Here is a 122513-nt window from a genome sequence, read left to right on the forward strand (position 1 = left end):
CAGTTAAGAATGCCTCTCTTTAGGTGTCAAAATACGACTGAACTACTCACATTGCATCGAGATGCCGTCTCCATGTTCTTGCACCAGAATGCAGGTCCCCAGCTGCACTGCTCTGTTCCCAGCAGCCTGCGCACAGCTTCAGGACAGGCTCCCATTTTCTGTTACGTACAAACACACAAACAGCTCAGATAATAGACTTGGCTACATGCAAGATAAATATACAAAACAACTTATGACCTGAGTGAGTACTCGTGTTTCTTTGGCACAACCAAGAAACTTCTCAACGATAAAGCGTTCTTATTACGGTTATTTAGTTCTGAGTGAATGTAGTTTACCATGCACACAAAGTCTGGGTCGAGCATCTGGAGAAGCAGTTGGATCAGCATTGGTTCATAATCTTGAATCATCTGGTCACACTGTTGACAAAGACACGCGAGGGTTTACAAGGAGGAAAGGTAAACGGGTACACACGGTAAGGAGATCAAACTACTACGACTAATCACCTCGGTCTGGAACGATTTGGGCAGGAAGCTGCATACTTTCTTCACAGCCTCCTCGATCTGTGCCTCTGTTGCATTCTTCTCCAGAATGCCATCGATGTAACTAACGGCCATCTTGCATACGTCGCAGTAGCCACCAGTCTTAAAGACAGCCTGGTCGAGTGCAGCTGGAGACAATTGGAACAGAAATCACCGTTAATATCCGTACGTGGAAGTACATCTTTGGCCCTCCGATGTAAATAAAAACACATTCCAATAAGACGGTTGATTTTACAGATCACACAGACACAGCCTCATATGAGGCCAGCTTAACTTTGACATGCTATACAACACCAGCAAAACACCGGTCTGGTTACAGTTCAAATGGAGCACATTATGTTGCCAGATTCTAGCATGAAACTGCCTCATAAAAGGTTTATATTCTTTATAGAGAAGGAAAAAAAAAAAAAAAAAAATTCAACAAACGCATCCTGAGCTTTCTGCGCAGTTTGAACCAACCATCTACTGAAAACTTACGGACAAATGCGCGGCTAGCGTCGTTGCAGAGTGCCAACACTGTGCAGATGGCCTTTGGCTCAGCCTGCTGCACCAGAAGCTCAATGATGGCCTGGCCGTAGGTCTCAATCAGGTCCTTACACTGGGCACTCAGAGAGGAGGGCAGGTATGTGCACACCTTCTCCACAGCGTGAACCACCTCCTCCTGAGACAGAGACAAATGGATCAGCTCGACGCTGGAGCAGAGGTCTAACAGTATGTTTACAGCACTTTTAATGCCATATCTAGTAGCGCAAATCCCCACCTCGGTTTTCTGATCCTGCAATTGAGTCTCCAACTCCTTCATCACAAACTCGCAGATGGCACACTTTGGGGACTCACGGACTCGCACCATGGGCTGGAACACAGAGAAGGCACCGGCTCACGTGCATGTACAATACTGGTCCATCTTCTAGCATTATGGAGTCCGTGTCAGCAGTCGGGCGCCCACCATGACTTACCTTAGCAGACTCGTCAGTGGCCGACTCGATCTTGGTGGCAGGGAAAAGCTTGGCGGCACGTACAGGCTTGGCGGCAGGCATAATCTTGGCCGCCTGCAGCAGCAGCATGGGAATGGACTTCTTCACAGCAGTACAGAAGCCGGCGTGGTCACAGATGTCCTTGGGTTCCTGAGATCACAAAGAGATCGTTACTTATGAATACATGGAGAACGGTCTGGATAAAGTGCCATACTGCCCGCCATGCGTCTGTATTCTGCATACCATTCCACAACATTGCCCCCCCCCCCCCCCATGCAATAACCACAAGTATTTATTTTACACAAAATAAATCTAACTCTGCTTACTTTAGCCAGCACCAAACCAAACCACACACACCCATACTGGCAAAATGGGGCTAGCTACTTCAAAGTTAGTAAAGACCAGTGAATCACTCTGCTTGGAAGTCATGACTTAGTTTTCACATACAACAGCACTGTATGCTCATTTGATGCAAGTGTCCAGACATTAGCCACACAAGCACAGTGGTCAGGTTAAATGAAGTGGTCTCCCGTCTAATGGGAGTCATCATTTACATGCATCGCTACAGGGCCAGGTGAGTAGCACTGGGAGTGGACAGCACAAGCTAAAGGGTTAAGAGGCCACAGGCGGAACAAGGAAAGACCTACCTGTTCCTGGGGAGCAGCACACAAAACCCAGAGCAAGAGAAAAACAGAGCAGGAGAACATTAATGGAGGAGGAGAAAAGGAGGAACACAGGGCAAAAAATAAAAGCAAAACAATAAAAGAGACAGAAAGAGATTTAAAGATGTGGATCAATTGAGGTCAGCAGGTCAGGTGGTGCTGCAAGACTGAATATGGACTTAGTACCAGCAAAACGACAAATTATCAGACTCGCTAGCTTTAATGATTAAGCTTATAGAATATATATATTGACCAGTCATGTTAAACTGTGGATTAAATATACAAACACAAAAAGGTTTTCCTGTCTTTTGAAATCCGCTAGGTGCATTAGGAGGACACTCACCATGGACATGAGCTGCTGAATAACGAGGACACCATACTGGCCGACATACTCCTTGCACTGCAATGAGGGGGGAAAAAACAGTTATGGGATTTTAAAGAAAAGCACGCATTTAAATCAAACTTCCTTCACTCATAACGGGGTCTCACCAGGGCAGCCATGCCTGGTCCAAGCAGGTCACACTGGTTCTCAATATTCTCAATGAGAGAGTTGACAAATGAGGTGTTGGCCTTGGCTTCAGCTTGAGCATCAGTCAGGAACTTGACGCAGTCCTGGCACACGGCGTCACTTTCCTACAGGGAAGGCAAGATTCAGGGCCAAATTAAGACGATACTCATCAACAGGTGGCGATAGTTGAGGGCAGGTAAACTGTGTACCTGCTTTGGACTCTCTGATTTGGGGGCCTTTTGCTTTTGGCCCTCCTGAGGATAGAGGAGCCCGGGCACATTGAGGAGGAAGGGGGACACTTGCATGGCGAGGTCCAACTGAGGGATTTCATTGGACACGAGCTGCTCCTGGGCGTGAGCCTTAGCCAGGGCTGCCTGCTGGGACTGACACAGCCCCATGGCGCCACACACCACGCTGGGATCCTCCTGAAAACACACACACACACACAACTTTAAGTTACTTCAACAACTGGAATATTTTTATGGTCACGTCGTCGTCAAGCGATTTATTTCAAAAGTCTTGTATGCATGTTAGCAGAAGTAAATGATTTAACCTAAACTATGGATGACACAGTCATACGAGTTGTGTCATCACAAATGGAATGTTTTGTTGATTGATCAATACTCTATGAGAGAGCTAGATAGATAAAAAACCTGTACGGTACAAAAACTTAGCGATATACCAAAATGAAGCATTTAATGTGATCTGTAAAGAACCATCTCTTTGTGTCAACTCTCACCTGCTGCGACTGTGGGAATCAAAGAAAGCAACACCAAATGCTCCCAGTCATGAGGTCGAGTATTACACAAGGACTACTCTGTTCCCATTTAGACTTTGACTCGCTTCCCCATCAATAGCCCTTATTCAGCTCACTGCGCTTTGCTAACAGCCACTTCTCTTTTCCGTTTCGACACCGAGGGGCAGATGGACCATTTACTTAGAGTCCTAAAAGAGGCCGAACGATGAACTGATCGCCAATAAGCTTTAACAAGTTCTATCTAAAGCACCCAATACAGTCATGAATGCAAGCCTTCTAAAACGCACTTTGTGATGTGCCTGAACAGTCATTTTGGTTAATTGTTACAACCCTGGACCTTCACCCGCAGGTTTCCCTGAAAACAGGCCAAGACTTGGACAAACGGGTCGACTGTGCTCACCAGTTCTCCTTTAATGATTCCCAGGATGATGGGGTAGTAGTCGTCCACCACCTCCTTGCACTCGGCAGAGAAACCTTTATCAGGGATGAGCTGGCAGGCCTTCTCCAGGTACCCAAGAACCTCAGACTGCAATGACATCAATTCCCACATCAGTCTTCCAAAGGAGCGCGAGTCTTGGTAAATTTGCTGACGACTCATTTTCTTATCAAATGTGTTCTCAACACACACACACACGTGATTTGGTTTTTATCTTACCTCAGTGCCATTGTCCTTCAGTATCTGCTCGACCACCATCAACACCTCTTTACACAAGTCACATGGCACGGTTTTCTGAAACCAGACGATTGGGTTTGTAAAGTGTAAATAACATCACAACACAAATCAGGAATGTGGGGAGGTTTAGGACTAGCATGTGCCTTCTGTTGGTGAAACATTTCAATATCATTTTGGAGTAAACAAAAGAATATGAACGGCATCGTCACTCACCATCTGAGGCTTGTTCCAGACATTCTGCTGGCAGTGAGTCACGGCTCCGCACAGAGACGCCGTCTTTACATTCTGACACCAGTAGGGGGGGCCACGAGCACACTGCTCAGTGCCCAGCAGGGGGGTCGCTGCAACTGCAAAATAGACAAAAGGGTCAAATTTCATACCGTTCATACTGCTGAAAGGAGGTGAACGAGGCACAAGCCGAAATGGTCTTCTATGCTGCAGACTTCAAATTCAGATTCTTTCTTTAGAAACCACTGCCTGCATTGGTTTGAGGTTATTACATTGATCTTCCTGGGGATGCCAGTGGGACCCACATCGGGTAATTCAAGGCTGACATACTTCCTCATAACATATAAAAAAAAAAAAAATAGGAACTTATGAAGAATTCACTTTCAACTTTGTAACAGCAGGTTTGATTTTAAGAACAAACCCTGTAGAAAGGGAAGAGAAAAATGTCAACCAAACCCTGGTCAGGTGAGTTTTACGATACAGACGAGAACAAGCAGCGGTTTATTTAAAAGGGGAACTTGTATTATAGTTCCCTTTAAGCTCCGAGGACTTCATCAGGCTCAAAGCTACCACGTCTGACGAGCATGAACTACTGCATTGAAACCAACTCGGCATCACTCGGGTCACATAGATCAGTGGGTTTGCTCTGTGAAGATTGAAGTAGTTCCAACACCGAGGATTGTGGGTAAATACTCTTGAAACTGTTTTATAACTGAAAAACACAGTAAAGCCTATTAGCTATAACCGTTAAGCTGCATTAGCATATACTTCTCAATCTGACACTATTTCCCACCAACAGCCAGCCAGTAGGAAAGCAACAGACCAAGAAGAAATGCCACAAGAGGACTCAATTATTTACATAAACACATGTGCTGAACGGGGCATTACTGCGTCAATGCAAACAATAAAGGAGGTTAATCTTCTCAGTTCTCCATTTTACTGAAGTGGAAAAAGTGATATGGGAAAGAACCCAATAGTTTGCAGCATCATTTCCTGATTTCACTACCACTCTTAAACCCAGCTTGAAAAACAGAGCTAGACACCGATAATCTCCTCATAAAACAGAAATTGGAATTATAACTAGTTAAAATACTGTTCAAATGCAAAAGTTGCAGAGTCCAGGGAAATAGCCGTTGGTGATAACGACCATGATTTGGCAACGAAGGTCAACAAACCTTCATATAAACCAGTTACACCACTAGGAGACAGGCAGGGCCCTCCCACCCTCCACTAGAGTCACATGAGCAGTCAGACTGCATAACAAACTGTTCCCAAGCAGACAGACTACAAGGAGGACATCTCTACACAGCAGTAAACATCTAACAAGGCAATAGACAGCGAGATAAGTGCGTCTTGTATAATTCATGTAATGATACTCCGCAGAAAAACAAGTTATTCGTTGGAGAAAAGGCACTAGTACAAACGTTCAGGCCCATCCTGAACTGGTCACTTCCTGTGACCATGATTCTGAAACAGAAAACTCATCAAAATGACGGTGAATCAACATCACATGTCCCATTGAAGCACAGAGGGCTTAAAGTAAAATTCAGGTTGCTTTGTTCAACAACAGCTGGTGGCCTGAGAGAGTTTCAGTGTAGCAGAGATATCAGTTAAAGGAAGTCAACATCATACTGGTTGAACAACATCAGTGAACCCTAATCTTACTACAGTCACATGAGAGAATGAGTAAGTGCAAAGACGACATTAAATTGAAAACTATTCTTTAACCAGAAGTCAGATAAGAACAAAATACACAAAGCACAGACTTGAAGAAATCAATACTGCAAGAAACCACAGCTTGTGTTTTGATAAGAAGAGAGAGAGGTCATTCATGAATCATTTCAGATCCATACTTCAAATACAGCAGGGCCAAGTCATCATTTAATCCCATTAAAAGCCATAAAGCCATGTCATGTATGGCTTCATGTTATGCATGGCTTCATGGCAGCAATAACTTCGGCAACTGTCGGAACATAAAGTACAAATAGCTACGCTCTCGGTGCCAGAAGTGCACGTGAAGAGAAATCCTGGTAACCGTTCCCACTGACTTACAAAGAAAATCGTGAGAAACAAAAATAACTTCAACACTGAATTTACCTTTTACTGAAACGCTGAAATGAAAGTGGCTGGTTTAGAGGATCCTATCGGAACTTCCTCATGAAACCAAACAAAGGGTCAACAAATACATTAAAAAAAAAAATAAAAAAATTAAAAAAAAAAAGTACATTCGTTGTCTGGTCAAAGCAGGCAAGTTGGGGCGTATCAGCCCTAAAAAATATAAAATAAAAAAAAGATATGTTTTATTGATAAAATAGTAACACGCGCACATACACGAGTTAGTAGGCTAACGTTAGCTGCTGTAGCTAGATTTATGGGGATGTTCCTATGTACGTTCATAAACAAAAAATACGTGTGTAAGACTAGTCAAAGTATAGACTAACGTGGAATAAGTGTAACCCAACTAGCGATATCTGGCTAACGTTAGCGAGCGGGCCAACAATTACGCCTTAAAACCTCAAAGGAAACCGCCGATATTCACAGAACAGACCTCGTTTATAGATTTAATGTTGCATATTCATTTTAATGAGGACAAACTACCGACGTCTGCATTTAAAATAGCATATCTTCAGTACAAAGCAGCGCTTTCTGTTGAAGTTATCGTTGACCGATTTGTTCGTGTTTACAAAAAGCTGCTTGAAAGGCTTCCGCGTTCTCGTGTTGTAACGCACTTCGCGTGAGCTACGTAGTTACACAACCAAACACGCCGCATAGTGCGTTGACCGCTGTCTGGACAGTATCACCGACTTTGTACGAAACAACATTTCCCTGCGCGTTGACATTACCTGAGGACACGAAAAGTAGAGTTAGGAGCAGCATGACTCCGCTGTTTTCTGGCTCGTCTGTGTTGTGGAGGAAGTGCTCCGGTGAGCTGTGAATACTGCAATGCAGACGGTGAGGCCCGTGGATCTGCTTTTATGACGTCTCGCCGTCAGCTGACTACTCAGCGAGACATGTGACTCTGACTCGGCCTTTGCCTGATGTGATCATACACGTTTCTAAAGATCAAAATCGTATTTAAAGACATTTTAATTCGAATTCATTTTAATTAATTTATTTCAGACTCAGGGTCCATATAAGACAAATACATGAATTTACATACAAGAACAATAAAAGTACAAAGGCCTAGCAATGCCTTACAAAGGGACAGCTGCACCAATGTCTCCACAGCTGTGTGTCACTAAACCTCATGTTGGATAAAACCAAGACATTTTCGGAGTAATTAAGCCGACAAATACATTTATACATACGATTTCTTAAAACAGTTTTAAAAGTATTGACTCCTGCAGCCAGGTGCGTAAAACAAGTGAGATGTTTAATAGAAACCCAGGGGTTATTATCAGATAGCTTGTCTACACTAAACATTAGGGGGTTTTACTGGCAGTTTTTCCAGTGGTGGCTGTATAGTTGATAAAAAAATGTTTTCCTGCGGTATCTAAATAGAAAGGTATTTATAAGACAACACAAGTCAATGCTAATTCCTACCTACTGAATTAAAATCGTTAATATAAATCGTCCCCACTCCATATATGCATGGTGTTTGATGACTGTAGTTGGGTTAGACACGGCCAAGCAAAGATGGATTTACACAATTGCCATTCCAGCTAAACACGCCCCAGAATGTCCCGGGAAAACACTGGTAACTTTGGTCTCTTAAAATAAATGGGGGTTTTGTTTCATTTGATCCAATGAGGAGAACATACCCAGGCTTGGAATCTCAGTGGCAGTTGTTTATTACTTACAGTGTGTTCTCTGAGGGCAAGGATCCAAGTCCGAAATGCTACTCAACCACAAGAATTCAGAACTGCACTGTCCAGGCAAATGAAAAAAAAAGAACTGAAACTGCTATCACATTATTTAACACCATGTAGCACACATACCCAACATGTTTTAGCAAAAAGTCAAGAAAACTTGCAAATGAGAAAGAAAAGTAGTTTATTATGACATAACATCAAAATGTAGGTCAACACCAATGGAAAAGATCAAATAGGGAAGCATCACACTGTACACGGTCTGGATACGAGATGTGGAAACCTGTAAAACAAAGGGAACAGATATTATATCGGGTTAAGTTACAGCACAGTCACCACAGCATGAGCTCAATAAACAGAAGGTAAAGGAAATTAACTGCATGAACACAATTAAATGAAGTCATTGTAAGATTGCTCTGACACATGTTGATACAAATCCATTACAGTTGATTCATAAAGAATTGTGACAAAGATATGTGCAGCATGACATTTTACAGTTGAATTCAAATTTATATTTGACAAACTATGTAAAGGCGACAACATTTAGAAAATTCACATATTTTTGGCATTTCTGTACTGCAACTTCTTGTTATTTAGTCTATACTGATCTACTTTATCTGGGGATTTCTTCTTTATTCACTATTGTTAACTACAAGGAAACCAAATGCATTACGTCTTACACTGTGGTGCATGTTCTATTTACATAAGCATTTGACTTATTCCCGAAGGTATCCTTGAGCAGAGACAAGCATGTGTCCTTCATGTCCTAAGTCTAAGCTTACTTTCACATACAAGAAGACAGAACACATATGAGGCAGGGTACAGTGTCGTCAAATCAATAATAGCAATACACGTATCTGATAGTTGCCTATGTGGTCATTTTGGACATCACTCTTATTGCTTATAGCATTTTTAACCGACAGCTTGATGTCAATACTTTTTTACAGATTTTTAGATTAATTCCACTAACCTATTAGTTGATCAAAACAGTATGGCTATCCATATATATCCATCTATTTTAGGGACGGACCTGCTGCCTTATATTGCCTTATAGCTGCCGAGAAAATAAATATGTGCATGCATGGTTTTGGGCCCATTCTATCCATCGTCTGTGTCCCCCCCCATCACCGGTCAGTCATGTAGTGTGAAAACAACAAAGACTTCCAGACTCCCGATTATAAGACAGTTGTGTAGTGTGAAAAGTACAACGATCAGACAACTTAAAAAGTCATGTAGCGTGAACAATGGGATCTGCATTTGCATTTATCACGGCCCCTGTAACATTCAATGCCACAGCACTCCTTTGAGTGCACTCTGAGCCACTGTCTGCTGTGAATTTTTGCATGGAAACGACACCATTTTGAGAATCGATACCATATCACAAATAAATATTGCGATACTCAAGCGTATCGATATTTTCTTAAACCCCACGTGCAAACAGCAAAACATTGGATGGCACAGCTTCATAAATGCAATGACTTGTTTGATCTTCTTGGTTTCATAATATAGATTGAAAACTGCAGCTTTTTACTTTAGGACTCACATTGAGCCCCGTCATAACCTGTGATAGGCATGCATCATTGGGTTTGACATTTTCCAGAAGAAATTATTTTATCATTGATTAATAAATAATGGAAACATGATTTAATTGCAGCACTACATCCATGCATGGCACAGTTATGACACAATAATCCCAACCTTTTGGCAACTTGTGCAAACTAGTGTGAGTGAATTCCTGCACCAGCTGTGGGTTTACTTTTTAAACAGACACATGGTTAGCACCGCTGCACTTGGCCCCACATCAACCACTCCTTACATTCGATCACTGCTGGGGACCACAGCAGTTACTGTTGGGAACCTGGTCGTCCTTCTTCAGCACAGTGGGCCTCACCACGTCCACATCGCGGTGCAGATGATCCAGTAAGCCCGTGAGGATGCTGGGGGCCGCGTAGAAATCGACCAGAAAGTATCCCCCTCGGTTGTGCCTCTCATTGTGTTTGGTTATCGTGTAGGGCAACAGTCTTTCCCCCAGGTTCTCCAGGTCCCTCACCACCGCGCCCCGCTCCATCAAAGTCTCCACTGTCCGCCGGAGAGCAGCCGACGTCCCCGGCCGCTGCATCGCCTTCAGGATCAGGGCCAGTTCGTAGCGAGGCATGGCTTCGGCGAAGGAATCCTCGATTGGCACGTTTAATTCAGCTGGCTGTGGGTCTGTGTCATTGCCAGCTTACCCAGCTAAAGGCGACCATGTTATGACACGAGGGACGGGGAAGGTCTTTGGTGATGACGTATAAAGTCTGCGTCTATGTTGATACAACATAGACGCAGAACAAAATGACTAATCAAATCTGGAAAATAAGAGAGTATACATGTGGTGCTACTAATAAACTCCCACTAAACGAATATATTTTTATTTAAAAATTAATAAAAATCCTGGGAGGAAATTGAGATTCCTAATGACCGAACTATCTTTTAAAAACAGAGCTGTAACTTTTATAAATGCACAACATGAACCGGAGATGACCTTTATGAATGTTGTCCAAACCATGGAAAAAGGCTTCAAACTCTTATTTAAAAACCAAAGTCGTTTACGCTTTTGAAGCACATGGCAACGTCATCAATAGGCGCTTACGCACATGCTCACAGGTTCCGCTCACTTTCTTTCCTTCCAGGAGCGTGTTGAAGATGGCGGAGCAAAACGCGAAGCCGAGTGATCTTTACAAATGCGTATATTCATTTCTGATGGAGAACAAGTTCACAAAGGCGGCTCAGCAGTTTATGAAACAGACTAAAGTGGTAAGCGGCCCGGCGTGTGTGGTTGCAGTCAGTGTGTCGTGTTGTCTTGTCTATAGCATTTACGTGAAGTTGCTGCACGAGGAGTAAAACTATAAGGATGGGCTATGTAACGTACAGTGACCGTGCAGCCACTGGTTACATTAACACGTGTAGGGGCACGTGCACAAGTTGTTTCATCAACCCCTTACTAACGCGGATATTAACGTTCGCATCTGTTCAATTGTAAATGCGAATCATACAGTGGGGTGGGGGGTTGCATTGTGGGAAATTGCAACTGATTGTTACATTCTGTAAACCTTGAAACTGCTGGACTTGTTGGGCTAAGTTGGTGCTTCACGTGTTTCTCTACAGACTCAACAAGATCAAAATGACGAGAGCCTCGTCAACATCTACGACTTCTGGGTGAAGTGAGTTGCTTGTTGTATTTTTCGTCTCTCAGCCAATGCTAAAGCTTATTAAGTTTCTACTAATTTCAATATACTTTGAAAATATTGCCTACCCGCTTTGTAGGCATTCCCCCCCCCCCCCCCCCCCCCTATCAAATGCTGACCAGATCTGTTGTCTACTCTCAGAATCCCTCCAGAGCACAAATCTACCTTAAAGCATACTGAACACTGTTCTGTATTTTAAAGTCAACATGTGCAAAAAATAAGCACATATCTCCCTAGTAGGTTAGTGCTTAAACTGGTGACATTATGAGGTGAAACTTAATTGATCTGAAAACCCTTGAATTTGTGATAGACTGTTACAATTGTTGAGTAGAAAATATCGTTGTGTATATTATTTAAAAATATATCCTCGTCTTTATTTGCTCCCTTAGCAGCAGCTCCAGGATCTGTCTCTAGTTGACATTGATACACTCGGTTGCTCTTCTCTTCTGTTGTTGAGGAGAAACCGGGCAAAAACACAATGTGAGCTTTAATGTAACAATGTGTCTTCCTAGGTCGCCCGAAGCCAAGAAACGAAAGGCGCCTCCTAACAAGGGTGAAGCTGCAAGCGGTCCGTCAGCCAAGAAAGCAAAAGCCAGTGCAGAGAGCTCCAGCAGCGAGGAGTCGAGCAGCGAGGATGAAGCTGTTGCCAAACCAACCAAGGCAGCCCCCGCAGGTAATGTCAATCTGTTTGACATTGAGAACTGATAAATCTGGTCGAATTGTGTCAGTAATGTGCCATTCTGAAATCGTGTACCGCATTATCAGATTACCTTTCTGTTTGTTTTATCAGCCAAGGCCGTGCCTGCTAAAGCAGCAGCAGCAGCAGCAGCAGCGCCTGTTAAAGCAGCAGCTAGTAAAGCTGCATCCAGCAGCAGTGAAGACTCCAGTGACTCTGAAGAGAAGGCTCCTGCAAAGACACCTGCAAAAGTAGGAGGAAACCTCCAAATTAAAGAGTCATCCCTGACCTAGTCATTGGCACAAGGCTATGCTTGTGCATTTATGCTAAAGAACTTTCTTTCTGCACAAAGGCTCCCGTGAAGTCGCCTGCTGCAGTAAGGAAGAAAGACAGCAGCTCTAGCAGTGAAGAATCCGATTCTGAGGATGAGCAGCCCGCCAAACCCTCTACACCAAGTGAGTTTAGAGCCAGACGTCATTAATATTGTGTAATCAACCGCCTTGAAATGTGTTTCATCTAATTTACCTCTGATTATTAGAACCCAAGGCTGGTGCCGTCACAACACCCAAACCAGCTGTTCCTGCTAAAGTTGCAGCTCAGAAAAAGCCGGCGAGCAGCGAAGATAGTTCCTCCGATTCTGAAGATGAAGAACCAGCCAAGGTATGCAAAAAAGAGTCTGGCCATATCTAAATGTCATTGGATGGATTTTAATAGTTAAATGTTAAACAGAGCAACCTCATTAAACCGTGATTGTACGAAGTAAATAAATATATATATTTATATGAATGAATGACACTATACTTACTCCACTCCTGTTAGGCTCCAGCCAAACCTGCCCCAGTAAAGGCTGCTGCTGCTGCTGCTGCTGCTAAATCGAGCAGTGAAGACTCTTCATCTGAAGACGAGGCTCCGCCCAGCAAAAAAACCAAAGCAGGTATGTTTTAATGCTTTTTTTATACCCATATATCCTCGATGGCTCCCACACACAATGTGTTTGAGCCAAAAAGGACAAGTTAAAATTGTTGAGAGAAAGTATACTGTTAGATTGTTGCCGCGGAATATCCTTTATTTTTGTTGTTGTAGTTTAACACACACACACACACACACACACACACACACACACACACACACACACACACACACGTTGCCCTTCTATTCATCCGTCTGCTTTTTGAACATTAGAGTAGGTTTGATTGCACTTGCAATGAGAGCACAGCTTTCATTCGTTTTTAACATGTTACGGACATGCTCGAGTTAAACAGCGCTACATGGAACCATATTTAAAGATTTTTCATACAGGATATAGAGTTGGAGTCTGTCTTGTTATTTTTCCCCCTGCCGGGAAGTAGTCTTAGTGTTTCCTTTTCAAAAAGTTGAAACTTTTAAACTTGCCAGCACCTTTTTTAGAGTTCATAATTATGATGCTGACACACCATAGTCCCTCCTCCCCAACACGGCTCATTCCTCCCCGTGCCCGTTGCCTCCTTCACATCCATGGCCAAGACCGTTTGTCCGATATGAAGACCAGACGATGCCAAAAGCCAATCCTAAGTGCCTAAAATACTGTACAGAGGCCCTGAGCTCCATGTTTCCTTTGTCTTGATAGGAGCATACAGTGCAGTCCCACCTCCTGCTTCAGTCCAGAAGGCGGCACCAGCAGCTGCCAAGGCCAAGGCCAGCGACTCCTCAGACAGCAGTGACGAGGAAGAAGAGAAAAAAGTAGCCGGTAAGAGGGGCCCTCCTATTCAACTTGAAGTATCCGTGGTTTTTAATGGCATGTCTAACAGCATTGTAATCTTTAGCAAAACCTGCACCGGCAAAAACCCCGGCTGCCAAACCTGTGGTGCCCAAACCCGCTGCAAAGAAGCAGGAGTCCAGCTCTGAGAGCTCAGGTAATAATCAGTACCATCAAATCAGCTGTACATGTTTGTTATCCGATGGCAAACATGACAAATATCCTTCCTCATGCCCGTGTCTTTCCAGATTCAAGCTCTGATGAAGAGGTGGCAAAGAAGCCTCCAGCCAAAGTCACCCCAGCTAAAGCTGTCCCAGCGAAACCTGCCGCAGCCAAGGCTGCACCTGCTGAAGAGGAAGACTCCTCAAGTTCAGAGGACGAAGAGGAGGTGAAGAAGCCTGCGGCGAAGGTGACTCCTGCTAAAGCTGCTCCAGCTAAACCCGTTGCAGCGAAAGTCACACCGGCTAAAGAATCCTCCTCAGAGGAGGATTCCAGTTCGGAGGAGGAGGAGACGGCAAAAAAGCCTGCAGCTAAACCTGCGGCTAAGCCTGCCCCGGCCAAGACTACCCCAGCTAAAAAAGCCGCGTCCTCGAGCTCAGGTAACAGACACCAGATTTTGAGCATGTGAGCTCGGCGTTCTTGTAATACCTTGAATTTGCTTCCATTTATGTAAAACTCTTCGCTTTGTTTAACAATTGTGTGGAGGGATCAAAGCTAGTATTCATCATGAAAGTTCATCCTGACAACTGTCTGTTATGAAATGATTTCCATTCTTACTGCTGCTCTGTTAGACACTCAGTTGCCAGTTTAGTAGCTTCAACTATCTAAAACTAATTACAACAGTCCAGCAATAAATTCTACCGTCATGAAGGATAAAATGTTTTGTTGTAACTGTTTGACTGAACTTGGTGGTAGGATTTGTTGCAGGGCTGTTTTACACAGTATTCGATTTAGCTGGGTGTACCCAATAAACTGGCAGCTTATTGTACATTGCAGTCTATTTACAAAATAAAAAAAAATATATTATGTCTCTTCAGATGACAGTTCTGAAGATGAGGCTCCTGTGAAAGCCAAGCCTGCAGCTAAGCCAATATCTAAACCATCTACACCGGCATCAAAGCCTGCTACTCCTGCAGTAAAACCTGCAGCAGAGAGCAGCTCTGACTCCTCTTCCGAAGATGAAGAAGCAGTCAAGGCTAAGCCTGCAGCTAAACCTGCAGCTAAACCAGCTACGCCTGCATCAAAGCCTGCTACTCCTGTAGCAAAGCCTGCAGCAGAGAGCAGCTCTGACTCTGATTCCTCTTCTGAAGATGAAGCAGCAGTCAAAGCTAAGCCTGCAGCTAAACCTGCAGCTAAACCAGCTACGCCTGCATCAAAGCCTGCTACTCCTGTAGCAAAGCCTGCAGCAGAGAGCAGCTCTGACTCTGATTCCTCTTCTGAAGATGAAGCAGCAGTCAAAGCTAAGCCTGCAGCTAAACCAGCTACACCAGCATCAAAGCCTGCTACTCCTGCGGCAAAACCTGCAGCAGAGAGCAGCTCTGACTCCTCTTCCGAAGACGAAGAAGCAGTCAAGGCTAAGCCTGCAGCTAAACCAGCTACGCCTGCATCAAAGCCTGCTACTCCTGTAGCAAAGCCTGCAGCAGAGAGCAGCTCTGACTCCTCTTCTGAAGACGAAGAACCAGCAGTCAAGGTTAAACCTGCAGCTAAACCAGCTACACCGGCATCAAAGGCTGCTGCTGCAAAGCCTGCTACTCCTGCAGCAAAGCCTGCTGCTGCAGAAAGCAGCTCAGACTCTGACTCCTCTTCTGAAGATGAAGCAGCAGTCAAAGCTAAGCCTGCAGCTAAACCTGCAGCTAAACCAGCTACGCCTGCATCAAAGCCTGCTGCAGCAGAGAGCAGCTCAGACTCCTCTTCTGAAGATGAAGAAGCAGTCAAGGCTAAGCCTGCAGCTAAACCAGCTACGCCTGCAGCTAAACCAGCTACTCCTGTGGCAAAGCCTGCTGCTGCAGAAAGCAGCTCAGACTCTGACTCCTCTTCTGAAGATGAAGCAGCAGTCAAAGCTAAGCCTGCAGCTAAACCTGCATCAAAGCCTGCTACTCCTGCGACAAAGCCTGCTGCAGCAGAGAGCAGCTCTGACTCTGACTCTTCTGAAGATGAAGCAGCAGTCAAAGCTAAGCCTGCAGCTAAACCTGCAGCTAAACCAGCTACTCCTGCATCAAAGCCTGCTACTCCTGCGGCAAAGCCTGCTGCTGCAGAAAGCAGCTCGGACTCTGACTCTTCTGAAGATGAAGCAGCAGTCAAAGCTAAGCCTGCAGCTAAACCAGCTACTCCTGCATCAAAGCCTGCTACTCCTGTAGCAAAGCCTGCTGCAGCAGAGAGCAGCTCAGACTCCTCTTCTGAAGATGAAGAAGCAGTCAAGGCTAAGCCTGCAGCTAAACCTGCAGCTAAACCAGCTACGCCTGCATCAAAGCCTGCTACTCCTGCAGCAAAGCCTGCTGCAGCAGAGAGCAGCTCAGACTCCTCTTCTGAAGATGAAGCAGCAGTCAAAGCTAAGCCTGCAGCTAAACCAGCTACGCCTGTGGCAAAGCCTGCTGCTGCAGCAGAAAGCAGCTCCGACTCCTCTGAGGACGAGGAAGAACCAGTGAAAGCCAAGCCAGCAGCAGCAGCTAAATCTGCTACCCCAGTCACAAAGCCTGCTGCAAAGCCTGTGGCAGCAGCAGAGGGCAGCTCTGACTCTGACAGCTCAGACTCTGAGAATGAGGCAGCCAAACCTGCAGTCAAGAAACCAGCTCCAGCAGCAGTAGTGGCCCCTGCTGGCACGCCCAAGGCCACAAAGGCAGCTGCAACTCCAACCAAGAAGGCTGAGGATAGCAGCTCGGACAGCTCTGACTCAGAGACTGAGACCAAGTCCACCCCTGCTAAGCCTGCGGTCACCAATGGAAAGACGTCAACACCCAAGGCAACAACACCCAAGACCGCAGAAAAGCCAGCAGAGTCGTCATCCAGTGACGGCAGCTCCGACGAGGAAGAAGCGGCCAGCAAAAGTACCGTAAAACCCGCTACACCTGCCGCCGCACCCAAGACGACCCCAGCTTCTAAACCTCAGGAGAGCAGCTCCTCGGACAGTTCATCAGAGGAGGAAGCCCCAAAAAAACGAGCAGCCACAGCACCCAACACCCCTGCAGCAAAATGTGAGTCCCAAACAAATACAGAACATGATGTGGCCACTTAACAGGGAAATCAAAAGGTTACCGGCACACTGGGTCCCTCAAATAGCCATTACAAGAAATGTTTTCCTGGTCTTTTAAATGTTGCACAATTTCATGCCGCTTAGCTTTATATATTCACGATTGTTCTCCACTCAATGAGCAACACACGTAACCTTTTTCCTTTGACGTATGCAGGTACCAATGGAAAGAGGAAAAGGGATGAAGAATTATCAGAAGGTGAAGAGGACGAGACGGAAGTCAAGACACCGGACAACAAGAAAATAACAACCACCCCACAAACGTTTCCTAAAGCCAATAAGAAGGTAAAGCCTGCTATGCTGGAACTTTAGTCTTAGCCTGAGTTTCCTGAAGGGGAGGAGCCATAATTTGACAGAATCGACTTGTCTTTCAGACCTCCAACTTGCCATTCCGTAGAATAAGAGAAGAAGAAGTAACGGTGGATCCCCGTCTGCAGGACAACTCTTTTGATGCAAAGGTGAGCGCAGTAACCGCTGTGAGCATTCTTACAACCGCACTACACACCAGGATCGCTGATGTGATCCGATAATTGACTCTCAAACGTGACGTTCATTTGTCTCTGCCATTCCAGTACGGAGCCAACGGGGACTGGGGACAGAAAGCCAACAATGCCCTCAGGTTCACAAAAGGCAAGTCATTCCGCCATGAAAAGACAAAGAAGAAGAGGGGGAGCTACTGCGGCGGAGCCATCTCCACCTCAGTCAACTCCATTAAGTTTGACAGTGACTAAGTGACTCAGTCTGGACCTGAACTCTACTGTACCTGTGATCAGGACTATCCGTTGTCTGCTTCCTCCCCCCCGTAAACAGTCGCGTTATCACTATCCAGCAGCACGCTGTCAGGAAGGTGACCCGTAGAGCTGAGCTGGCACTTCCGTTTACTTAGCGGCCCTCTGGTCATTGTGGAGGGCATTGGTTTTGTCTCTGATGTGAAGCACGAGAGCGATGTCCCCATCTGTTTCAGACTGTACTGGTAAAGATTGACGTCCATGTGACATGACATTACTACTTATAGCCACTAGGTGGCTGCAGGCCACCTGTTAATGGAAAACATGCCAATGTGTGTTGGGCCCCCTTTAGTTTTTTTGCCTCTTTTGACTTTAACCTGTACTTTATTCTCAAATGCTGAATGTCTTCTTGTTTCTTTGTAACGTTTCTTTCTCCTTTATCTACGTATGAAAGACAGCCATCCATCCCACCAGGTTCTTTATAATACGGTAACAAAAGGCTGGTATTGAATTTTAATGGGTAACATAGATTCTTCAGGTTTGTTTGGTTTGTCAATTTTTTATTTGGCTACATGTGAGTGGAGAGGGCTCTGTGCTCCGGGGTTTTTTTTTCTCTTTACATTACACCAACATTTGAGGAGTAGAACTGAGTTTTATACTGTGTATTTATTACGTTTTATTCCATTTCAATGTTAAGGACCTCAGGTGGTCTTTTCCTCAAGCCATTTTGCTTTGAAACTTGTTTCTTCTGTTAAGATACCCCTTTCAAGCCCTCCCTAATCTGTTCATCGGTGGTATCAAATTTATTCTTCACCAACATAATCGAGAGCCATGTGTGTTTGAATTTCCTGTATGTACTTTTGTTATATTTTATTAATTCTTGTAGCTGTGATTAAAACGGGAAAAGATTAAATGTTGGTGTGGTTGGACAACTTTTTTGCTGTTTTACAAACATCGAAATGGAGAAGACCTCAATGTTTTTAGTATGCATCTCCAAATGTCATAGTTACATGCATACAATCATAAAGTCTGTTATGAAATGATAGTCCAGGAAAGATATCAAATCCATGTCTGTAGTAGCCAGTTCTTTCTCTGGAGGGGAGGCTCCTTACACTGTCATCACAGCCACTAGATGGCAGTCATGTAGCTCTTTGCACTGCGCTGTCACTTCTCATTACTTGCCATGGGACAGTTTTGAGAGTGGCTGCTAATATGGGTCATGCTCCACAGAGGCTGGACCTTACACTTCCCATTAACCAAGCCCAAGGAGAGATAACCCTGATGACATCACCAGGGCAGTGCCCCTTTGACCTACCAGTTTAACCCAAACAAAGGCCATTATCCCCGACATGCTCTCAGGTCTGAATTGTCCGTTCAGTTTATCTGCCCATAGTGTTCAGTGTGGAGAAATGCAAGATGTCTGTTATTGTTTTACCAAGCAATTAGAGCATCGGACATAAGATAGCTCCTCCTGTCACAGCTTTGTAATCCAGATCTGATGAATTGATGACCTTGTATTCCTTTCAATACTGTCCCTTTTAAGTAACTCAATTAGGTCTTTTATACAGTTACTTGTATTTTATGAAATATGAAAAGCTCTCCGCCCTCATGTAGGCTACTTTGCTTCCAACATTCACTGGAAAAATATAAAGAATTCCTCCAATGTTCAGGCTTATCTCGAGATTTTTAGCAAAATTATCTTCATGTAAAAATCAACAGTATAATAATCTGATTTAAGAGATAAAACTTCACTAACCAACTTCTTTCCACAGCTTCGATTCTGTCAATCACTTTTAATTAAGCCCTGGTGTGACTGTACCCAATCTGGTTCCCATCTTTCCCTACAAAATGTTCTGTACAACCAAATATATCATTACAAATTATAAATACTCTTAACCACACTTGGCGGTATAAATAGAGCAACGTTGGCGGATTGTATCAGAAAACAAATAGCTCGGTAGAAGTATTTTACAACAAGGAACAACTACTTCCTTTTAAAACCCTATGCAGAAGTGATCCTTTGGCTGTATACGCTTTAGACTAAGCTGACTGGATGAACTCTGTTCTCACATTTGTGCAATAATAATAGATCATTTATTATTTTTGCATTAACTTCTAATACATGACATTAATGGCGCGTACACACTCGCTGCATTCAGTGAGAAGAAACAGCTTCCTAAGCACACTTGGCAAACAGCATGTGCATTGTCCATACGGTTTATGAATCCGCACTCTGAGGAAGCGGTGTGTACATCTCTGTGCCTACACACGAAGAGCTGTTGACTTTGGAGGGAGGTCTGCAGTCACTCCAAATACAGCCCCCCCCCTCCCCCCCTTCCACAGTCTGACAGCCACTGGGCGTTGCTTCAGTGCTCACCAAGCAGGGGGATCTGAGGAGCCGTTACTGGGCAATTTCTCAGTCCAGATGGAACTGATGTTGAGAGACTATGATGCAGTTGGGCGATTTTTGCTGGCAGCGTGTTGGAATCCACGAGCACGCTTCAAGCTGCTGGACCTTTAGGATTTTAAAGCAGAAGTTTCGTTTTGCTGCTATTAGTGCTGAAATAAAAGAGTTGATTAATCAACAGAGAAAACTAATTTAATTTAATTAATTAATTACATTTTTTTTTACAGTTAAAGTCATTTATCAAGCACTATTACTGGTTTTAGATGATAAATAGATTTTTTTAAAGCATTTTTCACAATTTCCAAACACTAGACAGACTAAAGTGGTTCATAAAACAAACAAAAAAAGTATATGTAGATTAATCTCCCATGAACATCACTGTTATCAGCTGCACTAGTTATGGCGAGGGAAGTGCTGGTGGGCAAGGCTGTACAGCAGATAGAATAATTGAGTATTGAGTCGCTGGCGGTGCCCAAAGAAAACCATGTATCTCTCATTTGTTTTAATTTTTCAGAAAAAAATCATTTTACGATCTATTTGATTGCATCACCAGACTTAAGCTCTGCCAAGAACACGGGTGAGGAATACTGCTGAGAGGCCCTTCAACCTAATCTGCAGCCCAGCAATCACTGCAGAGTACCACTTCCGTCTCTCGGTCGCAGTGTGCAAGAGAGCAAGCCAGCTCGTTTCAGGCCAATGCAGCACAGTGTGTACCAAAGGGGCTGCAGGACAATCTTTAATGGGCAGCAGAGGCTGAGGACTGCCCATCCTGTCCATTTCAATTAGATAAAACTGCTGACCGCTCTTGCACACACACACACACACACATTAGCATCTTCCCCAGGCACACACTCAAAGGCACGTCATACAATCAGCTGAGCAGTTTTGCGCCGAAATGTTCCACCCAATTTCATTTTCACATAACAAATGGCTTCCTCGGTGCGCCATAGATTAGTCCCACTAATCCCCCACTGTCGTGAAAACGAGCACATGGCAGAACAATCCAACTTACGAGTCGAGCAGAACACAGTCGCTCATGAATAAAGCGTAATCGGTTTTACGTTATTTAAAAACTTCTTTAATAGAGCATTTCTTTTGACATCCGTCTTATATAAAGTGTTTCAGTGGGCAACAATTAGAAGAATACACACTTTGAACAGTACATTGTAAAGCAAGACGCGCATCATTGATCTTTTATGGGACACAATGAAGACGCAGTTGGAGCTAGCAGACTGGATGAAGAGGCGCTAACAAGATTACAGACGCCTGCTCTCTGTCCCACCAAAGAAATAACTAAATAAAGGGTCTGTTGTCCGTATAGAACAGACTTACTGCAGCATGTATACAGCCAAAGGTCAAATAACATGGATTCCTCTTCCGGCCTTTTGCGGTAAAACGTGTTAAACGCAGATATAAAAGAATAGAATACGGCAGAAATAATAATAATCATTTTATTATATACAAATACCCACAATGCCTTGGAGAGGCATGCTAGAGAAGCCTTTCATGGACAGAATGCACTGCGTCAGCATGCTTCAGTCACTATATTGATAGCTTGAACTAAAGCCACATGCGTTAATGGTTGAAGATGCCCCTCACAGCTGCGGGTCCGAATGAGTCCATTGCATTATTGGTCTGCCTGAACGGTTGAGACCTGTTGCAGGTAAAAGGTGTTCGATGCTGCTGCTGCCGTTGCTGCTTTATTCACACGCAGTCTCTACTGTGTCTTTGGTACGGCGAAGTCCCAGGCCGTGTCCTGGGCACACTTACACATGGCCCGCACCAGCCGAGTGAAGCCCATGTCCTTGGGTTTCTCCAGCCCACGCATGAGCCGCTGCTTCATAATTGCTATGAACTCCCGATTGCTAAGCTCTCCATTACCTGAGGAAGACAGACAGGAGGAGGAGGAGGAGGAGGAGGAAGGGGGAGAGAAATGGTGATGGACAGGGGAGAGAGGATGAAATAAAGAGCGAGGGGAGGGAGACGGCGTCCATTTATTGATGATTTCCACCTGTCAGTTGAGGATTATTTGCTTCCCATGAATGTAGTCAGCCAGGTACTTACCATCGCAGTCGAACAGAGCGAACACCACGTCACACACGTGGTCTGACAGCTCCACTTTGGCCACGGTGCGGGCCACCTGCTTCATGGTGACTGAGAGACGGAGGGAGGAAACCACAGAGAGAGAGAGAGAGAGAGAGAGTCACCATCTTGTGAAGGAGAATAATAGAGGTGCGTGTCACACAAGCCAGCTCATAAATGACTCATGTGGAGGACATTGTGTGCCAGGCAAACTGCTTGGGATCGATAGCAGGCAGGACTCCCATTCACCGGTAGACTTCATCTGATAGAGAGAAAGGGGCTGAGAGAGGAGGAGGAGGAGGAGGGGGCAGCATCAGGACATCTAGCTGAAAATGAGACTGGCTGAGGGGAATGGAAAAGAAAAAAAAAGCCTCTGGGATCATTTCAGAAAAACAAATAGATCATAAAATGATGAAAACCTACATAGCCTCAGACTTCAAAAGGGCAGACAAGGTTTAAGAGAAATAGAGGAGTATGAGGAAGAGGAGAGGTTGGGGATGAAAAGAATATCTGCCAAAATCTCCCTGCAAATGGCAAGACAAAAAAAAACAGCTGAATCACTCCACAGAGAATCTCATTAGTGGCCTTCTTTCTACCTTTAATAATGAGCAGTTCCAGATAACACCCACATATGAGAAACTGTTCTAAAAGGGTGTGAAATCACCAAAGAGTGAGATGAAAGAGATAAAAGAGAAACAAAAGCTGTAGAAGAGAAGAGAGCAATAGAAGAGCTCCTTAAAGAATACTTCACCCACAAAATGACCATTTCATGACAATTACTCACCTCGTGTTGCCTTGAATTCTTGAAGAAAACATACCGTACGATTTAAAACTCATCCACATAAACAGTCCCACGCCTGCGACTAGATAACTGGGACTTGGATTATACTGCACGAGTTGTGTTCCACCGTTTCACCGTGGAGGCATGCGAGAAAAGCAACGTTTCCTTTGAGGATTCAAGGCAACAAGAGGTGAGTAATTGATGTAGAAATGATCACGTTGTGGGCGAAGTATTCCTTTAAGGCTCGACGAGTATGGAGACGGTTTAACTGCACAGACAACGGGAGCACGGAGATAATATGCAGACGCATGCCTGGGAGCTCTCAACAAACCTACAGAAGCCTGATGTTTTCAATAACACACACACACACACACACACACACACACACACACACACACACACACACACACACACACACACACACACACACACACACACACACACACACACACACACACACACACACACACACACACACACACACACACACACACACACACACACACACACACACACAGCTTATTGCTGCTGCTGGAACCACACGCTGGAGACGAGCACCTCGGGGTAGACCCTGCACTCTCTTACAGCAGAAGCTGTTTCATCAGTGAATCATCCATTAGTGGATGTGCTGACAGAAAACATATGGAGGCCCATTGAAGGACTGAATCACTGTAATAAACTAAGAAAACATCGAGTCATCAAACGACTTGCCATACTGTCAAAGCTACAGGCCCGTGCTGCGCTCGCATTTAATCCACTTTCATTGTTGGGATCTGACAGACGAATGAATTCAGTAGAAGTTAATGTTGTGGAAGATAAAGGAAATGAGACTAATTTAATGAGCAATTTGACGCTGAGCAATTGGTGTTTTTGAACAATCATTGCGGACACATTCTTCAGGAGTAAGAATGCCGAGTCACCCACAGTCAACATCCTGATCCTTCTTCACAAACCCCATATGTGCTACTATTAATGTTCAGCATCTTTCTACAACACAATGCATTGACAATCAGTTATTACCTCTTTATATTGTAATCATATTTTATGTATTCCCACACCGGTTCAAATGTCCTTCACACACACACACACACACACACACACACACACACACACACACACACACACACACACACACACACACACACACACACACACACACACACACACACACACACTCTTTGTTGAGCTGGATGAAGTTACTGCAGATGCAAACTAAACATCCAACAGCAGCTGATTCACATTAAGAGCATTCAACCGGCCAAACCAGAGGTAGCGTCTTTATGTGAAGGAGCCAGAGGAAACGCATTGAGCGGCTTATATGAGCGGTTATCAAAAATGTTTTGTTTCTGACAGCAGATCAGTTTTTAAATGTTGCAAGGGAGTCATGGAAGCCGAAGCAACCACTGTGAGCTAAATAACATTTCTTCTGACAATCAACACTTGAAATGACTAAGTAGTAAGAAATGTAAACCACACTTGTTTCCTTAAGAATTCATGAAACGTTTCTTCTTTTGAGGAAGCAATGAGGAAGATCTTGGGTAGATGAAGAGTTGCAGGTGACCCGCTTGCAGCCCTCCAGCTGCTCAACGAGGTAACCCACATTTCAGTGTCCTGCTGTTGTATTGAAAACTATTATGTGTGCAGCATGAAATCATATTGCGGTTGCTCATTAGGTGAGGCAGATTATTGACTGATCCTTTACTTAAACAATGTACGTTTGTTTAGCTGCACTCTAATGAGATGCACCAGTCGCTCCTCCGTTAGTTGCTCAGTGAGAGCTAGCTGGAGCACCGTGTAACCACAGGTGTTGCCAAAACAAATGAGCACTGAAATCTTTAGAAGTACAATGTGAGCTTACGGTAGTTTAGAAGTGTTGGTTGAGCTTTTGTTACGCTTACAGATGACATACACCATCCTGGAGCAACCATGTAATGACGGGTCCGCCCAGTCCCAAACCTACTCTCCCTCCTCCCCCAGTGATGATGACGCTGGCATGTGTCAGTGGGCATCGGTAGCCTGCAAAGAGAACCGTGTGCACGTTCGTGGTTCTTGGATTCAATGCATGCGCTCTCTTGCCGGCCTGGAGGAAGGTAGATAAAGGGATGGATGGACAAACCGATGACAAATGGCTGAGCAGGGATTGGGAGCAAAGCCAGGCAAAAGAAGATGTGGGAAGCCAATCTGGAGTGTTAACAGCTCGGAGAGACAGAGGGTGAAAGTGACAACAGTTGAGGCTGAAGGGGAGTAATTATGGAGAAAAGAGAGAACGGGCGCATGTGGGTGTACCTTTGTCTATGGAGGCTCCAGCCATGTGGTAGAAACTCAGGGCTGTGTCCACGTCGTTCACGTTCTTCAGGAAGGTAAAGAAGTTCTCCACCTCCTCAAAATTGATGCCCTGCACGAGATGAAATATACAACAATGAGTCTGGGGGAGAAAACTCGGAAACAAATCATTCCTGCCGTCTTACCTGAGGCATTAAGAGCTCCCAGATCATTACAAAAACATCGGCATTACACGAGCTGGGACTGCACAGTAACATCTCGGGAGCGGCTCAGCAGTGTGACACAAACGACAAGAGGAAGTGGGCCGAGGCAGTGGACACACGTGGATGAACAGTGTGTGTGTGTGTGTGTGTGTGGCGTGGAAGGACAGGGGAACAGACGGTCTGAAGACACACGTGCACATAGAAACACAGACGCACTGTCACACAGCTGCCACGCTGCTGATGAGCTCGTTTGCAAAAGAAAAGTGAGCAGCTGGTCTCAGGCTGTAAATAACAATTTTCTCATTTACATTACAGGTAATGCCAATGCTGAGAGACACACCGGCATGGAAAAAGAGGGGAATGCTTACTGCAGTTTAATTCCTTAGAGAGACACAACTCCGGCAGCACCAGCCTCATCTCTTTCTCATGCCTTGGAGACACGGCAGCTTCCCTGCTTTCTTTTCTCTGCTAAACACTGCATTTAACCGTCAAATGTGCCTTATCATGGCTCATGTGATGCTTACTATCTTTGGGTAAAAGAAATAACAGGGATGGATCTTTGCTGCAACACTTCTGGGAATACGATATGCATGGGCGTATCTTCAGTCAATTGACTGATGGGGCTCATTACGCTGAGGCATGAAACCAAAGTTGATGCGAAGCACCGAATGGGAGAGGGATAGGTGTATATATACCGAGCCCTCTGCATCTTGAATATTTTTACATTTCTCTTCTGTGTGGTCTGTCCCAGCGGAGTCATTTGACTTGCTTAGAGCAAGGCGGTGGTGTTTTGTGAAAGTACGTGTAGGGGAAGGAAAGTGAAAACTCTTGTTTGCAAGAAACCGTGCATCCGAACGAAACTAAATAAGCATACGGAGTAGAATAAGTAGACTGACTCCTTAAGTTGTTTACTGATAGAAGAGCACCCAAGGAGGACAAAGCCTGAAGGCTTTATTAGGAAGCTCTAACAGAGATGGAGTAATTGTGCCCTGCTGCTGAGCACTGGCTTCTCGGTGTTTGGTCACCACAAACGGAGATAGCGGAAGGTAGAAGAGTAAGTGTCAGTCAAGTGGATAAGGGCAGGCTCCGAGTGCGCTGTCCTCTCCGGGTGATGTATCACCTTACATCCAGTCTGTCTCACACACACACACACACACTCGCAATGTCCCGGCACAATCTCTTCTTCCCTCAGGCACCCACCGTCTGTCACGCATCCTCACACGTAGGCCGCTTTATCGAAACAGTCCACGCCACCAAATGTAGCACCACGTATAACCACTAAAGTACCAATCACTTCTCTCAGGCGTTCCACAATAAGAGCACACAGGTTCATCTACCTGTGCATCTTTGAACATCTTCTTCAAGCCCTTCTGCATCTGCTTGAGTTTACGAGACTGGACGCCGCTGTAGGCCAGCAGCATACCCCCAAACTGTCTCTCGCTGATTCTGCCGTTCACAGGATCGTTCCGCTCGAACTGTAGCGTGAGAGAGACACAGATGAAGACTGAGTGCTGTGCAGAGGGACAAACAAATTAATAGGAAAGAGGAGGGCATGGTGAGATGGAAAACAATAAATACTGGTGTCAGGCCTCCGGTTGAATCATGCTTGGAGCCGGCATTGGCGACACTAAATCTGCATGTGCACGCTTTTATTTATTTTTTTACAATGTCCCACTGGGGTATGGCTTAACAGCTGTGGGCCGTCGCTGTGTCAGGTCAATCCAGTGGATTTATGTCTGAGTCTATGCGGCTCCCTCACTTCTTTCTCTCTCGAGCACGCCGACCTCTCAAAATGTTAATTTGTCAGACTTGTGAGAGGCAGCTCATGACTGAGCTGAAATAAGCCTGCAGAAAAGATTTCAGGGGTGGCCTGACCCGCAGAGGATCTACCTGTTGTGAGGGGAAGTCAAATTAAATGAGGTGATGAGCAGGAAATGTAGCGGTTTTGTATTTTTTTTTTAGCTTTGTCTGCTGAAAACGACACTAGTAGAGCGGTGAGAGTGAACCAACACAGTAAAGATGAAGGCAGGACACGCTGAACGACAGCAGCTCTGGTTATTCTGACATTTCGGGTTGTTATGCATCGACATACGGGCTTGATAGAGACAGCGACTTTGAATTCCTGCGTTTTTAAAAAATGTATACATGATGCTCTGAAACCGTTTTGTAATTCCAGCTTCATTGGAAATTCAAAAACAAGGGGATTCATAAAAGTTATAAAGACAAGAATAAGAGAAAGTAAGTGAGTGACATAAGAAAACAGCTACAGCTGGTGAACAATGGCCTCGGGTGAGCTGCAGGGTCAGCAAATAAAGAAAGAGAGGAGTGAATTGGATTGTATTATTCATGCTGGTGTCATTTTCATCTGTGGTGTTATGATTTCCCTCATTTAGAACTGACAGATAGCGCTTTCTTTCTGGCAGATGCTCCGACTCCAGTCCTATTCTTGGAGCTTCAGATGACGGCACCCATTACGGTTCAGTGATCAGTTAGGCACTCCCCACGCTAATTAAATAGATTAGATAAACCATATGCTCAGCAACACTGATCGGTTGCTGTAACTGTAGAGGCACGAGGAGGGGTCTGGTGTCACGAAGAGGAGACAGAGGATGGCTTCTGTAACCAAACGTCACAGCTTTGAGAGAGTGACAATGGCATAGTGCTGACAGACAATCCACACAGTGCTTCTGTCATCCTCTGCCCTGCTTCTCATGCGTTTTATATACAACGTCATAACAGGAACAGTAATATTTACTGCTGTCCGCTGTTTATTAGCATAGGGTTGTCCCTGAATAGGTGCAGCAGAGACTAAGATGTAAGATTACAAGATATTTATTATAATTGTAAGCAATAGTAGAGTGAACCAGTTGATGAAAGCATCATGCTCTATTCCTCCACTCGTTCATTACCTCTAGTTTGAGCACGTCATGCTGCAGTTTCCTCTGAAACTCCAGAAAGCTGCCGATGGTGAGTTTTCCCTTCAGGTCTTCTCCAAAGAAGTAGGTGGTGAGAGCCGAGCTGCAGCCGGCCGTCTTCAGGGTGTTTCCTGTGGTAGAGCGGTCGCGATGCCGCATGCCCATGCTGGTCTGGGAACGAATGATGCTCTGGACCTAAGGATTGATATATTTACTTATATTAATCCATTAATATTCTCATAGAAAAATGATGTTATTCGACAACTGCCATCAATAAAAAGCCTGTGAGGTTTGTAAAAGATTAGCTTGATTTAAAAACCACTTGGTTGCGTCATATTAAAAAGCATCTTTCATTCATTCTCTGACATAATGAGGTTTAACTTAAAAAAACCTCGATACAAACAATACTGTACAATATGCATATCATGAACTCTCCATCACATCCAGTGGTAGAGATCATGATATATCACAGAGTGCGCAGCACAGCACTTATCTTTTCCCTCTGAGGAAATGTCACAGTGTGGCACATCAACCTTCCTTTAGTGCCTGTCAGCGTGAGTTACTGGCTACTGTAATGCAATCAGTCGCTACTGTGGATACAGCACAGTCCTAACTGGTGGGCTGGCTGTTTTAACCGAATGTCTCCTTTCAATATGCTGAGTGTGTGTGCGTGTTTTGTGTGTGTGGCTACGCACCTGTTCAAACTCCTCAAGATCCACCTCTCCGTCGCCGTTCAGGTCAAACATCTTGAAAGCAATCTCAAAGTTCCTTTGGGGAGCTGGACACAAAAAAACACAATTCTGAAATCAATACAACACGATATGAAAATGGCACGCCACAGCGGACCGAGCTTTCATCATTACCCCCCCAGTGGTGCAACATGGGGCACTTTAGAGGGGCCATCAGACTGCACAATGACTGCTTCGCAGTGTTAATCTGGAATACTAAATTTGCATTAATGACATTTCAATTTGCTGCACTGGGTTTCAATCTGCAAATGGCATTTGCTGTACTTCTGCTGCTAAACACCCGCGTCACTTTAACGACCACACGGCCAGAGACAGTGAAATTAGTTTTCAGTACAGCAGCATAAGAAGGCTGAGTTCACAGTGTTAGCACCCACAGTCTGATACTGACAGAACAAACAAAAAAAGGGAATGGTTAAACAAACAGCGCTTCCATTTAGAGTTGTAAATAGAGACTCTTTTAGCTCCGTTCTCTTTCTCTCTCTTCCGACCCAACCAGTCGAGGCAGATGGCCGCCCACCCAGAGCCCAGTTCAGCCCAAGGTTTCTACCGTTACAGGGAGGAATGTTGCTCTCTGTAAGATATACACCTGCTCTATATTACAACTGTTACATAATGCACATATTACATGTATGTAAGCATTTCACTTCAGTGAAAATCATGTAACCATTTCAGCTATTATTTTGAAGCTTTCTTTGGTACATTTTCCCATCATAACAACACTGTTCATCTGATTTAACACAGAGTCAACGCATTAATATTTACACTCATTCCATCATACAACATCTATTTGGTAAATCATTTGTATTGCTTCACTTTTAACTACTGTATAGAACTATAAACAATTCCAGCCTTGGCAAACCAACGCCTTCAAGGGATACATTAAAGATGAATCGAGTCATATCTTACGAATGATTCCGTATAAAAGCAGTAAATGTGTACGACTATGAGGCCTGAACCAATGGGCGTCTGTTAGGCGGAATCCTCAGTTGCACTATTTTTGCTGCCGTGTTAAATGGATTGAAACCGCCCATAGGGCCCTTAAACACGACTTGTCCTTGAAAACTTCCCCAGAGATTTCCTCCATATGAACGGATTATGTTAAATGGTCAAGCTAAGCCGGGGATATGACTTTACCAGGCATTGGAGTCAGAGCCTTATTTTCATTATTATGAACTGTGACACATTTAGAAAAGGAGTTTTGTTCACGTGAAAGTTACTCTCTGTATTCACCACCAATGCAGCTCAAGCTAACGGATTCCGTGAAACATCACCGGGGCGGCTAGCTTGGTAGAAACACATTATTTACCTTGACAGAACTGGAGATCATGCTGAACAGACAGACAGCTCCATAACCCGGCTAATAATATCATATTGGAAAATATCGCTGTGTTTCAATTTCTGTCTTAGACTGGTGCAATAACAAACAAAAAAAGAAAAGCCCAGAGCAGAGAAGGAAATGAAAAGATCTTCTTTGGGTTTGATTTGTGATCAGTGTGTAGGACTTGACGGATGTGGGATTGAATGGGATGGGTCATATAAGCACCATTAGGTCTCTGTGCAGTCAACAATGTACTTACTGGACAGCACAGTGGTGAGGAAGATGTAGTCAGAGAAGGAGATAAGGCCACATTCTCCCAGTGTGTAAAATATGCTGTCCTCATCTGCAAACTTCTCCCTCTCCTGGGCGATCTTCTGCTCATTTAGGTCACAACGAAAGGAAAAGGTAGATTAAAAACATAGGATTTTTTTATTCTGCACAAGCCTGTTACAGTTGTCCCAGGTGTGGATTTGTGTGTGTGTGTGCAAGCAAGTGTGTGTGTGTGTGTGAGAGTCAATCAGAGACTGTTCAAAACACAGGATTGTACACACTACTACTATACTTCCACACACACAAACAATATTCCTGGTACACAAGGAGGGTGATGGATAGACGGGTTTTCACAATAACAGTCATGCAAATGCTGCATACACATGAAGCCGTACAGGCAAGTGAGGGTTATAGTGACAAGCAATTAGTTTTGTGGTCAGTTCCAAACCCTTTATCCACCAGAGGCTGTGCTCACAGTGTGACACTGACACAAAGAGAGGAAAAACATCACGAGAGACTGTGACACAAACACACACTATTGATTAACCATATAGATGACACAACCCCAATGTATTAATCATTAAAAACAAAGTGAGTTTAGCTCTCTCTCACACACACACACACACACACACACACACACACACACACACACACACACACACGTTTTTCTGTCAGCATGTGTATATCACAGCATTGCATGAAAGAGTGACTTAACCACATGCACACTACACACTCGGTGATAAGACACTTGAAAAGACAGCGTCCACCAAACAGAGTGGACTGACTGACAGAGCATGCCTAGGGAGGGAGGGGGGAGGGGGGAGGGAGGGGGCTGGGCCACGCTGAGCCCATGTGGAGTTACCTCCATCTGTAAGCGGTCCAATTCAGGGGAGGAGGAAGGAGGAGAAACAACTGTTAGAGAGCAGCGTGGCCTCTGCTGTCTTTAGCAGGGCCTTGAACGACAAAGACACGCATGTGCATTTATAGTGCGCACACACACAAACAAACACACACACACAGACACACACACACACACACAGAGAGAAAGCATCTTGCTGGAAATGAGATAATTGGGGGATACCACTCATATTGAATTTGATGTCTCGCTGTCTGCAGCTGTGAGACTGTGATGCAGTCTGTTATAACAGTCACTTACACTCATTATCTGCATTGTCAATGGAGCTGTATGCTGAGTGGAAATTGCAAATGAAAGCTAGTCCCATGTTCTCTCTTAAATTAATTGGGAAAAACATACACTGAATACTAAAATTTGATGGCACCCCCCTTAGCAGCATAACATCAAATTCTTTCAAATTCGTTCCCCATGAGCCGACTCCCTCCTCGTGATAAACAGAAATCGCTGCTAAAGACATCTAGTATGAGCTTTTATACATCAAATATAATATATCACTGTCCCCAATTGGTGTCTTGACACTTACAAGTCGGTGACGTAAATATAGAAATGTGTGGTTTCTATTCTATCATTTATTACTGATGCTATCTACTGTACATGTTACAGTATAAAGGGAGAAGGGAGTGGGAGAGAGAGAGAGAGAGAGAGAGAGGGGGAGGTGAGAGAGAGAAAAGTTATTTTTGGAGCAGGGCTACTGGTTGAGAGGCAGAGACAGACACAGAGAGATAACAAAAGGCAAACATTTTCATTCTTTGTGCCATAAACATTCAGGTGAGTGTAAGAGAATGCTAGAGAGGGAGAGGTATGTAACACGTAATTAACCAGTAAAGAGGGAAAGTGAGAGTAATAGAGGTTGGTATTGGCTACTCGACACACAGACAGCCTTCTGGGCCTGAGGTGAGCCAGAGTCGGAGCACCAGTCCAAAAAACAGAAAAGTGTGTATTTTAACGGCACAGACAGCTACACAACTACACACATGAACACACTGGGCCTCGTTATAATGATCAGAACGGAGGCACAGAGCCCATTAGGCATAATAACTCGTTTTTTTTCAGCGTCCAGAGTCAAGGACGAGGACACCCCCGCAGAAGAGCCAAAATGACGTTCAGCGAAAAAGCATCCGAATATAATTGGCCAAAGAGAGGAGCCAAATAACACATTCAGCCGATAAAAGAGGAGATCTCAGAGTGCGTATGGAAATACTAACCAATAAACACACAAACATGGAGCTCTTAGTCTTCTCTGGCGCAGCCGGTGTTCCTGTCAGAAGAGAACACGAGTCTCTCTTTTTAGGATCCCACTCTGCAGCCACAGACGTCACTGCTGAGCGCACAGTATAGCTTTCACTCTCTTGCTCTCGCTCACATACACAATGTGCTATCATACTGTAAATCTCTCCAACAATTTTATGATGTAACACTGCACTCTCTCCAGCAGACAGAGAGCGATGGCAGTGTGTATATCAAGCTGCACTGTGGCTTTAAAAAACCATGTCCTAACCTCTTCATCCTCCATCTTTCCTTCACCTCCAATTCCCACTGAAGTCGTTATAAAAATGCATTTATAATTCAGATAACTGGTAAAACACGTTTTACCTACAAGAGATCCCCCTTAGGTTACTTGATTCCTCAGACTCTGCGTCTTATCAGTTGAGTCTTTCATCAGTTTTGATTCATCTACCCAGAGGACATAATGCTGTTCAAATATGCGGCTGCAATCACTAAAAGGATCTCAACTTCATTGGAGTCTGTATTTAACACCCATCTTAGATTTTCCCCAAAGCACTGATATTCAAATGACTGTAAATCTAATTGCTGCAGCACTCAAGTTAATTAACAGCCAATGCCTCGTCTGCCGGCGCGCGTGTCTGTTGATCAGCGTCAACTTGGCAGCTGTCTCCGTATGCGAGCGTGATTTCTTTTTAAATCTCTGCCTTGAGCACGCCTCATGTGTTCATACATGTCTGCATGTGTCAGCTACGTTATTGCCAAGTTTCCCGGGCTGTGTGCAGATGATGGACCGAACAACCCAACTAGCCTGTGAGCTGAGGCAGAAACACAGTTCTGACAGAGCTGCTGGCTGGGCGGTCAAATGAACTGCTCTCACATACACACGGGTTACGGCTTTGGCCGGAGCTATTCTCTCCAGCGCACCAGGCGCCAGAGCAGCCCCGGCCAAAATTATACTAACCCAAACTTAAAGAGTACAACAAATGAGGCCCATACAAGTGGAGCACAGCCAGAGGCGTGCATGCAAAGGGGCTTCATGTCTTTCTGCTCATTTCACATGAGTGCCTATAGAGACACTTTCTAAGCACACCATTAAGAAGTGATGCACTTGAAAACTTGGACTGCATTAAAAAGCTCTTCCAGGATTCAAATGTTTCATTGTTAAATCCAAAACTGAAGAGTTATATGCTTCTACATTTTTATATAGCCTTAGTTTCTAGCGACTATATATTACGAATATAAACAACTTTTCATGATGAAATCAACCACATGACCCTGAAGGGTTCAGTTACATCACAGCTGTGCTGACGAGGAGGCACGCACCTCTGACATCCAGTGAAGTGACTGTGATTGGCATCATTCAACACAATATACTGCAGACTTCTATCTGGGTACTTACTAAATTTATATCACATGCCACCCCATCCACTTTCTGCTCGCTTCACTCTTGTTATTTATGCTGCTCCGCCAGCACTTTGTGTGGCCGTGCGCTTGGCTTAGGAGCTGATGGCAGCCTTAGACTTGGCCACTGTGCCGGCTGCAGTGCTTCACTATTGATTACATCTGTGACCCCGTCCAACACCGCAGATGCAGACACCCCGATAACAGCAGAGAGTAGATGACAGAAGATGAAAGATGGAGAACTGGATATGGACACAGTTTGTGTTACCGTATTAATGATCACACAACAGACGCAATGACGTTTCTCAGATAGTGTCAGGAGACTCCCGTTGTCCGCGTGGTCTCCACTGAGCACCGCAACAGCAATAGATGGAGAGAACTAATGTGCCACACATCTATAGTGTAGTGATTTTATATTGGGTGGGTATAAAACCTCAAAACGTTATTGGTACTAACCCAAAACTACTAAAAACTACCATCTATCAGATTTTTTTGTTTTAAATTGTTCCTTGTATTGTTCCTTGTACAAGAGATGAATTTACGGGCGCAGGCTGAGTCCTGCCAGAGAAGATGAAAAAGCTGCAAAAAGTGAGGAGATCTGCCCCGACTGTCTCCGTCTATGTGTTCATGTGTGTGCTGACGTCTGCTGGGGTTCATACCCGTCACAGAGCGACCTCTCATCTTTTGTACAGGTGAGCCTCGCTAGAACTTGGTGCACTGGAGCGCTACACCAGAGAGAGAGAGAGAGAGAGACATTTGCATTAAAAATGGATCGGTACCTTTGTGTGATGGGGTAGCTCCGGGGTTACTGTCACTTTGACAGGTTCAATGAAACAAGTGTTTCAGGGGAAAAGGGAAATCGGAGTGACCTGCTCGAGGGGAATAGTCAAGCCGAGCCTGCGCCTGACATTTGTGAGCGGTGGCTGTAAGCTCTCCCCGTGTGTGAGTGCACTTGCTCTGTGCTACACCACCTACAACTAGGGCACCGTCTCCATTCAACTCCCAAAGAAACCCCCCCAGACACACACACACACTACATTATTCTAGATCACGTCCTACTCTGCCTTGAACAACAAAACACCCATAACCAAAATTCATCCTTGACCATCAGAGTGGGCCAGAGTTAATATTTTCTCCTTGTTCGTGATGATGTACCTCGGGAGCAAAACACCGCAGTCTGTAGGTGGGCGGGCGGCTGTGTGGGTGGAGAGAACACTGATGAATTAGCTTTCCACCTCTAGTCCCAGGGGACAATGCAGAGCAGGTGTACTGTTAATAACTCGTAATTATTCTGGGAACACCATCAGAATAATGTACCCTGATGTGGAGCGCTCAATAAACAGATTTCAGTCACTGAGGAGTGGCAGCTGTCTCACGGGGGAACCGCATTAGCTGACCATGTGTACAGACAACCCAACCTCTATTACTGTAGATTAGGAGAGCAGGAAGAGAGAGAGACAGACTAGACAGACTATGTGTGTGTGTGTGTGTGTGTGTTAGCCTTTATAAAGACGAACATTGACAGAGAGGGCAAAGGAAGCATGTGAGAATAGAAGACAGTGTGAAAAGATGCAGAAATAGAGCGGCGACGGTCCAAACAGCGGCACCTGGGAGCTTCCTGTGAAATCAGAAAGAGTGAACATGACAACAGTTGGTGTGACAAGAGGCTCGTTTCTGTGGGAGCAGCCCCCCCCCTCTCCGCACTCCCTCTGAGTGACAGGTGTCCGCTCTCGGTCGCAGCTGGTCACACGGCAGACGCCGTGGCTTTAGAGGCCACAGCATGTAGGAACACTTTGGATACATTTCAGATCGCCTGCCTTCAGTGACTCTAAACCATGCTCTACAGAAAATCATGCAGCACTGACATCCGGAGGATGGATTTGAGAGGGCCATCAAGCACATCAATACAGCCTCCACGTTCAGCTAACACGAGCCATTTCCTGGGTTTCCCCAATAACAACCCCGTGAGGCCACCATGCGCAGAGACGGGGCGCCACCACCAGCTACTTTCTCTGTGAGGCACAGGCAATAGAGCAGTGCATGCTGGGAAAACGGCTAGAGTGCCAAAGCGTGTGAAAAGCTAGAGCCGATATTTCTCAGAAGGGATGAAGGAGAAAAGGTGTGTTCATAAAGCAAGACAGAGGGAGTGCAGGGGAACAGCACTGCTATGATTGGGCTTTGACCAATACGGGTTCCTAATGAATGACTCATTTTAGCTGCTCTTCGCATCTCAGCTTTGCAAGACTTGATGTTCCTCTTTGAACTTGACTATAAAATGTATATGAACTTTAGTTTGGGGCACTGGCTAGGGTGTAAATTATGCAGCAGCGCTGCAGTGTTTAATAATCCCTGGAGAGGCAATGTATAAAGTCTTCACTTTCAATAATTCAGCAGGGAAGGCATGGCACGCAGCTGCCTCAAACACGCTGTACAAAGGGCACAATCTAACAACAATACAGGGTTTGGAGTTTGCATACAAGTGCACACACAATGGGGTGTGCCTAGTTCTGTTCCTGACACTCCCCGTCACTACAAGGAGCTCAGGTTGTAACCTGCCCGTTGCTGCGCTTGGCTTATCTTCGCGGCATCCTGACTGACTGACGCATTCAGACCTGCTCTAAGGCCAAATCATTTAGCAGATAAAGGTCATAGGTCACGGCTCATTTATTTAATATAAATGTGTAGATCAGAAGCATTTGAATCACAAAAAGGTTTCTCCAGCGCACTTTGGTGAAACATTTTGAAGCATTTCTGGAAATTAGTAGCAAGTAAATGCTCAAATTAACTAGCTCATACACATTTATGTGAGGGATATAAGCGGTTTAAGTGTCCGGGTATATGAAATTAAAAGATAAGGCAGAGTGGTGTTTCCTCATCCTAATCTGTTATTTTCCATATAAGGACATCGGAGTGTATTATTGCGTTTATACCATGGCCCACAGGCAATAAGACGAGCTGTACTCATTCATCAACCGTTTTTAAATGTTGTTTTAAAAACGGTGGACACTGAAACAGACCCAACTCCTGGTTATCAACAGAAGTAATGTGAGGTTATCTGCGGTTTAATGGTATTTTTGCACTGTGGTTCAAACTGTCGACCAGCCAATCAGAAACAATTCTTTCCACTGCCATGATATAAATCAGCCTTATCATATGAGGCAATACAGCGGTGGTGCTAAATTCTACTTCCGTCCTTCCTCCATCGAGCTGTGTTCAACACCTACAGAGTGAAGCACGTATACCCTGTGAGAGAAAAGCTAGATGTAAATTCAACACTTTATTACCAGTCTACTGATTTCTTGTCAGAAATGATTCACGGAAAAACGCACAGCTTGGCTGCCGTCCTGTACACGGTGGTCACAAAGTTAACCGAGGCTGTGACTCCGGTTTCACACTTGCATGAAGCTGAGATGTGGGAAATACAGAAAGACTACTACTGCTGACCAGCCAATTGAGCTGTTCCCCTGGACTAACAACACTGAAAAGCTATGCCCTCCGTATTACTACAGAGGCGTGATAGAGTGAATAATACAAAGATAGAAAACTGTTCAGAGACAGAAGAAGAGGGAGTAGGTAGAGAGTACAAAGTGCAGTTTTTCATTCAGGTGCACACATGCTGCTCGGCACACATCCCCATACCTGCCAGAAGTCCTGCAGAGAGGGAGGGGCGGAACGGGAAGGAGATGAGGAGAGAGGGAGGGGGACAGAAGAGCAGAGGAGGGATGGGGGGGTTTGTGGGTGGAGAATGGGGAATCAGTAGATGGAATGATTGGGGGGAGGGGGGGGGACAGCGAAAAAGTAGGGGATTTTGGGAGAAGGGGAGTTTGAGGATGATGGTTATTCACGAGGAAGGGAAGAGAGAAAAAATGGAGGGATTACTCGTTATGTGAATGAGAGAGGATGGCTGATAAGAGCACGAGAGAACAATCAAACAGTTCACAACGTCAGGTCACATCAACGTAAGTTTGCGGCAGCAGAAAGCCCGCATGATTAGGGGTAGCAGAAGACAACGCAGAGAGGGAGGAAGGTCATAAAACAACCGGTTGAGACAAACGATGACATTTCACGACTTCTCTAATAACTGTGCTTTCATGGACAGGAACATAAAAAAAAAAATAAAACAAACATGGTGGGTCAATATGAACAACAGGTGTTGAACAACTCTATAGCGCATGTTATGTTTACATACGGACTGAACCTGAACAAATAAGTGTCAGCGGGGGAGAAGTGAGAGGTTTAGAACACGTACACTGTTAAAACACTCTTCCACTCAGCTGCAGCCAAACTGTATGTATGTGACACATCGCTCAGTTGGCTCGGCTATTTTTAAATAAAACTATGGGGAGTTAGACACAGAGGTCTTTTAAAAGAGCTCTCGTGTTACAATACTGCACACCTCTCTGCTATTGACCTATAGCCTCCATTGCTGTTTACCACCCAACCCCCAGATGAAATGTTCCCCTTGTACTTCTCCACACCCTCCTTCAGCTCCATGATTTACACGCTACATGTATTGCGCCACATACTTGCCGTGGCCATTTCATCTAGATTTAATTATATGCAGGTTTAAGTTTCATGGCAGGAAACCGTAATAGTTTATTCCTCCGCCAACTAGCTAGGGGGGGCCCTTTAAGCCAATGAGGAGGAGGCACGCGGCTCTGGGCAAAACGGGGTTGGGCAGAGCCGGGGAGGGAGTAGAGCTCTTGGGTCGCTCTTGCCTTGGCAGGAGAAATCTCAGGGGACAATACAAGCTAAATAGAGTATCAGAGAAAAGCACGTGTCCAGAGATTTGCCAGGCAAAGAGAGGAGGCCCGGAGATAGGGGCGGCATTTACATAAGCAGAAAGGGGCCATTTTGATTTCAGGACGCCACTGAGTTTCACTTTTACTTTTGAATAATGAATAGCTCAAGCTCTTAGGTTAATCTGCTTTTAAAATATGGGTGAGTCAAAGTTAAGTTTTGGGGACTTTCTCTAAACACGAGGCGCAGTAGAATCCCTACCGAGTTTCAGAAGGAAGCAAAAGGAGGAAGTTGTGACAAAGAGTTCTGTCTTTAGCCTTTACTGACTCGGTGCGGTTCATCCGACCACAATATGAAGATGAGGCACAGACTTTATACTCCTCATCATACCAGCCTGGGGGGCTGATGGATTTTCTAATGAGGTTTATAAACTACAAGCATCACACTACAGATAAGCTAATGCTAAAAATGAATGAGGATGGTTGGCTACTGGGTGTGAGGGATGCACCTCGGGATCAGTGAGAGGGCAGTAATGGTCACAAATCAATATCAAGGAAAGCAGTCATGAAAGTAATGATGTCTGAGGATTTATATTGATGGCCTCCATTCTCCTGACTGAACAGAGAGACGCTAGCATTTAGAGAACAGGGAATAGATCTTTTTAAAGCCCGTGGCCATAGGTGTGTGTGTGGGGCATTATGCACTGGACAGACCCACTTTGTACCTCTTAATGATTAAGTGTGGAGCTGATTCGTTCTCTGAGCCAGGCTTAACCAACTGAAGGCAGATAAGATCCAGGTGTGGGCTGAAAACAATATACTTCATCGTTACCCTTCCCTCTAATTCCCTTTCTGAACTTTAAAGAGCTCAAGCAACATTTGGAAGGCAAGATATTCTGCTAATCTGCTTCAGTCACAATTAACGTGACTGTAATATAGCACGAGGCGACGGTTGAGAAGGAGACAGCGAAGCAGGAGCGAAACAAAGACATGAAAAAAGACAAACGTAGTATGAAGGGTATGGTCTGTGAAAAACAACATCCTTTAACTTCAATTTAGAGGGAAGGGGGACCACATTTTAAAAACATGTTTTGTGTCATTCACATTTTTCCTGCTGTAAAACTTGTACCTGCAATGGACGCATCTCAGCTTGTGCACAAAGATAAACAGAAATGCATCCAACAAACAACAAAGTGGACCCAGAAATGCCGGCTCTTCATAGCTGTGCTTCTCATGGTATCATTTGAATATTCTTTATGACTTTTGCTGACAGAATTTGCTCCACTATCTCTTTGCACATGTCATCTTTTACGATGATGTCATCTCCCTGGCCCTCATGAGCAGTAGTTTATTTCTATGACATTGAGTAAACGCCACAACACACACACACTTTTCTTCAATGTCATTTCAGCCTAAAGCATGAATGAATGTGGCAGTTGTTTGACTTATATTGCATTTCATAGATTTATTCTACAGATATTATTCAGTTCAGCAAACGCCACATTCAAATTAAACTAAAGCAGATGCTGCAGAATATTTCAGGTATACACAGAAAGTCATGCCCACTTATACAGCAGTTAACATGGATTATTTTAACTTAACTTCAGTAAGTTTCCTCACTACGGCACTGAATTAAAGCCACACTTTGGAAAAACTCACTTATAATTCCTTCTCTGTTTATGCATATTTAAAAGTTAAGCCATGAGCCCCTCAGTGTATTCTGGGGATTATGAGGCCTAATTATTGAGAGCAGACGTCGCTGGAAGTTAGGATCAACATTTAAGAGTTAATTTTCTGACAAAACTCTGAAAAGATAACTTAATAAAAAAGAAAAAAGGATATATTGACTTTAACTTTATTATTGAATGTTGAGCTTTTCCATGGAACTACATTTTACTACAAAAGTCTGAATGTAAACTGTGGAAGAGTAATTAATAACTGGAATATTGTTTCTGCAAAGTTCAGTGCAGTTTCAGAGCTTTAAGGTGCAAAACTAATTTCTAATTACCTCCGTTGTATTGGGTTGGTGGCAGAGGAAAATATCTCAAAACTTCAGCACATAAAAATAAGTTATCTTAACGCCGGATGCCACCATGGGTAGTTGGGGTTTTTCTGTATTTTGCATGAATGGATTTCCTAAGCAATTAATGCCATTGGCCATTGTGGGAAATAAACGCCTCTGGCAGACAGGGAAAAGAAACAAGCTGTAATAATATGTTATTAGCACAGCTAGGAAATGCAATACTCATTGAGTTTACAGTATACTTATGAAATCCAAAACGTTACTTTAAACTGAATTGATGAACTAGGGCTGCAATGTTTCTGAGAGGTAATTCCCTGCTGCTGATGATTGACCCCGTCCCCACTTCTTACCTTTCCATCATATCGCTTCACATGGAACTGATCCAGGCCTAGATCTAATAAAACAAAGAGGGAATACAAACAGACGTTCAGATTAGACAAATAGACGACACGATGTGAGGCAGAGCAGTTACACAGCCGGAGCATCAGGATTCATGCCTCGCATGAAGCAGAGCAAATGTATTTACATGCTGTCATTACCGAACATTTGGTAACCACTGACATGTGCTCGAGATTAATAACAGTCATTAACAACCCATTTCCATTTTGCTAATTCTCTCAAACAAACAATCATCAGCATTCAGCTTCCGACTCTTCTGATCATCAGTCAGAACAAAGTTCTCTTCCAGCACACCGAGAACAACAGTGTATATATATGTATGTATTCATGTATACGTTTATATACATGAATGCTTTAAATGAGCATCTCAAGGTGTCTGGGTTCATTGCTAAACACACACATGGATCAGTTCATAAATAACTCTTATTTCTTTCTATGCAAAAGGCACCAATTCATTCTGTGGCTGAATAGAAGTCCTCTCCCTGCAAGAATGATTTTCTCTTAATCAAATATACCTTAAACATTAGTTGAGCGTGAAAAAGGAAAACCTACCTCCAAATTAATGTGATTCAAATTGTAAAAGTTGAGGTGGTAAATGTCTAAGCTCCTGTGTGAGGCTGTTAAATGAAGCATGCAGTATTAAAACATTACATCAAATCTTCAAGGAGTCACACGGGCCGATGGACTAGTAGCACAGTGACCTGCTGAAACAAGTCTCTTCAAATCAGATTTACTGCGAGGGCAACGGTGGGAGTATAATCTCATTCAACTGAACTTCGCCTCATCAGCATTACAGAAAACCTCATCACCTGAAGACCCCTGAAAATAGCCTATCACCTTCCCCATGCCGAGCCAATACTCCTTTAACTTCAGGTCAGTGAACACGATCGATACATTTATCAAATGAGGGGCAGGATCACGAAGCTTAGGGACACACTTCCAGACCAAGTGACAAGGGCCGTTAAATGCACTTAAAAAGGCCGCCTTGTTTTGCTCAAATTCAATAGGACACAACTGGTCTTCCCAGCATTCCTCACTATTCCACGATCTATTCTGCTAAGGGCAGAGGGAACAACCAAGTCATAAAATTCAAATTGCTAGTTGTTAAGGACCCTTTATGTGTAACTTGCCCTTATACATATGCTATATATTTACAGGCCCTGTCCACACAGACGGTTCTATCTTATGAGTAGTTTTTGTTTTTAAATCAGGTTCATGGTTTATTCATCATCTAAGGGCCGGGAAATCCACAGAACATTAAAAACAACAAAAGCAGACTAATCAGCATCTGAGACTTAATCATTACTTTCTTTTTAATTGAGCAGGGAGTCTGTTGGTTGGTTAGCTTCACTTGAAGTGGCTGCCTTTGAAGTAAAACTACAGCTTCTAATGGATTTTTCATCGGCTTTGCTGAACCTTCTCTTACCCAACAGGGCTCGGCTCATCATTACTTAATTTCCAGCTTGGAAGCGGGACAAATAAAGGAAGAGCTGGGGAATCATAACGTGAGGAGGCAAGTTACTCGGTCTAAGAATGGAATGCAAATGCGGTCCGAGCTAGGCCGAGTCTGGAGCATTGGTTAACATGTGAAGTGTTGAGGTAAGCAGGAATGGCAGCACGGACCTGACAGGCTCCACTAAGTCCTTATTAAGCGTTAACTGCTGGCTTGCCTCCGTTACTGTGGATGAATGTGCAGGATTTAATTAACAGGCTCTACATTCAACCACAGGTCTGAGATGAGAGGCTAATATACTCCCATGTCATGTACATCTAAATCAATTTCAGGATTTAATAACCAGATATGGACAGTTAAAGACAAGTGCTGAAACATATCTATGAAAAATTAACCTCCCCGCCTTGCCAACCCTCCCCTGGCTTTAAATCACATATCTCTCTCTGGCTCCGTGTGTGACGCCTGAGATCTGCTCTGGTCTGAACCTGTTAATTGAAACATCACCTGCTGTGTTGCGAGTCCCTCAACTCAGTGTGATCGGACAGCCCTGTCACTCCCCCCCCTCCTTCATATTTGTGAACACAGTCAGCGGGGTAGTTATAGCATTAACTTGTCATTAGTCTGGAACTGCCAGGCGTGTGCTAACTGTCCCTGTAGCTGGATGGAGCAGGGGGGGGGGGGTAAGTAAGGTTGCCAGGGTACGGTTGGGGTCAAGAACCTGGATGAGAGGCAGAACCAGACTGAACATTTACTTACTTTACAGAACCAGACTGAAGGAATAAATAGAAATGGTGTGAAAATCCTTGAAAATAACTGCAAAGCAGTTACTGCTGAAGACGAAGCAAAGGTTCTGAAAGAAGGAGAGGAGACTCACTCTCAGGCTGCTTCTCATTCGGCGTGATGGAGCGTATGAAGTCCTGGGGCGTCATGTAAACCTCAGCGTCTCCATGCTCGCCGATGACCTTCAGCGTCGCGAAGTAGCGAAAGATCTTGTCTGGGGTGGAGTAGGCTCGAATCCGGTTCTCATACTCCATCACCTGCCAACCAGACAGGAACAATTAATGACACCGCATTTCACACATTAGGCACGAGCACCCAAGCCTCTACCAAATCAAAGGGCCAACAGTATTCCAATCCTGTGGGGAGCAAGCTAAATGGTCTGAAGTAAAGCTAACAGCGTGTGGAGAGGGTGAAGGAGAGAGAGCAGAATAAAGAAGCAGGTGGCGGCAGGAAAACAAGATGACAGTCCTGATGGGGAAGTGTATTAACCTCCTGACTCAACGATCACACAATCAAAACAGGAAATAGTTCTATCAGCATCAGTCAGACTGACTGCAGATCCAGCACAGCCACACAAAGCGGTGCCCAGCGGTGAGGCCAACAGCATGGCATCACCGACACACCAAAGTCCAACATTTCGGAAAATACAAAAAACAAATGTATTCAGCTCTGCTACGAGCTGCGTCATTGTTTGCCTCGACGCTGCCATTTGCTTTTCAGCAGAAAGTTTCAAAACAGATGCAGCATAATTGTGAGACTGTATGTTGGGGAGCCGAGCTCAACCATGTAAATCCACACAGACTGTTATTTCACGTGACATTGAATGATTGTGTACACAAACTCCCTGTGGAAGAAGTCAAATACATTTGACAGCTTCAGTTTGATAACAGGAAGAGTGAGAGAGATGCACAGATTTTGATCAAACTAAATTCTCTGTAGCGGTGATTGCGTGCTTTTGTGTTGGTTCCCGCTCTTTAGCAGACCTTATTGGTCTATAGAGAAATCACAGAGAGCATGTTTTAAAGACACGAGGAAGCACTTCCCACCACGCATACTGTACAACTCCAGCAACATTCGACCATCAACATTGGAAGCACTGATGCACGTGCTCGGACATTTACACACAGAATTGACTTTATCAGACCTAGACTCTTTGTTTGACAGAGTGAGTGAGCTGGCACAAACAACCTATCTTCACCAACACACTAGTGAGTCCTGCGATGCTGTGATTCACTCAAACGGTTTGCTCCCTAGAAGCCTGTATGCTTTCGGCAGACTGAGAACATTTCTACATACATCCTTATATAAGTCGGATGTACTATTGCATCACATTTCCTTTTGAAAAGATTGCACTGAACGTTCAAAGGTCTTCCTCTTTCCTTCTCACTACTCCTCCAACGACAGAGCTGCAGACTGGGATTATTCGGCGTCGTATCAGAGAGTCTTTATTCTGACATTTGTCATCTGGTGCCTAATTAACAGCAATAAAATGGTACGGGTGGTGCATTCCTCTGGTTTACGACAGCAGCACTGCATGCTGATTACCTTTGCATGTCTCCGTAAAATATTCTGCCAAAATTATATACTGGCGTTTGCATATTGGACATTGATTGGGGAGGGCTTTCAAAGCACCATTCTAGAGGTGAATTAAATACTGGACTAACTGATTGTTTATTGTTTATTGATTACCTTGCGGTCACGGAATCCGGAGCGCGGCTTCTTTTTTTTCCCCTCGCCGCCTTCACTTCCTTCTTCGTCTCCACTGCTGGCCTCCACCGATTTCTCCGGCTCTGTCTCAGAGGTGGCATCCCTCACAAAATCAGCCCCCTCCCCGGCTGGTTGCTCAGAGTGTCGGACAGAGGACGCGGCCTCCGCATATGCTCTAGTTTAAAAAAAACAAACAAACATGTGAGAGACATTTCTATGTCATTTACAAAGAAGGTTAAGTATTGCAATTCCTCTGTTGTGTTTTGCTCTGGTACTAAGTAGAATCCAGGAAGTGTGTAGTGACTATGTTTCACAGCTAAGTATGTAATATATCTATACTTAACAGTTAAAACAGAGAGCGGGAACGATGAGTAAGCTTTCTGCGCTGTGTTTTGCTTGCAGAGGGGTCTACCGAGGCAAACTCCCACTTGACCATTTTTCTGACTAAATTGAATATTGGAATAATAATAATAATAATAATAATAATGAATAGCTGAGTCTGTCAGGGGTAGGCTGAATAATTCAGTTTAACGAGACACAAGGAGAATGAAGCCCGGGGTGAAGGCCTGGAACAGTCTCTTCCCATCAGACACGAACGCCCTGAGGCGCCATCCATCACTCTGCCTCCTGCAGCACAGGCATTCTGTCCCCGTAGAGCTCTCGCGTCAACACCCTTTCCACTGTTTTGCCTTAACTAAACACCAGCCTCCTTTGTAATGGATATCCATAAAAATAAAAACAAGAATGCAGGTAAGCAGCTTTATGGGCTGGTTTCCCTCACAGTTGTGTAATGCGGGGGAATCCAATTTGGCATGTGCTCAAAAGTCAAACTGCCGTCAAATACTGCAAACAAATGCCAGTTATACGACATTGTTGCAAGCAACACCGCCATGATCATTTTCTCAATACGCAGGTGTATTACTGAGCCTAGACTTACCTTTGCCAGAGCAGCCCAGCAGTAGCAGACACGCCGGTTACCCCAGCCAGGGCTGCCAGCATCAGCCTCCTCCGCTCAGAGCCTCGCACTGCCCCGCTGTGGTAGCGCCGGGACAACTGCACTAGCCCCAGAGAAACGGCGGACAACGCCCGCAAGCGGAACATTCTGCAGAGAAAAGAACAGAAAAAAAGTGATAATAATAGATGGAAAAGATCTGCATCCGTTATTGCAAACATTAACAAATAGGTGGATGAAGCTGTTTCAAACCACACAACTGAATATCACATAGAAGCGCTGACACCGCCTTTCCGTCCTTCTGCAGTCATAAGGCACTGAAGTCTTCGGTAAGGATTTGGAGAATTTGACTTAAAAACTAATTAACACTCATCTCAAGAGGCGAAGCTTAGAACAATAACAGGGCACTCATGGGATCCGTGTTCACACAGCGCAGCAGGCTCAACTGTACCTTCAAAAGTCAATGCATTAATGTCCTGGAATCCTCACACGCAGCTAAGCTCCAGAACTCCATTTTCAACTTGGACCGTTGCTTCATTCAGCTATGTGATGGAAAGATGATTAGCAATTAAGCAGAGGGGCCACTGGTGTGTATCTGTAGCTCCCCTGTGTGTACCAAGGATGGGACAGATGACTTCATTCCACTGAGGCTTGCAGCTGCTACGTGTCGATATCCTATCAACTACTGAGACATCGATTGTCAAACGGACTCAGTGGAAAGACCGAAGAAGGCATGGCATATGCTAATGCCCATTATTATTGGGACCGAGGGGAACAGCAATCCATGAGGCTGGAGACAGACGCTTAACGACTGGTGCCAAACATATTATTGACATCAGTGAGACGAAAAACCTATTCAGTGAAACAGAACCACTTTGATGAAAGTCAATGGCACAGAAAAATCTGTAAAGCACAGGTTCTGAACATGCATATTTGTTGGGGCTACACTTTCAATTTTGGATGATCTCGAGCTCTGGCTCCCGTGTGGTTTGAATGCACTCATTGTAAAGTCTCTTTGGACAAAAGCCTCCACCAAATGAGCGTGTCATAATGTAATGAAGTGCCAAAAACCATGAACAATTAGCCATATCCGTCAATAACAAAGTGAAATGATGAATTGAGACAATTATTTCTGAATCATTTCTCAAATGTCGACTTGGGAGAATTCATTGATGCCCATATTAGATCTGGTCCAAATCCATTTAGAGGTTTTATGTTCAACTGGAACAGTTTTTCATCTCCGCCACGGATGTGGACACACACACATATGTCAGACAAGCCTAAATACACAAGAGGAAAAGGGACAAAACAACAGAGTTATTTTTCATGGTCTGTTTGACTCCAAGCTGCCAGCTGAGGACCGACCATTTAGGCTCGTACAATTCATGTCTTCCTGGGTCTTTGAAATATGTCAACTGAGCTCAAAGTTAAAGTTACCTATGATCTGTGAAATCCCCAGCTGGGGGCTTGGCGCTTGTAAAGAAAAAAAATAGATTTTTACAGCTGAGACACACCAATGCTCTGTTTGTTTCTCATTGGCCTGGCAGAACTTTTTGAAGAAGGGGACTCTGGGAATGTGAGCTGTTCTACAGCTACAACTCCTGTATCTCACAGAGCACTGAAGGGGACTGTGGTAATACAATATGGCAACGACATACTACCTTTGGTGGAGAAATCTCTTTTGAAGACCGTACATTCAAAAACTTACACAACTTGCAAATACAGGAACAGTACATTATTGCACATTATGCATTTTGTAACAGCTGGACAGAAAAAATATAAATTACAGGTCACTGATGGACATCATTTAGTAATTTTTGGTATGTTTGGTAAAAGCTTTCTGAAGCTGTGTTTACACACATTCACCTCTGCTGTTGGATATACTAACGTTACAACCAAACTCAACCAAGCGCTAGCTGAGCTAGTGGCCTTAAGAACAGCATCCAAATATCATCAAGTCACTGGCATCCGCCATTTCTTGCCTTTGTTCTACATCCATAAAGCAAGGTACAACGTTAGAAGTATAAGAGTTTGCCATATTTATAACATAATCCAACAGTTTATATAATGACTTGTAGTTGTCAGGGTCTCTTGGGAGATCGATTGCTTTAGTCATTCTTATCAAGATAAATTATTGTCCAAAAGTGATCACTGAACACTTTAAATATTACCTCCAACATCAAACCCCTGGCAAAGTATTTATTATTGTATTCTATTTCACCGGGCAAGTTATTAAAAACAAATTCTTATTTATAATGGATGCCTGGCTATAGTTTACATTCAATGTTGCCTAGCTGTTACAATAAAGCCGGTCTCACAGCTCAATCCAGAATCACATTCAGCCCTTTCAATCTAGTACGCTGGGACCTGGCAAACCAACCAATATCGCTGTTGGTCATCAACATTGTCTACCTCCTGACATTTATGTGTCGAGAGGTCCACAAGAGAAACATAAGTGTTAATGTTGTGTGAACACTTCTCTCTACTTGGACGATTGCATGCTATAAAAACAAAAAGGGACAGAGAAATGATGCGGGCAGTGTCACCTCAACAGCCCGCGGCTCTAAAGAGGATGTCCTATGCCCTCATTTGAAACTAGTGATCCATTCCTTCTCCAAGACGCTACACTTTGCAGTTCCCCTGTTGCTTGGGGATGTTTTCTGCCTCAGAGTGGTAAATAAATAGAGAAAGAGGGGATTACTGTCAGGAGTACAAGGCGCACAGAGAAAGAGAAGCAGGTCTACCTTCTACCCTTCTAATGTGGACACTTTTAAATTGCTTAGATTAGAAGTTGACAAAAGTACCTTTTAAAAATGTGAGCAGCCCTCATTTCCCCACTGTTTTGAAATTATTACCGGAAATGTACCAAGTAGCTACACTTGACATACAGAAAACAGGTAATAACACTCATTTTGACAGGAGGGTGTTTCACAAGATAGGTTCGCCACTTCTCACTGCCCAACTGTGATATCAAGTGTGAAGACTGTGTGCACCGCAGGTGAATTGGTCAGAGAGGTTACAAACCATTTAGCAAAGGTGTCACAAATTGACAATCCAAGATGATTATTGTGTAATGGCCTGAACAGACCTGGCAACTCAGTTCGGTCAATTGCTCCTGTTGACACCAACATTTACCACAGCACACAGCTGTCAACGGCTAACCGCTAAATAGATAGATATATCATTAACGTGGCAAATACATAAGGGTCAAAAACATGATGTCTATGGCGTCAACATGTCAGAGCGGAAACCCGAAGCCCCAAAAGTTGTTCCCATGATTGACAAGGAGACCCCAATGTTTTGTTTTTAGCCGTAAGTTCACCACGTAGCCTTCAGCTTGCAGTAATATAACGTTGGCGTTTAACTGTCTGCTAACCAGCAATAACGTTAGCTACATGCTTTCAACGCCAGTCCTAATTGTGTATCACAAGTTAATGATAATGTGTCAGTGCTTAGCTATCGAGTCCAGCTAGTCTAGATAGTTGTTCCGTAGGGCAGCTAACGCTAGCTAGCACGCTAACAGTTACCATTAGCATAATGTCCACTGTTAGCTCAGGGAGACGCTATTTCCTCCGTTACACACAACTTGGCGTAGAAGCGGCACGGTTACTCACGTTAGTGATAACGCAAAACGCCAGTCAGTCCCAAATGATAAAATGTCTTTTGCGTTTCGTCTTCCCCTTCTTGTGTCCGCAGAGATGGAGCGCAGCGTAAACAGCAGTTCCGTGTTAACCAACAACCGTGCAGATAGAGGGGTGGGGCAACACACACACCCCGCCCCATGCAGCTGAGACGGGCTCCGTCCCACCACTGCTTGGGGTGCATGCGATTACTGTGTGACTAGCCCAAAATCAAATGTCTATAACGCATTTTATGAATTAGTTACAATTACATGCTCCTATTCAGCACAGTCTCTCACCACAGCTGAATACTTAATATGTCTCACATTTTGGTCATCAGCAAAAGGCAAACCAGCTACCGATATGAATAAAATTGTTCTCTAAAAGCACATTGAGCTATATAAATCCAATCTGTTATTATTGACTAATTGGCATGCCATTGTACTGTATGGTATTTTCTTTGATATTACATTTTTTTAAATAAATGAAATAGGAGAACTATAATGAAACTATTATAGAATATTTAGCATTTGTTTTGAATGAATAAACGCAGCTTTGGCAGTTCTATTTCTGATTAAAAAAGAATATTTATTTCAATAACATAACTAAATTGAACTGGGAGAAAGGGGGTCTTTGCTGTCAGTCATGCATGCCTTGAAAGAGCTCCAGTGTAAAAATGCATCAAAATGAAATGACTTGCCTCTTAGCTGTGTGCCACTAATTATTCCCTTGAATACATATTTGCTGGTCTGAATGCATAATGTGAAAGGAAAAGCTGGGGAGCTGCTGAGTTGACTTGGGTTGTGTCACAGACGACTGCAAGTTGCAGTGACTTGTCACATCCAATGTAAGTACAGGTCAAATTTCAGCTTAATGTAACCATATTAATGTTGATGAGGTTATGAATAAAGTAAAGATATAATACAATGCTTTTCAGCAGTGACTGCACATTTCTTGAGTTTTAAAAGCAGGAGGAGGCACATTGGAAACCGCCAGGCACCTTCTTTGCTCCGGGTGTCTGGGACTCCTCATTTAGCATGCTGTTTATAACACCAGAATTCTGTTAACGTCATCCCACTTTGGTAGATTAACTTCTCTAAAACTATAGAATGTTTATACACATGAAATAAAAAATTAGAATATGATTTTTTTTTTGCATTTAGGCGTAACATGTGCTGATGAATGGGATTAGAATCTAAGGATTCCGTCTATATATTGCTCAATCGATACACCTGTCACAATAACAAATGGGCCTGTGGTCAAAAAGGTCAGGATGCATCTGCAGTTTTCTGTTTGCTATTCTTATAGCTGCTTCATATGTTACTGTTTTCAGTAAAGTGTCAGTGAAGTTTAGTTTAGGCAATCATTGATCTTGATAGAACAGCACAAATATATAAAATACATAAATCACAACTAATATCTCTGCTTACCTTGTTACAAATGATTGTCTTTACTAATCTCTTTGTCTTTTTCTACCATCTTCTATTAAAGACATTTTAATATCTCTCTCTCTCTCTCTCTCTCTCTCTCTCGCTCTCTCTCTCCTTTTTTCATAAGGGAGGCTACTTAACTGTGCCTGGATCCCTCCAGTGCAGGGTTCGTTAATGCAAGCAATTTATCAAAAGGGCCACACAATATGTTACTATTGAAATTTCATATTGAATTTGAATAGCTTAACATCAGTAAATAACCTCAGCACGGTCTAGGTGTCCATAATGGCAGTGCATATCTAGTTCAAAGCCATTAATCTCCTTCATAATCGCTATGTCAGTCTTTTATTTTTCTCATATGCGCAACACAATGCAGATCAGTTCTTTAAATTGTCCTGAAGACAGAGCGGTTTGGATATTGGAACTAATCAGCACCTCAAAGGCCATCACTCTGGCCCACACACGTACTCTGATAATCAGTCTGAACAAGTTGGAAAATAATAGCTGCTAAAGTATTCATGACCAGTGTTTTGAAATCTGTCACCAAGGCCAGGGTGTCGTTTCATGGTGTAGGGTTCAGTGTCCTGGCCTATTAGAAGTTATGCATCAACTAACTGAGTCGTGTAAACCATAAATGAGATCACCGCTTTCTCATACTAATGTTTCCACTCGGTGCTTCCCATTTGTCTGACTTTATTTGGGGTTGAAGGTTATGCATATAAGGTAACTGCTTACCCTGCAGTCTTCATTGTTGCATTGCAATGGTAATCCTAACAATAGCATTACATGCCGATTACATCCATCCTGCTATTGTGCTAAAGGTGGCACAGGTGATAAGACAGGCATGCGGAAGAGCCTCTTCTACTCAACTGTTTTAGTACATAATGACAGTGTTGCTACAGCGACTTGTGTTTAGTCGAAGAGGGTGTCTCACTCTTGAGTGCTACATTAACAACACACTTGTTAATCCATATGGGAGTGTTAGCTTCTGTGTTTCTGTGCACCCAATATCTTTCCGCAGCTGAGCTGCTTTGTAGAATGAAAACTACGGTGAAACTTGATCCACAAGCTGTACCACTGTAAAATGGTGAAAGATGGCTCGAGTTAAGACTTGCAGACAAAAGCAGGCTCAAGTTTCAGTCGTCGTATTGCTGTGTGGTGTCTGTGAGCCGTCATATGCGTAAGAGTAAGCAAGAAAAAAGAAAGGCAGCATAGACTGCCTGATTAGGCCTGTGTTTACAAGACGTAGTATATGATTGATGGTGTGATGAAATAGTTACACACCCACGCATGCTTGCTTTGGGCATTGCCTTGTTCATAGACCCATGGGAGGGGCTATTTTATGCTGCTAGGAGACATTTCAGGCATGCATGCACAGACATGCATGCACACACACACACACGCATGTGTACACAGGCATGCATGCACACCTCTTTTTGTGCTCAATTCATTGATTTCTGAGATGTGGGTGCAGTTCTGTTTTTACAGTCTGTAGACAACTGTGTAAAAGGATTAGTGTCAGCAAAGATTACATTTGGAATGACATGAATGTAGATTCATGTAAATTTGCCATGCTCATATTGTATGATTGCATAATTCAGAACATTAATGCATTTGAACTGGAATTCATGAGAAACAATTTGAATTTAAAATCAGTGTCTGTCCAAAATGAACTGGACTATAATTGTGAATTCTTCTTGTTTTTTTTAATAGTAGTTGAATTTTGGCGCCACCAGCGTTTAATCTTATTGTTGTGTATCTGCACTGTTACTGTCTATCTTTATGCTGGAAAATTGCTGATTTCATTTTTATATTTTATAGAACAATAGTTGTAAAGTTCATGCTGTTTATTGCAAGGGTTTTATAATTGTTTAAAAGTTTCTCTATTGACTAAATAATTTAAGACATTTAGTTAATGATGTCAGAGTCAGGTAGCGTTAAGGAGACTGAGGAACTTCAAGATTTGCAGAGTGAGCTCCTCTCACAGATGTGTCTGAGAGACCCTCTCTGAAAGATAATCTTCACAAAATTGATGACCAACCTGAAGGTCCTCGACGCTCTGAACGTGCACGGAACCCTACAGAGAAAATGCTTGCATTGCAAGGTGAAGAAGCCAAGAGAAGGGAAAAAAGGCTGCTTTTAATGTATGAGAAATGGAAGCTTAATGTACGGCAAGAGATCACGCTCAACGCTGACTGCATTAACAACGAAAGGAACAAGGACACAAGGAATGAGCCTGTAACCACAGTCCCTCTTTCACATGCTGCAACACCCTCTCATATAGACATTTCCTCTTTTGCTCAGGTCTTGCAAGACAGCATAGCCTTAAATAGGCTCCCTCTTCCAGAGCCATCCATCTTCAGTGGTGATGCAATGCAATTCATTGAATGGAAAGCAGCATTTACCTCACTCATCGACCAAAGGGCGATTGCTCCAGCTGAAAAACTCTACTATCTGAAGAAATACGTTGGTGGTCCCGCACGTCAGGTGCTAGATGGCACTTTCTTCCGAAACGATGATGAGGCCAATCAGGATGCCTGGAACAAGCTAAATCGTCACTTTGGCCAGCCATTCACCATTCAGAGAGCATTCAGAGAGAAGCTCACCAATTGGCCAAGGATTAAAGCTAAGGATGCTCAAGGACTCAGAAGCTTCTCAGATTTTCTGAGTGCCTGTCAAGATGCCATGCCTCATGTCAAGGGTCTCGACATATTAAATGACTGTGAGGAAAACCAGAAGCTCAACCGTAAACTACCAGACTGGGCAGCTTCAAGCTGGAACCGACAAGTCACACATAGCCTAAACGGGAAACAAGAATTTCCAAGTTTCAAGGACTTTGCCATCTTTGTGTCAACTGAAGCTGAGATTGCCTGCAATCCAATAACATCTTTCCATGCTCTTCATACATCAGACTCTAACACTGAAAAGAAAAATCTCCTAGACACAAAGAGAGACAGGGCCAGTGTTCTCACCACTCACACAGCTACAGACAACGCAAACCAAAGGTCGGATCAGAGACAGGTTAAACCCTGTATTCTCTGTCAAGACACCAGCTACATACATCATGTCCCAAGTTCATGGAAATGTTGTTGGTAGATCGACGGAACTATGTAAGGGAGAATAAACTTTGCTATGGGTGCCTAAAATCTGGCCACAGTGCAAAAGACTGTCGTCACTTCTGTGTCAACTGTAAAGGAAAGCATGCATCATACAGTCCTCTATGACTACAGCTATGGAAAAGAAAGGTCTTCAACAGAAACAAGGACAAATCAAGGTGTCACTGCAACGTCCCCCAGTGTAGCAGGTGAAAGCTCATCCTACACATCAATGGTAATGCCTGTGTGGGTGTCATCTAAACACAACCCTACAGTTCAGAAGCTTGTCTACGCTCTACTTGACACTCAAAGCGATACCACATTCATCGATCAAGAAGTGAGTGACAGTTTAGTGGCTGACAAGTATCCAGTGAAGTTGAAGTTGACCACCATGACTGGAAAGAATACAGTTCTCCCAAGTGAGTGTGTTTCTGACCTTTGTGTACGAGGATACAGTTCATCCATTCATGTTGATCTTCCAGTTGCCTACACAAAATACTGCATACCTATAAACCGTGCTCAGAGAAATAGCTGACAAAATCCAACCACTAAAGGACTGTGAAGTAGGACTTCTGATGGGCTACAACTGTTCCAGACACCAAGCCAAATCATTCTAGGAGGAGATGAGGAACCCTATGCTGTACGGACGGATTTAGGATGGTCTATTGTGGGGCGCTCCTCACAAAGCCATGATTCACTGAACACAAGTGGCCTGTGTCACAGAATCACAGTTAAAGAGCTACCTCTGGCAACACATGCAGATGCTATTAGAATTCTAGAATCCAAATTCAAGGATGGCATTGAAGACTGTAAAACAGTGTCACAAGATGACATCATCTTTCTCAACAAGCTAGATGAGAGCATACAGAAAAATACACATGGCCACGACAAAATGCCTCTGCCTTTCAAAAGCAGACCCAGCTTAAAAAAAAAAAGAAAAGTACGAAATTGACGGTACAGACTAAAAAGAAAAGTGTTATAAAATATATTCCTCTTCAATAAGAGTTTCCTAATTAACGGTTAAGCACCTAGCTGGAACGGGAACAAGGTATTGTGCGTTTATTGTGTTCATTGTGCGTTTGATGTATTACTGTTTCAACTGGATGCTAATGTTAGCTTAACAGATATAGCTAAATGACTAAGCTGTAATTTTAAGCTAATGCTAGATTTCGGTTTTAACATCTGCTTTTGAGAAGTATATATGAGAGGAAATGTTTGATTAATGCTCCCATGTATATTTAAATGTAATTTACTCCATGTTTAAACTCGTAACAGCTCATTTATGTTTTATCTGTAGCTCTTACAGTGTTTTCTGGAGATTGGTCATAACGAGAAAAGTAAATTTGTGTTCATAAAAATAAGGTTGACGATGATGATTAAAGGCCTCTGGAAACATCAGTACGCTTCATCATTGTCCGGCTGGGGTCCACTACAATAGTCATGCAGTTAGTACTGTATTTAGACTGATTGTTTGTGTCATTACTTTTATATCAAAGTGTTTTTCATAACTTTTTTGCCCATGAAAAGTAGTAAGATGAGAATTGAACAGAATCCAACTGCTGCAATCATTTAGCATATTATGTAGCTCGCATCGGGATCCAACAAACTCTGATATTGAGTTCTGATATAAGTAATTACCCTTTGCATAGCTTCTTTTTGTGAGCTGATTACACTGATTTAACGTTGTAAATCATGCAAAACCTCCCATATCTTAAATGACTTGATGGGATCTTTTCACCTGACTGCAGCTTCTCTTGTTTGCAGTGCTGGCATACCACATGCACAGGCACACTGTCATAGTACAGCTACAGCAGTATACAGTAAAAGTTTATGTAAACCAGTGCCTGGTAGTATTTGGCACCACACAAAGATTCGCTTTGAGAATCGATGCAGCCTCGGGGCTGTGTCCATGGCTTGTGAATTTGCATTTAAATTGCATCGCCCACACAGCTCGATGCACTGCACCTGAAGTAGTATAGAAGGAACTGGGATGAGTTCTGGAGCAGTGACATATTTCTACTGTGTTTCACAAACAAGCAGAAGACAATCACAAACAACAACAAAACAACCACATTTATTTTTTTTAATCTTATTTCTTATTTGGCCATTTCTTAGTCTCTAAAGCTTGAGCCATGATATGAAGGCATGTTATCGTATGAATCATACAGTAAAAGTTACAAAATGTGTTTGCTCTTGTATATCAACAATTCAAGAGTTACTGTTGGATATGCTATCTGGCGTCTCCCTTGACCAATACAGGTGTGGCAGGCGGTACGATACGACAGGCTGGGTCAAAGATTAAGGAGAACTACATTCCACTTAGGGGAGTCTCCTTAACATTCATTGACCCAACGGACCCATTAACACTTATATTACCTACATTTGCAGTGCTTGACTGATTCTGGAGAAAACAAAACGCATCATACTTACTGCTCAACCTCATGTTCTGCCATGTTGGGACAGACGCACCAAAGAATGCTTGTACATCAGGCAGTAGCCCGTGCTTTTTAAAAGTCACTGAAGATCATCGCAATTAGATGTGATCCTGTATGCTGCTCTTTTGGGACATATACACAAGAGTGACTGAAGGACGAGCTAATATTAGACATGGCTATAGAGGAATAGGTGGTGGGGCCAGTGACAGCAATGTCTGCCAAGATGTCGCCTAACATATTTAGGAGTTATATTGCCTGTGTCTTTCAAGATAGTTGTAAACCATTTAAGTGGAAGTCAGCTCTGTAAGTGCCAAGTTTTGTTGTGGATGCGGTTGAGCAAGTGGGTATGCACCTGATCACTTTTTTTTAAATAGACAGATATTGCTCGGGAGTTTGTAAGTTTGTATGCTTTTTGTAGCAATCCCTGTAATAATTCAGTAGGGATTAAAAAAAAAGTAAACTCAATACTGAGTTTGCAGTGGTGTGTTTTAATCTCCTGTATTTATTGTACTACTGAGTGACAGCTGTGCCTGTGGTACCCAATACTGAGGGAAGGCCTGTTTTTTTTTTTCTCCAGCTGTTTCATATAACAATACCATCACATAACTGTTGGGTTCACCTCATGCATCTTGCAGTATTCTCCCACTGGCATACTGTTAATAGAGATTGTAGATACGGTGTTGAAACAGGAAGCCCTGATTTCATTTTTCTTTCACTTTGTATTTAATATTATATTTAGTGACCTGAAATGTGGTGAAAATACACGTCTACTCATTGTACTTTCAAATACACCACTTTAGGCCATTGCCACATTAGTGCACACTTGTGATTAATGTACGATCTTGTATGACAATCACACTTTCGTGACCTGCAATACAGACGCTGAGTTATGAGTGTGTTTTTTTGTGTGTGTCGGTGCGACAAAATGACATGCAGTCTGTGTGCATGCTTGTTTGGACTTAGCCGGCACGAAAGTGGTGTGTCTTTGCATACTGGTGCAACACTGGGCATGTGTACGAAGCCGTAGTCCAGCCCCGCAAACCCGCCCACCACCCTCCCTCTTCCCTTCGGTGCGTCTCGGTCCGCCCGCAGCAGTCTCCTTCCCCGGCGAGGTTTTCACTACAGAGATGGCTGCGAAAGTGTGCAGATCGGTGCTCCTGTTGTCCCGGAGCAGCGGAGCGGGGGCCGGCAGCCTCCCCGCACTTGTTGTCTCTTCACAGCGACACCATCAGCACATAAGACCGGTAAGTCCCAGGACGTCTGTGCGGACGGGGGAGGGGGGCGGGGGGGGAGAGAGAGCGAGGTGTAGGACCGGGGCAGGCGGGCTGGACCGGAGAGAGAACGCGGCGGTGGTGGTGTTGGCGGCGGCGGCTGGGCTGGCTAAGGAAGTAAAGCTAACTAGCCTCAAGATTTTCTGTTCATGTCTTTTCTTCCGATTGCGCTTCACGGAGAGGTGAGGCACTAGATGAGTCATGATACGTATCATGACCCGGTGTGGTTGTTCTAATCCACGGTGGGACCTATAGAGCTTTCACAGAGGCAATGCAGGTTTTTTTTTTGAAGCCCATCAACACCCCACTGGCGCTGCCCCGCCGTTTACTGTAACTAGCCTTCAGACACTCTGCCCCGCGTTCACACAACGCCTCATATCTCTCGTGTCCTTCAACTTTGCAGGCATATATATATAGATATATATTTTCTCTCTCCACCCAGTGCTGTTCTGGTTGTTGTGTGTGGATTTGAATGCGATCCCATTTAAGATGTGGGATTGTTTCTGCAGTAGATGTTGGGATCGGCCTGATTGACGACGGAAAGGGGATGGGTGTCTTATTTTTAGTGTGCTTGTTGCCATAAGGGTGTTTGACGTGAAGCAGCAGAGGGCTGCAGCTTCGGGAAGGTCTGGTTGGATGACAGCCCATGACCGATGGTTCCCCCCTCATCTCTCTGCTTCTACATGGTGTGTGAGCTGCAGCGTTTTGTGTGTGTGTGTGTGTGTGTGTGTGTGTGTGTGTGTGTGGTGCAGCAGCAGAAACTCAAGATAATGAAGGTCTGTCTATAGCTACAGAGGAAAACTACAGTTGTGCCGAGCGAGGGGGGCTGATAGAGATACTCACCGTATGTTCATGCACTCAAACACATATGAGACTTTGCAGAAACATTGAAAGCCCACACTTGGATGATGTCAGACTCTCCAGCCAGCCTGCTGTTTCTCCCCTCCCTGTGGGTGTTTCCCCATTTTGCTGGGAGATCCTGGGTTTTCCTGCAGACCCATGCAAGTCCTCCAGGCCACTGTAGCAAAGCACGAAACCTTTAAAAAAAAAAAAAGCTCACAATTACCAGAGCATGAATGTGTTTGCACATCTTGTTCCTGCCCCTGTGACCCACTGCCTCAAAGTCTGAGCCTTTACGGCAGCTGCCTGAGGAGGGAGGTGAGGCACAGGATGGACTTGAATACGCAAGAATGAGGAAGTCGTGGCAGCACATGGCAGGACGTCTCCTTCGCTGTCAAATGCCGCTGTGAGTTTTCTTTTACCTCCGTTTTTTTTCTCCCTCCTTTTTTCTTACTCTCTATTTGTGTTGAGATCACCTTTCACTCGTTCTGGTGTTTTTGCTCTCTTGCTCCCTCCTCCTTTACACAAACACTCACACACTTCACAGGCCATGTGAAATGAAATGAGGCTCCCCATCCTGTGATCCAGGCCAGCCTGGAGGTTAAGTAGCTGTCAGAATAGACTCACTTGGTCCACATCTCCACACTGTCCCCTGGTGCTGTCGGCCACTGTGAACTATTACAATCGAACACATTTACCCCCCGTGGAGAGGTAATAATCTCCCCTCTTCTACAATGCGTGGGGCCTATTTAAACCGTAAATGATTAAACAGGGTGAGTTGCAGCTCACTGTGTCTCAGCAGACTTGGCCCTAATACATTTTCATTTTATTTCAGCCTGCACAGGTTGTAGTTTCGTTTGCCTGTCATATTGTGTCTTTGTCCATCGACGCGTTTGCTGCTGCAGCTCCTAACGTGGGCCCGTCACTGTGTGACAGCCCAGCTTCTGTATTCACCGTCCTCCAACGCAGAGGGGGGGAACTCTCTGTTTTCTAGACTTGTGTCTATAAAGCTGCAGTGGGACACGTGCTTATGAGTTTCCATTAAGCGTGTAGTGTCTGTTAGCGGGACATGTAAGACACAAATATGCTGTCTAGAGCTTCATTTCGGAGCAGCGAGCAGACTTAACGGCTCCGACTGCCGCTTCAATAACGGTGCTGCAGCAGAGATGGGTCAACTCTCCAGGGATGCGAAGCAGTCCGTGGGCTTCGAGGCTCACATTTAACCTGCACCAGATTACTATTGAGTCAGCTGTCGCATAAAATGCTGCTGTCTTGAAGTGCGGCAGGCGAGTTGAGTCATTGCGAATCAACAGTGCTTGTAAAAAGGCTATACATCAAAGGTTGAAGTTTTCTACAAGATAAGCCAGCTCAGTTAATATTTCCATATGTTGTGTCTAAAATATAGGTTGAGCTAAAAGTAAAAGTGCAATCAATTCATCAAGCTATTTCTTTCTTTTTAAGGCGACTTGTTCATTAAAGCTGAGCAGTCGGTGGCCGTTGTGTTAGAGGCCAGGGGGTCGAGGCCCGCTGCTGGCTTTTAATCCAATCAGTGTTGGAGTAAACTAATTTATCCCTGCTGCCTTCACAGGCTCAGTACTGAAATGATCCGGATTAGTGTGATAAGAGACTGACTGTCGGCATGTGCCTGATGTCTGTTCGAACTGTGATAAGATGGCTGAATGATTGATAAACCTGTCCACACAGGCCGTTTCATGAATGTGTAATGCATATCGAATGGAGGACTGAACGTTTGGACATGAAAGGATGAATGAAATGTAACGTTAGCTGTCGTTTACTTGGTCAAGGCTAAGTCATTATTTCATTGTTCGCTTTCGGGCCTGATGATTGACAGGTGTATGACCCTCTGTGTGGGAAAACAAGTGATGGCATTTGAAGCTCTAAAGCTGGATTGGCTGTTTCATGATAATCAAGGTTTAAGATGATCGCGTATCTTATCATTTCATGTCTGGTACCTTAATGGAAAGGAACCTTTATAAGCCCACTGTTCCATCTTTTCATTGATGTTGGATTACTTTCTGTACTCGGAGGAATTTTTAATGGGCATGAAGTGCAACTTAGAGGGTTTTTCTGTTGTGGGTGAGAAAATTGATCGTTTTCCTGCGGGGTTTCATGCACTCCTGCGAGGCGAAGTGAGACGATAGAATTTCAGTCCGTCAAAGGTATGACTACGAAAATGATTGATTCGTTACTGGATTTTGCATTCTGGCCATGTGCCATGTTGCTCCTACCGGTCCTTACATGCTAACATTTTCCACATTAGCATACAGCATGAACTGGCTTTGGGTAAAGTGACACCGCTATGACTGTACAGTCTGAATTAACTGCTTTATGAAGTCCTTTTTTTTACTTTACAGTAAAATACGTGAAGAACCAAACCAGTGTGGTCATTTTTAGACTCATGGACAAGGAAAAAAATATGAAATTTGGGTAAGAATCATATATAAAAGACAGAGCTATCAGCATGACTAAATAAGATCAGGAATATAATACTAAACAACAGAAAAGGTTGAATGAGACATCACTGTTTTTCACATTGGTTAAGCTGTGTCTGGCAGATATTCATTCAGAAACATCACAGTGTAACTCTGCTTTTAGCCGGTTTCATGTCTATCCCCACCAACAACTGAGTGGTTCAGTCCACAAGTGACTGCCCTCCTCCTCAGTGTTTGAATTAGTTTTAGATAGTGGGCTGCAGAGCAATGAACAGGAAATAGAGGAGAGACAACCAATCTTGTATCGCCAGCCAGGCATATTGGACCAATGTCCAGATACAGAACGACTGCATTTCCCTTGATGCGTTTGCCCTTCTGGAGGACTTCGGTGGCCGGTAAAATCTGGAATTCGTCACAAGTGTTGACCCCTATACGTTTAGTGTGTTTTTTGTGTGTATGGGCCACGCTTTCCCCTGAAATGAGGCCGTGTTGCTCTAGCTTCAGATCCTTTGTTTTGTTAGTAAAGCTGTGTGTCCTTTACAGTACTGCTGTTTGCTCTCATTTATTTGTGCGTGGGCGGCGGGATGAGGAAAGAAGGTAAGGTCAAAGGTGGACTTGTAGTAAACATGCAGAAATTAATCATTTGATCATCATCACGAGCCTGCTGTGTAACCCACCGTTCTAGTCGTTCCTAATTAAAAGAAAACAGTCGCGAAGTATTATTGCGAGGAAAAATGATTACATGCAAAATATGCAGCGGTGACAGAAAACGTTTCAAAATGAACATTTACTAGAGTTGAAGCAAAACTCTGCTCTTCTAGATAACGGTCCTGGAACGTTAAGCACGGTAACACCACCCCGTCGACATTTTATATTCTGACAATTCATTTGGAAGACGTTTGGAAGTTGTCTGGAACGAGTCCGTCCTTCTGTGTAACTGGCTACTTGGCTTTAATGAAACAGGGTAAGTCACGACATCTCATGTAGTGTCGTGAAAATGCCAACGAATAGTTTGACCATCGTACAGAATGACAAGTGTGTGTTTTGTCATCTTAGTACAGCGGTGAAATGCTGACGGCTTTAGTCTCTGTGTTTCTGACAGAGAACCTGTCAGCTCGAGCACCAGCCAGAGTCATGTCCAGCGTCTGGGTGTTGTGTGGCTGACCTGGCAGGAAACGGAGACTGGTGCGTTTGTTCTGCTGCAGCCTTTTTAAAAAAAAAAACAGTTTTCATCATCTTTCTCACTGTTTCCAATGCAATTAGGTTGCCAGGTCTGAGAGATGGTTGAGCGTTCAGTGTTGACACAAAGTAGTTCTTGGGGAAATAAGTAGTTCAAATTTAAGACAACTTTGTTGTTATTGCATAGTGACGATAATCACATTACAACATCTCACGGCGAAACCGCTTTCTGCTGCAGGTATTTTCACACATGCCCCACGAACAGCTGTGGATTTTGTTGCTCTTTGACTGCATCTTTTCAGCTGATTCGTGGCCATAGGGAGACAAACTGTCTTTGCTGCATTTTTCTGCTCGATCTCCAGACATATGCAAGAGCGTGTCCCGTTTCCCCTGCGCTTTCTTCTTCTGATTTCCTCTGTGCTCTTCGAGTCCATCACATTGCAGCACCTGCTCGGCACGGTAACCTTTCTCACGATCACCAGCTGTTTGCCCTGCGGTCGGAAAGGAACTGTTCTGGAAGGTGAACAGGTTCGGTTATTGTTATGCAGCAACCCTGGCTGCTGCAAACCCGACTCCTTCTTTGTATACACAGTACAGTTATTTATTCTAATGCTTTGACTCCTTGCCAGGCTTTGGGGGCCACATGCGTCTGCAATCTGCTGTTCATTATAGAGATGCTGTAGCACTGTAAATGGACAAGACTATTGTGATGGACAAAGTCCTCGTTAGTGCTCTGGAAGGGATTTCACCCTTGAAGTGGCAAATGACTGGTGAACTTCTGCCGTTGGCGTATACTAATTAGCTGCTTCCCATGTTTTCTGTGTGGCCCAGCGTGACTCCAGTCAAGTCTGAAAAGGACATTAAACTAGGCCAACGTGTGTAATGTGATGATGGATGGAGGCAACGCTTGGTTACCCCCCCCACCCCCCCCCCCACCCCACCCCTCTCTCTCATCTCTGGGATGTTGCGTCCTCTGCCAGGCAGGGCAGGTGAGTAGTATCCGAAGGCCAGCAGCAGCACAGCCTTTCACGCCATTTGGATGCGAGATCGTGGTTCATTTTTTGTGACAACGACACTAGTCTGTGGCAACGCCGGGTTCCAAACGAGCAGTGTGAATGAGACGGGGCAGATTTTGGCTCGCATGAAGGTCGGCTTGTCCCAGGTGATCTGTCAAAGAATGTGTGACAGTTATGTGAAAGCATTTCCTATTTGAGGTGGTTCTGCTGTCCTTTTTTGTGGGTCAGTGGGCCCAGAGCAGTAGTTAGTCTCCGCCACACTGTGACAAGCACCGCATCTATGAAGTGTTGCCGTACTATAAGTATTGCCTTTCTGCTGACAGAACAGTTTTGTGTAGTGCTGTATGCCATACGGTATTATTTTAGCAGTTTATATACTGTATGTACTACTTGTGTTGTTGTGGGCTTCTATGGACTTGTAGAGCATGTTTTATTCATTTGTTGTAACATTTAGTTTGCATAACACCTTGGTCAAAAAAGAACAGGAGGGGCAGGGAGTCGGTTATATCTGCAGGCCAGAGAACCTTAAAAGAACGATGACCTTGAATTCAAAACAACCATTATGTGAGTATGGACGGTAACATCTTACATGAGAGTAATTGTGTGGTTTTTCTACATTTCTGCAGCTGTACTCCTACCGGCACACCAAAATTCTCTCCTCGTTCATTTCAGCGAGAAAAGGGGACGAGAAGCATTTGCCTCGCTTGCTTTCTTTGCAGAATTCAGTTTGACAGAACTTGGCCCTGCAAAATATCAAGACTCTCCAATACGCAGCTAATTAGCAAGAGAGGGGGTCGACCTCTCCTTCAGGAAGTATTGATTGTTTATACCCTCGTTTATTCAAGTCCATGGTGAATTAATACAAGCGGCAGAGTAGGGCGGATGCTGGCTGAGTGCGGGGACATTGACACGGCGGGTTGTTGTGACAATTAAGCCATTGAAACTTCTCTAAGCCGCAGATATACATTCTCGGGGAAAGCCGATACATTGAGTCAAGATTAGATAGACGTTATGTACTAATGAAAGTAAAAAAACGTAATCTGATGATTGTGTGGTGAGCTTCTCATATCGGCCCCACTATAGAACTTTATTCTATGAACCCATAATCGGCTCCCACTTATCTACATTGCGCTGCTTTATTGAATTGAAAACGGTATGGCACAGTATATGGAATCCCGTAAATTACAATTGTGCTGTTTAGATTAGGGATGCACCAATCCGACTTTTTCTGTCCCGATACCGATAGTGACACCTGGATCAGCTGATGCCGTTACCAGTGTTTAATTATAATAATTATATTATTAATAAGCTATACGCCTCACTGTGTGGAAGTGACTCGGATCATTCTTTGATGTGGGAATATTGCTCTCCAAACAAAATGGAACGAATAAATACATAGATATCCATTTTTTGAATTGTTATTTATTATTAAGATAATACATTGTACACCAGCAACTTGGTAAAAAATATTAAGTGTAAACCTTTTTCATGCAGCAACAAAATGGTCAAAAAATGTAAACAGGATTTAAAACCCTCGTGTATATATAGTATATATATGTAGAATTGAATTAAATAGATCAGCCCCTTTGACACCGATGCTCGATTTGAGTCAGTATCGGCCGATATCAGTATCGGTGCGTCCCTAGTTTAAAGTAGAAGACAATCATATCAGGGCAGTGCAGCAAGAGGAGAATCATGGCGGCAAGAGAAGAGAAACTGGCTCAGCTGTCAACAGCGAGACAGCTCTTAATTGTAATTGGTAACATTACGTATGGATGACTGCTGCTGGAATAATGACTGTGTTGTTGTTGAGAGGAATGTTGGGATTGTGTGATATGAGGATTCCCTCGGCCTCAGTCTCACCTCTTTCCCTGGGCTGCTTCTCATTACAGCTCCACCGCATCTCACCGCCGGCGCAACCGAAAGGAGTGCTGTATACGTCTAACTATAGAGCACAATTCACTTGGAAATTGGAGTTTTACCCTGAAAGACATTTACCCTGTTTTTAAATTAGTAGATGCGCAGGTGAAAGATGCTTGATCAAGAACTGCCAATTTCAGAATATAATGGCCACCGGTTTTTAGAAGAATACATCTAATGAGATCTATCATATATGATGGTGAAGAAGGAGCATTTAGGATCCCTGACAACACATTTGAGTATAATTACTCTGTAAATTATTTGCGCACGCATACAAGTCACCCAGCTGGAGGAATAAGTAATGTATTTCTTCCCCATTAGGTTAAAGTTTAACCAAATAACAGAGGAACCTTGAAAGCCAAATATAGTGCACAAACGACTAAACAGGTCGCTTTCAGACACACACACACACACACACACACACACACACACGCACACACGTGCGCATACAAACAAGCTCGTAAGTAGTCCTTTTGTTCCTGCTGGATCAACGTATTGGGTTAACGGAAAGAGGGCGTGACATTTTCAAGCTTGTTACACCTTTTTAGGCCCGCTGATTGGAGAGCACGGGCCAGCGTCTCCTCTGATGAAGCTAGTGGATCTCTGTGGACGGATGAGGCTGCTCTGCTGGAGGGAAATCTGCATGCATTGCAGACTTCATCTACTTTGTGAGACATACTGGTGTAAGTTTACCAGGGAGATGAGGGCTCTGCTGGTCATGGTTAAACAGGATGTGTGGAGGGCTGTGACATCATCCTTGTGTTGAGGTCATTGTGGCGGGAGACGCGTGTGTTGACTTGAGAGGAAATCTCTCTCCACGGCGGCTTAGTGAGGCCCGCTGCCAAGCCGGCTGCCGTTTGTTGTTTCTTTTTAGCATCGGCTCACTTTGCTATCTTTGGTGGTTGGCAGGCATTCGTTACAGCCGTCATATTAGGGTTTGTGTAAATATGCATATATATACTCCACGCTTTGTGCCAAGAGCAAATCAATGAAGCATGCAGCTTTGTCATGTCTCCTTAAAGGGTAAACGGGTATTTTTGTGGAAATCGCACATTCTCCCCATCAAAGCAAATTCAAAAGATGTACAATGACTAAAAAAAGTTATAGTAGCAGAATCTTGTATTACCTTCTCCACAATTTCTAGAAATGTGGTTTAAAATCACTCTGGATTTTTTTAACCCCCAATGACACGAAGGATTCATTTGTGCACACACTTGAGGATGCACATGCTACACTTCTTTGCTATAGTTTTATGCTATTTTCACACTGGTGGCAAAAACATGCCAAGTAATAGTAGTATTGCACCAGTGAAGGTCGGGAAAATTAGCCTGCTCGCTACTTTTCAATTGTTTTATCAGGAAGGGAACGCATTCAAGGCATAAGGCTTGAACATTATCAGCACTATCAAATGATCCTGATCCCAGGCTAGTGTTCATTACAAAAAACTAAAACTGGTTCATCATGCACCTACGAGGCCACGCTGACCCCCTCCAATTGTTGGCTGGGTGGTCGTGTGAATGGCGGTCAAGCTGTTATGGCTGGTATAGACGATAAAACTAAAGTTACGTATATAACCACGGTTCTATGAATTGAGACTGACCAATATCCAGGCATTAAAATGGCTGTAGGTGGTGCTGTAACTACGGGTTTACGTGCCCTCGATCATGAGAATTCAGCACGCTCATAACAACAGAACTTCTTTTAAACGTGAAATAACTGTGTGTTCCAGTAGGCAAACAGAAATAAGTGGTTGCTTGGCAGCTGCTCAAATGCGACATGTGGTCTGAAAGGTCGTGGCAGGAAATGGGATGTCTGCCACCCACAACCAACATAGTATGCTGGAGAGAAACAGCCTCTGATGTCACTTTCGAGTCCCCTTTTTTGCTGACTCACAAAACTGTTCCTGTATTTGTCCCTCTTCAATTTTCCAAATCGCCGTTCCAGCCTGAAATGAGCCATCTGTGTTTTCTGAGTGATGCTTGCGACGACCTCATTACGCAACCAGAAGTGAAGTGAGATTGATCAGACTCCGAGCACATGCTTGGGAGTCAAAGAGCCGCGGAAAGCAAAGACTCTCTGTTCGGCCTGGCGCCAACTTTGTTTGCACTCTAATTACCCAGGTTGTAGCAGTGCCAACATATAGACACAAGCACACGGGGGATTCACCATAGAGAAAACAAACAAATATGCACATCTCCGCCAAACAATGGACTCTAAGCCCTCAAGTCCCATTGTGTTATTTGTAATGATTCCCTGGACCAGGGAGACGAGCCAAACACTCAACAACAAGCTCGATCACGACACGAGCCGAGTGCTTTTTGGTGTGCATGTACAGTTTTTTGCTGCTCCTGCAAGGCAAAGATACTAATAGCTTTCCTCTTGATAGGTGGCCGGTCTCCTCTGACTACTTAACTGCTAGTTTTTAAATGAATCAGGCGTCTGAGCTTTGAGCCTTGTCTCTTTTAGTTAACTGCTATATCAGTAGTGGATCAGTGGCCCGGAGACACACGTGGAATAAGCACGCCTGTTTCAGAGAGCTCAGCTGAGGTTGTATGGGAGAGGAGGGGAGGGGTCAGATATGCGGTATAGTGGGGGTGGTGGGGGTGGTGGTGGTGGTGATGGGGGATAAGGCTGCCTTTTGCTGCCTCAGCACTCTGGATCCTCTGTCATTGTAATGGTATTCTATATTTCTATGTGGACTGGAGGTATTGACCAGATAATCCGATTAGATCCCATTCTTTTTTTTCTTTGCAAGCATTGCCAGGCCTGCATTATATGTCCCATACATTGATGTAGCATTGCAGTTGACTGAATGTGCTGCTGTATCGTCTCAACTTTCCATTCACCTACACTGAGTGATTTAATCTCAGATGCTTTTTTTGACACACAACAGCTCTACGTCATGAGAGAAATGATCCACAGCGGCATTCAGTTTCCATTTCTACTATAAATGCTGTAACATGACTGTACAATGAGTGTACTCATGTCGAGTTGAACCCACTTTGACCTAATACAATCAGAGATACTGCAATAAAGGAATTGCTCCCTCCATTATAAAATGTACAGAAAAATATCTTTTTAACTTCCTCAATATATTGTCATTTCACCCAACTTCACAATGACCAGGCCATCACGTCCTATTCTAAAACACTGTGCCTTGCCTTATAGAGCGGTGCTCTGCCTTCTTGTATTCGAAAGTCAGAAAGGACTTGGAGGGGAAGATGTGTGTGAGAGATATAACGTCTTGTCTCTGCTCATTTCACCTCCGGGAAGCAGGGCAGTAAGTAAATTGCTTATGTAAATAGCTCTGCTCCTGTAATCTGTTGTCGATGAGGCGATGTGACAGCCTGACATGGAAGATTTTTGAAATGCTTTCTGTTCTTTTGGATTTAAAGAGCGTTTAACTCTTGACTCACAGCGGTATCGGGGCATCCATCAAAGGGAGATATCCAGTAACAATAACAGCAGCAGCAGCTGCAGCACTACGGATGTGGTCACGTTTGATTCAAACGATGGTCACCCGTGGTCTCGTTAGTCACTGAGAGTGACTGTTTTTGTTAATGAAAGCCGACAGCCGTAACTGTTGTTCCCGGTCATTGAGTTGACGCCATGCTGTTTGCCGGAGCTCCTCCTCTATGGTGCGACTGCAGTGTGGTAGTAATAAGCATGACGCTCCTGTAGGCTCATGCTAATTAGCGCTATCTGCGTTATTGAGTGTTCTCAGACTGTGACTGTTTCTTTAAAGGCACTGAGATGGAGGCCTCTTTGTTGCTCTCTTAATAGGCTGAGATAAGAAGTATCTATATTTATTTATTCATTTTCCTTCATGTGCTTTTGCATGTACACACACACACACACACACACACACACACACTTGCCTTACACCCTTTTCCTGCTTGAGACGGAGGAAGAAGCTGTTGACCTCAAAAACTGCCTGTGGTTCTCTCGTCCTCATTCCACACAGGGAGGTCAAACAGCAACGAGCCACAGAGGCCCCGCTGTCTTCACGCTGCTGTCTGGCGTCGCACGTGTGCGCATAACCTCTGCGGGCCTTTGCATCAGCTTGAAACTCACACGAGCCCCTCGCACAACTTCACACACATAAAAGCTGCTTTCTCATGTGCGACTGGGGATTGTTTGTCGGCTGTTTGTGTGAGCGCCTGTTCAAAGCCTTTGATTTTGAAACGAAGCTGTGAGAAGAAAGACGAGCGCCGTGGAGATACTAGACATTTCCATTCTCACTATACGGTTACTCATCCTTTGCCAGCCAGCTAGTGCCCCCAACGTTCTATAAATAGGACGGAGGAGATGGTGGAGAGGAGACTTTTGTTGGAAAATGCATTTCCATGGAGACTGTGGGCTGTGTGATCGGAGAGCCGAGCCGTCGAGGAGCACAGGGTTCTCGGGGCGAGTTTGGCAAAAAGTATGTATTTACATTCCGTATTGTCGGGACAGTGTTGCCATAGCAGTCTGGGGAAGCCAAATTACAACAAGTTTGTTCCTCTCTTCTGGTTGCAGACTCCAAATACTGCAGCAGCAAGCAGCAGCTTCCCCGTTTTGCTTGGGAAACGACATGAACTAGGCTGCTGCAAACCTTTGTTTGTGAAGTTTGCGTCATTCGGTCTCGCTTAATACCACCCACATGCACAGACAGTCAGACTCACAAACAAATCTTTTTTTTTTTTCTCTCTGAGAGTAGGAGCATCTGAGGCTTTTGTATGGCACTGGAATCTCATGACCGACCGGCAGCCTGTGTGAGTCACGTGCCTCTCTATAAATGTGCTCCATTAGGTTGCTCTTAAAGTATGTGAAAGTGGCCACATGGCCGGCATGTGGCAGCTATATTTAATTATTTGAATGTCTTCACTTCAGTTGTTACCCTGTTCTGCTAACTGTGGTCTCTGGGGTATTGATCTGGGTGGGGCTGTTTGCCATTCCGGTGGCTTTTTTCCCGCCGTGCAAATGAAAAGCTGATACACTTCTCTCTGACCCAGTTGTTTGTGTCTCCTCTGTGGTGTTTTTGCTCATCTGCACCAGAGCCCAATAACTTCTCTTGTTATTCGCAGACAGAAGACAATTATCTGCTTGTCAGAGAAAGGTTACCGTCTGACTTATTCCTCCGCACACCCGCCGCACGGAAACCAAATGCTTGTCATTCAGCCAGACAGTTAGCAGGTATCTGCCTGGTTCTTGTTTTTCCCTGGGAGAATAGTTGAGCGGCGAGGAGGCAGAAGGGCCGAGCTTAGCAGCAGAGCAGATCAGTGAAGTACCTCCAGCTGAGCTTTCAACTCGCACTGCCAGAGCCTTGATCAGCCCAGGTCCTGAGGGGAACCCTGGGGAAATCCTAACCCGGACATGAACTGCATGGGAAGGAAGGCGATGTGTGTGTGTCTGTGGGGGGGAGGGAAAGCAGGGGTATGAGAGGTGAGAGTGGGGGAGGTGTAGAGTAGGTTAAGAGTATCTCCTTTTTCGACGGGTAATAGCAACACAATGACGGGGCTTTTTTTCCCCCTTTGCTGCCTGAGGCAACGTTTCTAAGGTTACAATGTATTAAGCTGTCTTGTAAATCCAGATTTTTTTTACACCGACATTCGGGAGACGTGAGACATTCTCCTTGCCAGAAACCAAGGCAACAAAGTGCAGGTGGAGTTTTAAGGTGAGAAGATAAGTAAACATACAGGTTCCTGGAGCCTTTCAAAAGTCCTGGTGCTGCTGTTGCCTGGGTAACACTTTGCACACTGAAAAATGTCCTTTTTTATTTCGAAGGTTGTTCATCTCATCTCCTGTTCTCTGCTTCTTATGCAAAAATGTCTTTCTTGACATCGTCTCTTCTGGCAGGATACGGTACAGTTCCCTGACCTGCACTCAGCAGAAAGCCTTCCTCACAGCTCGGCTATAGGGTTACCGTCCTGCACTCTTCACCTCCCTCCGTTCAGTCGCCTCTTTGGAATAAATGTAACGCTGCGCTGCACAGGCACTGTTCATTCGAGTCTTGAATTATTGAATTGTCTTTGAGGCTTTCCTTCAAATTTAAACTTCCTTTCATGCAAAATTGAATTTAAATCGTTATTTTGTCAAATATGAATTGAAGAGTGTTGCTGCTGCTCAATGTTTCGCTTATTCTGCAATTGTCACAAAAAACCCAGAGGGGAAAAATGCGTACGGTCTCGTTTCTGCAGTCTGTCTGTCGCTCTATTGTCCTTTTTTTCCCATAACTCTCCGAACACTGCGTTCAACTGACATCTTCCTCCTCACCAAAAATACCTTTAGGATGTCTGAGGGAGTGTCTGTTCTTTCACATAGCCTGATGCAAACAGACTGGAATTCATTGATCAGGTTAACGGCTACTGTGCTCCCTTAGATTCTGTTGGAGCAAAAGCTATACGAGACCACTGCTGTAATGAAAAACGGAACAACATGGGAGCGACGTGTGTCAAAACTTTGGTCTGATTGTGATGAACCGTGATCAGCACCTGTGATGTTGAGCACGGCAGTTAAGCGTTTTGAGTTCAGGTAGGTTTGCTTCAATGAAACCGCAGTAAGGAAAGAAAGTCATCAAAGGTTACAGCGATTGGTCGAAGCCCTCAGTGATGCTTCACTATAGGTGCTTTGCTGATGGGAAATGTCTGATGTGAAGGAGCAGCACAGCGCGTTCCATTTGCATTAATAATATCTAACATGCAGCAGCTCATAAGCAGGGCCATGACACTGCAGGTCAGCCCAGTTACTTCCTGATATGTGCAGTGGAAATGATATATAACCTCACAATGCCCACAAATCAAGTGTGGAGTATAATGAGCCGGTTTAAGGAGGACGCACTGCAGGTGAAAGGACCCTTCAGTCAAGTGTTGCGGCGGGTTATCCTGTAGCCCTTCGACTCCTACAATCACGCTGAATCTTTGAAATGTAAATGTGATTCTTAACCGGCCGATAAACATTCTAATTAAAAAACACAGTTGTGTTAAAATTGATCTGTCTATGGGTTGTTATGACTCGGCTCTTAGGCCCCGTCAATTAGGAGACGGCAGTAGCAGTCGGGACTTAACGACCCCCTGAAAAAACATGGCGGACAGATTGGCAGAAAAGGGCCGGGGTCGTCACAAACGCACTTACATGATGCGTTGCTGTTGATATCCATGGGCAAAATCACTGCTTTCAGACTACTGACTACCTGCTGCCTCCTATATACACATCTTACGAACATATAAACCTGGGATACAGCTAACCCTAGCCTCAGTTCCACCAGAGACAAATGACAGGCCCAGACACATTCATTGGTGTGGTGGACTATACAGCAGTGGTTCTCACCTCTCGGGGTGTTCGCGTGATCATTGCTGGGGCTCACCAGATTTGTTGTTTAGAAACAAATAAATATTTTAGACTGGGGATTGGTTTTTGCATTACATTCCCTGCACCAGTGATCCAATTCATCGTTCGCCTCAGAATAGATTTTATAGTATGTATTTGTGAGAGTCAAAGTGTGCGTGCACATGACTTCCTGACGGGGGATTTCCATCGGTTCGGTGGTAGAGAAAAAGTCACGGAACGCATCAACAATCTATGCATTATTTATTTACGTTTCTTTATCACAGTATTCATAATAATCACTCAAAAACAGCAGATGGAGGCAAATAAAAAACTGCTGTTTACGCCGATTTGCACGTCTGTCTGTCAGTCTGTCTCTCACTCTCTCTCTGTCTCTCTCTGTCTCTCCCTCTCTCTCTCTGTCTGTATGTCTGTCTCTCTGTCTCTCACTCTATCTTGTTAACTGACCTTTTCACTTCCCTGCCGGGGGAATGGAATTGACTCTTCGCTGCTACTCCGTCAAGCTGTCAGAGCTACCATGGAGCACACTGTCACTAACTGCACTCCCTGAAGTAATATGATCTAATATTTGTAAGAAACGAAAATACGATTTCATAGAGAAGCAGACACGAGGGTCTACAATATGCGTTTGAAGGATATATCCAGAATGTCAAACTGCCTCAGCAGTAAAAAAAACGGGTTCAGAAGGTAAAGTGAGAAGCTAAAGTCTACAGATCACCGTGTAAAGAAAGAACTACAACTTCAGCTGGCGATGGAGCGAGAGACAATGTTTGAGAACCGCTGGACTACAGTCACACAGCACTGGCTCAACTTGAAGTTAAAGCTGAGCTGCAGTTTTAGGAAGCCAGTCTCCAGACTCATCCATCAGGAGGCCAAAAGAAGTGGTGTTACTGGAGATGTGCTGATGGTTGCACAGCCTGAGTTGGACTTAACTGCAGAGACACGGTGTGCAGACAAGGTGTGGTTGTCCTTTGTGCTCATCCAGCAGCTGACTCTTGGAAGCAAAAAGCTTCCTATTTTGAGACCCACAATGTGTGACTACAGGATACTCATTGCTTTTCTGCTGGCAATGTAGAATTAAGGCCACTTAGTTTGGGAACCCGGCAATACTGAGCGTAAGCAATGTTTTGCCTGATATATATATACAACAGTTGGCTGTGTCGGGAGTGTTTGTGCATACTTGTTTAAACACAGAATGTTGGTATTGACTGAAGATAAAATGTACCATTTTCTGTTCCAATATGACAATTTATCACGGTTATTTATTTATATAGCATTGGGTAAGTAGGTGGTTCTTGCTATTTGTGGCGTTCACTGATGCTAACAAAGAGTGCTTGCTTTGTAATGACTACACACCATCACGCACACACACACACACACACACAGAGAGAGACCCCTGCAGACATACACACACCCTCTCACGCTTACACACACACACACGCAACCACTATTTCTTCATGCACAGTCCTCTCTCTGATGCTCGCTCACTCCGTCTCTCTCTCTCTCATGTGCCTGTGCTTCCTCCCCCTCACGCCTACGCCTCTACTCTCAGTACCGCTGATCATCAGCTTTATCTCCACAGCTTGCCAGGACGGGTCTTTTATGTGACATAAAGCAAAAGAGCCCATTCCGTCCAACCTGTTTTGTTTCCCCCGCCCTGTCCACCTGTATTTACATTAAAGCATACTGTGCTTACTTTAAATCCTTTTTGTCTTCATATTCAGTTCTTTTCTTGTTTTACTGGACCGTAGGTCCTCCCTTTTAAATGCTCGCTGGAACAGGGCCTTTAAAAGTGTGATCAAATCAGAGACGTTTGTTCTGACATTTACAGGCCATTCTGGCCCAACAATACCTGCAATGTACAGTAATAGTGTGGCTCTCTCCGCCCTTCTCAGCGTTATATAGGTAACACCTTGGGCAAAGAATCCGACACATTGTTTATAGTAGGTGTATGACTTCTTTCCAGCATGTGTCAGCCTGTGTGCTGCCTGCACAGCTCTCTTGTTCTGTCCTCGTCTCCCCCCTGCTTTCCTTTCTTTGTCTGTTCTCCTCCTCTCAGAGTCCCTGTGACACCTTGGGATGAAGCTGCTTTGTTTCCGTATTCCATTATGAATGAAGGCAGTTTTCAGCCCGCCCATTCATCTCTGCTGCAGCAGGAGCCGCCGAGCTGTCAACCTCACTTTTCGCACACCCCGCCTGCCTCAATGACCCTGTTCGCGTATATATATATATATATATATATGTGTGTGTGTGTGTGTGTATCCGTGAATACATGGTAGGGCGTGGGTAGGACGTGGTTGCGTCACGTCTCTCCAGTGATGAAAGGCGAAGGCGGTCACTGACTGTGCCGCCCTCTCCCCCCTTCTGTCTGGTTTATATCGGTTTGCAGGAACCCTGCAGCGTGGCTCCGGTAATTTCTTTGTCCGGCCTCGCAGCAAAAGCTCACACAACTCACTTGTACATCCGCAGGCATACACACAAATGCCTGCGTGTCCTTGAGGGAAGAGGTTAACCGTCGGGTTCACTGGGAGTCTGCTTATGTTTAGGATGTCGTTAGTTTTGAGTCCTTCCCATCCCCTCGGCTTACCTGGACAGGTTATTGCTAGCTATCCTTGAGCTCCTGTCTTCATATGTCTGCCTGTCATCAGGGAACATCTGGGGAATCCCTGTAAATGGATCAGATCTCCTTAGCTGTAAAACACTTTCATTGGACAGCGGTCACTCGGCAGCCCCCCCCCCCCACCCCTCTTCGCCCTGCATGTGCAGGCACTGGGTAACAGGGTGTGCTTAATGTGTTGGAAATTTCATTTAACTCTCCTCTTCCCCTCTCCTATCTCCCTCTCTCCATCTCTGCACTCGGTGGCCAGTGATTGCTCGCAGCCTCCCCACTTTCTCCATCCCTTACCCCCTCCTTCTCTCTCCCCCATCTCCCTGGGGTTGACTGCCTTTCTCCTTCTAGTGAGGCAGATGCAGAGAGGGCGAATGAGCAAGGTAGGAAGAGAAACTGAGAAAGAAAGACAAGTGAATGGGCAGAGATAGCCAGATCAGAATTTGAATCACTTCAATTGTACAACACATGTTGGCTACTTTGGTACAAAAGTTGCAGCTTTGCCGAGCCTGCTGACTACAGCACTTCAAAGAGAAAACACAAGATACGTGTCATACTGTATATGTACTATACATGCAATATTAAATAGCCCTGTATATTTGAGGGCAAGAGGATGTGGTGTAGGTAAAAATAGCCTTCATGCATCTCTTTTCTATTCTATTTACCTTCTGCTGTTCTTGTTAACCCACTTAACATGGAACAAATAGCATTCCCATGTTTTGTTAGATTTCAAGACCATTTAACGCCCCTGATATATTGATAATATAATAGCATAATAATGCTTGTAGACCCTTTTTCTTAAGAATAAAGCGACACATGGAATTGTCTAAATTCTAAATAAAAAGAAAACGTATAAATAAAATGAAACCACACAAACAAAACAATAAGTAAAATTGACTCTCGGGCTCTGATGAAAAATGTGCAAGCAATGTGTTGCGCAATGCCCAGGTCTTATAATGGTGAATAAAACCCTGATGTTTATTCTGGTGTCATGTTGGCTGACATGTTGGTGACAGTCTTATTTGAACAAACATGCATGTAAACACAACGGGCGATATTGAAGTCAGCCAATGTGGTGTGAACCGTGTTCGCACCACATTGTGACACCTGCTCGACCCTTTTGTCATAATATTTCTACAACTGAGAGGTTTGTTGAAGCCCTGCCGAGGATCCAGTGTTTATTATTTTCGCCTCAGAAGCAGTTTCTTTGGCCTTTCAGCTGAAGTTTAAAATAGTGGAAAATTGTTTTTATACAAATTTCCCCATCTGGATTAAAGTGTTGAATTAATAAACATTTTTAAAAGATTATATTCCAAATAAAGTTGTTGATGCTAATTTGCTCTCTGGTAGGCGGTGCTGAAAAACACGGACTGACGCCCCCTTTCACAGAGCTCACCCACAGGCACGGAGGCCCACTTCACATAGCATCTGTGACGTCTAAGATGAACCATTAGCCAATCTGAGCTGTTGCATCAGGACACATCGCAGTGTTCTGGCTGCTTGCTGATGAGTCCTTTCCAGTAATTATAGCTGCCGGGGGGGGGGGGGGATCACGTCAGTGCAGATCGAGGGGAATGTGCAGAGGTGACAAAATGCTGGAGTCTGGCCCTGACTCTGAGCTCATGTAAACACTCCAGTATGTGTTGCTGCGGATCAGACTGACAACATGTGAAGCATGACGGATAAAGAGTCGGCGTGATCGGTGTTACCTGAGAAGACCTTTAGGTTTAGGTTTGAGCTAACACACTGTGCCATAAGTCGATCATTAAATCAATACGGGGCAGTGGTCGCTAATTTCCTCACCGTGACGAGGAGTAGCCTATGAAGCCCGTTCTCAGACTGTCACACACGTGATGTGGCTGATTGATACGTGCCATTTCATCTTGAAGTAAAAACAAAATGCCACGCTGTGACTTGTATCTGAAAGTGTCTTCGCAGTGTCTTCAACAAGCTCTTCTCTTGCGCTACTGTTGGAAAATACGACTGAGAATGTCCTCATGATGATGATAGTAATTTAAGAGTAGTGTTACTCCAAAAGAGAATTCAATTGTTGTCAGACAGTTTTACTTTAACCCATAATCATAAATAAGATGTTGCCTAATCATCGAGTAACAATATATCTGTTAACTTCTTATTTTCTGTAATTGATAAAGACAGAATTTCCCATTGAAAAATTGTCATTTTTCAACAACAAATTCACATTTTATTTCTCAAGACGTGTCTTTGTTGACATGCTAACCTGGTTCCAGGTCTGTGAATCTTTTGCGGAGATGTTTTTCATTGATTTGAATGAAGTGAAACTGACGATGGCTGTTCACTGTGATCATCATCAGGGTATTGACCTGCAGGGACTGATGAGAGGCCTTCATGCTACACTATGGCTTTGCACTCTTCTGAACCCCCTTTCCTCTGTAGCGTGTATCCGTTAACACTGATTGACAAAATATAGCTCTTCACGCTGTTAACGCCGTAAAAAATCGAGCTAAAAATCCTAAAATCCATTATTTGTTATTGTCTATTTTATCTATTTACCAGTTTATTGCCCAGCCCTTCTGTGACCTATAAAGAACTGCACATATCTCACCCTGTCCACAATGTGGGCATGTTTCCCTGTCTGTTACATTTGAGTTGCCACTTAGCAAGCAGAACATAAAGGCCTGTCTGCTCACCTGTTTATTGCCTATTGTGTCTATCCACAAAGAGAAGGTGTTGTCAGGCTGATGCCTCTTGTATCAGGAGAATTAGGTGTGTGGGGGGGGGGGGGGGGGTCTTGAGTGTGCATCCATTCTGTAGGATTCTACACTGTGTGTTGTGGTTGGTATCTAGAGAGAGCAGTTGTATTCCTCTGTGGCAATCCTAATCAACAGAAATAGACGGGGGCTTCCCTTGCTGGTGGTGCAGAGGAGAAGCAACTCCTGTATGTAAGCTGGAGCACCCGGTGGTATATTTGTCACATCTTGAGTAACATTAAAGCTTGTGAGTCGTTGCTTGTAAAGCCTACTGTTTTTAACCCCGAGCTTTGACTTTGAGTCTTTGTTGTGTTTTATATTGTTACACACAGTTCAGTCCAGTTGCACATGAATGCGTGTGCGTGTGAAGCGTTGAGAGAATGGATGAGAGTAGGGATCTGCTCGCCTCTCCCGCTCAGACAAAAGGGACCTAATTGCTCCGAGCCGGTAGCACAGGTTTGTCCTGTGTTTACCGCAGTCTGTGGAGATGTCGTTATTTTTGCGTTCTCGCATTAATAATATTGAACTATTGTGAAATTTCAAAAAAAGCAATCTTAAACGTATTACTGAATTCTATTGGAGTATGGATTTTATATATATATAAAAAAAAATGGATTTGATATATGACATCATTATATTGTATTTGGTGTTTATTTCGCACACCCACAGTTATTGCACAATAAGTAAAACCTGCAGTGGTTTTTTTTTTTGAATGGGAGCTTATTGACCCATACAGCCGTGTTATTTTGTAACCGTACTGCCGCAGCTTGAATTCGCTGCCAGAATGAAAATGAGTCAGTTTGGTTGCTTGGCAGAGACCTAGCTTCAGTAAAAATCCCCCATCACAGCGGCAACAATTTGAAGAATGCTCGTTCCTCCTCCACAGTAGCAGACCGGAGGAGAATCTCTTGGCAGTTCATGGACACTTTTTATAGTCCCTCGAGTCTTGAATACAGGCCACTCCTATGAGTGGATGTCTGACTTGGCAAAGATAAGGAGGAGGCAGTAATCCTGCTGCATCATGCTATCTTAGAACCAAGGTCCACTGCTTATCTACTGCTGAAGACACTCTACACTCTACGTTTAAAAGCTCCAGTTTGTGTTGAAAAGGCCACGTCAAACACACTCACGAACAGTGGAAAGTGCGTCTCATTAACTGTCCTCAACAGTTCAAGAGTTACTGGAGCTGGAGGGAAAAAAAAAACCTGTCATCAATGCTAGTTATCACAGCACCTCTGCAGGGGAAGCTCATGTCCGAGGTTGACCGGCGCTGATCCTTCACAGGCCTGTATGCTGAGAAAAAGCCTATTAATGTGAGAGAAACTACAGACCTAATTTACCCAAGTGTTCCTGGTGTAAAGATGCATTCATAACTGTTACTACTGGCAAAAAAATGTTCTTCTTTTTTTCTTTTCAATCATAATTAACCAAGGCTGAAAGTCGTTAAAAGAAAGGTAATTGTGTGTATTATAACATGTACAACGAGGAGGTATTAAGCACACATCCATTTATTGGGGCTCTGCTTGCGGAAAAGACACACCGCAAATATGTAATTAGACAATTACTGCTAAACCAAAGGCTCCTCGTGCTACCCTCCTTATTGTAGGCTGTTTCAGTGAGTACTATTGATTAATTAATGCATAGCTTACATTTACCGTCAGCACGCTGGCTTAATGGTTAGCTGTGCACTTCACAGCTGGAATCCAGTGTGTTAGTCCAGCAGCCTGTCCTGGGTGTACAAAGCCTCTTTAAGCCAATGCATGATGGGAAAGACTTCAGCCTCCTGCAGCCCTGAAAAAGGGAATGGACCGATGAAAGGATAGCTTATATTATAATCAATTTATTGAATGTATTCACCTAATTTAAAGGAATAATTTGACATTTTAGGAAATAGGCCTTATTCGCTTTCTTGCGAAGTTTAAGGTGAGAAGGTGAATGACACTACCATGTTTATTGGTGAGCTTTAGAGGTGCTGCTAGGCCGGTTTTTTTCTTGGCTTGTGGGCAGACGGGCTAGCTGTTTCAGGTAACTAACTGTTTCACCTTTGCCAGCGTTGCCTCTTATTCACTGCACTGGTGACGGTGGATGATTTTGAAAATGTAATCACGTCTGACCTTTCTGGTTGCTGTTGCTCACCGTAGAAAGCCGGGAGCAGGTCTGTGGAGTGACCCCCCCCAGAGGCTAAACAAGCCCAAACACATGGGTCTAATATGAGTGGTTTATGGGTTGCACTAGTTGTTGTTCAGCGGGCGCAGTCAAGGTGCTCTCCGTGTTTTACAATGGGAGAGTATCCCACTTTATCTCTATCTTATCTTTCCTCAGTGAGAGCTGGGAGGCATGGAACATAGTGTATACACTAACTTGAAGGAGAAAGTATTTCAGTCATTCCTACCTCTGTTATATACACACACACACACACACAGTTTAAAAAATCTCTCTCTACCAAAACAACCTCACACATGCTCACATCCAGAAACGTCGGAGCAACTGTATTTTGTGCTTTATGACACCTGTCACCTTGCAATCAGCCTAATTGATGGATGGTGAATAAATACCTCCCTGCTTATCCTGCTTTAGATGTGGACTGAGGAGCAGCTGCAGGCTAGTCGGCTCTTTCATCTCTGATTGACTGTCGCAGCGGCAGAGGCCGCCTCTCCCAGCGTACGCGGGACGCTTCACATGATAGCTCGACTGTTTCGCACGCACAGCTCCGACCACACGGCGTGTTGGAATTGCTGCGAGAAAAAAAAAGGAAATTGCCGTGGCCTGTGTCGGGAATAGAAAATAACACTACCACTTTCACGCCTCATTATTTTAAGCCTCTTTTTAGCTCATTGTGACGTACTGTAGGTCCTGATGGTGGCTGTTGTGAAAATAGCACGAGGTTTGCCGTTTTCTAGTTTATTGTGTCTGTCCCGAACACATTGTTCCCACTTGGCGCTCACCATGATGCTCCCCAAATTGTCATATATTAACTGGTTGTGTCTTTTCTTCAGCAGGAGGTACTGTCTGCTACTTTCACCCGTCAGACTGTCAGGAGAGCACATGGCCTCCGGCCTGCAGCCCACTCCACACTCTTCACCCAGCCTCCCACTGCCCTGTCTCCACAGGTTAGTGTGTCTGCGTGCATGTAGAAGTGTATTATAAAGGAATTGAATTGTCATTTTATTTTTTTGGACATTATTGATTATTGTGCCATACAGCCTCTGGAGCAAATCCATATTGATTAGAGCCAGTTGGGTGTATGCGTCTGGCTCAGTGAGGTGGACAGCACATCAATCCGAGGCTTTTTAATATATTGACAGCAGCGAGCCCCAGCATCGTCAGCACCATCGGACGCCTTCATCTCTCTATTGCAAATTTTAAAGTCACTTGAAAAGTCAGAATATTGCTGTGTCGTCATTTCTGATTGTTTTAGATATCTGATCAATATCGGCCTATTGGGTGTTGGCAGTGTAACCTGCGTCACTCCGGCTTAAGAAGCTGCCAGCTACGCAAAAAAACGTTTCAGTAGCAATGGATAGCTTTATTCCCCTGTGACCTTTTGAAGTGCTGAAAGACCGAAACTGTGTGCTAAACCCCACATTCAGCATAAATATATATTCTGTCGGCAGCCTCAGTTTAGACGGGGTTTTGGATTGATGTCATCGACTAAAACGTCCGTCATCGATATGTGATTAATCCTCCACCACGTGTCCCTGTTTTGACTAGAACTAATCTGTTGTTGTTTCTACTATTTTCCATTTACCAGTGATTAGCATGCAAGGCCTATTTAGGAGAGAATCCTTTGAAGGTTGGTGAGGTCGCAGGATGGCAGCCTTTTAATAAAGCCATTACCAGAAGAAATCTATTCAAATGTATTCAGAAAGCCCACTGTTCAAAGCAGCCTCTCTCCACTGGGGCGTTGTTACCCTGATTCAGTGTTGACACGAAGCAGCGTGTGCCGCCATATAAAGCTGGCTTCCCTTCAAAGCTTAATACGACCTGCAAATCAGCACTCTGACAACTACGTTTTTTGGATTATAAACACCGGCACGTTTTGCAAATGAAATGTGGCATGTAACACTCGAGAACAAGCTGTTTCGGTGACGTGTGGCTTCGGTGCGAAAGCAAACCACCAGGTCATTTAACCACAGCGCTGCTGTGTGTGTGTGACGCAGAAACTATTTGTGGGTGCACGCAAAAACATATTACTAATGATTAGTGACACATGAGGGAGTTTTTCCGAAATCAGCTCAGTCAAATTAGAGTCACAAAAGTTGTGCAGATGTTTAGTACACCTGCCTGGTACGCGTGACGCTTTCGAATTGAAATGTGTTGTCTGACAAAATAATGGATGAGTCTGTGTTGTTGTGCGCTGGTCTCTTTCTGAGCCCAGTAGCGTGACAGCAATGCTAAATGTATCTCCTCCTCAGTTATAAATTTGATTGACTATTGCCATCTGTTTTTGGATCACATGACGGTGCGATCCAGAAAGCGTTTGATTTGCCTCTCTGCAGTGTTTTGCAACAAATTGTTGAAAGTACTCTAATGTGCTGTTTTCAACACAGCTCGTGTCAATGCAGTTTGAAGGCTTGTGTGGCACAAAGTGGTAGATCAAAATATTCACATTTACGTATTTGTCGATTAGCACTTGAAGGATCTGTCATCCATGTTGCCTTGAAAGTTGAGTTTCAAGGATCTTTTTAAATGTACGTTGAGGGTCAGTCCTTCGAAGGTCAAGAATGATCGTTGGAACTCGAGTTTTAAGCCAACGTGAACATGAACTGCTCAGAAAAAGATGGAAATTCTACGATTTGATGACTGTGAAAGCCCACCTGCTGAAGATGACCGATTGAGTGTCTCAGAACAGCCACTAAGTGAAGCTTGTTTTTAAAGTGAGCGTGCACATGCACGTCAGAGTTTCTGTTTATGGTGACTTGTGAATGAACTTGGTTCCTACATGGTATTACTTGAGGATTAGCACGACACCGTTCTCAGCACAAGGTGCCATATCAGCGACCTTCCAATAGAACATGACGACCAGTCATAAGATGTGGCAGAAGGACGTCTCAGTGCTTCTCCGTCTCTGCTTGGTCAGAGCACAACTCGTTGTACTTGGTATTCATGTCAGTCCAGCTAGAATCCAATAAAGCAGACGCATTATGTTAAAAAGATCAGCCCAAGGTTAAGCGTGTATATTTTTTCGCCATTTAATGCTCTCGGCCCACCAACAAGCTCGCACGGGATGAACATTTTATGATGGGAACAGGATCTTTGTTCCTTGAGTGCTTACAGTCCTTCGGCTATGGATCGCAGTGCATTAGCTCATCTCCTTTTTCTTTCTGCGCTCGCATTGATGTGTTTATGTATGTGTGGTCACCTTCCTGGGAGGCGAGTATATGTTCAGTGTGCTTTGTTTGTGTTGGTGTTGTGTCGTTTTTTTTATGTGTCATTGGGCTGTATGAAATGGAGAAGGCAGGCACGGGTTTGCACAGGGTGGGGGTGGTTGCACTGTGTTTACTTTTTACTGCAGCAGGCCGCTCGGCAGGGCATTGGGGGAAAGGTTGGCGAATGAGAACGGAGGAAATGTATACATTACCAACGCTGCCGGGAAGTTAAAACAACAGCTGTGGGTTATCCTAGCAAGGCCTTGTTCACAGCGTTCTGAAACAACAGAGCTAGCTGAGAGGGAGCTAGTCGATAGTCCCGAGTGTTCCGAGTGCCCCTCTCCCTGCCTCCTGGCCTCCAGAGGGGAGAGCTGTTTGTTCAGAGGAGCCGGGAGGGAGGAGACACAGGAGGCTCAGCAGGGAGTGTTTGCCTTGCCAGGGCTTGTTGCGTCTGCTAGGTAGGGCTGAGGATGACACCGTCTACTGCGGTAGAAGGAGGGTACATCAGCACGTGGAATGAAAATCCGGATGCATAAACTTGTGTTGTCTTGCAAACATTGTCTCTAACCATGCATGCTGCGCCGTCTGCCATTTGTGCACTGCACACCCTTTTTTTTCCCCATTTCATTGACATCCCTCTTTCTTGCTCCTGCATTGCTGCAGTACAGACGCTTGTCTCTTACTTGCCCCCCCCTCCCTATTGCTCCTTGGCATCCATCAGTTTAGCTACAGCTTCCCATGAGGCCTGATGGGTCACAGCTCTACACACACAGCCGTTCTCAGCGGCACGTTTCATGCATGGATCTCTCGACCCATCTGCGACTCCGCTCCTGCAGATGGGAGCCGAGGCAATTTGGAGAAGTTGACAAATGTCGCACTGACTCATGAATGGAGAAATCTCAAACAAGGAGGAAACGAGTTGTTGGTTACTTTTTGGAAACTTGCCAGTTTATGCAATTTATGTTACTCAATGTGTAATAGTGCGCAAGACCACATCGCAGGGTGCGTTGGTGGATGGACTGAAGGTAAGACGGTAAAGGAGTAGCATGACGTTGTGTTCACGCGACCGGCAACTTTGATTGGTTGGGCGTCACATCCGCCGCACAGCGACACATTTTTTTGAGTCAGTCCGTTGCTTCATGTGACGGGTTTCCATTGAAAATAGCCTGCCGCCGTGTCGCTCGTAGTGTGACTATTAACACAGCATAAGCGGAGGGCGCGGGGAGGAGGCGGTGCGACTGCAAGTCTGCAGAGCTCTTGAGCAAGTCACACTTGACAGGCACTTTGAACCTGTTCCCCGCCTCATATCTTCACCAAGCCTCTGTCTCTGTCAGCAGGAGCTCTCCTTTTGATCCTGAGAAAGCATCAGCCCCGTCTTGTAATGTTCCTCCTGAAGGCAGCAAAGACATTGATCAGTCAAAAAAATAGCAATGTTCTGTCAGTAAGTGTTTATTGCTCTTTCCGGTCTCTTTGTGGGGGAGATTCTTCGTTATCTAAAGCAGAGTGAGCCGTTCTACACAGAGAGAGCTCATTATGCAGACTTGCAGACTCGGTGTGATAAGCAGTTGGGAAATGGCCACTTACTACAAACAAGGGCTGCTGTTTTTTCTCCAGGGGGCAGATGTGTGATGAAGAGAGCCATGTTGCTCTATTAAAATGACGCATTGAACTGCCCGAGCAGAAGTAGCTGACACTCCTTTCCTTAAAGTCCCCCTTCAACTCTTTTTAGAGTGCAACTCTCTTTCTGTGTGTGTGTGCACGCGCACATTTCCATCGCTTCCTCCTTTTTATGGCATCAAGTCAGCAGGAGTTTGTGCCATACCGTCCATTTACTCTGATTGACTATAAACTGTGTGGAGTTGCTCGTCCAAACCTGCTCGTCACCCAGCCAGTCCAATTAGAACGTTGTCACAAAGTATTTTCCTTCAGCGCTCATTTTAATACCTACCTGAATTACTTTTTGGTTGTGTTATGCCAGCAAGGCGATTTGGGAGGACAACAATGTAAGTAATAAAGGCTTTGCTCCAGTTGTCCTTGCAGTGGGTGGATAGATCCACTCCAAACAATCAGTCTTCTTTTATAGGGTCATACAACGCCGCCATGCCATTTCCCAGGTTTCATTCGTTTAGACTAAATGAACCAGAGGTTTCATTTCACTCTCCTGTGAGTGGCTTGGAGTGAGAAACATGAGTGGAAGATACTGTGTGCAATTTGAGTCAAAAACGTATTCCTTCTCTGAGTCATGACTCTGTCACATATTAACACATAGTCATGATACACATTTTTTTAGATACAGTGTGACTCACACTTTCAAAGAATATCATTATTTCCTTCTGGCACAAATAGATATATTATATATATATATATATAAAGCATAAATACGCTTTGAAATCGTAGGACAAAAATAGAGTTCTTAGTAATTCCAGAACTTCCCTGAGAATCATCACGTTGTTATTTTAGTAGCCCAGTGATGGCTGTCTTTGTATCAATGGGTAAATTGCGATGTCCAATCTACTTTCGTCTTATATTCCCGGAATATCAAAACTCTCCTCATCTTCCTCATCCATCCATTCACACACCGTACAGGGGACACCGATGTTTCAATTTAGTCTTTCAGACTTTGAAAACCCCTGATATAAACCGACTGTTCTAGTTTCCCCAGGCTGAGCTGCACCTTTTTGAAGGAGACTGTAGAGTAGACCTAAATGGCTGTTATTATAATCATGCCTTATCACACACAAACACACTCTCATAAAGGCCCTACATCTGAGTTGGAAAACACTTTCTTTCCCTTCCTAATCCCAGAAATGTTTTCTTCAGAGACGAGTCATACTTACATTTTGTTCATTCAATTTACAATTAGAATTGAAAGAAGAGAACTTTACCAATCCCTCCATAAAAGACTTACTCACAGCCCTCTGTATTTGACCTGCTCCTCACCGACAGTGTTGTGTCCAATGAATATATAGTAGAGAGCCCATATGTAAAGGTGTGTACAACTTATCCCAAAGGCTCAAGCAGGGGCTTACAATGGAAGCTGTTAAACTAACAAAAGATTGATTGGATTTGCTGCTTCCTCCTCTGATTGTTCTGTACAGTCCTGACTCTCCCAGAGAGGCAGGTGGGAGCTTTTATTTTCTTTATCTTTCATGGTTGGCAGGGGAAGATAAAAGGCAAGTGTCTTTATCTGCATCTCTTAGTTTACAAAATTGCACCACGGCTTTTAACAGAGGGATTTTCTAAAGTTCACCCACTACAAATACGTCCAACCCTCCATTCCACCTGAACATCTAAAAGGCACTTGCAGAGTTGTTCGGCTTGAATTAACTCAGCAGTTAATTAGGATGTTGCTAAGAACATTAATATATACTTATCTGTTTTTGAGTGCCAATGCAAAGTGAGATGAGTCATGGCAGCTGACCTTTTATCAGATTTGGATGAAGTGCCATTTGATAAGAGATGAAACAAAAAGCTAAACCCAGTCTTAATGTATCCAAGCTGCTCGTTGTCAGTGTGGTGATGCTGTGTGAAATATGCACAATTAGAAATACTTGTCATTTAGTTTGTTGCTTTCAAATCAAATTGATTATACCGTCACGACACACAGGTGTGTGTAGGCTTTGTGAGGATAAAAACTACCTGCAAGGCCGAGATACCACCACTGCGTCTGATAACAGTATTGATCTAGTTGTGCGTGTCTGTGTGTCGGTGCCTTTCACAGATATTGCAGAAATAAAATCGCAGCAAAAGGACCAGTGGAGTTGTGATAGAAAAGATGGGGGTGTGATGAGGATTGATGTGTTTTGTGGATCCCAAATGGAATAATCACCACTCGTGACGATTCAGAACACAGACATGAAGACGTTATGAAAGGAGAATCTTGATTGGAACTTTTGATTTCGATCACTACAGTCTTTTATGAAAAACGGCGGTTTAAAGAGTCTAGTTTATAACAGTTGTCTGATCTGGACTTGTTCACAAAATCAATATTAAGAATTTAAAGAAGAAAACAGATGTCCTTTCAGACATTTTCTTCTGTTATCTGTTTGAGCAAATCTTCACACCTTAAAGTTTCATTGATTTTTGATTGATTGTTCATTCAAGTTTATGTTCGTCTTAAAAGAACAGGAATTCCTGAAAAACTGGGCTGACTTTGTCTTCTTTGGATATCTGTGATGTCTCCGCAGAGATGGAGAAAATCCATTCAGTTTAGCACCAGATTGTATCCACGACACTATATAGTACAATAAAGTCAATTGTAAGTAGTCTCATACGTATAATCCCATCGTCAGAATATGGTATTTATGGGGGTCTTATTTTACCCGCATTAATGCTTTAATCACACTATGACTAGACTATTTATGTGTGTGTAAGTAAAGACACTGCTGAATAGCTGCAAGATGATGAGTCTACAGAAAAGCCTTGGCCTTTTGAATTTGAGAAGCTGACATTTGCAGCTGATATTTTAGACGGGCAAAAGATATTTGCTGTAGGGTGACATCACATCACCTGCAATTCAAGATGAAACAAACAACAAAATAACCCCCCCAAATTGAATCCATATCACCAAATGGTGAAAAAGGATATGTTTTTTGGAGCGTCAACGGGTTTAAAGGTGTATTGGGCTGACATCAAAGGACTTTCTACGTTCCGGTTAACACCAGTGATCAAGGCGGAGCCATGCTGCGTCTGGCAGCTTGCCAGGGGCGACGCCGTAAGGCACTGCTCTAAGAAACGCATTGATTACACTGAAGCCGTTCAACCACTAATTTGTCGTAATAGTAGCCATTGGCGGGTAACTTAGCATGCATATTAACATCTGGTACAGAAAAGGAAGATGTTTCGCTTCAAGGTACCCGAATCACTTGAATTATCTCAGAGCCATGGGAAGCGAGTTAGTCCGTTGTGGGAGGCGCCGTGATGGGGATGCTTTGGTGCCCTTGCCTGAGCTCATTCGCCAGCAATCGAGCTAGATTGTGTCCTGCATTGAGGGAGAGGGGGAAACGGGCGGGAACAATGGCAGTGGTGTGGGGGTCAGGCCCTTGAGAAAGATGGATAAATTAAATCACATTCGAGGTTTGAGGAGGAAAGGCGGCACAGCAGAGATCATTCTGGTTATGAGGATTAAGATATTGTGAATGTGAGCGCAAGGACAGAGAGATATGGTGACAGTGTTTTTGTCTGAGCATTAGGGAGGCTGACTTGCACACTTCAATTTAAGGTCATGATGTCATTTAGGGGAGATGAAAGGGCAGAGATGAGAGGAAAGAGCTTGAGGCGTGATGAGAGCGGATGGGGACGATCTCTAACATCGTCGTCAGCCATGCGGTCTGATCCGGCATTAATATCGGCTGACTTAATTAGACACTGCTCAATTGTTTTGGTTCTTTTTTTCTCCCGCCCCTTGTGTGGTCTGTGAGTCAGTGTGCTGTCTCCGCTGCGGCTCCCAGAGCTCGTGGAGGAAGGGAAGTCGCATCACAGGCAGGCAGCAGGGGGTGAGATGCTAACCCAGGACCCTTTGAGATTTGAAAGACGGGCTGTTTGCCTATTTGACTGCTGTGACTTTCATTCCCCGGCCCTCCAGGTGGGCCGACTGAGAGGCGGTTTACAGATGCTGCCCCCGCTTTCTGCACACTGTGCAAAGTCTGTGTGAGAGCGGGCTGGACCCAACAGAAACATATGCTACACTTGCTGTCTTTCTAAGAATACTCTGAAGATCATACTCTGAATAGTCTTCCACCAATAATCAGCATTATTTACGGTCGTGTCAATACCGAAATGATTGTATGTGAAGTAGGGCTGAGGAGTAAAGTCTCAGTCTCTTCAAAAAGTGGTACAGCAAAGTCCCATCAGTGCATCCAATTGAAATTGGTGGTGCTGGAAGCTGGTTGACAGCTTGCTAGGGCTAGCTGGTGAACCCCTGTAGCTGGCAAGTTAGCTGCCAACCAGCTAGCCTAATCATGCTAACGCTAGCCAGTCACAATAGCTCTTTGAGCTAGCTTGGTTGCTAATGGGACAAAAAGTAGACGCAGATTATTCAAGAGACATTTTAATCTCCGACTTCTGTCTTATAACTTGTGGCACGGATGTAAAATAATAATGTTTGATTTTTGGAAATAAAGTAACACCTGAGTGCGACCCTCCTCTATCAAGTAAAAGTTTCAGTACATGTGGTATATCTCTAGTAAGTATATCTTTTATCTATTTCTTATCTTATATCTATTTGTCAGTATTTGGAGTTGAAGTCAAGATGAGTTACTGTACTCTGTAAGCCAGGTACTATGAATACATTTTACTACTTCTGTGTGACACAGATCTGTAAATATTGATTTACTGCTGCACACTTGGCTCTAAATGTGAAACACTCCTACGCTATACACTCCATTTTCAAACTAGCAGCCACTGGTTCAATTGTATTTATTATACTCTCTCTGTGAAGGCAACGTTTTTTTTTTGGTTATTATTCAGAGGAGGCACAGATGTAAAATACAGACTGACCAACACAGAAACGGTGCTCAGTTCAGGTCAAAGGAGCAGCTGCAGGAGACAATGGTGGTCTACAGTTTCTCCAGGCTTAGCAGAGGGTTGAGCAGGGAAATAATTGTGTCTGTCGCGTTTACTTTGAAGCGCTGAACTTGAAAATCAACATTTTAGTTTGAAAAAGATTGAAATCATTGTCGCTCTTGTTCCAGCAAATGTCCACATGCAGACAGCTGTACTTTGCTCTCTATGAGTCAGTGGATGTGTTGCAGCCTCCCCTCGGCCCCTTCAGCAGTCCCTGGTCCAGTCTGGGTCTGAGTGGCATTCACTAGCCTCGTTTTAGATCTGGCAATGACCGCATGCCATATGTCCATGTGGACCACAGCACAGTAAAACTCGGACAGACTCGCTGACACGGCCTAGGGGGCGGCGAGTTTTAATTCTGTGGGTTCAGTGTTCAAGACGCTCTTGTCCTTTCCATGGATTCACTGATGAGACCACGAGGCTTATGCTGCAGATGTAGTCGGACACTGACGCAGACGTAGGGAGAGCACTGTCAAAGTTCCTCACGAGGAGCATTCCCAGGCCCCGCTCCATAAATAACAGCTACAGGAAGAAATCACAGTGGTCTGTGAGACAATGTACGCTGCCCTAAATGTCACCTCACATGCTCTCACAAACATCCAAGGTCAGCTCTGCATCATGGGAATATTGGTAAAACAAGCCCTAGCTGCTTTTTGACCATTTATGGTAGCTGCTGTCAAATTATCACAACTACCCCAGATCCTCTCATGGTTCTCAGCGTGCAGGGAGGGAATGAATGAGTCTTTGTATGAACGGAGATTTTTTACAAACAACTGTGCCATTGCTTTAATTGTTAACACAAACACAAGATGATTGCCTGATTTATCAATTTCCCAAATACATTTTGCCCGTTGCTTCCATCCATCCTGTAGCCGGACGGTGTGAGTCGTTTCAGTGCCCGCCGGCTAAAGCAGAGTCACCACTGATTCGCCCTATTAGTCAAACAACACAAGACAATTGACTTCACCTCATCGCTCACTACAAAACTTAGAGTAATAAGGACCAAATAAATCGAGATTAATAGAGACCTGGCTGCCTTGAAATTTTAATTTGACATTTTCACTGTTGAGCCGCATGTTTTATCTCAGCTGACATTTAATTAGCCAGTCCCTCAACTGAAAAGCTTGTCTCTTTTCAAATACACAAGGCTTAAGATGAACTGAAAGGTGAACACTGTTGATTGCCATTCTTAGAACTCTTAAAAACTTTATATAAAGGACTATGGAAAGGATGTAGTCCAGAAAACGGTATTATTATTGCTATTTTTACTGCTATCTTTAACAAAGGATGAAGGTTATTAATTAAAAGCTGCTAGGGCCCAATTGCTGTAATGTGCATCAAAAATGTGCATCAAAAATCTCAGTCAGATTCAATGTGTTATGTTACTCCGAGGATAAAGTTATATCTTTCACAGTGCACATTCATAAATCTGCTTAGAATTTAAAGAAAAAAGACACTTTTCATAACATCATAACTTGTGAATTCCCATGTTTTAAGTTGTCTTCCGTATCAAAGTAATCTCAAAGTAATGGAGACATCTCTAAAGTGCTGTTTTTTTTTTTGACCAATGTCCCAAAACCCATAATAAATGATTTAAGACAATTAGGCAATTATCAAACTTCTTGTCAATAGATTTTCTCTCGATTGACCAATCAATCAATCAATCAATCAATCAATCAATCAACTAAAAATGATTGAGTGCAGAATAACGAAAAATGCTTAATAACCTGGAATATACAGTTTTAGGTTGCTGACATGTGACCTCAACAGCAAGATGTTAAAAACTTGTTTAGAAACAGAATAATTATATTGTTTTACAAAGATCAGATGAAGGTAGAAGGTTTGTGTGTGTGTGGCTCTTTTGCCGAAACATAACTTGGGGGTCGGATTATGAAAGCATGGCAAGAGATGAAGCAGCAGAGGGAAAAGTGGAGCATCTTTCACCCTTCAGCGTCCCAGATGAGCGATAAGTCGGTGATGTCCTAGTACTAATGCGTCTGCTCTGAACTCTTGAGCTTTGAATCCTGAAGGCGAATGTTTTTGCCACAGGAATCCTTTGAAAAGTTGTTGGTTTGTGCGTCTTTAATAGACCGGTTATGCCTCACACCTAGATATCATGGCGATTTGACAGACTATCCTGAGGCCAAACATTTCTATAAAGCTCTGTAGAATATCGCCGTTTCTCTGTGGCCTAAAGCAGCTTCAGCAGGAACGAGCAGCGCCGTGGTCACAGAGGACCACTGTGCTGCATTAGAGAGCACAAATGGGCGGTATTATATATTCCTCAATCCAAAACAAGCGTTGTAGCACTAGCATCCACTACGATTTTAAAGCAACCATAAAACAATGGGGGAATGGTGTGAAATGGAGCTCAGCTCTCAGAGGTGTGATTGCAGAGAGGATCGCTGTAATGGTGGGAAGAATAGGTTGATAGCGAGGACACTAGTGGTGGTGGTGGGAGGAGAACGAAAGAAAGTGAGGATGAGAGGTGAACAGTGCTTATTCAGCACTCAGCAGCAGTGATTGGTGTGTGTGACGCAATGGAGCTGCAGCAACCTTTTCACCCTCTTGAGGCTTAATCAGGGTTGTTAAGATCGTCGGTGTAGAGTGAGTGAGATATGCATCGTGCAAAAGGCTGGATTTGCATGTTCATGAGTGTCTGTAGGGTCTCGGTTACGTTCAAAGGGAAGATCTGATAAAGGAAGTTCGCAAAAAGGAGAGCAAGGAGACGTTCCTTCATCTTGAGGGGCTGAGTGTTGCGTGACCTGCAGTGAAATTTACACTGACACAAGCAGCTAGTGCCATCTGGTGTATGAGCAATCAAAGAGGGTCTGCAGACTGACCACACACGCGGCACACATACTATATGTATATGCATTATGCATGCAAACACCGTTTTTGAAATTGTGCACCATCTTTCATCTCCAAAGCGACCCGAGGAAGTCAGAAAATGCCAGACCGAGTCCCTCGGCCGGATTGAGTCCTTCGAGTAGCAGAGCTACAGGCGTGAAAGCCTGCACTGCTGTTTAATAATGCATCAGGTTCCAGTGTTGTTGGGCCCAGGGAGGGGTTTAGTGGTGGTGGGACTATGAGGGTCCAACTGGCTGAAGTAGCCCACGTGTCAAATGACGGATTTCTCCACAGCTGAGATGTTATCTCACGGATTAAGTAAGCCATGAGCTGGTATCAATTAACCAAAGCATGTCTGGGGGTCCGAACGGCAATTTATTGAAATGGAATGAAAGACTAAGTTCGAATTATTTATGTCTCGCTGGAGCTGGTGTGGGGGTTTTGATGTTTGAAATGGCCAAATTAGGGGAAGGTTGTTTTCACTATCAACTCTGCATTGCAGTGGGGAGGTCATATTGGTACAGGCTTGTTGTGGGGACGCTGCTCTTTGTCACCTGTGTGTGTGTGTGTGTGTGTGTGTGTGAGCGGAGATTACTTAATACCTTTTTCATTTGTTACATAAACTCGACGGCGCTGAGGCGGAAAAAATGACTGAGAGATTACTGTCACACTACTCAAATCCACTTTCTTCTGTAGCAATTGCTGAGTGCCTGCCTCATGTAGGTGTATATGTGCTTTTGTCTGTATTTCTGAGGGTACGGAGAGTGTGGGTGTGTGCGTGTGCGTGTACGTGTGTGCAGGGTATTGTGAGCGCCTTTGAACGGGCGCAGCTGTGCTTTTCAACTTGTTAACCCCACAGTGGGGAAGTGTGGACTGCAAGGAGCTGAGTGGGCAGGACCTCGCCTCCGGAGCAGGGCAGAGGGAGGAGGTGGCATGCGGCACAGCAGCGAGATAGAAACCTGGACACATCAGCCTGCACTGCCACAATATGACCGTAACGTATAATATAGACCCAAGAAGACGTGAGCCAGCGGGTTATCCCACCCGTTTCAGTAGTCTATTAATCAGTTCGTAAGTCGACAGAAAATAGATAACTTTAATAATTATCTAATCACCGTCTATCGTGGACATGTTCACAATGTTCTAACATTTTACAAACTAGACATTAAAGCAATTGAACTCAAAAAATGATCTAAAGATTAAGTGGTCATGAAATCCTTAGTGTCCCGGCTAAGATTTTTGAAAAAAAATTCAGAATGTGTCATTTTTAAGCCGCTTCTTTTGTCTGTAAGGTAAATACTAATCCAACAAACGGTACTTTGATATCATTTAAGGGATATTTAATTATTTCTGGAAAATAAAGCAATACTGCTAATCACTGGAAATAATAGTTTTAATGGTCACAGTCAGCAATCTCTTGTGCTATAAAAGAGTAATAAAGATCGAAACACAAAAGAAACATCTCCCTCGCTTAATAAAAGAGAGCGGCTTCCTCACACATTCCTCCCAACAGCTGAGACAGCAGACGCGGTGTACTTCCAATTTAATAGTTCATAAACCACATTTGCGTAGAACAATCAACATGAAATAGTCCTTCGAGTTGAGAATGTTTTCACAGCTTATTGTTGGTGACATACTGTAAACTGCTTTCACTGCCTGGCCCCTGTCGGGCCTGTCCTCTAGACTGGATTCATATTCTACACACAGTGAGCCCTCACTGACCCCCACCTTGAACATGCAATCCTTTCCCAGCTCCGTCTGTCACGGTAGCATGATGGAGCGCCACATCTCTCCTTGACCCTCGCCTTTATCACGACTAAAGGCAAGGGACCGGGCCACTCGGAAATTGATCCCCGCTCCTTTTGATTGTAAATCTGTCCTGACGTTACGACTCCTACCAGTGAAAGGAATTGAATAAAAGAGAAGATTGTGAACATTAAAAGATGATATCGATAAATGTGGGCAGTGATGCCTAGAATGGGTGTACAGCATGCGCTCTATTTACATGGGTGAGGTGTATACGAGTATCCATGAAGGATTTCCCGAATGACTTTGTATGACTACCCGCGTTATCTGGCCCGTAGGCGCGGCCCAGGACAGCACATTACCACATAGATGGAAGCAGCCATTGTGTAGATAAATGGCGGAGGTTTCCTCTCCCCCAGAAGGGCACCGTGAAGTGGGAATTATGTCAACGACAATATTCCTCAGCACTGGTGTCCGTCGCACACTCAGACACATTTTATGCCATGCTCGGCATCCGGATTTGCCCCGTGGTGTGTTTGGAGATAAAACGGATGTGTTCCGAGGAAGAAGAGATCTTTGTGTCATTTTGTGTTCAGAACAAAGCTAAAAGACAACCATATAGGCTACTTATACCCGAGGGGGCAATTCTGCCATTGCCAGGTGATACGTAAAAAGATTGTTGAAAACGTGTGTGTGTGTGTGTGTGTGTGTGTGTGTGTGTGTGTGTGTGTGTGTGTGTGTGTGTGTGTGTGTGTGTGTGTGTGTGTGTGTGTGTGTGTGTGTGTGTGTGTGTGTGTTGGGGGGGGGGGGTTCCTTGTCAGATGCGAGGGTTCAAGGACGGAGCATGTCGTATTTTGTACAGCCCCCTGAGGCAAATTTGGGATTTGTGATATTGAGCTACAGAAATTTCAAACAATTTATTGAAAATTTAATTTAATTGAGGCTCAACTCATTTGAAAAAAAATCTAAATTATGATTTGATTGAAACGACGTATAAATCCATATATTGAGTCAGCTGTAACACCTGAACACAAGTTATGTGGTGCTGGGAGAGTGAGTGAAAGCTTAAAGTACTTAATGAACAATTAAAATAGTTACTTAAAAGTAATGGATCAATGAGTGAATAATTAGCAAATGGATAGATGGTTGAAGTTTCGTGCTTCAACCACTCCAAGTTGCAGTAGTACAAACAGCCCGAACATTGGCAATTCATAATATATGAAAACATTCTAAGCTTATCCAAGATATCCACTTTTACATGTAACATCCAGTTTAGGATCAGTTAGAATGGACACGCTGGTAACATGACGGGTGGTGTGAGTGAACGGCTACAAGAGTTAATCTAACAGGGCAGACGTCTGAGTGAAAAGGGTGGGAATACTGTGAGTGGGTGTTCGCGTTGCCAAATAGAAAATTGTAATATGACTTCATTCATTGTGTCACTGAGCTGCTAAGATTATCTAGTTTTCATTTTTCTGGCACTAGTTTCATTCCACACTCAAAGCGGCTCTGCTAACAGGAGGAGGAGGGGCTTGCAAATTAGCACATTTCTCTGCGTGCATAATCTTGACTGAAATTGAAGGCAAGAATTTCATTATGTTGCTGGATTCGTTTGCACACAGGGGAGATATTGATAGTAGGAAGAGCTTTATACACTGAATGTGTGGAGTTGTTGTTGGTTTTTTTTGCCACTGAAACCTGGCACGTCTTTGTGAGATCGTTACGGCCGCACTGTATGAGGATGATTAATCTCAACTGTAGATCGATATCGTTCCTCTTGTATGTGTTGCTGCGTTACGCTGAGGGCAGGGAAGGACCCGTTATGTGGCACACAGCCTGGCGCTGCTGCTAAGAAGCCGTGTATCAAATGTATTTTCACATCCCACAGTATATTCTGTCTGATCTATTGTGTCCCTGCTCGATGTGCGTTTACTACGCTGAAAGCGGGATTTTAAATTGTAGATTTAGATTTTTAATTGAAGGAAAACGCACACGTGGGATATAAGGAAATGCAGCGGAAGTGAAAGCGCAGTGCAGATGAGAATTGATAGAAGATCAAAACCAGCACATCAGGATTCAGTGTGAGTAGGACAGATATGGAGGGAGGGTGAAAGCGAGGGGCAACCCCCCTTTCTAGACGAGGGATTCCTTTACTGCAGTGATCAGCAGTCCCCCCCCCCCCCTTCCTCTCCCTCCATCCCACCCTCCTCCCCTCCCAGCAAGTCTACTGCTCCTCTCCTCCACACTCGCGTCTTTCTCTTTTTTTATCTCCCACTCACTCTGTCTCCTTCCTCTGTTTCCCTTCATCCCCTCCATCTCTCTCTCTCTCTCTCTCTCTCTCTCTCTCTCTCTCTCTCTCTCTCTCTCTCTCTCTCTGTGTGTGTAGCCACCATGCCCGCTTCAAATGCACAGTACAGTCACGTTTCAGTGGGGAGGGATTGTGTGCTGCAGGGTACAGTATATGCAGCGCATGGTAAGAAATGCAAGCGCACTCGTGACTCACACCGCTTTACTCCAGCCTTCGTTTATCTCTATCGCTCCCCTGCTGCTGCTCCATTTATCCTCGCATTCTCTCTCCTCCTCCCCACCTCTTTCTCTCCTCTAGCTCATCTGTCCATCTTCCCAGCCGTCGTCGATGCCCCGTTTCTTTCTTCCACTCCCTCTCGTACCCGTTTGACATTGATTCCAAGGTTGCTGTGCTATTGACTGCTGCTACGCTGTTAAATATTTCAGGCAGCATTTCAGTGGCTGTGTGCCGAGGGAGAGGAGGGGGGGGGGGCTTTGCTCAGTGGCTCTGCAACTACCGCTGACAAACAGACTGGTGAACAGACGGATGGACACACACACACACACACACACACACACACACACCACCTGCAAACACACAGAATTGCATTCACACATTCGTGTCACTCCACAGATGGATGTACACGTACGCCTTATGTGCGTGACACTGCCCTGATTCGGGGAGCTTGGGGTTGGCGTCGCGGACGTTGTGGGTCGTGTTCTCGGTGAGATCTTTCCTGCCGGGTTTCCAAGCAGCTGAAAAGTTAACGAATGAGCAAAGCAGTGCTGGATTGCTGTCTGCAGACTGTGCAGTTATTCCAGACCGGCCAAAACGCCTTCCTCAGCATGCCATCTGATCAGCAGCCTGATCTCTGCTTGGGCTCCAGTTGGTGCCGAGGGACGGCAATCAGCATTCTCATTTAGGAAACATAAACACACACACACACACACACACACACACACACACACACACACACACACACACACACACACACACACACACACACTCTCGTTTGTCATCTTTTGCCTGGTGATGTCAGAAACAAGAGCATACACCCCTTGGATCTCTGTGGTGGTGCTTGGTTTACAGTGGAACTGCTGCAGTGGTAGCAGATTATTTTCATAAACGCTTTTCTTCAACTTGTTTTTCACCATTCCCCGCATTTGAAGAAGTTTTTTATTTTATCTTGAGGGGGGGGGTCTAACAAGAAGGCAACACCAAAATAGTGAAGACTCAGCAAGGCCTCCATCTGTGGACCCCCCGCTGAGCCTCTGCATGGAGGATGGTCGGTGTAGCATTGCAGTGGAGAGCTGACAGCAGACTGGTTAGCGTCTCATCACTAATTCATGCCAGTAATGGTCAACTATTGACATTTTACAACAGCTTACACGGGGCCAAGTAAGTGACAGTGGTCGGTGTCTGTCGTTGTTTGAGTTGGTCTAAACTTTTATCCTCTCCACATCGCCACTACGGCCTGTGGAGGTGCTGCGATTGGCAGCCACGCTCCCTGATTGACAGCCTCTGACTTTTAATCGATGGAGTAAGACACTGGCTGCCTGTACAAGCCTCGATCTCGACTCTCTGACGTCGACCATTTGCTCGCTATCTGATTGTGTGCATATGGTAAATCTGATATTACCACAGTGGTACAGGCCTGATTGAAAGCATCACCGGTGTACAAGATGCCCCGTGCCTCGGGAAATCGAAGGGAATAATGAATGTTTACACTCAGAGGAGAATGTGCTGTATATGCAGGATGTACAGCACCACGATGTCACAAACCAGGACCGGTCGGCAGAGAAACGCTTTTTTTCGACGTGCGGTAGAAGCAGAGTTTGTTTATGCGTGCGCTCATAACTGAAAAGGAATTCAACAAAGTTCTGTTTCGGCCCTCTGGCACTCTCTCATCCTCGCTCCACGTCGTTACGTGTAAGTGTGAGGCGTTCTGACAGCCCCGTCTCATGCCTTAAAAGGCTCCATCGCCACTCGGCAGGAAACACGAGGAGCTCTGTAATTCGAAACACGTGCAGACACTCCTGCTGCTGGGTTACAATAGCAATAGAAAAAAAAAGGAGGGTTTTCCCAAGCTCTGCTCCTCTGTTCGTCTTCCTCCCCTCCCTCCCTCCCTCATACACCCACTCCCTCCCTCACTCCAGGCTGTTACACAAGTGGAGAATTCATACTGAACTATTCTGTTGTTCTACTGGCTGCATTTCTTCACTTCCTTTTGTGTCTCCCTCTGTGGTGGTTTCCTCCAAGTAGTGGTTTCTATCTCTCAGTACTGGTGTATTTAGGAGTGTGTGTGTGTGTGTGTGTGTCAATGAGGTTGTTTTTTTTATGCGTCATCCCATTGTAAAATCTTTCCGTGACCAGGAAGCTGCAGTCGAAACTATGCTTCATGGGTGTGGCTCCAGTCTGGGTATTGGAACATTTCTAGAAACTGGAACAGAGGAAGCCATTTTGTAACATAACCCGTAGTCAGTCTTGGGAAATGAACAATTAGAGAAGTAAATGGCATAGAGAAGGGTAGTGTCATGTTGCTGAGTGTCACACATTGGCTCCCAGCACACTTAAAAGAACGGAAACATTAGTCATAAAAAAAAAAAAGCTGTGTTCAAATGTAATAACCAGGTTGTTGCACTTTTGTCCTCCTGTCTGCAGGTTTGGAGGGGCGCCCCCTCATGGCATGGCCAGAGACTGTTGTGTTCCTCCACTGCTCCAGAGGGTAAGTCCTTACCACCTCTCACTCCATTCAGTGTATTTCTGTCCATATGCCAAGGGTTCCCCAAATCCAGCCTCTGCGCTGAAGGGAATGCTGCATTGATCAGACGGCGGAGGCTCATTTGAAATTAACAGTCGCTCGTCATTAATATGGAATCTGTCTCGGGGAAGCATCTGCTCGTCTGTGTGAGAGGCGGGGAGAGATGGAGAGTGTGAACTGAACAGAGGGAGGAAGAGAGAGGTAAAAGGGGGGATGAGAGGAGAAGGCAACGGCGTTGCAGAAACATACTGGGGATTTGAAAGCGGGCCTTTATAGCTGTAGGATAGGAGCGGAGACGAGCACAGCATCCTCACACATTCGCCAGTGTGCCCGCGATGACAGGATAGTGGAGGACAAGGGCCACAGGTGCAGAAACAGCCGTGATGCTCGGGGCAAGGTTTTGAAGTTGTCGCCATAATGAAGATGTGGGTGTGAAATAAAACGTCTGCACCTCTGCGTTTTGGAACGTGGTCAAGAGACACTAGAGACGGAGCCCAGCCGGTGCTGCCTGTGCCGGCCGACGATCTTTCTCTTCTGGGTGCGAGCCCAAGCTGAGATCTGCTGATTCACTGCAGTGGTCCCGAGCGGGAGGCACAGGTTGTTTGGTGCAGCAGCAGCAGCAGCAGCAACAACAAGGCAGCTTGGATCACCTTGGACCGCCGCGGGCTCTCAGCCCTCTGTGTTGATCCGTGGCTCTGTCATTAGGGGCCACTCGGCATGCTAATGGTGTAAGCTGTGCAGGCTCATTATAACCAGAGTCTGATTTCGGGACCAATAGAGCTGGATTACAGACTATTACTAGTCTGCAAAAATGATAATAAAGCGCCACCAAGCAGAGCAGTGGCTCAGCTGTTTGGGACACAAACTACAGTTCTTATGGTAGTGCCTAAAACCAGCAAGTACAGACGGAAACAAGCACTAAACACTGAAACACTATGAACTAGCAATGTATACCTCAAGCCCCACCACGCAATCATCCTATTAGCCTTTCTATGGGAATAAGAAATATCAATAGTTGCCATCAACAAATTGACATAACAATTCTGTGAGGAAAGGTTGAGCACTATTATACTGTATTGATCTTACAGTCAGAAGTGGGCTTATTTTTGCAGTCAACCGCCGTCTACATGTATAAGCCTGTACGTGTGAACACACTGATGAATAAGGTTTAGTCATCTGTTGCGTCAGAATTCCTGAAGGATTTACAAATGGCTCTTGAGTTTATTCCTTTTTTGCACTTACTGTATGCAGTGTTTACAGCAGCGAGATGCTATTAGATGTCGTCAGTCACACAAGAGTACACTAACTTTAAATTGTCATGAAGCTCAACACAGTGATTCCAGTATCCTATTTCGGTATCCAAAGTGGATGCGCCAAGAATGTTTCCACAAGTGCTCGATGACAAACCGATAGATAATGAAGGGTTTGTATTTGCGTCGTTTTGGCAGCTTTGCTGTTGAACTCCTCTGGTAGGTGGAGCTCTTTCGTTGTACTGCCCCCTGCTGGGTCTCAAACCACACTCCTATGTGTGTCGTCAATCTAAATAAGTAGTGCAAAAGTTAGCGCCATCAGAGTATTGGACTCTGCAGTGTTTCAGTTAGTTTGTGGTATCCAGATTATACGGTCAAGTTACAGGAATTAAAGACATCATTATTATTTTAGTCAAGTGAGTTTAGTGAGTAATTCACAGACGATGCCTAGACCAACGAGTGCTGAACAAAATCAGCGATATATATACTGTTGCCGATGCATCTTTATTCAATGTTCTTCACTCAGAAGTAGCATCCACATGAAAGCTCATTTCCATGGTTCAGTTAAGACCTTGGGGTGTCACTTTACATGTTCTGCTTTGCGTGACATTTGTCGTTTTCTTGCCTGCAACCCCCTCACAGAGGTGACGGTGGTGTATCAGAACGGGCTGCCGGTGATCTCAGTCAGTTTGCCGTCCCGGCGAGAGCGCTGCCAGTTCACCCTCAAGCCGCTCAGTGACTGTGTGGGAGTTTTCCTGCAACAGCTCCAGGCGGAGGACAGAGGCATCGACCGGGTAGCCATCTACTCCACGGGTATGTTAACAAGCACAAGAGTGTACTGTGCACACACACACACTCCCAACTGTATCCATTTACCCAAGCAGGTCATACATATACATGCTATCAAGCTTTCATGTGTTGTGATGCTGTTGTGTGTCCCCGCAGCGGTGGCTTTGTATCAGAATTGAATATCACTGCATGCATCATGAAGTGATTCAATTTGAAACCTGCTGCTCTGCACAGAGGGTTGATTATACAGGAACAACTGGTGCTTGAAATCTTACTCTTGGTGTGCTAGAGCAGCTTTAGCTCTCATGATAATCAGACATCAACAAGTCTGATTAGCAAGAGACTCCAAGGATATTTGAAGTGGCTGCCCATCAGTGCTCCATCTCACTCACTTCACATTTCTCTCTCTCTCTCTCTCTCTCTCTCTCTCTCTCTCTCTCTCTCTCTCTCTCTCTCCAGATGGAGCGAGGGTCGCCTCCTCCACAGGCATAGACATTCTGCTGCTGGATGATTTCAATCTCGTCATCAATGACGCCACACACCTCGTGCAGCCACCAAGGAGAGGTGAGGGCTGGCAAAGGAAAGGCTGGGCCTGTACTGTTTGCTCTGAGTCACTTCCTCACAGTTGGGGGTCACTACCAATAAGATGAAGAAATGGTTTTATTGACAGCAAGTGGAGGGTGTTAAAGCCTGTCTTTTGCTTTTTGTTGTGTGTGTTTGCATTTGTGCGTGCTTCAGAGCTGCTGCCCCACGAGGAGGCAGAAAGGCTGAATGACGTCAAGTTTCTGGTGCAGCAGCTCTACACCACCCTGCGCATAGAGGAGCACCAACTCGGCAAGGAACGTGAGCTGATTGGACGACTGGAGGACCTCAACTCTCAACTCCGCCCCTTAGAGAAGGTCTGACTTCCTTTGACTCTACTGATATTTCGGTGGTTGGTTATAGTTCGTTGCTGCTCTTAGCTAGACCCACAAATCATTGCGAGGTTTTTAACCAGCCAATAAAGTGTTTGACAGATAATTGAACAGTAAAATGGCAGCCAAGGGGAGCTGTAGTTTTTAATCCTCTTATCTGCAGATATTTTTTTTTAATTGTATCATCAGGCCTTGACTCCTCTCAGCCATCAAGGATTACTGATTAGAGATGGTCTGATCAGTTGAGCCGTCTTAATTATGGGTTCGGGGCTTTCAAGGGTCTGAAAAAACGTATCGTAGCGGCTCTCGGCCGCTATGATAAAATCGATAATGACCTTCATCCTCGCTACATTCTCAATACACATCTGCTTCTTTTGTTCTATTTAAACTGGCTGCTTGCGTTCTTCTTGACTTCCGGATGGGTAGGTGAAGGAGGAACTGAATAAGAAGGCCGAGCGGCGTACCACCTGGGTGCTGTGGGGCGGCATGGCGTACATGGCCACCCAGTTTGGCATCCTGGCCAGGCTCACCTGGTGGGAGTACTCCTGGGATATCATGGAGCCCGTCACATACTTTATCACTTATGGCACGGCCATGGGCATGTACGCCTACTTTGTTCTCACTCGCCAGGTAAGACGCAACGAAACACAACAAGTATGCAAATACACATGCATGAATTAATGTTTGAAGTCAAGTTTGAAAACAACACTTGAGAGAGACAATTAATCATTTAAGTCATTTATTAAAGCGAGCGCAAACTTTCTGTGGCTCAAGCTTCTCAAATACGAGGATTTGCTGCTTCTGCTTTTTGTATACATTTTAAATTGATTATCTTTTTGCATTGGTGGACATTATGTATACCAAAGGATTAGCTGATTGATAGTAAAAGAGATGTTATTAATCATACTAATAACCTCTCCTCTAGTGGGAACACAGTGTTTTTTTTAAGTGCTTTTTTTTGTGCCAAAAAATGTGAAACACCATTGATTCTTTGAGGGAAATTGTCCTCTTCAATAACATTAAACTCAAGCATTACAGTAATGAAATCCAATAGCGCTCCTGTCTTTGCTACACTCTGCATTCAATTCTAATATTTTCTTAGCTATTTAAATGTTTTGTCTAGTCTCAGGGTTCAGCATTCATAAATGACCACTAGCTTTTAGCTCCAAGGACGTGAGTCCTTTTGATGTTGAATGTCTCGCTGGTGAGATTTGACCCAATGAACAGAAAGCAGAATGCGGACGATATCTGATCAAAAAATGTCTCCTTTTAACAAAGTGCTCCGTCTGTGTCTCTCTACAACCTGCAGGAGTATGTTTACCCCGACGCTAGAGACAGACAGTATCTGCTGTTCTTCCACAAGGGGGTGAAAAGGACACGCTTCGACATTGAGAAGTACAACAAGCTGAAGGATGATATCACTGAGGTACAGTCGCTTGGTGAAAACTGGATGTTTTGTGATGTAAAATAAGCACTGCAATCACACTGGGGATTGTCACATTTTACAGTTCAATACGTTGATGTGTAACGGCCGTACAAAGACCTACTTTCATACCGATCCCTGCACACTTTCTTCTCCTATTTTAAACTCCACCCTGCCTCCCTCTCCAGGTGGAGTTGGATCTGAAGCGTCTTCGGGACCCGCTCCAGCTCCAGCTCCCGGTTCAGCAGCTCACCGCCAGTAAAGATTGATGGGAGGAGTGACTCCCTCCTCTCTCAACTCCTGCAACCCCCCTTTCCCGCTTCCATCCAACACCTTTTTCCCTCCCCTTTTACCCCCAACCCCTTCCTAAGACTCTTCCCTCCCCCATTCCTCCCACACCCAATAAGCCCATCCCTTTCTCGACTGTGGGAGTTAGTTTTTTCTCCTTTTTTTCTTTTTTTTTTCTTCTTTTTTCTTTTTACTTTCCTGACTGAAAACTCCAGTTGGAATTGCAATTGAAAACCGCTAAAAGATGGCGAGAGTACCGGGAACTGAAAAACTCTCACAGCCGAAAGGATGGTGAGTATGATGAAAAGGACAATGATGATGACGGAATTAAGCTGGGCTACTATGGATATGCCTCAAGTCTCCGGAGGGACAGCCTGCAGGGAACTTCAGGGGGAAAAACAGGAATCATCACACCTCTAGACACTCCAGAGCAGAGGACATGCAGAGGGACAGTCACTGTTTGTTAGTGTGTGTGTGTGTGTGCGTGTGTGTGTGTGTGGGACTTTCAGGGTATGCTGGGACACCGACCCCGGCCTCTCTGGCCTGCAGGTCGACACGGCAGTGTAGTCCTGCTTCCTCTAGCAGTAAAACTGTCAACACACACACACCTACTTTTGGTTGGGACAGGCTCCAGAAAGAGTCTCTATCCCAAAGTTTACAAGAAAGTCCTGACTGCAGTCGCACCATCAGGGGGACTTTCGTCTACCTGTGGCTGAACCCTGCTGCCTCTCCCTCCCTGGGCCACGCCTTCACCAGGTGACGGACACATGTCCCTCCCAGGGTGACCTTTGTCAGGAGCCTGTCTCGACTCGCAGGATAGAGGCATGACGACGCCTCGCTTCCTCTTCCTGTTGACGTCCTGTAGCGGCCCGGTCTGCGCAAGTATGAGAGTACTACCGACAACAACATCACTGTGTGTTCTTTTATTCCAAAAAAAAAATATTTTGGCACTTTTTATTTTGAAAGCCATAGTATATTTGTTATGAGAAGAATATAAATATATATATATATGTATACAATCAAATAAACAGATGACCAGAGGCTAGTTTTTTTCAGTGGGGGGAGGAGCTCTCTTACAAACATCCTTTCATCAATTAACATCCTCTGAAGATCTCTGCCATGGAGGACCCCCGCAAACAGTCCAACGTGCGCACACGCAAAGAGCATTACAACGTATGCATTAATACCTTGAACTAACTATTACATATTTTGTCAAACACACAATGTATTTCACAGTAACCACGTCCAGGTAGGACGTAAGGCTCCTGTGCATGGTCACTAAAGGGGGGAAACAATGTTGAAGCCAATTCAGGGTGAAAATGGCTTTGATTGGAATTAATTTTGAACAATGCAGCATAATGCCACCTTCGACCTCTGTGATCACCTCATGAATACGACGATTGCTGCGGAAATGCTTAACATAATGGAGGGTTTAAAATGTGCAGTGACCATGGTCTTGGACAAACCCACAGCCGTGTTGTCGTTTACTATATCGGATGAACTGAGCGGCTTTAAAGAAGAGTAAATGCAACAGGAGCAGCGTTTGAGCAAATTGCCTGCAATGTCCTCTTTGTCCAATGAAAAGTATTGTTCTTGGAGATTTCAAGTTCATATTTTCAGTGACCTGGCCATGATCTTAACAGCATGCAATGTTGCATTTCAACAATTTCTTTTTGCGATTCTCCCTCACGAAGCTTACAGACAAAATCACAGAAGACTCCATCTTTTTTTGAGTTTTCTCCTCCCACTGTTGCTGTAATGCCCCCCCCCTGCTCCCTCGATGGCAAGGCAGGGTAGACTGCATGCTGTGGTATGCCCTTAGTAGAAATTTGTGAATGTGTAGGAGCATTATTGCAATTTTGTACTTGACTGGACACTTTTCTTTGTCACATCTAGCTGACGTCTTATCCCCTTGATACGTTAAATGTAGAAGCCATATGTTTTCCATTTTTTGGGGGGGATGGTCACTGAAAGAACATTTGTCAGCTTTACTTAGTCCTCTGTTCAGGTTTAGGACTGGAGCCCCTCTCTCCGGCCTCATTTATGTCTCCAAAAGAAAAAGAAAAAAAAATCTCTGAAAGTAAGTTGTTTTCACTTTGAACTGCTACTGCTGTAGATCACCTCTGCACAATCACACGACGCCCCTGAACACAGACTCTAGTTCAAGATCCTGCTTGTGTGTCTCGTGTGGAAAGTTGACGGAATCCCACTGAAGAGATCGATGTGTTTAACTGCAGATTTTCCATGACAGTGCATGCTTTTAGGTCAAATCAACCGTTAGCCATGCGGATCTCAAGGCAGGATTTGGTCTAATCTTTTACTGTGTGTCAGTGTGCTTGTGTGTGTGTGTGTATGTTTCCAAGGGAAATTGTGCCTTTTGATTGATTAATGATTTAAAAAGTATCAATTCTGTAGCAAATTGGTAAACGGCAATGATGAGATCATTGAGAAAGTTTAATCTCCTATTTGGAATGACACCCTTCGTATTGAGAAGGGTTCAAATTGAATGTTTGGAAGTGAGAATTAATCTCGCTGTGTGTCTGTGAACATGTGTGATTGTCGAATCCATGTGTTGGCAAGTGAGTACACTGGGGACAAAGTTCAGATCGCTGTATTCATGAATCCTTTTCCTTCATTTACTGACTGTCAATAGTGGTAGAAATCAATTCCGCCCTCACTCCACTTCATAACAGTCACGCGTTTTTCCTGAACACACACACACACACACACACACACACACACACGACGTGGCGATGGTGTTTCCTTGGAGATGTACTGTGGCAGGTGAGAGATCCTCCCCTCGGCTGTTTCTACACAACACTTCTCTCCATCATCACCTCCTCCTTTTTATCACGCCATCCACCGTTTATTGCCTTTGTTTTTGTCCTTTTTTTTTTTCTTGTTTACTTTTTAAAAATGAAATATATCAAATATAGGGAAACTTTATTATAAAGAGGGTGTTGCATGAATGTATGTCTACATGGGAAATTATGTGAAAATAACAAAAGATGATTTATCAAAAAAAAAAAAAAAACTGCAAAGATAATTTAAGAACGTTGTTTGTAGAGATTGCTAGTTATAAAGGGCAGTGGACAGGGCTGCGTCTGTAGAATCTGCCCTGCCAAATCTGACTTAAATCCCAGCCAACCAACTGCTCAACCCCCCCCCCCCCCCCCCCCCCCCCCATCAAACCCCACTCCCATCTTCACCTTCTTACTCCCATAAACCCCTCCGTCGGCGTGCATTTTTACTCCCCAATAATGCAACAAAAAAAAAACTCCATCCTCGGTGCACTTATAAGGGAGTATTTCTCTTGACCTCAGTTACTAACGTCCTGGATCTGAGTCCAAAGGAAAAGTGTCAGGCGCGCTCTGTTAGCTTATCGGGGAACACCTCCAATTCTCGCCCCTCTCTCCTGGCATTTTCATCCACTCTCAGCCTTTTTTCTCCAAAGCGACATTATTATTCTATTTTTTTGAATGTGTGTTATGTTTTGAATATCTTGTTTGTGTGCACTTACAATAAGATGTTTAAAATGCCTAAAGAGTGACGCAGAATATAGGATTGAAAATGATCTTGTACTCCAATCTGACCTCTTTTTTTTTTTTTTATTTAGTTTTTCTTGTCTGTTTTTCTTCTGTTCACATGATGCTGTAATGTTGGCGAAAAAGAAAAATGTAAAATCCTGTATCATTTATGAAATATGTATAAAAGAGAAATGTAATTCAATTATCAATAAAATCCTTATCCAGGTTTTGGAGCCAGTGGTCCAGTTGAAGCTCCTGTTGTTCTCACTGGAAGTGAAGAGATTAATGGACATACTACAGAAATTTACAAAAAGCAGCATTTCAAGGTCGGACCACCTCCTCCTGCTCTCCTTGGCCTCCAGCTCTTCCTGTACAGGACATCCTATGAGATAGACCTGAGGGGAACTGTTTGTATACAATAGGTACATGAAGCATGGTTAGGAAATCTAAAAGTTTATTTAAAAAAAAAAAAGGCAATGGCAAAAGAAAAGTGTGATCATTGAACAGGGAGAAATCCTTTTTCTCAGGTATGTACGAGTGTCCTATGCCAGCAGCACTAAACATAAAGTACAGCTGGGTCATTTGTTTTGCAGGTATTTGTTATAAACCAAAAAATAGGACAGATTTTAACCTGATGATACTCAATGAAAAGTCAGGGGATCACCAAGGTGGTGAAATTCATCCTACGGGCTGTATGAATGTCTACCTAATATCATGATAAACTTTTCACCTTTCAATGAAAAAAGCCCAAAAGGTCAAACCCCAGGTGGCGCAAGAGGAAAAGTACAGGGAACGCCAAAGTTACGAGGCTTAAACCCCTCGGAAACCATGACATTTATGCAAAATGTGGACAAAATCCATCCAGTGTTTAAGATATTTCTGTACAGTCCAATCCGTCTTCGACCTTCATATTGATTTGCCATCCATATGCATCTAGCATGGCTGAAAAAAACTACAACTTTTAACCCAATACTGCAGCACCTTTCAGTGCCGTGAAAGCACTAAAACAAACCTAAACACTGTCGAAATAATTGGAAAGTTAACGGTGTCTTGTTTCCAGGAGTAATCACAGAAGAAGAATGGCATGTTCCACCTCATTTCTTCCAACAGCCTGGTGGATTAATGTCTCTCTAGGTTTAATTACATTATGAGAAACCGAAAGTGCAAACATCAGGTTAGTTTGGGTGCTTTCTAAATGAAAAGGGCCAAGCTTTAGACATTTTCTGGCAAATAACAGGGGCCAAGTTATTAGCTAGATGAGAACGTATTCACTCTACTGTCAGACACTGAGGCCTAATTCCTCAGCGTTGCCTCGAAGTGAAAGTTGCGTCAGCACGACACTACGCAGATTAATCCGATTGGTTTAATGCTGCTGCAGATTAGATCATTGCTCAGTGTTCCACGCCCTTTAAATCAAGAAGGAATCAGCAGAACATGCATTAAGACATGTAAAAAGGCCGCAATCGCACTTTTTCACAGCATGACGGCAAGAAAAATAAATATATTATGTTTGGTGTAGTTTAAGGTCATGTGTGCGAGGATTGAGGGAGGAGAGTGTGTAGACCGCTCCGTCTGAAACAATGGGAGGATGATCCTGTCACTGGATGTGGGGAGCAAGGGGTCAAGGTGAGACAGACAGACACGACAAAATGACACATGCAGATAAGAGGCGCCTGTTAAAGACAGGCTGAACGAGAAGAGACACACACATGCACAACTCAGGCCTGAGCTCAGACTGTCATTTAGCCAACACAGAGAAAACGTATCATGATCTTTTGGGTGGTTACAAGTCTGCTGCTGGAGGGTGTTGCAGTTTCAGGTGTAGGTGAGTACAACATTTGTTATGTTTTCACTTTCAAAAAAGCAGGTATTTCCTTTATTAAGATTATATTTTGAATTATACAGCAATAACAGCAGTTGCAGTGGTCTTTACTTCAGATTAAAGAAACGTTGACATTGTTCTATATATTTGCTATTGTCCACAAATCCCTTTGAAAAGACCAGAACAAACAATGAATCCAGTACTTTTAGACTTCCCTCAACGGCCCCACAATCAGCCCCAAGCCTATTTATTTCCACTGAAGATGTTGGTCTATAAAAAGGTCACAAATATATTTAATCTATTTAAGCTTAATAAATTCCTACAGCAGCTGAACATTAAAGCTTTCAGCAAATGTTTCAAAATTTAGATGAATAACGCATTCCGCATGGACTATTTTCAGCAGCGGATTCACACGCATTTGGTGATCAAACGAGTATTTGTCAGCAGCAGGTTGGTGAACATGGAATTTTGAATGAACACAGATGTTGTCCAATGCAGCTGTGTGGCTCATTAATGTGTTTTAATGGCTTTTGGACGATACTCGGTGACTACGGCGCTGAGGGTGTACAGGTGTTCAATCACTTCATGGTTGGTTTTGATCTTTTCACACGATTTATTTCAAACAGCTTTGACCTTTAACAAAAACACATTCATTATGAAGAACAATTAGGTTGGACACTGTATACTCTGACTCTTCATCTTCATCTGTGCAAATAAGAGGCTGGAGTCTGACTCGGGTCAGGCTTGGCTCCACAATCCTTTAATAGCCAGAGTAAGTTATTCTCGCCCCATCTGGAAGATTTAATGTCTGCATTAGCATTCACCCGCATGAGTCAGCTATGTCCTCTGCCCCTTCTGTGCTGCTCGAGCTTGAACAATGTTGGTCAGTCGTACGTCTCCAAAACTGGTCGTTTATGCTGTCAGTGGGCCCAGGCCGTGGATTGATCCTTCTGCTTTTATTGGAGCAGCAGGGAGTGACAAGATGGACTGTCCATTAGAGGATGAAGGGTGAAAAGGATGTGTGTGTGTGTGTGTGTGTGTGTGTGTGTGTGTGTGTGTGTGTGTGTGTGTGTGTGTGTGTGTGTGTGTGTGTGTGTGTGTGTGTGTGTGTGTGTGTGTGTGTGTGTGTGTGTGTGTGTGTGTGATGTCATTTATGGTCACAAAATGAGTCCCATCTCGCTCGAATATTTCTTGACAGTTTTCAGGATCTAAGATGTCAGTCAGTTTATTTTTCCTCAACATGATTTGGAATATGTATTTGTGTGTTTTGGTGTTTACTTGTGAAAGCGGATATGAGGAAAGGAACAGTTACTGTGAACTTCTGGTCAACCGTGGCCTCCATTAGATGTCAAAAGCACTTTTCGCACAAGGTACGGGAAAGTGTAAACACCGATTTTTTTATGCAGCGCAATCCAACTTGATGGAAAGCCTGGAGTCCGGCTTTAGTGGAGGTCACTGCTCCAGTAAAGTGTTATGAACGGTTCGTCAGCTGTCACGTTTCCTGGCCTAGCACTGAAGATGCTTTACTGCCGGGCTTATCAGCCTCCCGCTGTCTCTTCATCCCCACTGATTCTCAGTGAATAACACTTACTCTCACCATTGCCCACTTTACCTGCTCCCATCAACGCTCACTTCTTCTATTCCTTTTGTTTTATGTCTGCCTCCTAATTACACTGTTGAGGGGGCATGAAGAGAGCGAGAGACTATTGATTGCTTTTGCTGCACTTTGTTTACTCTGCTCATTCAGTTGTTCTCCTGATTCTGCAATGCTTGCAGTAGTGAAAAGAGTCACCACTGACAGGAATAGATAAAGAGTTTTTTTGTATGTGGTTTATTGGCTTTTAGTTCAATTAGAACATACTCTGTTAAAGTTTATCATGAAGGTCCAAAGGTGTGCTTCATTGCAACAACTTTGCTCAAGTGACCAGTTTAGATGTACAAAACATGGGTTGTACTGGTTTTCACTGGACTGAGCAGAAAATCGAACTCTTTTAAAGGATCACTTCACCAAAACTAGAAAAAAAAGATCATCTCACATCTAGACATGCAGGTAGTTTGGATTTCTGAGATTTCTGTTTTGAATTGGAATGCCTTCCTACTGAAAGCTATATGGCAGCATTGTGTGCCTTTCGTAGAGAGTTGACCCTAGAGGGAAAGAGGGGAGAGAGATATGGAGGACTTGCATCAAAGGTGTTGTTGTTAGCAACTTAAACCCATGTTTAAAGGGGCGCCCCTGTTTTCAATGTCTATTTTTTTTTTTAACTCTTGTAAGCGCCAGAAACAAAATTAATTTCATCTCCATTAAATAGAAGTTTAGTTCAGAAATCTAGAATAAAGGGAGCTGATGTGTTTTCTTTTCATAATTTGGGGGAACTGGTTCTTTTAGCAGTGACGGGAGACGTATTTAAAGCCATCAGCAAAAGTATCAATACCACAGTATACAATATTCTTATAGAATAGTAATATAGCTACAGTATCAAAAGTCAAAACAGTAGTATATATTTAGTTTACCACAGTGTACATATATATATATATACAGGTATATTACCAGATATTACTATAGCTAACATATAAGCACTCTTTTGAACAACTCCATATACTGTTTGGTAATTTAACAACAAGTAATGTGCTTATTTTAGTTCTTAGTACTTACTTGAGTAGTTATTTCCACCTTTCAGACTCCATACATTGTCCAACCAACCTCTCAAGCTCACCCTGCTTATCTTAAAGCACATATTTACTTCATGTTGCTACTTTTTTTCAAAGCACGTGTAACCAAATCTTGTTCGTCTCAGCCCTGGACCCATGCGCTGCATACATCAGCCTGAATGAACCTTGGAGGAACACAGACTACCACGTCAACCAGTCATCCGGCGTGCCCCTTTGTGACAGCCACATGTCTGGAGAATGGTACCGCTTCACGGGCATGGCCGGGGATGCCATGCCCACCTTCTGCGTCTCTGAGGACCACTGTGGCACGCATGCTCCCATCTGGCTCAACGGCAGCCACCCTCAACCCCGCGAAGGCATCGTCACGCTGCCTGTGTGTGCCAGCTTCAATGACAACTGCTGCCAGTGGAACGCCAATATCGATGTGAAGGCCTGTACAGGAGGATATTTTGTCTATCGCCTGCCCAGACCCCCAGTCTGCTTCCATGTGTACTGTGGCCGTGAGTGTTCGTGTGTGATTATGTAAAAAGTCAATTTTTTACTTTCCTTTTCTCATCTATTGTTGTTGTTATTATGTTTTTGTGTGTGTGTGTGTTACGTAGATTTCTATGATATCTGTGATGAGGTGAACTGCGCAGGTCCCAGATGTCCCGAGTCTGACTGTCGCTGTGCACCTGGAACTGTCCTGGGACCAGACAGACAAACATGCCTGGGTGAGACGGACAGAGAGAGGACAGATAAGTTGTGTAACAGAAGTGGAAGACAGATAGGCTGGAAATGGCTTCTGAAAGACGATAACAAGAGAAATCAATCCGCCTGGCTTTACAGTATCTTCACCCATTGTTTTGACAAACACATTCATAAATATGGAGAGGCTGTTTCTTGGCTATTCCTATTTACATGCACATGATATTCACGATATGAGGCATTCCCGTGTGTGTGTATATGTGTGTGCGTGCCTGCGTGCGTGTGTGCGTTGTATACTGGATTCTACACCTAATGATGCGTGACAAGCTTGGGAACCTAGCCTGAAAACTTCCATTATCTCATTATTCACCCATCAACCAAATCTGCCCTCCGCTGTCTCAGAAATGACTTCTTTGTTTCTCAATCTTCGCTCACTCTCTTTCCTCACTCCCTTGCACTCTCACTTTAGTCCCTCCTTTTATTTCACTTCACCACTCCTCTCAGTGTTATCAACGCAGTTTTAAAGTCCTTTAAAGTCCATTCATCATCTTCCTCCCAAGAACATTTAAGTGATTAGCTTCAAGGTGATGAACTCCACCCATCTGGTTCTCAGTCGATTAAACCAGGGCTCATATGATAATAATATCTGACCCAGCTGTGGTGTGCCTCCTGTGTTCAGATGTGAACGAATGTGGAAAGGGCAACGGTGGCTGTGCAGAGGTGTGTGTGAACACCAAAGGCTCCAGGCGCTGTGAGTGCGGGTTGGGTCGTGTGCTGGACGACGATGGACGCAACTGCAGAGGTACGTCCATGTTGTGATGTTCATGTGACACAGCAGTCAACGTTGTACAGAGATAGTTAACCCTGGGAACCACACGGTGCTCTCTTCATCTTTTTATTTTCTCTGTGTGGCCTCATGCAGAGATAGCAGGCTGTCATGTTAACAATGGAGGCTGTAGCCATGACTGCTCCTCGCTGCTGGACTCCTATCAGTGCCACTGTCCCAGAGGGCTGGAGCTGGGAGAGGATAAACGCACATGCCAGGGTGTGTATCTGTGTGTGTGTGTGTGTGTGTGTGTGTGTGTATGTGTGATTGAGAAAGGCAGATATTGGAGTCAGATAATCAATGAGACTGCAAGGCAAGCTGACAGAAATGCATGATTGCATTTATCTGAAAAGATGTTCTTGATAATAGAGGTTTGACCAAAATGCATTTTCTCTGGCCATAACGGAATTCCCAACCTTTCAGTGCGGGATTATTTATGTGTCGGGGAGGATCCTTAACTATGTCAGCAGTGGATAATAATCAAACGACCTTTTGTTTGAGAAATGAGACAATGGGGGCAAAAAGATATGTTGCTTGCGGACCATTTCCTCAATGTCATTTTTGATAGCAAAGGAGAGCTAAAGTTTATTTTCAGTAGATCTTTTTTTTTTTTGATTAACTGACTAAATTATTTTTGAAATTGTGAAACATCCCAGTGTAAGTCCAAGGTGACATCTTCAAATCACATGATAAATCCAATCAAATCAAAAACTCTGAGATTATGCAAATTTAGGGCTGCAACCATTGATTATTATCATTATTAATTCATGTTTTTTACCAATAATCTAGCTTTCATTATGTATTTAGCCAACAAAGAGATTATGTGCTATGTTTTTATCTCTGTCGTTGAATCCATGCACTGTTTCACGATTTGTGCCATTTTATGGGACCGGAATAATATGTCATATCTTTGTCTGCGTTTCCTGCAGTGCCAGTCCAGTGTGATTCCAGCTCTATTGTTGTGTCAGTTCCTAAGGACCTCGTAGGAGGACTGGAGCTCTCTCTGTCCAACTCGTCTTGTCGGGGTGTCTCCAATGGCACACACATCAACCTCAGCTTCAGCCTCAAGACCTGCGGCACAGTGGTGGAGGTCAGAAGCGTTGGGTGGAAACGTTTTAGAGTGAATGTGCTCAGGGTTTAGTCTCTACGGTTTGGGCTAGAGGAAATGTTTTGATTATCTTATATCATTATTAAAGAGCTGTGCCTTAATCGTGGGTTGTGTGAGGTTGCCGTAAACTGAATGTTGCCCCCCCAGGTGACGGATGACAAGATTGTGGTGACCAACCTGGTGACAGGCCTCCCTCGGAGCAGCCCAGGCAGCAGCAGCGACTTGATCGTCCGCACCAGCAAGTTAGTGCTGCCGGTCACCTGTGAGTTCCCCAGGGAATACCAAGTGTCGGACGGATACCAGGCAAGTCAGCGCAGCTCAGCCCTTCAGCTGGCAGGCCACAGTGAGGGAGTCTTCCCCTTCTCCCTGGAGCTCTTCAAGAGCGCCGAGTTCTCGGAGCCCTACCGCACTCCGCCCCAGCTCCGCCTGCACGACTCCCTGTTCTTCGGGGTGGAGCCAAAGGAGAGGGTGGAGGGCCTCTCTGCACTGGTAGAGAGCTGCTTCGCCACACCGGGGCCCAAAGCTGACGAGGCCCTCAAGTATTATCTCATCAAAGACGGGTGAATAGTGTGGAAGTTTAAATGCCACATCTTGTGCTGCGTGACACAGCAGACTTATTGCTAATGCCTTAAACCAGAAGACAGCACTACATTACATGAAAACATTGTCTCATTAATACGAGAAATGCTTTTAGTCCTGCAGCTTTAATGGTCCTTATAATAAACGTCAACATGATCAGACCTAACGGCTTCGTGACCACAAAGCTCAAGCATCCCCACTCCTTCACTGAAATGTCAAGTTGATAGTGCCACTGGCCTCATACTCACATGGAAAGAAAACAAGAATATTTTGAGTAAAAAAATGTACACAAGCCATTTCTTCCCCGAATCAACAGAGCAGGGCTCTAATCTATTTTCATGAATCCTTTTAAAAAATACAACAGTGTTCCAGGGCCTCAGGGCTGCTAACCTTGATGAAGTGGCTTGTTAGAGAAACATGGAGCACTTAAGATTGTGTTCAGATATCAACCGCATGTATGACTCCATTTTCCTCTTTGACTTATTTTCCAGGTGTATCTCTGATGAAACGGTGACACAGTACTCCTCAAAGGACCAGCTCTCAAAGCACTACCAGGTCCCTGTCTTCAAGTTCATTGGCAAGGACAACCGAGTGAGTCAAAAAATCATGCTGGGAGACAGCTGGCAAGAGTGTGTGGGCTCATGTCTGTGTAGCACTATACTGTAAGGACTGTATGCCTACACTGTCTGAAGTAGCAGTGTCCTTGCATTGTCTTCTTCTCTATCTACTCAAAACAAGCTTGTCTCCTCCCTTTACAGCAAGTGTTCCTCCACTGCCAGGTGTTAGTGTGCAGGGCGGGAGACTCCCACTGCGCTAAGCGTTGTCGAGGACGTGTCCGTCGAGAGCTTCGGACCGGTGAACCTCAGGAGCAGCACACACTGAGTGGAGGCCCCATCTTCATCTTGCCTGAGCCGGAACGTTAATTTACTCTAACGTGCGTAAAAAAGCATCATGAGAGCAGGGCAACAGCAGCAGCTAAATTAGGAGATGTAGACCATTTCAGTTTATTTGGTATTTTCATATACACATATACATGCAGATGTACAGTATATACACTCTTCTTTACTCCTATGTAAGTTCCAGTGTCAGTCACAGTGATGTAAATCAGTTGAATTCTGGTTAATTAATACATCAATGTGTGTGTGTGTGTGTGTCTTTGCGACTTTGCTGACATTAAAGCGAATGACATTTCTATTAGAAATCATTCGGAGGGGCCACAGTTCATTTGGAACAACTTCGGCGTGAAGGATGTTTTTTTCTAGGTCACACTTTCAGGCATTTCTCAGGGTTGATTACAGCTGAAAAAACTAAGTGGATTTATAGAAGTGGTTTATATTTCACACCATCACTGACTTGAAAAATACATGTGGAACACCCACAGACGTATTCCGACTAATTTACTCAGTCTAATCGATGGCTGGGGGGGATCACGTCACACATCCCAATATGGTGGAAAAGCGATAGCGCTGGGGCGGGCCTGGAAATGATGCCAACGATTCATCATTGACAATTCATTTAGAATTAATCACGTCAGTTAAACTGCAATTAGTCATGTATTCATTCATAAAACAAATATCAAATTACTGGCAAATAACTGACTTCAAATATTAACATTGTAGCTGTAATAGTCATCACATTTACATGACACTGACTGAACACTGAGCATACTATCTTGACAAATAGCTGCACACAACAAACCATGTGTACCTTAGTAATTAAATTACGTCATTCTATCTAGAGGAAATTAATCCAACTACAATATCCTTCCCATCAGGCACTACATTTGGAGTCATCAAAGTCATTTAAGGCAATGGAGTTATAGAGGCCTACAAATGGCCTAAAATGAAATGGAGTATGAAGAGTATAACATGCATTAACAGTTAATTAACATTTTGAAAGTCATATTCAGATACTTAGTATATATCAGTACTGCCTCTGAATAAAACCTGAGAAACTGTTCATTTGCATTCTCCATTTATATCTTCTTTTTTTTATTTTATTTTTTGTAACTCCCAGGCTGGGAGTCTTGAGTGGGCTCTTGTTAAGTACATCCTCTTTGACAAAAGCCTATAAATATACAGCGTAATCTGTAGAAATGCCCAAGACTCAGTTATTTCTCTGCAAAAACATCCAGGGAATTTGTCCAGAGTGTTCTGTGTCACAGTTCATCCCTCTCCTCTCCCTCGCAGACACACGCTGCCCTCTGGCTGTTCATGTAAGGCCTGCAACCAAGAGTCCCCACTGTGCTGTGGAGAGCGTCTGCCATTGACTCACAGGCTAAGAAGAAAAGACGGAGAAATTAGAGAGAGGAATGAGGCAGAGTTTATTATTATTTTTTGATAACTCACAATGTATGTGAGATGCTCCTGGTTCCACCCTATATATCGATAGATATCTGCAAATATCTCACCTTGCACCTTCGACACAAAGCCCAGACTCTTCTTCAGGTCGGAGCAGATGCCATGCAGACACAAGCGAAACTCTGAGTCACAGTCGTCCTTGCTTGTGCCGCAAGTGTCATAGCACACGTCGAGCTGGTTACAGCACGTTGTCATAGCAGGGATCCCCAGGTCAAGCTGTTAAAAGAAAGAACTGTATTGTGTCAGTGCAGTTTACTAATACAGCACTTATAGCATTTCCAGACATTATGGTTGTGTTCAGCTCCATTATATGGGCTTAATGATGTGGTTCTGGACTGTTGGTGTTATGAACAAGCCACATACAACTGCATTCACCTGGAATCCCACCAGAGAGGAGCTGCAGCCGTTGGGCTCTGGGAGCTGGTAGCCGGGACGAGGTTGAGGAAGTTCTCCTAAGAAAAACAGAGAAATAACAGTTCCATTAAAACTGAGGTGAAGGCCCATCAGCAAACTAACGTCATCATGTACTCCTAGTCAAAGATCTACATCATATCTCTGTTCTTGGGTGTGTGTTGTTTCACAGATAACATGTAACTTCAGTTTGAGTACATCTGTGTTGGTTGTGTAACTGCATGTGCATCTACCTCTCAGACTGATAACCAGAATGTATTCAGGTTTTTCGTTATCAGCAACCTACCATGATGGAAATAAGAAGCTGATAAACTGACAGCAGAGGGATCGATTTGACACGTAAAAAGAAAACGGACACATAATAATCAACAAAAACATACTTTGAACCAGATGCACTGATTATCTTTTGGGGTCTTGTGATTAACAACTACTCAAACTATCTTGCTATTTCTGAGTCCCACATCCAGGACACTAAAAGACTTGTGATTCTCAGTAAAATAACAGTATATTAATTCAAGAGATTCGTTCTTACCATATCTGCAGCGGTACTGACACACACCATCCTGTCCTCCTGCCAGCTCCACCAAGGACCCAAAGTATCCGTGCATACTCTGGAAACTATTTCTAACTGAGTTGAAGCTCCAGCTGCTATCTTCTTCGTGTGCCAAGGGTTCGTTTAGGAACTGGTTTGTCTCGACTGGTCTGATGTCAGGGTCCTCCTCCGCCTCAGTAGAAGAAGGTTGCTCCTGGGTGACAGCTTCACCAGTAAGAGCTTCCATGGCAGGTTGATCTCCAGTGGGCCCTTCACTGTCTGGCTCTGGCTCTGGCTCTGGCTCTGGCTCTGGCTCTGGCTCTGGCTCTTCGGCTGTTGCACCATCTGCTACTGGGACATCCTCTTTTGGTTTGTCATCTGAAGGGTTATCCTCTGTCAGTATTTCATCCAACAGATTGTCACCAAAAATGGAAGGGGATGCAGGTTCCTCATCTGAAGGGTTATCCTCTGTCAGTATTTCATCCAACAGATTGTCACCAAAAGTGGAAGGGGATGCAGGTTCCTCAACTGCCGGTGAATCGCTTAGTTGGGTATCTGCAGGAGCTGCAGCTTCTTCAGCTGCTACAACACCATCAGTAACGGCAGCTGAGTCCACAAGTGCTACAACACCATCAGTAACGGCAACTGAGTCCACAAGTGCTACAACACCATCAGTAACGGCAGCTGAGTCCACAAGAGGTGCCTCCCCTTGCTTCATCAGGTAGTGGCCTAAAGTGGCACATATGCCCGTGGACACACAGACGAAGAGCAGAACTACAGTCCGAAGCAGCATGGTGACAATCCAAGCAGGAGCCCACAAGGCAAGGTGTTGTTAACAGGGTGAGAAGAGCTTAGACAGTGACACAAACACACTGCTCCTACTGGCCCTGCAAGCCAGTGAGCAGACTTTGACCTATGATTAGGTTCTAGCAGACAGCAAAGCATGTTCTCATGTTCGGGGCAAAGGTCCCCCCCCATATCAATCCAATGAAAGCTTCTATAATTCCTCCAATTCTCTTATTCGCTGTGATTCTTGAACACATTAAATGAGTAATTTCATCCACAAAGCTTTAATTGTTGTTTTATTACTCAGAAGTCACATGGAACATGAGCCTTCAGCCCTAATCTGACGTAGTTTTTCTGCTAGTGATTGGATTTAGTTCAAGTTTGCACTAATAGTGCCCTGATGTCTGCCCTAGGATACAATCACTTTTGCCATGTATGTTAGCCAGGAAGTTATTGGAAGGTGATTACCATGGTTATTGAAAGCAATTCAAAAGACACATGGACACAAACACCGATTCCAGGTGAAGGTGTTTGGAGACAAAGACAAGGTTAAACCCCCTCTACCATAGAACACAATGATATGTACGCAGGATTAATTAAATTAAAAATAATGATTCCAATTTTAGCACTAGTAGGCTAAACTATCATGTTATTTTTGTTATTAATGCGCTTTTAATGCTTAAAATGAAGCAAGTCCCCCTGCTCATTCCCCCTGACATCTCCTCAAGTCATGTGACTCAGGAAGTAGCATACATCTGTGGCGGGAAAAATACTCAACAAGAAGCAGAGTAAGTATCACTCTTTAATTAACCTTTTTAAGAATGCTTGAATGATGTCGTAAACCATAACATATCCACCTTGTTAAGCTTATTCATAGTGGAAACCAATCATTTGTGGTCATTTTGAAATAAGGTTAATAAATGTACTAAAAATATTCCTCTAGTCACAAAGTGCTGGCTTGTTTTTCATCTCATGAGTAGTAGTGGCTAACTTTAGCATGAAATGTCCCCCCTGTTACTGTGCAGACACACAGTAACAGGGCGGCCGTTAAGTGTTGGAATAGTGTTTCCAGCATGTGTTGGTATTCATCATTAATCTATTATGAATGTATTTGTTTTATACTTCCTTTTAAGACCAAGTGGAGGGCTCATAAACTTGGAAAGGAAGGCAAGCAACAGATTACCTGCTGAATGCAAAGAGAAAGTAAAAGCTTTCTTTTTAAGGGAAGACGTCAGCCGTATGACAACAGGAAGAAAGCAAACGGTCACTCAAAAGAAGATGAAAAGACAGAAATGTTTGCCAACCGACACAATGAAAAATGTGCACCAGAAGTTCCTTTCAGAAAATGAACATCAGGTCTCTTATTCTTGTTTGTGCACCGTAAGACCATTTTGTGTTGTGGTGCAGAACCCATGAGAACTTACAGTTCATGGCCAACAAGAACCAAAGCACCACCGCTAAAGTGTGAAAGCACATCACAGTAAACGATAACAGTTAATTCACGTCACGCTGTTGTGGATTCTGTTCTTCATTGAGCTGAATGAAAGAGACAATACGTTTGATCTCAATTTACAATCCTTTCCTCAAACTTTAAAGCGACACTGTAGTTCTTCATCATACTGACGCACTAATGCAGAATATATACAATCAATCAATAAGAGATCCAGTAGCTCTGACGTTTCCTGACTTTAACAGCCAGACCAATGATGACATTAACAAGGAGAACAGTCAGAGCAGCAGGATCAAACGCTTCTACAAGATAAACTGTTCAAAACTGAACATTTAACCTCCAAGTGTTTTAGATGGATATAAATGGACATCATTGTTTCTCTTTTATATTTAAAACTGAAACCATCTCATGAATTTAAAGTCTAAAACTTAAGTCCACATCATCAATTTCACGAAAATGAAATGTGAAGTTGATAGTTTTCCTCTAAAGGGTCACTTCAATCAAAAACAGACAAAACTTAACAACAATCTATACCGTGAACCTGTGAATATTGTTTCATCAAAAATAAGTACTATCCACAGAAATACAGTCCAGAGTCAGATAAATTCACCTGTTTGATTTTGAGAAGAACAGTAGAGATGTTTTCATTTCAAATTTTCCATTTCTAAATCCATAAGAGAAAATAACAGACTGTAACATTTTCTTTAAATAAACTCTTAAATAAGTGAATAGTTTCAATCCTGGTGGGTTAAAGTCACCAACACATACATGTATATACTTATTCATTCTCTACTTATCATCTCACTATAAACCCTCCTTCATCGTTGACCTTATGGCTCCTCCTCCATCAAACATCAGTCAAGACAAACTTTGACAGAAAGAGGAAATGTGTGGAACATCGAACATTTTGCCAATTTTGCATACAGACGATATTTATGATCTGCTGGCAGTATAAATAACAAGTGTCTACGCTGTGTGACTAATTACAACATCGTCTGATAACAAAGTCTAATTAATTCACCTGGTTTGTCTCTCTGTGTTCAATAGACCTGTCCTACTATAAAACACATATGTAACAACTGCATGCTCGTTTTTGTCATCTGTTTCGTAAAGTTGCCAAAAATAGATGTTTACAACTCAGCTGAATGCAAAGAAATCACTGAAAAAACAACACAGATAATACTAGAATGAATTTAAATATAAGTAAGTAAGTAATCCCTCACTAAG

The 122513-nt window shown here is 44.1% G+C and overlaps 7 protein-coding genes across 11 annotated transcripts in view; 3 read left to right on the forward strand and 4 right to left on the reverse strand.

Annotated features, from left to right (window-relative positions):
• Positions 1 to 7322, reverse strand: part of psap (prosaposin) — an 8168-nt gene extending 846 nt beyond the window's left edge. The window contains exons 1-13 of one of the 2 annotated variants that reach the window (XM_079169247.1): positions 7185 to 7322; positions 4327 to 4460; positions 4096 to 4170; positions 3841 to 3966; positions 2893 to 3108; positions 2665 to 2808; positions 2519 to 2575; positions 1496 to 1663; positions 1300 to 1392; positions 1017 to 1200; positions 504 to 667; positions 336 to 416; positions 51 to 158 (exon numbers count right to left, since the gene is read on the reverse strand). In XM_079169247.1, coding sequence (XP_079025373.1) covers positions 51 to 158; positions 336 to 416; positions 504 to 667; positions 1017 to 1200; positions 1300 to 1392; positions 1496 to 1663; positions 2519 to 2575; positions 2665 to 2808; positions 2893 to 3108; positions 3841 to 3966; positions 4096 to 4170; positions 4327 to 4460; positions 7185 to 7218 — 1584 coding nt within the window. In that variant the 5' untranslated portion in view covers positions 7219 to 7322. Of the gene's footprint in view, positions 1 to 50; positions 159 to 335; positions 417 to 503; positions 668 to 1016; positions 1201 to 1299; positions 1393 to 1495; positions 1664 to 2512; positions 2576 to 2664; positions 2809 to 2892; positions 3109 to 3840; positions 3967 to 4095; positions 4171 to 4326; positions 4461 to 7184 lie in introns of both variants that reach the window. The other variant, XM_079169246.1, reaches the window with a different exon arrangement.
• A 991-nt stretch (positions 7323 to 8313) lies between these two features.
• On the reverse strand, positions 8314 to 10403 carry mrps6 (mitochondrial ribosomal protein S6). Its single transcript, XM_079168608.1, has 2 exons — positions 9967 to 10403; positions 8314 to 8433 (listed from the first exon to the last, which is right to left on the reverse strand). The coding sequence occupies exon 1, from the start codon at positions 10303 to 10305 to the stop codon at positions 9973 to 9975; it is 333 nt and encodes a 110-aa protein (XP_079024734.1). The 5' UTR covers positions 10306 to 10403; the 3' UTR covers positions 8314 to 8433; positions 9967 to 9972.
• A 421-nt stretch (positions 10404 to 10824) lies between these two features.
• On the forward strand, positions 10825 to 18645 carry nolc1 (nucleolar and coiled-body phosphoprotein 1). The gene is made up of 14 exons (XM_079169251.1): positions 10825 to 10943; positions 11295 to 11350; positions 11887 to 12047; positions 12165 to 12301; positions 12403 to 12505; positions 12589 to 12710; positions 12870 to 12984; positions 13657 to 13776; positions 13853 to 13942; positions 14034 to 14384; positions 14823 to 16976; positions 17190 to 17317; positions 17407 to 17490; positions 17605 to 18645. The coding sequence occupies exons 1-14, from the start codon at positions 10833 to 10835 to the stop codon at positions 17761 to 17763; spliced, it is 3891 nt and encodes a 1296-aa protein (XP_079025377.1). The 5' UTR covers positions 10825 to 10832; the 3' UTR covers positions 17764 to 18645.
• A 2425-nt stretch (positions 18646 to 21070) lies between these two features.
• On the reverse strand, positions 21071 to 50102 carry micu1 (mitochondrial calcium uptake 1). Of its 2 annotated transcripts, XM_079168882.1 has the most exons (12): positions 49980 to 50102; positions 46351 to 46515; positions 45396 to 45588; positions 43801 to 43963; positions 41425 to 41468; positions 30758 to 30872; positions 29127 to 29209; positions 28426 to 28626; positions 26854 to 26991; positions 25317 to 25425; positions 22232 to 22321; positions 21074 to 22048 (listed from the first exon to the last, which is right to left on the reverse strand). In XM_079168882.1, exons 2-12 carry the CDS (start codon positions 46512 to 46514, stop codon positions 21885 to 21887), a joined length of 1464 nt encoding a protein of 487 aa, XP_079025008.1. In that variant the 5' UTR covers position 46515; positions 49980 to 50102; the 3' UTR covers positions 21074 to 21884. The 2 variants fall into 2 exon arrangements, with proteins under 2 accessions (XP_079025009.1, XP_079025008.1); XM_079168883.1 differs by lacking the exons at positions 41425 to 41468; positions 43801 to 43963; positions 45396 to 45588; positions 46351 to 46515; positions 49980 to 50102 and adding an exon at positions 31631 to 38761 and having other exon boundaries at positions 21071 to 22048.
• A 7954-nt stretch (positions 50103 to 58056) lies between these two features.
• On the forward strand, positions 58057 to 108295 carry mcu (mitochondrial calcium uniporter; the record flags this gene model as incomplete). 2 transcript variants are annotated; one of them, XM_079168974.1, is made up of 9 exons in its annotated part: positions 58057 to 58189; positions 81284 to 81397; positions 99765 to 99828; positions 101757 to 101927; positions 102363 to 102467; positions 102642 to 102802; positions 103244 to 103447; positions 104127 to 104243; positions 104429 to 108295. In XM_079168974.1, the coding sequence occupies 9 exons, from the start codon at positions 58073 to 58075 to the stop codon at positions 104507 to 104509; spliced, it is 1134 nt and encodes a 377-aa protein (XP_079025100.1). In that variant the 3' UTR covers positions 104510 to 108295. The 2 variants fall into 2 exon arrangements, with proteins under 2 accessions (XP_079025100.1, XP_079025101.1); XM_079168975.1 differs by having other exon boundaries at positions 58073 to 58189; positions 81287 to 81397.
• Positions 108296 to 109822: 1527 nt separating this feature from the next.
• On the forward strand, positions 109823 to 116670 carry oit3 (oncoprotein induced transcript 3; the record flags this gene model as incomplete). Its single annotated transcript, XM_079169093.1, has 9 exons — positions 109823 to 109880; positions 112673 to 113047; positions 113150 to 113260; positions 113914 to 114036; positions 114157 to 114279; positions 114990 to 115150; positions 115316 to 115728; positions 116239 to 116338; positions 116506 to 116670. 9 exons carry the CDS (start codon positions 109823 to 109825, stop codon positions 116668 to 116670), a joined length of 1629 nt encoding a protein of 542 aa, XP_079025219.1.
• A 64-nt stretch (positions 116671 to 116734) lies between these two features.
• On the reverse strand, positions 116735 to 119876 carry pla2g12b (phospholipase A2, group XIIB). 2 transcript variants are annotated; one of them, XM_079168540.1, is made up of 4 exons: positions 119051 to 119876; positions 118483 to 118559; positions 118158 to 118323; positions 116735 to 118024 (listed from the first exon to the last, which is right to left on the reverse strand). In XM_079168540.1, exons 1-4 carry the CDS (start codon positions 119841 to 119843, stop codon positions 117906 to 117908), a joined length of 1155 nt encoding a protein of 384 aa, XP_079024666.1. In that variant the 5' UTR covers positions 119844 to 119876; the 3' UTR covers positions 116735 to 117905. The 2 variants fall into 2 exon arrangements, with proteins under 2 accessions (XP_079024666.1, XP_079024665.1); XM_079168539.1 differs by having other exon boundaries at positions 118471 to 118559.
• Between the last annotated feature and the right edge of the window lie 2637 nt (positions 119877 to 122513).

The sequence above is a fragment of the Pholis gunnellus genome (genome assembly GCF_910591455.1).
Source record: "Pholis gunnellus genome assembly, chromosome: 11".
NCBI classification, from domain to species: Eukaryota; Metazoa; Chordata; class Actinopteri; order Perciformes; family Pholidae; genus Pholis; species Pholis gunnellus.

What these genes read in the sequence shown, in the direction of transcription:
- mrps6 (XM_079168608.1), bottom strand. Translation starts at nt 10,305, where the DNA reads ATGCCTCGCTACGAACTGGCCCTGATCCTGAAGGCGATGCAGCGGCCG.
- nolc1 (XM_079169251.1), top strand. Translation starts at nt 10,833, where the DNA reads ATGGCGGAGCAAAACGCGAAGCCGAGTGATCTTTACAAATGCGTATAT. An exon ending in CGCCAAACCCTCTACACCAA is followed by an intron (nt 12,506 to 12,588) that starts GTGAGTTTAGAG and finishes TCTGATTATTAG; the next exon opens with AACCCAAGGCTGGTGCCGTC. An exon ending in CAGCAAAAAAACCAAAGCAG is followed by an intron (nt 12,985 to 13,656) that starts GTATGTTTTAAT and finishes TTGTCTTGATAG; the next exon opens with GAGCATACAGTGCAGTCCCA.
- micu1 (XM_079168882.1), bottom strand. Translation starts at nt 46,514, where the DNA reads ATGTTCCGCTTGCGGGCGTTGTCCGCCGTTTCTCTGGGGCTAGTGCAG. An exon ending in CCTCACCACTGTGCTGTCCA is followed by an intron (nt 29,210 to 30,757) that starts GTAAGTACATTG and finishes TTTTGTGTCCAG; the next exon opens with CTCCCCAAAGGAACTTTGAG. An exon ending in ATCTTGAGGAGTTTGAACAG is followed by an intron (nt 28,627 to 29,126) that starts GTGCGTAGCCAC and finishes ATCAATCCTTAG; the next exon opens with GTCCAGAGCATCATTCGTTC.
- pla2g12b (XM_079168539.1), bottom strand. Translation starts at nt 119,843, where the DNA reads ATGCTGCTTCGGACTGTAGTTCTGCTCTTCGTCTGTGTGTCCACGGGC. An exon ending in TCAGTACCGCTGCAGATATG is followed by an intron (nt 118,560 to 119,050) that starts GTAAGAACGAAT and finishes TGTTTTTCTTAG; the next exon opens with GAGAACTTCCTCAACCTCGT. An exon ending in GATTCCAGGTGAATGCAGTT is followed by an intron (nt 118,324 to 118,470) that starts GTATGTGGCTTG and finishes TTCTTTTAACAG; the next exon opens with CTTGACCTGGGGATCCCTGC.